This window comes from Saimiri boliviensis, chromosome X (assembly GCF_048565385.1).
Source record: "Saimiri boliviensis isolate mSaiBol1 chromosome X, mSaiBol1.pri, whole genome shotgun sequence".
Taxonomy (NCBI): Eukaryota; Metazoa; Chordata; class Mammalia; order Primates; family Cebidae; genus Saimiri; species Saimiri boliviensis.
In genome coordinates this window covers 88,377,975-88,520,532 of record NC_133470.1, presented here as the reverse complement: position 1 = coordinate 88,520,532, position 142,558 = coordinate 88,377,975, and the positions used below count along the sequence as shown (strand labels likewise).

At 45.9% G+C, this 142,558-nt stretch overlaps 5 protein-coding genes, 1 long non-coding RNA gene and 1 pseudogene across 13 annotated transcripts; 2 read left to right on the top strand and 5 right to left on the bottom strand.

Moving 5' to 3' along the window:
• Nucleotides 1-1,453: 1,453 nt before the first annotated feature.
• Nucleotides 1,454-25,641, bottom strand: IDS (iduronate 2-sulfatase). The gene is made up of 9 exons (XM_003939082.4): nucleotides 25,334-25,641; nucleotides 24,520-24,656; nucleotides 23,598-23,775; nucleotides 20,897-20,985; nucleotides 18,652-18,852; nucleotides 16,896-17,066; nucleotides 11,326-11,452; nucleotides 7,957-8,130; nucleotides 1,454-5,544 (listed from the first exon to the last, which is right to left on the bottom strand). Exons 1-9 carry the CDS (start codon nucleotides 25,434-25,436, stop codon nucleotides 5,072-5,074), a joined length of 1,653 nt encoding a protein of 550 aa, XP_003939131.1. The 5' UTR covers nucleotides 25,437-25,641; the 3' UTR covers nucleotides 1,454-5,071.
• Nucleotides 25,642-50,844: 25,203 nt separating this feature from the next.
• Nucleotides 50,845-63,334, bottom strand: LOC120361840 (uncharacterized). The gene is made up of 6 exons (XM_074391401.1): nucleotides 62,880-63,334; nucleotides 61,432-61,484; nucleotides 58,338-58,420; nucleotides 56,791-56,860; nucleotides 56,385-56,584; nucleotides 50,845-56,175 (listed from the first exon to the last, which is right to left on the bottom strand). Exons 1-6 carry the CDS (start codon nucleotides 63,007-63,009, stop codon nucleotides 56,094-56,096), a joined length of 618 nt encoding a protein of 205 aa, XP_074247502.1. The 5' UTR covers nucleotides 63,010-63,334; the 3' UTR covers nucleotides 50,845-56,093.
• A 1,444-nt stretch (nucleotides 63,335-64,778) lies between these two features.
• On the top strand, nucleotides 64,779-70,704 carry LOC141582682 (protein EOLA1). 6 transcript variants are annotated; one of them, XM_074391403.1, is made up of 5 exons: nucleotides 64,779-65,111; nucleotides 66,130-66,177; nucleotides 68,204-68,347; nucleotides 68,451-68,736; nucleotides 69,589-70,704. In XM_074391403.1, exons 4-5 carry the CDS (start codon nucleotides 68,484-68,486, stop codon nucleotides 69,810-69,812), a joined length of 477 nt encoding a protein of 158 aa, XP_074247504.1. In that variant the 5' UTR covers nucleotides 64,779-65,111; nucleotides 66,130-66,177; nucleotides 68,204-68,347; nucleotides 68,451-68,483; the 3' UTR covers nucleotides 69,813-70,704. The 6 variants fall into 6 exon arrangements, with proteins under 6 accessions (XP_074247504.1, XP_074247503.1, XP_074247506.1 ...); XM_074391402.1 differs by having other exon boundaries at nucleotides 66,130-66,196; XM_074391405.1 differs by lacking the exon at nucleotides 64,779-65,111 and adding an exon at nucleotides 65,118-65,989.
• Nucleotides 70,705-71,361: 657 nt separating this feature from the next.
• TMEM185A (transmembrane protein 185A) lies at nucleotides 71,362-123,732 on the bottom strand. 3 transcript variants are annotated; one of them, XM_074391400.1, is made up of 7 exons: nucleotides 123,500-123,732; nucleotides 104,323-104,499; nucleotides 101,490-101,697; nucleotides 97,184-97,267; nucleotides 93,642-93,818; nucleotides 92,878-93,001; nucleotides 71,362-71,444 (listed from the first exon to the last, which is right to left on the bottom strand). In XM_074391400.1, coding segments are annotated over exons 1-7 (810 nt in total). In that variant the 5' UTR covers nucleotides 123,538-123,732; the 3' UTR covers nucleotides 71,362-71,442. The 3 variants fall into 3 exon arrangements, with proteins under 3 accessions (XP_074247501.1, XP_010340081.3, XP_074247500.1); XM_010341779.3 differs by lacking the exon at nucleotides 71,362-71,444 and adding an exon at nucleotides 89,925-91,596; XM_074391399.1 differs by lacking the exons at nucleotides 71,362-71,444; nucleotides 104,323-104,499 and adding an exon at nucleotides 89,925-91,596.
• On the bottom strand, nucleotides 85,864-89,836 carry LOC141582681 (heat shock transcription factor, X-linked-like). Its single transcript, XM_074391398.1, has 2 exons — nucleotides 87,511-89,836; nucleotides 85,864-86,668 (listed from the first exon to the last, which is right to left on the bottom strand). Exons 1-2 carry the CDS (start codon nucleotides 88,072-88,074, stop codon nucleotides 85,961-85,963), a joined length of 1,272 nt encoding a protein of 423 aa, XP_074247499.1. The 5' UTR covers nucleotides 88,075-89,836; the 3' UTR covers nucleotides 85,864-85,960.
• A 56-nt stretch (nucleotides 123,733-123,788) lies between the features above and the next one.
• Nucleotides 123,789-129,773, top strand: LOC104650438 (uncharacterized). The gene is made up of 3 exons (XR_744071.2): nucleotides 123,789-123,857; nucleotides 127,002-127,222; nucleotides 127,365-129,773. It is a non-coding gene; the product is annotated as an uncharacterized LOC104650438 (long non-coding RNA).
• A 6,009-nt stretch (nucleotides 129,774-135,782) lies between these two features.
• Nucleotides 135,783-137,342, bottom strand: LOC104650439 (chemokine-like protein TAFA-4 pseudogene; annotated as a pseudogene).
• Between the last annotated feature and the right edge of the window lie 5,216 nt (nucleotides 137,343-142,558).

Here is a 142,558-nt window from a genome sequence, read left to right as displayed (position 1 = left end):
TTGTTCCTCATTGGCAGTGGGACCCCTCCTGCCTGCGCTGTCACATTACTCAGAGCCAGGTACCTGAGAGTTGGCTCCTATCCACCACATCATCTGGAGCCAACTTGTCACGTTTGTTCTCTCCCACTCAAACTCTTCCGCCATCAGAGGAAACGGACTATCACCTAGAATCCAGAATCAAACAAGGGCATTCTTTGGTGATTAGCATCACACATGACAGTGATCTCAGGCAGGACCTGGAGTAACAGCAAGGAAACTCTGACCCCAAAGAAAACCCTTGAGTGTGGGCTCTCCACATCAGACTGTGTTTTATCACTCAGAGGAAAGCCCCATCAGGTGAGTTGGCGGACAGAGACACCAACAGGAGCTTTCAGTAACAAGTGGAAAGGCAAGACCCAAGAGCAGTGAGAACTCTAGCTCATGATGGCCAAATGATAGGTGTTATGAAGGCACCAATTAATGACAATCCTCCCTGGTTCAAGTTCTCATGTGCAGAAGAGAGAAACTGTTCTGGAGAACCAAGGGCCACTGAGTGCAGTGAGGCTGATGGCAGGTTCCACCACAACGGGCTATCCCTAAGACCCAAAGGGACAATGGTAGATGCCAAAGGGAGAATCTGGGTTCTAGTTTAACCCCAAATCCCAGGCCAGAATTCAAGAGATTCCTTTGAAGAGCTCTAACATGCAGGATGGACTTGGGAAAGGTAAAGGAGCTGAGCCTCTATTTGGTAGTTTATACCCAAAGTCCTTCACACAGTCAGGGATGAACAGCTTGGAAACCTGACAGACGGCAGTAAGATTAGGCAGAGAGAGAACAGTCAGTTTCCCTCTGTAGCCAAGGTCAGGCTGCTCCAGAGTCACCTGGCTTACCTCCCAGCACAAACCCCAACATTTTAAGTAATTCAAGAGCACGGCAGGCTGGGTGTATACCCAAAACAATTAAGAGTAGGGACTTGAACAAATATTTGTACATCCTTGTTGACAGTAGCATTATTGCAAGAGCCAAAAGGTAGAAACTACTCAAGTGGCCATTGGTAGATGAATGGATAAGGAGAAGGTGGCCCAAAAAAAAAAAAAAAAAAAAAAAAAAAAAAAAACAAAGATGAATGAAGCAGAGCTGTGCAGCCATTACAGCTGTTAACCAAGAACTGTCAATAACATAAAAAAAAAACAAGCTAACCATATCTTGCTTTTATGTTAGATCAAAAAAGCAAGATACAGAATATACGAGTAGACTGCAGCTATGTAAAGCTAAGTATGTCCACATCTGCGTATATGTCTGTAGGCAGGTAAAAGAGTGAAAGGAAATACACCAATCTCGACAGTGGCTATGTCTCAAATGGTGGGCTTTTCATCTTCATTTTTCACATGTTCCAGATTTTATGCAAGAAGCATTTGTTACTCTGATAATAGGGTGGAGAGACACAGTAACTATAAGATCAAACCACAAACAATGCAAAGAAAAATGAATATTTATTCAATCTCCAGATGGGAAGGGGTCTGTGTGTATAACAGGAAAAGATACAGAAAAAACTATCACACAGGAAAAGATCAATTTGTTTGATTACATTAAAATGTGAAACCCATAACCAAAATTTAAAGGCAATTTCACACAAATGGAAATACAAATGCCCAACCATCGTACAAAGAGAACTATGATCAAGGTCACTAATACTCAAAGAATGAGAAGTTAAAACAGGTTACCACTTTCACCTATTACCATCAGGGTACTTATTTTTGTTTCTTTATTTGTATGCATGCTTACTTTATATTTCAGTTTACTACCCACTAAGGCAGCAAGAGAGCAGGAAGAGAAGCAAAAGAGAGATGTTTTGACAACTTGGCACTGAGAGACTATACTAAGAGAATAAACTGAAATACACAAAAACATTTTCTTCACAAAATTGAGCAACTCGGCATTATTTACAATACGGAAAATCTGGAAATACCTAAATTTCTAATAACTGAAAGAAAGTTAAGTAAATTGTTAAGACTACACAATAAAATGTATTACCAGCAATATAAAGTATCTTTGTGAAAATCTGTAATAAACACATGTAATAGTGAAAAAAGAACATAAATTGCATGATAAAGAACACAATATGATCACAACGCAAAAAATTCACACCCCCAAAAAAGACAAGATATTTACTGACAATATTCATGTATTTGTCCTGCATTTCTATTTTTTAATTTTTCCATAACTGACACATCAATTTTATAATTAGGAAAGAAATACTTATTTAAAGTAAAGTGAACACAACATTCTCTAGCAACATTCATTCCATCCCACAATACAGTCTAGAGAGTCACAAAAACCTCAGCCTCCTTTGGAAGGGCTGGAGGGGAAGCCCGGTAGTGAAGAATGGTCATGAATGAATGGGTGAAGAGAAGGAAGGGACAACCTAGTAGGAGGGAGGCAGGGATAGGCAAGGGAAAGGTGGGGACCAGTTGTCACACTGGTCGGCCAAGGAAAGGGGCATTGTGGAGTCAGGGAAGACTCTGACTGCTCAGCAGAGGTCTGTCTAGACCCAGTAGTAGGCACTGACGGTGTTATTAAAGGATAGGATCAAAGAGAGATTTTAGGAAGACACATGGATTCTTTTAGGGACAGGGGAGGAAAGAGGAGGGGTGGGTCAACTACTTGGAAAGAAAGGGAAAAGGACTGAGAAGATGGTAATGGAAGTGGGGAGGAAGGGGCTGACTGCCTTAGTGACTTCCATACCAAACATACTTTGCTCACCTCCAGGTAAGTCTTTGTGGGGAAAATGAAGGGTAAAGAAACAGCTCATAGGAGGAACTTGCCAGGAGTCAACAAATTCAGTTCAAATCCAAAGAAAATCTAGGAGTCTCCAAAGAAAATCACGGAGTCCCACTGTGTCACCAAGGCTGGAATGCAGTGGCATGATCTTGGTTCACTGCAACCTCCACCTCCTGGTTCAAGCGATTCTCCTGCATGGGCCTCCCAAGTAGCTGGGATTACAGGCGTGTGCCACCATGCCCAGCTAATTTTTGTATTTTTAGTAGGGACAGGGTTTCACCATGTTGGCCAGGCTGGTCTCAAACTCCTGACCTCAAATGATCCAACTACCTCGGCCTCCCAAAGTGCTGAGATTACAAGTATGAGCCACCATGTCTGGCCTCATACATACTGGGTTTTAACAAGCCCCTCAAAAAAGTAGTTCTGATGCTCCCTCATGTTTGTAAGCCACTGAACGATGGCCATTCAAAATGTCTCTAGTTCTGCTGTCAGCTAAACCATACAAAAGAACCCCTCCTCAAATGAAACAGAGATTTGTACAAATAAAGTAACTGGAAGACCAATAAAAAGTTATGTACAGCTCAGTGGGGTTGGGGAAAGGTTATATGAAGCCACAAAGATATGGTTTCTCTAAGCCAAGCCAAGGTAAGGAACTATGGAGTAGGCGATAAAGACGAATGCACTGAAATATGTCAAAAGTCACACTGAACAGGATGATAGCAATCACGAGGATGAAGAACAACAAAGAAAAAGCTGAGGGAAACCATCGACCAAAGAAAGTCGAGGCTTCCAAAAGAGACACAAGCTTCAGGATCAGGAGATGAACAGGGCCCTTCAGTCATGAAGAAATTGTTGCCAGAATAGTCAGTCACCTAACTGCTTAGAAGATCACTGTGTTACCATGTATACCTCTATTATAGGCTAATTAATTTTAAAATTCTAAAATTTACTGATTTAATATAATATCTTGTCATTTTTGGTAACAATTAATACACTGCAGTAACCTAATATAGTTTGCTGTATTTTGTTTCACCCACATTTACCTGGAAACACTGAAGACTCTGTAAAGAGAAAATTACTAAAAATTACTCCTTCACTACAGGACATTAGATATTTAATATTTATTTAGAAAGCTGTTGACACTTCCGATGACTCCTGATAAGCTTAAACATGTTAATGAATTGTAAATATTCCATCTCTTTTAAGATTATATACACTAAGCTTTTTACTACCACTGGCCTTTCTGGATGCTTTCATATTTAGAGAATATAGAACTACATTCTGACAGGTTGAAAATGACCAAATATTATACTAATGAAAAGTCTAACAGTCCTCAAAATAATTTAGAATTTAATGTTTTCTTAAATAAGCAATTAAAAGTAGGATATTTTCTGCCTCCAGAATAAACACATCTGCAATCAACCATCCCTAAAGAAGAATACTGTTTTGAGTGACTCATTCCACCCATGGATATAGTTATATCTTCAAATGTTTTCCACTGTGAACAACAGTCTTTTAATAGATGGCCATTGAGTTCAAGGGTCATATTATTTGCTAACAAATTATTATTTGGGCCAGAAAGTATCTGAAAAAAGTTTAACCAAATTTCCTACACATCTCATATCTCTATAGTTTATTGAGCATTATTTATTATTTGATGTACAAATTCTACATTAATTACTTCATACACATTTTATCTGTACATTTTGAAGCCCCATGGTCTTAAAAACAAAAATAAAAGACAGACTTTAAGACATTGGCTTCTGGTATTGTTTTAACTTTAGATTTGAAAAAGAAACATGGATTACATGTTAACATAATATTTTGAATATATTGGGCTACATAAGATTTATTATTAAATTATAAATAAAATAATCAGGAACTTATTTTGGTGCCTAGTTTGACATATGGTTACTTTTTGAAATGCAGTCAATTCCACAAATAATCAAAGTATTCTTTGTGTAGAATGCTATGTTTGGTTATTACATATGGTCTTGGTATTCAAAGGTATAAATGACATAATTTGAGTTTGTTTACTTTGTATTTATTCAATAAATAAGCTGTAACTGTTTTAAAAAGAGGGAATTTTTTTTAAAAAACTGGTCCAATTGCCAAGCATAAATTAATAAAGACTAAATGAAAAGGTTTGGTTGTTACATATTGTCAGGCCAAATTCTTCATGCATGTTTGGATTAACTAGCTCTCAGGCTGCTTCCAATATTATGGGTAATCACAAAACAACCAGCTCTAACTGCTCCTCTCACCAGCTGGAAGGGAGCACATTACATTTGCCATCCATGGTTGGCAAAACTCAAGGCATCAACGACTGGAAAAGTTCTCCACCTTGGGAATCATTATACATATTGTGATCCTGCAGTGGGTCAGAATCCACAAAATACAGTTCCCCTGCATGGATGTCAGAAAAGTTAGCCAGAAATTCATCAGGATTGAAGCCAACCCACACAGTATACCTATAGTCTACGGTGCGTATGGAATAACCCATGATCTTTATATATTTTAAACTCGGCTTGTCAGAATTCTGCTGAGGGAAGTCTGCAGGCCGGGGATACTGGCTATAGGCAATCAGTTCACGGGGATTACCAGGGAGGTATGGATCCTCTTCCAAGCCATGGAATCGAAAATGCTTCAGAAGGTTCTTGCCTTCTCTGCACAGCTCAATGTGAAATGAAGGAACTGGGCAGCGAGGTGGAACCTGCAGTCCTGCAAGTCCAGCCAGCGTGGGAAAAAGAGACACGAGTTCCACAAGGTCCGTGGATTGCCTGCCTGAAACAAGAAGTGACAGAGCGGAATGGGTCACATTATAAAAGCATGCCCTGGCCAGCCAGGATCAGTAAAGAAACTATCTGGGCACCACATGCTTTCTTTTTTTAATTTACATTTACCTTAAACAACAGATGTTTAGAAACACCACCACCTCAGCACCTTACCCTGCATTGACTACTCATCCAATCAAATAGCAGGATGCAAAATTAAGGTCCCAACGGCGTGCTGGCATTTTTAAAAACAACCTGAATTTTGGAACCACCAATGTCGTAACTGATTCAGGCAAGGATCATCAATTAAGGCTAAAACCACTGGGTACAAAAGTATGTTGAGAAACAGAATATTCTGAATTCACAGGATCACCCCACACATTACTCCCCTCTGGATATCTGCATTAGATTCATCTTTTCTTTTTATTATGGTCAAATACACACACCAAAAAATTTACCATCTTAGCCATGAAGTGTCCCCCAATGTGATACGATGGGAGAATACAACAGCCTATGTAGTACACGTGTCAAAAATGTTTACCCTGAATGCAGTCATGTGGGAGGAATCCAGGCTGTGGGACGCTGTATAAGACACCTGGCTTGGATACTTATAAAAAGATGAGGTCAGGGAGATAATGGAGCCAGAACACGGAAGGCCACTGTGACGACTTCTACCCAGACCGAGAAAGAAACATAAGAGGCTCCGGTGCCGGGCTGTGACATGACTTGACTTGGGTTTTAATGGGATCACTGTGGCTGCTCTGAGGTGGAAAACCTAAAGGGGATCGAGGGCACAAGCAAGCAGACCATTTAGCAAGCTGTTACAGTACGTCAGCACAAGATGGCGGCAGTCTGGACCAAGGCGGTGGCAGGGGAAGTGGTGGGAAGTGGTACACACAGAGTCTGAATGGAGTCACTGGCTTGCTCACAGACTGACTATTGCGTACGGAGTAAGAGAAAAACAGGGTTTGAGATGATTCCAGGATATTGTTGGCATGAGTCACAAGTCCCATTTCTTGAGGACAAGAAGAGTGTTGAGGGAAAGGCTGAAGATGCAAGATGTGAAGTGTAGCTCTGGACATGTTAGACTGGCCAAGCGGGAAAGGCTGTTGGAAACAAAAGTCTGAAGTTCAGGGAAAAGATACAGGCTAGAGATAAAATTTGGAAATAAACCGAAAGGCAGTACAGTTACACAACTTTCTAAATTGCTGAACACTTCCCAAAAAAAGTTGTAGAAAAGATTCTCAACCAATCAGAAGATCTTTCCCAGCAAACAAAGGGCTGACATCATGCCTTGAAATTGTTAACCTTTCTATCAACGACATGAAAGAAGGCAGGGGCATGCAGTGCACACAAATCAACTGTGCAGAAAGTAAAATTGGGTAGTACAAAGCAAGTTCAGAAAGATCCAGAAGGCCAGAATGATGGTCCAGAACCAAGACAAATTTAAATAGGAATCAATACACAGTACAGGATTTAGATGTTAAGGATGGATTAAATGCCTAAGTCCAGAAAGGGGGCAACCTGGTTTAGCGTGGTTCATAGAAGAGGCACTCCAAAAAGAGCAAACGTCATACATTATTTCAGAGATAGTACACAGCTTGTCTCTGAAATGCACTGGGAAGATCGAGTCAGCATAGAACTCACAAGAACTCACACAGGTTGCCCACACCATCCAGGAAGGGTATCTGGTCCAAGTGATATTCTGGAAGTGCTTTCTCAAACTGAAACTTTTTGGGAGACGGAGACCAGGACAACCACGGGTCTAAATACTACCTTGTGACAAATAGGTGAAGGACTGGGGATTCCAGCCTGGAGAAGAGAAAGTATTGGTGGAGGGATGGGGCAGAGGTCGTCACTGCTGTTTTCAAAGCTTTGAAGGACTGGCACATGGAAGTCAAAGGAAACTTGTCCTTCACTGCTGGGGAGGGCAGGGTAGAATCACCTAGCAGATTTCACAGATCCAGTGGTTCACCAAATTGATGAGCTGTCAAAATGGAAAATGTACCCCCCACAAAGAAGGCTGAGTCCCTACCAAAAGGGTGTAGCCAGGAAAAGGATTCTATTCATCCGTTATGGGGGCAGCCCCTTCCTCTAAGCTCTGGAGCAGACTCCTGTAAGCTGTACTACAGCCCTCCCCATCTTGGGGATGCACCTGATCCTTTGTCCATCATCACCCCACAAGGCTCCTTGTGGACAGGGGCCATACTTGTCAGTTCTAGTTCTGTCACTCTTTCCTCACCCAGAGCATGAGAGATGCTCAGGAAGCATGTGCTGACCACAAAATGTTGAGAAGAAATTCCAACACAAGGCAGGAAGGGGGGTCTGTGTAACCCCTCAGCCTGTGAGTCAATAAAGTGGTTCACATATAAAGTAAAGGCACTCTTGCTGTCAAGCACAATCATTTCAGCATATTTGATACCTGGCTCCATCAGCTCTGAGGCGGAATGAAAAGGGTCGACATAAGGGAAAAGCTTCTCGCCTGTCTCCGGAAGTGAAGCTGTCCTTCCAGGAACGTAGAACATGAGCGGAACACGGGTAGCAACATCAAAATTGCTGTATTTGGCCCATTCTCCGTGCTCACCTAGAGCCCACCCTAGTTCATAAAAAGCACAGAATCATAGAAAATGAATAATCATCATACCACAGCTTGTTTATTTTAGAAACCATTTCACTTCCTGTTGTAAAAACCAGAGGGAGTAGAAACTCATCACCTAGAAGAAAAAAAATTCACTTGGATTTACCACAGAAAGTGTGATCTCAGCTGAATGCTGCTTTATTCAAAGTCAGCTATTTGTCCTCAATGAGGAAACTTTAAAAAAAGAAAACATAATTAAATTCCCAAACCCAAATATCTGAACACACTACTAGCAACAAATGCGTAATGTTGGTCTCCGAGGTGGTCCCCACGCAGATATGCCCCCGCTGCTGAGACACACTCATTCTTGACCGGGTGGGAACCCTGAAATCTGTAGTGTCACCACTGCCCTGTCCTGTACTTACCGATCTTTGACTCCTTCCCTAAGAGGTCAAGTTTTCAGTTTCGGGTATGTGCCACCTAAAACTGAGCTGCGGAACTGCAACACAATCATCAAATTCAAAACAGCCAAGGACATCCTGGTTGATTTTTAAGACATACCATAGATAAAGTAAACCAAAACCTCTGATTCCAGATCCTTAACCCCAATTGAAAACAATCCTTCCGGCCTATTTGAAACATCCCTTACAAAAGATGGTTTGAATACTCCAAGTTGGAAATGACCAGTCTTTTAAAGTTACAGCACCCTTTTTGATACAAAAAATGTGCATGACAGAAATTGGACACTGAGTAGTGTTGTAAAAATAACCAAACATACCAATGGCTGCCAAGGGTAAATTAGAGAAAGTGTTGAAATATACCGTGCAGCATGAGACCTTGCTGGCTCTACGTAACAGATGACGCTGGGGCTGCAAATGGTGTCCCAGCCTCCCAGGGTCTGTGGTCTCCCGAACAGCGTTAAAACCTGTTCTGAGTTGACAGTGCTCTCCTAAGAAGACCCCAAGTCGAGAGGAAGCTCTTACCTACCAATCAATAATCAAAGCAGACTTGATACCCGTCAGAGATGCCCAGTGATTGTGGTGAACACTTCCTCTCTCTGGCTGTCAGTATTGGGGACTGCAGTGGGAATTTTCAGATAGCTCAGTGGAGCTCAGGGAGAGAGGGAGTTCCCCCCACCCCAGTCAGTCAGCCCTGTGGGCCTAGGAGTAGCCCCACTTCTCGACCTCTCCACTCTCTCCGGGAGGATGAGGCAGCCTTGACCCACCAGGGCTGATGAACGGGTAGGCTGTAGGCAGGCTCCTAGGGCACCAGCTTAGAGGTCACGTTGTCCCTTTTAGAGTCAGTGTGGCGGGAATCTAAAAGGTCGAGGATTGAGGAACCTGCAGGATGGCAAAGTGAGGGACCCCAGCAGTGGGACCTCAGGAATCTATCCCCAGAAGTCTGACTGGGGCACCCGTGGAGGCTCTGAAGGTACAGGAGTCGGGCACTCTTTGGCACTCTGAATACTGGCAGGCAGACCTCGGCCTCTGTCAGCTATTGTGAGCTGCCCTGCACCAGGTAGAGGTGGCCCCCAGGCCCGGCACAGAGCCTAGCACATGGCACATGCTGCAGAAATAGCTGTGAACTGCCTGACTGCAAGATTGCATTGACTTATCTCGTGCTGGGCCTCAGCCTGTGCTGCTGCAGCCAGGAGCAAATACAGGGGAAACTCTGGCTAAGGAGAACATGTGCCTGTGTGGGCCCCAAGGATCCATCTTGAGATCAGGAGGAACAAGAGCCCAATGACCTTGACAGGCAGCTCAGGAGGTTTCTGGCTCCTGCCCCAGAGGCCCGAGATGAGGACGTGGCAACACAGGGAGGCCCAGGGAATGGCGAGCTTGAGGAGAGGTGGCCAGACCACTTGAGACACTTGAAAGTGCATTTTCCCATGCTCAGAAGTGCAAGCTTCTGAGACCACGTGCAGAAACCAGCATGTTTTACTAGCTCCCAGGCAGTTCTGATGGAGTATGTCCCAGGAGGGGACTCTGAGGTGGGCTATTTGTAATCTACGGCAGCTGCCTCACAACTAGAGTCTGTTCATGGAGAAAAGGAAACTGAGCACTGAGGGGTCAGAAGCAGATGGCAGATCATCAGGAATATGTGAAAAATTATGCCACCTCTATATATAATAAAATACTGTAGACCTTTACAAGGAAAAAGTAGGTTTCTGAGAAATGATACAGAGATTGTCTATGACATTAAGTGTACAAAACCAGGGAATGTTAACAGTACACCCAGTGATATACATGTTACAAACATACACATGTATAATGCATATCCCTGTGTGCATAAGTGCACGACTGAAGGCTGGTAGATGGAGCCCTAATCCATTGGCATCTGTTAGCGTTGAGCAGGTGGGAGAAAAGGGCAAGATGTGCTGACCTGGATTATATGATCTGTCTCCTTTTTTCTTTTTATGATAAGCATGTTATGATTTACTGGTATCCTATTTTGAATTTGATGAAATGAAAGAATTATTTTTTCTTTTTCTAAGTATGATAACAGTATTATGGTTATCCTTCAAAAGAGGCAATGTTTTTCAGAGAGAGTGATCAGAAAATGGAACCATCTGGGATTTGCTTCAGAACAATTGGGAGATGGGGAAGTGGGTGAAGATAAGAGGAACAAGACTATGTGAGTGGGAAACCGGGGAGCTGCTGTTTTATTCTCTACTCTTGGAGTGTGGAAGAATTTTAAAAAATGCTTTTAAAAAGATAGTTCCATTTTGGAAAAGAAGGAAACAGCCTTAAAGGAGATAAAGACATGAAAAGCCTAGGCTCTCGGTAGAGAAGACAGTGGGAATAGGGGTGGGACGGCTGGAGCCAGGCCTGAAGAGCTTGCTGGGCTCTGCCAGGATTGTTCCGGATCGTCTCCATGCAAACTAAAATTCTCCAAACCCTCCAGGTTAAAATTGGGGGTTATAAGAGCTCTGCCACACAAATGGAGGGTTCTTGCTGCATTCACCAAGAAAAAAAAAAAATTTCTACAAGCCCCTCCCTGGCCCACCCACACCTATTCCTCAAGTGTCTAAGGTAGAGGTCTCAAGCAGGACTAACAAGTTGATCATAAAAATGCCCCAGGATCCCAGACTCAAGGCACCACTGTTTCACAAAAGAGAACATACCCATGTTTATGGCAATAGCAATTTGGAAAAGGATGTTTCAAAGGAAAGTTCAGATACTTTGAGTCACCAGGGAATTTCAAATGGCTTACCATGATCCGAGGTAAATGCAACGATGGTGCTGTTGGCCAGGTGAAGATCGTCCAAAGCACTCAAGAGGTGACCAACCTGTGTATCCAAATATGACACAGAGGCAAAGTAGCTCTGGCGGATTTTCCGCTGCAAATTAAGACAATGAAATAATGAGAGTGACTGCAATTTGAATTGCTGTGGCATACAGATACAATGCTTGCCTGAGCATCTCTCTCAATCCCATCCACTTAGTTGATATCCTTAATGATTTTCTCAGTCAAGACATAACACTCCTTTTGCTGCCATCTGTATCATTTCGCCCACAGAGTCACAGCAACATCTTTAGGTCTAAAAATAAGATCAATTTCTAAGCAAATCAGATTTCATTTTAGGGCACAGATCACAGTGGATTAATGTGTCACTTACTGTTCCCTTCTGTCTCCTTAACATATTCTGATGGACTCCAAGAGATAAACATGTACACAGAAACTAATCCCTTCAGTCCTAGAAACACAGGCCCACACATGCTCTGGTAAAGGTCACAAAGATACAGCTCAGCTCTGTTAATCTCTTGTGGCTGCCATGACAAAGTATCATAAACTGGGTGGCTGAAAACAAAAGAAATGTATTGTCTCCCAGCTCTGGAGGCTAGAAGTCCAAGACCAGGGTGTTGAGAGGCCATTCTCTCCCTGAAGGCACTAAGTCGAAAAATCTTGCCTCTCCCTGCTGCTGGTGGTGGCCCTTGGTCCGTGGCACTCCTCGGCTTGCAGCTGCATTACTCTGTGTCTCCATCTTCATGTGTTCTTCCCATGTGTGTCTCTCCCCTCTTCTTATAAGGACACTGAACATACTGGATTAGGAGCCCACCTTACTCCAATATGACCTGATCTCAACTAATTACATCTGCAATAACCCTAATTCCAAATATGGTTACATTCTGAGGTACTCAGGGGGTTAGGACTTCAACAGCTCTTTTCAGGGAAAAAAATTCATAAATTAACACACAACAACAATGCTAACTAAGCCTTTTCCTCTGATCACTTTCTAACCCAACAGCAGGATACAACTGCTTATCTTCATAGACCATAGCTGTTACGCGGAGGTCATTTACTAATAAACTCTCAGTAGGCAGGAGAAGAGTTAGGGAAAGACCAGAGAGCAGCACATCTTTCATAGTCTCCGAACCCAAGAGGGACTTTGGGAACAGCCAGGTCATGTCCTGAAATAAATGAGTCACTGGTCCCTCCTGGGCTCTCATCCCAAGCTTGGTTCACAAATGCTAAGGACAAAGATTAATCCTACACCCCAACAAGGGGTGAGAAGAGAGACGTGACTTCTCAGACCAGCCCCTGCCTTATCAGCTGGATCCACCAGCTTCTCACCACCCCTTCTCACTTGCAGTCAAGAGAAAAGATCTACATCTAGCCTTCTAGCAGAATTATGCTGAATCCTGGTCTACTTATACTTTCTGGGAGATGAAGTCTTCAGTGTGAAACCTGTGGAACTTTGGTCCTCCTGGGGACAAAAGATACCTGTCAGGATGGCTGTGTCCTATACAAAGGTATTCTCTCCTTCCTATGCTAGCCCCTGGACGTAAAGCAGTAAGCAGACAAGGTCCTCACCCTTAATGAGCCACCCATCCAGTGAGGACACGATCATGGAGGCAGAAAAATACATAATAATCGGTGACGCCCACAGCTGATACAGGAGAATAAGCCCTCAAATTGACTGGGAGTTTTAGGGAAGGCTTCACAGAGGAGTTAGCACTGGTCAAGAGGCACTGCAGTCAGACAAATGGGGCTCAGATGCTCCAAGCTGGGGCTGTGGTGCACACAACGGTGTGGAGTTGTAACACAGCAGGTCATGTTTGGAGCCAATGAGTAGGCCCCTGTGACTGGAGAATCAAATGGGAGGGCAGACTGGAAAGTTAGGTCCAAGCCAGATAATACAGACCAAGTGGGTCTATCCAGAGAGTGGAGACTCCAAGTTCCAGGTCAATGGAGTCACTGAGGTCTCTCAAGGCAAGAAGTTGATGTAATCTGGGCTACAAGTTATTAAGAGTCCTGCTGCAATAGGACACAGACACAGATTCCAGACGCTTTAGACAAAATGGTACTAAACCACTGCTGGGTACGTAAGAGGTGCCCACCACACTTGCTGAATGAACAAAAGAAAACAAGACCCACTGAAGTGGTCCAGAAGCATGTGCTGAAGGATCCAGAGGACTGTATGGATGTGAGAGGAATTTAGGGGGATCAAGTAGTCATGGGGGCAGGGAGTAGAGCAAGAGGAGGTGCTGAGGAACTCAAAGGTGGCTCCAGGTTTCACATTCAGCTGGTGACACAATTTGCTGGCATGTGGGGGCAGGGGGAACAAGAGGAGGAGGAAGGAAGGAGAAAAGACAGGGCAGGGGTGGTGGCCTGGCCATGCGGAAGCCTATGGATCTGAGGTCTCCAGGGTCATCTGCCTGGGAATGGCTCTTGCAGGCAGGTGAACACACATATCTGAAAATCAGGAGTGGGGCCTGGGCTGAAGAAATAGTTCTGAAGTCATCTGTCAAGGCTCAACTGAGCCCAGCTGGGGAAGAAGGGGTGGAAAGGACATAGTGAGGGGCCTGGGAAATGGCACCTAAGTGGCAGACACAGAAAGAGGAGACTGTCAGGGAGCCTGGAGCAGAGGAGGGCCAGAAGTCTAAAAAGGAAGCCTGGGAGGCCAACAGTTCCAGAAGGGGTGGAGCTGGCCAACAGTGAGAAAGTGACATGAAGCTCAAGGAAGGTCAGGACTCACACAGATGGATTTTATTGGCCACTAAGGTCAGTGCTGAGGTCAGAGAGTTTAATGGGTTGGGGAGGCGGAAGCATGTGTAGAGAAGGATGAAGAACAAATGGACAGTGAGGCCACAGACACAGCCAGAACAGCCCAGTTGCCCTCGTTCTGCCTTGGAGGTCAGGTGATGGAGTGGGAAGAAGAAACAGGCACAGGCAATAGGGGTGGCACTTTTGCAACTGAGAGGTATGAGAGCAGATGGAGAGGCTGCAGGAAAGGTGGGTGAGAAGACTTTGCTCATTCTGATTGCAGACGTGGGAAGCAGGAACAGTGTGGGGAGTCTAGGGAAGCAGCCTCAAGCCCAGAACATGCACACACAAAATTGCAGATCTCGGTGACGGAGATTATGACTAGAGCCCATTCACCAAGTACATGCTAGGTGGCATCTGATCCTCTGAATAGCACGTTAAGGACTCCAAGACTCAGAAACGTTAACTAACTTGCCCAGAGTCACAAAGCTGATAAGGGTAACAGCCAGGATGCATACCCACATCCATCCCATCCCATTCGAGCCCCTCCCTGTAGCTGTCCACCAGCCTCCATTTCTACAAGAGAAAAGGTGCTGTCCACTGAGAAATGGGCACGGGGTGGCAAAGGCATGAAGGGGAGGAGAAAGGGAGTAGAGAAGAAGTCAAGCAAACAGAGCAGCTGCAGAGGACCAGTGAGACGAGCTGAGCAGAGTTTGCCTGGGCTGCTGGGACTGGAGGCGGGGCATCTGAGGGCCTCCCTGCTTCCTGGGGGCATGGATTTCCTCCAGCAGCTTTCAAGACTTGGACTGCAGAGTGGAGAGTGTCGCTGGACTGTCTAATGATAAGAGTATTACAGGGGCAAGGATAAATGGAGAAGTATGGTGAGCTGAGCACCTGGGAAGAACAGTAAGTCACCTACTACCAGGCCTTAGTAATTCAGGGAAGCAACAAAGCCAACAGGCCCTAGACACAAGGCGGACACAGAAATCCACACTCTGGCGATCCCCATGAGGTGGAGCAAGAAGGTATTAGAAGAGGTTGTGGTTAGTATGGTGACTCAGAAGGAGCAGGCAACAAACTCCTGAGTGTGGCCCCTGAGGTCACTGGTTCCTCTGGAGCTGAGTTAGAAGGCTGGAGCTGGAGAGGGCCTAGAACTGAGATGCTCAATAGTGCAGTGAGATGGGCTTAGATGCAGACATCCAAAGCTGCAAGAGGACAGTGAGCAGGCCTGAGTTCAAGGGGAATACAGGGATGGCACAAGCACGTGCATGTGTCAGCAAGGTCCTCTGGGTCATGCTATCCACCAAGTAAGGAGGGGACTAAGAGAACTTTAAAGAGACCGCTCCATGCAGCTGACATGGTTCTACACACTTCTATGTGCGCTCTTTGGTTCATGCTGAAAATCTCCAAAGTAGATGTTATCATGGAAAAACTTTATCCATCTTGTTTTGGTTTTATAGAGCAGAAAACTCAGGGAGGTTCAGGAAGGTAACATGACTTGGCAGAGGTTAGGCAGCTGGTGTGAGGTAGCGCATGAATTAAAACCCACACTGCTGGGAACCAACAAATCTAACCACAGGACTTTGGAGTTACAGTCCCTGGGGATGAATCAGCTCCACCCAGCACTAATTTTGTGCTGTCAGACAAGTCAGCACACCTCTCATGCCTTGAGTTTCCTCACCTAGATGACAGAGCAGGTACTCCACTAAGTCCCCATGAGGACTAACGGCAACAGCACAAATGAATCGGCACCCTTACTGGCACATAGTCCATTCTGAAGGGTCATTTTAAGTGACTGTCACTAATAAAGCAAGGGGTATCTGTATGTGGTGGTTTTCTTCTGTGTTCGTTTTAAACAATACACTATAGCTGGCTCTTAAACTTCTGAGTGCATCAGAATCACCTGGTGTGTTTTTTGTTTGTTTGTTTGTTTGTTTTAGAAATGTCCGTTGTCAGGTCAGGTTCCACACCTCCGGTTTCCAATTGTGTAAATCTGAGTGAGCCAAGACTCTGCATTTCCAACAAGCCCTCCCAGCAATTCTGAGGCAGGTAGTCCAGGAAGCACACTTTGAAAACACTTCCATCTTCCATTCACTATAGCTTGCCTGCCACAGCATTCATGCGAGAAGAGAAGGGGAGGGTTCTGTGTGGAATATTCCAGAAAGAACATTAGTCAATACGTATTCTGCTCTCTCCAGGGAGAAAGAGTGACTGATGAGTCAATGTGAGGATTCTAATTGTGTGGCTGCTCTGCCCCTAAATCATGGCAAAGGAATGGCAGACATCACAGCTAGATGGTACTGGCTGGCCATGATGGGGTCCCAGTTCCCTCTGCACAAAGGCCCTGCTCACCAAGCCATCCCCTGAGAGTGACAACTAGCCAGGGTAGGCTTTCCCACAGAGAGAACCTGCAAGTACCACCAAACTAAGCTTGGGAGTTACCCATCACTCTACGATTAATGAGCTGTCACCTGAATTAAACAGTATCCCCCTGGGTTAGGAATGGTCACCCAGATTGCTTCCCCACCTCTGTGTCTACACACAAGTCACCAAATCTCTGGACATTCCCTTCTTTGTAAGGTAAGACACTGGCTGAGAGGGTCCTGATCCACCAGCCTTGCCTGTGTCCTAAATACCTATAGGACACCCCACCCCAGCACTTTGCACGATAACTCACACAAAGAATGCTCTTAATAAGACATTATAGATGGAGTTGTGTCTACTAAGAAGAGTGGTTTCACCTATGACACTGTGTCATCAGTGTTCAATACATCCCCAAACTATGTCCTTGATACCTGAAAGTCCACAGGAATTGGGCCATAGGGCACACTGATGTTTAAGGCTTGGACGTCTTCCCGTTGCCTGATGTCCATCCAGGGGTTGTAGGCCACAGGGGGTAGGCCATCAGGGACCTCAGGATCGGGGGCCAGGGTGATGTTCTCCAAGGGATACAACTTCTGAAATTCCTTGGGGAAAAACACAAAGCCACAAGGTTGCCACTCTTCTGGCAAAAGCACAAGATTGTGGCTCTAGTAGTGTCTCTACTGCCTTTTCTCTAAGCCTGTGATGCATTTACATGGTGGCTCACTCACATGCCCCATGTATTCGTCCCTGACATGGACAGTGCAGCCTTAAGTTACTCTCATGAGATACCAATGGCAATGAAATATACAACTTCTGTTTCCTACAAATTGAGCAGCAACCACTTTCTTCCTTCATACAAACAGATGCCCTTCTGTTCCCGTCCCCACCTCATGCCCAACTAGAAAAAGTATGGTGAGGTGTTGGATCCCAAAACCAGCCCCAGGTTCAGTAATTCAATAGAACTCACAGGATTCCGCATTTAGCCTCACTCACAGCTATGATTTATCACAGTGAAACACACTCAGCAAAGAAAGAAGGCACATGAGGCAAAGTCTAAAGGAAACTAGGCACAAGCTTCAAGTCTTCTTCCAGGGAAGTCACACAGGATACACTTACTTCTCCCAGCAATGAGTTGTGTGACAATACATGTAAAATGCTGCTAACTAGGGAAGCTCATTAAAGCTTCATCATCCAGTTTTTATTTGGGACTGGTCAGGTAGGCAGTCTGTCTGAAACATACCACAATTCCAGGCTCCCAGAACAACAACAAAAAAAAACCAGGGGTTCAGCATCAACCACAATGTTTGTCTAAACATTTAAGCATAGTAAGCCAATTCCGGGAATAGTGGAAACACTTCGGAAGTCAAAGTTTCCAGATGCCAGCCGAGGGCTAGACTTATAAGCAGGCCTTTCAAAGAATCACAGCCAAGCCAGTTTTGTTAACTGTTTTCTGCAAAGAGGCAGGAGAGGTGAACCTCATAGCCTTCTTCTATCAAGGGGGCTGACACCCCCTGCTAGGAAGGCAAGATCCCCTGGGCCAATCAAAGCAAGATACTTGCAGCATCAAAGAGCATACTGCTGGTCTCTATTCTCATTACAAGTGACGAGCATTCTCTGCAAAGTCAAAAGGATGGGATGCTCAGGCCCACATAAAACATGATAGGGAAAAATGGAAAAAGATTCTAAAATAGAAAAGACTATATACTCTAAATGACATACAAGCAAGTACAGGATTCGAGGTTCCAAGAAGCAATGCAGTGCATTGTGTTTAGAGGATCTAACCTGACAGGCTCAGGGGGAAAGGCAGTTTTTAAAGAGGGCTTCACCTTCCCTGGGACTGTTTTGCAAGGGTATCCCTTATTACAGGCTTTGGCAGCCAGCTCCGATTCACTTCTCTGCGATGATCTCACTATCCAACCCAATATGTGCTCAATAAATTCAAGGAAAGGAAAGCAAATCCTCCAGCAGAGGGAATGGAAAGCCAAGCGCTTCGTACAAGATTCTTACATGTTCTTGGCTTTGACCTCTAAATCCCATCTTCACCCCACTGAGTACACTAGTGCCCATCAGGCATCCATGGTGCCTGGGGATGGCAGGATGTTGCCATCTTCCCTGTGCAAATCCCTCCTTCAACAAACAACATAGCTGTGGCGGCTATGCTGGATCAGCCCTTAGCCAGCTCTTCACCTTGGGGTATCTGAAGGGAATGTGTGGCTTATGATACCCAACAGCCAGGAAGAAAGGACTGGCTGATGTTTTCATCTTTTTCAACAACCGTATGGCTTCCTCAGTGCTCTGTTTGTCAGGCAAGGTACCCTCAGGCACATCCACCACATCCACAGGGCAAAGCAGGTTGGCATGGAGTTCTCCATCTGGCCCCCGACATGTCTTTCAAAACAAAATACATAACATCAGCTTTTTAAATGCAAGAAATGGAAGTCATGAAGGCTATACACACTGATTTAATGTTCACATAACCAGCCCTCCCATGTTAGTCATTCAGACTGAACAGAGACATCAGAAGTAGAACTGTAACAGAAAAATGCAGCTTGTTTTCCAGGCAGGGGCCAGAAATCCACTAGCACTTAGTTTCTTGCTATTAATACTCTTTCTCTAGATCATAACTAATTAAAAGAAACCCCAGTAGACTAATTATCAAAAAAAAACCCATCTCTAATTCAACAATGAAAAGATAAACATGCCAGTTAAAAATGAGCAAAGGATTTGGATAGACATTTCTCCAAAGAAGACATAACAATGGCCAATTGCACATGGAAATGTGGTTAACATCATCAGTAATTAGGGAAATGCAAATCAAAACTACTTCACACCCAACAGGATGGTTATAATTTTTTAAGATGGAAAATAACAAGTGTTGACGAGGATGCAGAAAAATTAGAACTCTCTTACATTGCTGACGGGAATGTAAAATAGTGGAGCCACTTTGAAAAACAGTCTGGTAATTCCTCAAACAGTTAAACATAGTTATTATGCCCCCAAAATTAAAAATATATGCCCATAAGAACACCTGTACAAAAATGTTGATGGCAGTATTATTCCTAATAGTCAAAAAATAGAAACAACCCAAATATCCATCAAGTGATGAACTGATAAACAGAATGTGGTACAATAGACAATTATGCAGCCATAAAAAGGAATAAAAGGCCAGGCACAGTGGCTCATGCTTCTAATCCCAGCACTTTGGGAGGCCGAGGCAGGTGGACTGTCTGAGGTCAAGACTTCAAGACCAGCCTGGCCAACATGGAGAAACCCCATCTCTACTAAAAATACAAAAAATTAGCTGGCTATGGTGGCACATGCCTGTAATCCCAGCTACCTGGGAGGCTGAGGCAGGAGAATTGCTTGAACCCAGGAGGCTGAGGTTGTGGTGAGCTAAGATTGTGCCATTACACTCTAGCCTGGGCAACAAGCACGAAACTCAGTCTCAAAAAAAAAAAAAAAAAAGAATGTTGCTCTTTCACAGCCCTGCCTTGCTGACCCCACCCTTGAGCAAGACAGCCCAGCACCCACCTCAGACCACTTGTTCATCTATATGCATGATTTGCAGCACTCAAGGGGGATTTAGTGTTGTCAGACCAGCCACTTTGAGAAAAAATAGGTAAGGGGGGAAATTACAGCAGGGACTGGGCATTTGTATGTGAGGCCACTAAAAAGGAGCAAGATGGCTTCAGGGAATTAAGATGGGATCTTCCCTACTCAAGCCACAAGCCAAAGGCCAAAGCCCACAGTTTTCACTGTGTTCTAAAATGCAAAGCTGTCACGAATTTAGAACAATACATTCCACCTTACCTCCAAACCCTCACCCTTCCCAACATATTGTTTACTAAAACCTCAGCACTACGAGTCACTTCTCAGTTCTCCAGCAGCTTTTCTGAGTTTCTTAAAGGCAGGTTTTAGTTTCATTTATACATTTGGGATTCTTCCAAATCAAGATTTTCTTTGCGGCTTCCTTATTTTCATAATGCTCTAAAAATTTTAAACCCCTGTCAGAGTCTCACCTGCTGAACATACACATTAGGTCAGACAGACACATGGCATGCCTTTCTCCCATTCTGGGCAGAGGCTCCTGGAGCTCAGGCCTCTTTTCTCCCTTCTGTGTCTCAGCATCTCCTACAACTCTCAGCCTCATCCAGAGTGAGCACCAGGGAGCCATTAAATGAATCTGACACATTAGCGCCCAAGGTTTTAGAACAAGTAGTACCCACCAGGTTCTAAAATGAAGCCACCACACCTGTTGGGCCTAATGCTAAAGATCCCAACACTTACCTCTGTCAAGACATTATCACAAATGAAACCTACAACTTCATGGTATATAACCAGCTGCACAGAACATGCAGCATACCCAGTAGTTTATTTGACAGACAAAGAAAAAAGTGGTTCCTCTTCAGAAATGTCACTTTCACAGCCTTACCTTAGTGTTTTCGTACTTCTCAGAGGAGGGATGATAAGGTGGAAAAGACCAGCTATATGGAGAATCATCACTATGGTTAGAAGATATACCTTGAAAGAAAAAAAAAAAAGCTGTTAAATAAAACATGACAAGTCTTTCGACACCCCACTCCCCATAATTAAAACTCTGTAAACAAATAGGCAAGTAGAACCTCCCCTTCTTTGGGGCTCAGTTTCCTCATCTACAAAATCAGGACCTTAGGCCAGATGAAAAAAGACCCCTCTAAAGCCAAATTCTCTAGTTTCTATTTGAGAACTTAGCATCTGACTTCCTGGTCCCTAAGCCCTGATAATTTGTGCTAGGCTCTGTGGAAGGGACCCACAAGGACAAGATCAACCAGCTCCTTACAGCCCATGCTGAAACCTATCTCCCACCCTATGAAGGAGACAGCAGAGGCATCGGCACCACCAAGTAGCTGATGGGGGAAGGAGAGGGAAGCTTAGGCAAGGTCTGTGCCTTACTTGATGCTAACCAAATATTAGTTGAGGGAGCCAGGACTCAAAACCATGTCTTAGAACTCTAAGTTCAAGTGTTCACTCATGAAGCAGAAATCCACCCTTAAGCTTAGTGGCTTACAGTTTATTTGGGAAGACAATATAACAGCACTTGAAACCAAAGAAGGACTGCCAGCTTTCAAAAACATCAAAGTGCGAAGTGGGGGATCCTCCAATCACAGAGGTTATTGTGAGTCACGTGAGGACTGGCAGGGAGGACTTCTAGGAGCCACTGAGGCCTGTGAGGCATCTGAAGGGAAGTGCTGCCTGTAGCAGTTAGCCAGGAGTAGAAGGGATTGCAGGCAGAACCTCGGAAGAAAGGGCATCAGCAGCAGTCACACAGTGGGACTCCAATAGGGAGCACCGGAAGAGGCAGGAATAGACAGAAAGAGGGCAGTGTGTGGAGGGCCTATGAGCAGAGCAAGCCCAGTGGAAAGAGCACACAGGAGGCCAATAACCACAGCTCCAAATCCTGATGTTGCCTCTTAGCATCCCTGCAACCTCTGGAAACTACGTGACTTCCATGGGCCTCCACATCTTCCTTGGGAAATGATGATGATAATAAAAACCCACCTTGGCCGGGCGCGGTGGCTCAAGCCTGTAATCCCAGCACTTTGGGAGGCCGAGGCGGGTGGATCACGAGGTCAAGAGATCGAGACCATCCTGATCAACATAGTGAAACCCCGTCTCTACTAAAAATACAAAAAAAAAAATTAGCTGGGCATGGTGGCACGTGCCTGTAATCCCAGCTACTCAGGAGGCTGAGGCAGGAGAATTGCCTGAACCCAGGGGGCGGAGGTTGCGGTGAGCCGAGATCGCGCCATTGCACTCCAGCCTGGGTAACAGGAGCGAAACTCCGTTTCAAAAAAAAAAAACAAACCCACCTTGCTTGCTGTTAGGAGGATGAAAGGAGTGGCCAGCATGGTAACTGGCACATAGCTGGCACTCAGTGCTGGCTACTGCCATCTTGGAGCAGGCCCAATGTTAACAGAAAAAGGTCCTGAGAACAAAAACTCAGCCAAAAAATGTGTTCCCACAAGGGCTGCAGGGAAAGGTTTGTTCTCTGGGAGGGACATGGCTCTTAGAACCTGATGCCAAAATCGAATCATCAAGAGGGAGGAGGTCAAGCAACATCACTCAGTCCTTGCCTGGCTTCCCCTCCCAAATCACAGTCTCCTCCCTCTGCTGTGCTTCCTCCTCTCCAAAATCATCACTGCCCTCCAGCCACACTCAGGCAAAGGGTGTGGTAATGAGAACACCAGACTGCAGAAAGTTCTCCTGACACTGGGCTTTTGACTGTGCAATAGGACTCCTGACAGGTTCAACTCCAAAACTGGCCTGACTTAGTAGAGCTAAATGTGAGTCTCAACCTGGGCTGGCCAGCTAAGTTCCAGTAGAAGGCTACCACGCCTGCCAGTGAACCATTGAGCTCAGCAAAAGCTACTGAAAACATTCAAATCATCATCCCAAATGATAAGCATCATCGTCTTTATGGGGCTCTTGTCTTCCAATACTTTTTTCTCCATTTTTTTTCCTCAAATTCTCATGTATTACTTCTATAAACAAAAAGTTTTAAAGTTTGTTTGCTTCTCACTATCCCCATATTGGCATTAAAGAGAGCCAGTTTATCAGGCAGCATTCGAGGTCAGGAATGTAAGTCTCTGGCACCCTATACATCCTGGGTACCAGATTACACTCATTTTTGTGACCTAATTTCCAGAGTGGGCAGCAGCCCCCGCCTAAGCACAGCCCCCTCACTGGGCATCAAGTCAGCATCGATGGCCACATGGGAGGCCCTCAGGTGTCTTCACCCCACCCCTAGGTTTACTGAAAGGTACCCTGCAGGGAAGCGGGTGGGGCTCTGAGCTGGGCTGCACTCAACACTGCCACCTCCCCTACCGGCATCTTTCCTACCACCCCAGGAGCTGAAGGACCTAACAGCACACCCTCGGTGGTTTATGAAAGGAAGCAAAGTTCTTTCTATCCTTTTTCACTTCGGGTGAGAACATGAAGCCAAATTGTCGGTTTTTTAGAAAGAAAGCACTGAATAGCGGGGCACTTGCCCGGCCAGAAGAGGCTCTGCAAAGACAGCCCCACGCCCAGGAGGGGATTCCCAGATTCAGGCACCATGAAACAAGAGAAGCCAGACTACAGACATGGAGCAGTACCAGGATGAAAGACTTTTCCCACCGACATGGTTACATAGCCATTGTCTTTGAAGTACTGGGGGATGGTGGAGAAGTTTCCAGCGTGTACCCTCCAGTAGGAGTTGAAGTCGTACAGGCGGGTGGTGTCAGGTCTCCTGCCAGTGAGGAAGGACACACGGCTCGGGGCACACACTGCTTGCTGTTAGGGAGCAGAAGCAGAGGTAAACGTGAAGCAGAGGTAAACATTGTCACAACAAAATAAGTCTGCCACCTCTTAGGTAACCAAGCAACCACCCTCCTGAGTCCCCTGGCAAACAGCTTGGTAGCTGAGTCATGCAGCTCTCAAACCAGCCACTGGGATTTGGGCGTTACCTAGGCAACAGACGGAGTCTTCCCAGAGAGAGAAAGGGAAGCAATCAGCCCCTCAACCCAGCAGATGCTTGCATCCTCCTACGCAATGACCTCCCCAGGCTTTTATCGTCCTACACAATGGCCTCCCCAGGCTTTCATCGTCCTACACAATGGCTTCCACAGGAACAGAGTGGCCAGTGTTGCTGGGGGCAGACTCATGACAGGGTTTAGGGAGCAGAGCCACCGTGTCTGGCTCTCACCTGAGGCTGGGTTGGAAGACCTGTAGGTGGCCTTCAGCAGCACCCCTTCCTTCTGAGCACCAGGCAAGCCCCTGTTCTGGGAGAAAGCTGGCCAGGGCTACCGTGAGCACATTACAGCCAGGGCACACCTTCCACCCAAGGAGAAAGCCACCCTTGTAGGTCAAGCTTTCCCGTGAGTGGACAACCAGATGTTCTCAACCACCATTTTCCAGACTATGCTTCCCTCTAACAAGATGTCCCACACAATCCTCGCCATCTAACAATAGCCGAACCTCCCCAACCGTCAGCACATGAAGAGGCACACATCCACATCTAGAGGTTCTCAGACATACCTGCACAAAGGCATTCTGGAAGAGGAGGCTGTGGGATGCCAGTTGGTCAATATTTGGGGACCTCACCAGCTTATCCCCATAACATCCCAGGGAGGGGCGCAGGTCATCCACAATGATGAGAAGAACATTGAGAGCATCTACACAGGAGGGAGAGGCTTTGGTGAGGCACCTGCACTGACACCACCAGGGTACTAAGAGGCCCAAGGCTGGACCCTGCCCCTGAACAGCCCAGCCAGGGAGGGAGCTGTGCCTCTGCAGGGGTGGGAGTGGGGCTCCAGGAGGAAGCCTGAGTCCTGGGTGGCAGGGTTAGGCTTTGGCCATGGCCTCAAACCTGGGTGAGGGAGTGAGATAGTGAATGAAAGACGATGGAAAGGAAAGAAATTTAGGAAGAAAGAGAATGATGTATGGAGGGAAGGACAGATGGTTGGATAGAGGAATAGGAGGAAAAGATGAATGGCTGAAGGAAGAAAAGATGGAGAGGTGGGGAGAAGAGAGAAATATGAATGGGTAGAAGGTAAAAAGGAAGGATAAACTAATGGAAGAAGGAAAGGAGAGGGGGAAAAGATGAAGGGAAAGAGGAAGAGAAGTATGGTGGGACAGGAGGAGGATGGATGAACAGATGGAAGGAGGGAAGGGAGGGATGGAAGGAGAGAAGGGAGGGATTGAGGGAAGGAAGGAGTGAAAAATGGAGGGAGGGAAGGAATGATGGATGGATGAAAGGAATGGTAGGAGGGAGAGAGAGTAAAAAGAATGGATATAAACAAGGAAGGAAGGATGGATGGAGACGAAATGGCAGAGGGGGCATGAGTGTCACCTGTGGTCGAGTTGGCCTGTGCCTGGGATCCCAGGGTGACGCAGACGGAGCCCAGGACCAGACCGAGCAAGAGAAGGCATAGGCCGGTCCGGGGTGGTGGCATTTCGGCTTCGAATCGACCGCTCCGGAGCGGTGGTGACAGGCTGCAGCAGGCGGCGCGGTTAGCAGCCGCCGCAGCAGCCACAGAGGCCTCCACGTCGGGAACCCATGAAGACTGCGCAACGCAGCCGCCGCCCGGGCCTAAAGGCCCGGGCGCTGGCCGCAGCTGAAGTGCGTCTGTGCGTCTCTTCCCCGCGTCCCTCCCCTCGGGGGCGGGGCCTTGGGGGGGTGCGTCATCCTGCGGCAATGGGCGTGGCCGAGGGACGGGCGCAGAGCGGGGGCGGGCCGGCTGCTTTGCCACTTTCGCAGACTCAGCAGCCCGTAGGCCCCTAGGTGGAGAACTGCTTGAGGGTATTGCGATTCAGTCACTGCCCTTAATAACTAGCAGTTACCCGTCTTTTTGCCTTCGCTTGTGCTATGCCTTTCACTTGGAAGCCCTGCTCTTCTCTCTTATCCTTATAAAAGACACACTTCTTGCATTCCAGGCCCAATACCATACTCCTTCGATGAGGCGGTTTGAGAAAGTCTCTTCCTCCATCTAAAAGGACTCTCTTTCCTATTCATTTCTTCAACTAATTCTTATTAAGCATCACAAATATGTATAACAGGCGCTGTTGGTGGCACTGGGGCTGTATGTCCCTGCCTTGGTGGAGCTTAAAACAATAAATAAAAAAAATAGCATATAGAATGTCGGTGGGCATACGCGATCTGGAGAAAAATAAAGCGTGGGTACGGGGGCATGCTTGTTTTCTATGCGGTGGCCAGGCGGGGCCTCACTAGTGAAGTGACGTTTAAATAAAATTTTGAAGGAAGTGAGGGAGCAAGCCGCGTTGAGATCTGCAAGAAGGGTGCGCCAAAGAGAGAGAGCAGCAATTGTGGAGATGGAATCCTAGCCCTACACTGTACTGTATTGAATACTATTATACCATCCTAATACTGCAAACACAGATTTTCAGCTTCGAGAATCAATCTATAACAAAGTCCAGATGACTTAATTATGACTAAACAACAGTGGGCAATGGGAAGGTACAAATACAGACGTGATGGTGCTGTAATGCACTGCTCAGATCTCCCTTCAAGACCAAAAATTCTGTTTCCCTAGCTGGCTGGAGAGCTGTTAGCTGTCGTTATCCCTCCTCAGAAATTGTTTTAGAAAAAGATAGGCCCCTCAACGAAGGTCACCCCTGTTCTCAGGAAGCCCACATCAATGATTCAACTTGAAAGTATAGAGGTCCAGCTTCTTACCCCAACTTGGGACATCTCTGAAAGGCCACACCAGCCTCAGAGCTCCCTGTGGGGTTAGCTGAAGCCTTTTTTTGAGACTGCCTACTTTCTCCATTTGCTGAATTCTGATTTCTTTCCTCCCCTCCCCGATCCTCCCCTTCCACAGGTGTTAATCCTAAGAGTACTCCCTAAGAAACTTCCTGTACATTACTCTCCATCTTAGTCGGCTTCCTTGGGAACCTGACCTGGAACAACACTTGACAGAAAGCTGGAAGGAGGAAGGGAGATGGTAGGAAGTGTAGACACATTAATATCCTGATCACAAAGTAAAAAAAATTGTATCAATAGTTGTTGTCTTCAGTTCATAGAAGGAGAAATACAGATTTATGGATATTAAAGATACGAAAGTAACCAATAGAAAACTTAAAAATAGCAATAAATCTACATATTAAAAGGAGAAGGGGGGTGCCAGGTGCGGCAGCTCACACCTGTAATCCCAGCACTTTGGGAGGCCAAGGTGGGAGGATCATGAAGTCAGAAGTTCGAGACCAGCCTGGCCAATATAGTGAAACCTGTCTCTACTAAAAAAAAAAATACAAAAATCAGCTGGCCGTGGTGGTGTGCACCTGTAGTCCCAGCTAATCTGCTGAGGCAAAAGAATTGCTCGCTTGAACCCAGGAGGTGGAGGTTGCTGTGAGTCGAGACCAGCCTGGGCGATAGAGTGAAAATCTGTCTAAAAAAAAAAAAAAAAAAAGGAGAAGGGAAAATGGTAGGGAGAGATGAAACAAAATTTTCCATGAGTTGATTACCAATGAAGTTCATTGATGAGCACCTGGGGTTTATTTCCAAAATTCAAGGTTAAAAATGTGTATGCACATAGAAAGAGGAAGGGATAAGTGATCTCATCTATCATAGGAAGAAGTCAGCAATGTCTAAAGTTGAAAATGACATTAGAAAGTTAGTATAGAAATACCACAGTATTTAGAGAGACAGGGAAAATCTACCAGAAGAAATGAAAGTAGAAACATTTAAAATGAGAACAGAAGAGGGAAAGTATAGGGCAGAGGGCCTTTGCTTTGTATTACATGTTTTTTGGTCTTTTTTGACTTGTTATGTGTTAGATAGTGTCCTCCCTAAAAAATTATATGTTGGAGTCCTAACACCCCATACCTCAGAATGTGATCTTATTTGGAAACAGGGTCTCTCCCAGGGTAATCAAGTTAAAATGAGCTAATTGAGTTGGGCCCTAATCCAATATGACTGGTGTCCTTATCAAAAGAAAAAATTTGGACACAGATACAAACACACAGAGGGTAGACAACCATATGAAGACAGAGGATTGAAGTGATGCATCTACAAGCCAGTGTGTGCCAATGATTGCCAGCAAACCACAAGAAGTTAGGAATAGGCAAGGAAGCATTCTTCTTCTGTAGGTTTCAGCAGATGCATGGCCCTGCTGGCACCTTGATTTAAGACTCTGGTCTCCAGAACTGTACTGTTGCTCTAAGCCACATAGTTTGAAGTACTTTGTTACAGTAGCCCTAGAAAACGAACACTACCTATAAACAATTCAAAATTTAACAAGATCGATGGGCTACAGAGAAGCCCGTCTGGGATAGAAAATTACATATGCCATTTGGCACAATTGTGTGTGTGTTTGTTGTTTGTTCACTCTGGTGTAAGCTCGATGTTTTGCTGGGGCTCACAGCAGTAGAAGGACTAGTGTGGGAGCAAGTGGAGAGAGCCAGTGAGAGAGCAGTTCAGGTGGCTGACAGTGGTTAAGAAGACTGGTGGACTGAAGACAAAGCTCTAGGAGATGGGTAAGTAGGTAGAGAGGCAGTACAGGTGTGAGAGAACTGGTTTTAGTCCCAGAATGGGATCCTAAAATTTGAGATTTCTGATGTAAAACAGATCCTGGTGATTTAAAGGTCAAGGATGTGGCCTTGAAGGTGGGAGGCTGAGGTGGGGAGGAAGAGATTGCTAGAGGTTAAAGATGAGGAAGAAGTCAAGAGTCTGCGAATGGCACAGGCTCTGCAGTCCCCCAGAATGACGACAGGACACAGGGTACCAAGGCAGCCTGTGCACCTGGTACCTGAGTCTTCAGTGAATGAGGGATAAGTTACATAATCAATGTTATATAACAAAAGACTACAAGCTTATCACTCATTACTTGTTACCACTCATTTATCACCTCCTAGTTTCTGTGGGTCAGAAGTCCAGGCACAGCTAAGCTGGGTCTTATGTTCAGGGTCTCAAAAGGCTGCAGTGAAGGACTGCATTCTCACTTAAAGCTTGGGATTATGGATAGCACAATCCACAGGTGCTCAAGTCCTGTATATCAGATGGTGTAGTATTTACATATAATATACATTCATCCTTCCATATACTTTACATTATCTCTAGATTACTTATAATTCCTAATGCAATGTAAGTGCCATGTAAACAGTTGTTATCCTGTATTATTTATGAAATAATGACAAGTAAAAAAAAAGTCTGTACATGTTCACTGCAGAGGCAACCATCCATCTTTTTCAAATTCACCAGTTGGCTGAATCCACAGATGTGGAAGACGTGGATAAGGAGGGCTGATCGTAGTACATTCTACCCATACACAAGGGGTCACATGCAATAGGGGGCAGGAAACTTGGGGGGCCACCTAGAATTGCATCTACCACAAAAGAGCCCTATCTTGAGTCTCAATTCGAACACATAACAGAAAATTTAATCTAGTCAATTCCACATTTTCCCAGTTACTTCAGGATTGTCTTACTAATTATTAATTATTGATACCATGCAATTCAGGATTGTCTCCTTTGCCACAGCCTATAGCCTAAATTCTGTGAGGTTCTAAAATTCAGGGGGAGAGACAGAGAGGGAGAAAGAGAGAGAGCGGGAGTGAAAGAAAAGAGAATCTGGCCATTGTCATTGGCAACTTGTCCATGCTACCATCCACTCCAATGTACGATCTCATCCAGCCCTCAGAGATGGCATACCTTCATGCTGTCTTCCAATGTGGTGTCGTCATTCTAACCTGGTTCCTAGCTGCACAGTCCATGCCACTTTCTATTGTGACATTTTTTGAAGGCATGCTCTCTCTCTCACTTGTTCTCTCCCCCTTTCCCTCTCCTTCTCTTTCACTCCTTCCCTCCTTCTTTCTCTTCCCCCCTCTCTCTCTCCCTCCCTCTCTTATCTCCTTGGAGGCACAGGAAAATTCAGCTGCTTTCCCATGTCACTTTAGTGTCACAGGAAGCTCAGGGGACTGCCCCAGACACTTCTGCAGCTAAGACATGTGGATTTGGTATGAGGGGAGTTCTAGGACTCTAGACCTTTTAGGGTACCATGCAACAAAGGGAGTCCCCTTGCTCCTAGGCTTCTACTCTACCTCCACCTTTGAGCCCAACTCCAGGAGGAGGGGACAAAGCACATTGGCAAATTGGTATATATTCCCACACATTGGTAGGATGAGGATTCAGGGGAGAAATCAAGATTTGTTTCTCATTTCCAGGTCCAGGGATCCTTGGATGGGCACTCCTCAAGGGCAGGCTCTGTCCTGTCCATTTACTGCTGTATCCCCAGGGCTAGTACCTTCGTGGGGTTTCAAGGACTTGGGATGAGAACCATGATGAGAATTACCTGGATGAGAAAGGAGAGTGTCCTAGGCTGTCCTCAGCCCAATGCCACTAAGGGCTCTCTCCCCTACAGAGTCACAAGCAGTGCCCTGGAACCTGTGGGCATGTGAAATGGTATTCTAAGCAGGAGCCTAACGTGGGCTGTGAATGTCACCAAATGTGCTGGGCACGGAGGGCACTGTTCCCAGAAGAGACTATCTCAAGATGCATGAGGAAGCATGCTAGAACTCTGCCCTCAAGCTGTCTGGAGAGTACAGATGGTCATCCATAGGCATCTAGCTCTATAGCCAGGTTTGGGCTGCCCTGAGGATTAAGGTGCAGCAGTAGCAGCCCTAGGTTCCCTAGGGTTCCAGAGGAGTGAAAGGTAATTTCAACACAACCAGAATCTGCTTCTGTTTTACTTCCCAGGAAGTAGAAATGAAGCCCCATGGAGTACGAGGGGGCAGCCAAGGGCTGGGCATCACAGAAGCCTTGACATTTGCTGGGCTCCTACCCTGGGTCATACACTATGTCAGGAACTTTATAAGCAGAGATATTCTCTCATTATGGAAGAAGTTAGTCCCAGTCCCATATGCTAGCGGACATCTTGCATCATCCTCTGAACCATCTTTCCCTTCCTTCCTCTTCTTTCCAGTTCTTGCCCCACCCTCTTCCCTGTTCCTTCTTCCTTCTCTTCTCCTCTCTCATTTTTTTCCCCCAAGTTCAGACTTTCCTGTCATGTCAGGCAGTGATTCAGCCACTTCACCTCGGGGTGGGCCGACAGAACAGGCTTGGAGCAGGTAACCCTAGTAGTTAGTGCTGTCAGAGCCAGAAAGTAGAGGAATTATAAAAGCCTCCACCAGGGGTCACTAAGCTCTGGTGTTTTACCCCCTCTACTTTAAAGGCGATTCATTTCCTCAAAACAAAACAAAACACACACACACAACAACAACAACAGCCCCTTACTTTGTAAAGCATAAGCTTGAAACAAAATAAGAAAAACAGAAGTGCCTAATTAGATCTTTGGAAGTATTGCATTGCACTGTCACTGAGTGAGTGAGGCATGACTGGCTCTTTTTCCGTTTGGATTGCATTCATCTGAATGGAGTGGGTACATTGGTTATCCCCTTTTCTCCTGGTTTTTGGTGTTTCTGTTTGATCTAGAAAGGATTTTTGCTTACTCCCCCAGATGTCTTTACAAAGAGTCTAGGGAAGGGAAACAATGATGGCTGTTTGGGAATAAAGGAGTGCTCTCACAGTTGAAGGTTTCCCAATCTAGGCTTGGGTAAGCGGAAGAGCTTCTGGTCCCTTTGGCCTGTCAGTCATATACCTGGGACCTGTCCCATGGTCATACAGACCAGAGCCTGAACACCTGTAGTCTCAGGTTCTGACAAGCAAATATCTTGCAAAGCAGAGTCCGCAGCTGAAATCCAAGGCAGAGCCCATTCCCTCTTGCCAGCAAGACAGGAGTGTCCCTTCTGAAGTAAAAGCCAGAGGACAAGATGGACTAGGAAACACTGCAAAGACATTGCTCCTCAGCCTTTGGTGACATTCCTCCAAGGCCCCCTCTCACAGGTGTGTTATGAGACATACCTCAGGCATGAATGGACACATCAACAAAAGGAACAGCTAAACACAGCCTGAAATATGACACCTTCAAGGCAACAAACAGAAGTGTAGGAGGCTCTTCATGGCCCTCTTCAGATCAGTGCTCACAGGAAGTCAGTAGTTTATGCCAAACAAGTATAGCGAGAAGAGCAAACTTGCTGTCTGGGTGAGGAAAATCAGTCCTCTTTTTATGACATGAGACTAATTATTTCAATTTTGTCTTTACTGAGACATAAGTTCCTTAGGTACTGCATGCTATCTTCTGCTTTTTATTTGAAGAAATGTGGCATTTGGGAAGCAGCAGCTGTCACTCACCCCTTGTGGAATTAGCGTGAATTGATATTTTTGTAACATCATTAAAAAGTCTATCAAAATGGGGAACTTCCCTACCACTCTCTAAGGGACCAATAAAAACACAGGAGAAAGGCTTATCAGCAGAGATTCTTGCTAAAGAGCAAGTGTATTCACAAATGAAACACAGTTTTCCAAAGTCCTCAGAGCCCACAGCTGGAATTTCCTTCCACTGAATCTTGGAGCCTAAGCGTTGCCATTAAATCCTGGGCAGAAGCAAAGCCTTGAGGCCCCTAGTCTTAACCTTTACTTTGTATCCCAATGCAGAAACCATCAGCTTGCCCCCAGCTGGCTACCTGGTCCCAACTTTCTGACTGATGTTGTTTAAGCAGTCACATGATACAGCAGTCTAAAAAGTATAAACTCTGTGGGCACGGTGGCTTACACCTATAATCCCAACACTTTGGGAAGCTGAGGTGGGCAGATCACCTGAAATCAGGAGTTCTAGACCAGCCTGACCAACAAGGTGAAACCCCATCTCTACTAAATACAAAAAAATTAGCTGGGCATGGTGGTGGGCACCTGTAATTCCAGCTACTTAGGAGGCTGAGGCAGGAGAATTGCTTGAACCCAGGAGGTGGAGGTTGCAGTGAGCCAAGATCTCCCCATTGCACTCCAGCCTGGGCAACAAGAGCAAAACTCTGTATCAAAAAAAAAAAAAAAAAAAAAAAAAAAAAAAGAGTATCAACTCTACAATCAGACAGACCTGATTTAAACCCTGGCTCCTGTGTGACCCTGAGCCACTGCTAAACTTCCCTGGACCCCATCAGGAAATGTGAATCCCACGAACAGCCAGTGGAGGGACCCATTCCCAGCCTCCAGTAGGTACGCAATCAACTGGGGCTTTGGGAAGCAGGTTCTGCCTGCCTGGCCAGAGGTAAGCTTATGGAGGAGTTCCAGTCCCAGCCTTCTCAGTCTGATTCACCTCCAGCCCAGCTGGGGCAAAGTTGCAGCAATTGTTGGCTCTCCTGAGCCCCACATGGCTCATGTCATGGTTTGTGAACTTCAGAGAGATGCAAAAGGCCAGTGAAATATTTTCAGTTCTGACACCACAGCCTATGGCATGTGGGGTTTTCAGCCTGCACTCAGGTGATGCATCTGGCTAGACTCCAGGTCTCTGTGAGCATTTTCATGAGGACCCCATCTATGGCTACTATCATGCAATGTAACTTGTTTTCAACATCGACAATGAGCTGCTTAAAGAATAAGTTCTCTTTTGAGACCAGCCTGGCCAACATGGTGAAACCCTGTCTCTGCTAAAAATACAAACATTATTGAGGTGTAGTGGTGTACATTGGTAATCCCAGCTATACCTGGGAGACTGAGAAGGAAGAATCGCTTGAACCTGGGAGGCAGAGGTTACAGTGAGCCAAGATCGCACCACTGCACTCCAACCTGAGTGACCAAGTGAGGCACTGTCTAAAAAAAAAAAAAAAAAAAAAAAAAAAAAAAAAAAAATTAAGTTCTCATTGGGCTGCAATAGCAGACTGACATCATACCACCGTCAGTCCATAGCGGGGCCCAAAGTCACACAAAACACCCCAACACCAAGAATGTTTTGTCTCTTTTTTCCTACAACATCTTTGTGGATCAAATTCATCCCAGACTTTTCAACTTATTGAATCCTTACTGCTGCCCAAGGGACCATGCACTATTTTTCTCTCCAGAGTACCAATGTACAAACTGAGGCTGGGAGAGGGTCATCACTGGCCCAAGGTCTCATAGCCAGCAGAGCTGGAACTTAGCCCCTGGCTTCTTAACTGTTAAGATTCACTTGAGGTAGTTACCAAATATTAAAGGAAATATTAAGGAAAGTTCTAAGATTATAGTTTCAAGCTGTTTAGAAGGCTGAAAAGTTTAAATAGGACAGGCTGAAGGTAGCTATTCTTCACCTTAAAGCATTAAGTCATAAAGTGAAGATTAAAGATAATAGAAGCTTCCCCAGTTAAGTCTGTTTACCTCACATTCTTTTGTCTCTACTCTGTTTACTCATGCAAACTTTGTGCTAGACAGCCTTCTGAGAGGAGGTTGAAAGATTACCTGTTAATACTTTTGTTCTAAGCTCCCAAACCAAAAGCTTTTATCATTCGTAAAACCACTCTTTTAATCATGTTAATTATCCACAGCATGTTGACTTAGAACCTGCTATTAAATTTATATAGAATAAATGTGAGGAGAAACAGCTAATAAAAAGTCAGTTAGCTGCAATCACCCTCTAAGAGAAGCTGACGACCTCCCTAGCTCACTCAATCACTGTACTCTGTGTGTTTAAGAGTATTTATTCATACGCTGCTGAGTCAAAGTCTGCAGGACAGACCTCTGCAAGTAATAATCAACATCTCAGGTAGTGATCCCCATGTAACCAACTCCACAGCTAGTGCTTCGGTGTGAGGAGACCTGACATGATCATCATCACAGCAGGCGCTCAGCAGTGTTTGTTCTAAGCTCCAAACCAAAAGCTTTTATCATTCGTAAAACCACTCTTTTAACCATGTTAATTATCCACAAGCACGCTGACTTAGAACCTCTGTTACTAAATCTATACACAATAAAGGTGAGGAGAAACAACTAATAAAAAGTCAGTTAATTTTCAGATAATTTTCCTGAATTGTGACTAAGATGGAGCTTGAATCATTTAAGTTCATTTTTGTTATAAATATATACATATCTATACTTTATTTATTTAGAGTCAGGGTCTTCCATTGCCCAGGATGGAGTGCAGGGAGTGCAGTGGCACAATCTAAGCTCACTGCAGCCTCAATTTCCCGGGCTCAAGCCATCTACCTCAGCCTCCCTAGTTAGTTACATTTTTTTTTTTTTTTTTTTTTTTTTTTTGAGACGGAGTTTCGCTCCTGTTACCCAGGCTGGAGTGCAATGGCGCGATCTCGGCTCAACACAACCTCCGCCTCCTGGGTTCAGGCAATTCTCCTGCCTCAGCCTCCTGAGTAGTTGGGATTACAGGCATGCGCCACCATGCCCAGCTAATTTTTTTTTTTTTTTTTTTTAGTAGAGACGGGGTTTCACCATGTTGACCAGGATGGTCTCGATCTCTCGACCTCGTGATCCACCCGCCTCGGCCTCCCAAAGTGCTGGGATTACAGGCTTGAGCCACCGCGCCCAGCCTAGTTACAATTTTTAAATGGAACGTTTTCCTATTGCAAGGTGAAATCAACTGAAAATTCAGATGTATGTAGAATCTGCTGTGGGGCAGAATGTTATAAAGATAAACATTGAGATTACTGCTTAATTTAATAAATTCTAAAAAAAAAAAAAGTCAGTTAGCTGCAATCGCCCTCTCAGAGCAGCTGACGACCTCCCTAACCCACTCAATCATCTTACTCTGTGTGTTTGAGTGCATTTATTCATCCACCACTAAGTTAAGTCTGCAAGACAGACCTCCACAAGTAATAATCAACATGTCACTTAACCACTATGCAACACTACCACAAGCCAGGGCACCGGTCTGGGCTACTAGTCCCTGTGCTGTAAGGGTAACCATGATATGTTCTCGTAGGTAACCAGGGGACATGGGAGGTCACAAGGCTGACAGCAGGGGTGGACAGACAAGAGAATTTCCAGATCATACTCTGTCAGAAAACCCCAATTTACACAGGGGAAAAGCGCATTTTATAATGCAGGGTCCAGATTAGTTCTAAGTTATTACTGTTAGCTACCAAGTCTGAGTGAGTAAACTCCGAGCACCACTGTCTAAAGGACTTTATGGCCCCACGATGCTGGGATGTGGGTTCTACCATCCTCATGTTACATGATGAGAACGTGAACGTAAGTTGTATAAGGTCACACAGCTAGTAAGTGACAAAAGCAGGACTCAAACCCAGTCCCAGCTAGTGAAAAGCCACCTCACTTATCCCCTGTGCTCTACACAGATTTGGTAAAGAAGGAAACAATAGAATGTGTCACCACAATAAGCACCATGAAGAGACCCTGGGCCATGCACTTGCTACAAGCCAGGCCCTGTGCTACCTGTTTCAGCTTTGAGGCCAACTGGTGTCACCTAGCCACCTTGCCTCCTTAATGTTCACCCAAGTCAGTTGCTAGTCATGGTAAGGTCTCCATTTGGACTCCTCTCAGGGAGAAAAATGGAGATCACGAAAACAAGGTAAGCAAGACTTCCCTTAAAAAGCTGCTTTCAGGCATCTTTCTATCCTGCCAAAAATTAACCAGAAGCTTCCTAAGGACAGGAAGAGCTGCCAGCAGAGTAATATTGAGAGGGCTGCCGCACAGAACTCTGTGACTTCATCTCCTGCAATGTGTCTCCCACTTGGCACCTGTGAAGAACATTTTATGACAGTACCAACTGTGTGTCATGATCACATTTCAAAATAGGACTCTTAAAGCAAGTAATACCCCAGAATTGTGTGGGTAGACCCAGGCTCTGTGTGATTGCACTGGGAGACCACACAGAGTACAAGATTTCCTGACAGAAGACTTCACGGGCAGATTTCAGTTATCTGAAATGACTGCTGTACATGTACACACATGCTCGCCAAGGGCTCTTCCTATTTTTTTAGCCCTATGTTCAGTCTGTTTCCTCTAAGGAAAACTGTGGATGGAACTAAATGAAATTTTACCCACTTGGTGCAATTTGGCCAGAGGGTGGAGTATCCAGCCATCCAGGTTGACCTGGGACAGGGCCTCATTCTTACCTGTCCTGGGAAGGGCATCCTCATGAGATAAAGGCTGGGGAAAAAAAAACAAAAAAACAAACAAACAAAAAAAAACACATACCCAGGAACTCCAGCCCTCAACAAATGTTGGCTCTTACTGATGTTAGTATCACATATGCACAGATAATTTTGAGAATTCAGAAAGAGGATGAGGTGTGCAGATCAGTAACACCCTCACAGAGTCTAGCAAACACATTGACATTTAAGCAGTGAGATGTATGAATACTCATAAAAAATATGATAAATGAAGAAAATTCAGTATTCTATAAACAGTTTGGTATCATCCACTTTAGGTTTTACTACCAAGAGAATTTAGAAAAGGCTTATGGAAAACCTTTTGCTTGCCAGAGCTTTATGGATTAGGGTTTTGTGGATAACAGGTCATGGGTCTGTATTACCCTAGGCATCAACTTCCATACAGATCAAAAAAGAGGCTTCCAGCCTTACAGATTCCTGATACTGAAACAGCCCTCAATTTTCAAACCTGTCAGTTTACCCAAGTCGGTTCTCACTGCCTTCCTATTGGCCCCAGGTACCACTACACGTTTGGTCAAAATCTGTGGATGGAATCTAAGTCCCCAATCAGGCCACATCTTATAGGACCTTCAGGACTGCAAACCTATGGTCTCACGGCTCTTCTTCCTTCATCCCAAGCTGGAGGCTTTTCACTATCTGCCCATCTCCCATCTATAGGCTTCAAGGCTAAGTCCAACACCCCCACACACTTATTCAAGAGGTCGTTCCTAGGAAAATAGAATTGTATCTTCACCACTATTAGTAATACTGTGCTTTATAGTTTACAGATCACTCCCATGGGAATCTCATCACCCCCAGGAGATAACCTGAGAAGTTTCATTGCTCCTGCAGGTGGGTGGTTAACACTGTACCCATCTCCCAGATGAGGTAATTGTAGTTCAGAGAGGTATAGTGAGTCACACAACCATTAAGTGATGAAGCCAGGGGTCAATTCCAGGTTTATAACTATAGACAAAGCTTGTGCTTCCTGTCCTGCTTCCCTTGTAGAGGACAGGAGCCTGACTACCTTTATCTCGGTGGGTCTTTCTTTCTTTTTCTTTTTCTTTCTTTCTTTCTTTCTTTCTGTCTTTCCTTCTCTCTCTCTCTCTCTCTCTCTCTCTCTCTCTCTCTCACACACACACACACACACACACACACACACACACACACACTCCTTTATAGATAATGGATGAAATCTCATAGCTTACCAAAATCTCTAAAGCTCCCTTGCCAGTAATCCCATAGTGAACTTGAACTGATGGTGCCAGGTTTGTGGCACGGGGTAGCAGAAAAGCAGGCACCTCCATCAAAGCAGAGCTCTTCTTCCACCTTCTTCCTTTCCATCATGAGGTGATTTTTATCTTATCTGTCAGAGTGACCACTGCCTTTCATGAAAACAGCAGGAGGCAAATTGCTAAAGAACCTGACAAAGACTTAGAGAAGCCTAGAAACTCAGTCTCAGGGATGATCCCTCCTTTACCTCCACATAGACTTACAAACACACACCTCTACTCACACACCTCCAACAGATTGGGAGCCTATATCTCCCAGGCAGTTTCTGGAAGAGCTGTGCAGAGAGCCATGTCTCTCAACTCCAGGACAGGCTCAGTCATAGGAGCCAAATTCTTCTTGTAGCCACATAAAGGCTATGGTGATAAAAGAGATATTTGGCAAGACACAGCATGAAGCAAATACATCCTTTAACCAGGTTCTGGCCTTACCCTTTGCAGAAAGATGTAGAAGCAAATAATCATTTGACTACGAGAATTGGGCTTATGGGTTCTGAGGTAAGAAGTGGTGGTAGGAAGCCAAGAATGGGGAAACAGAGAAGTGTAACAATGACACAAGGACCCCTCTTTCCCACTCATAGGTAAACTACCCTGCTAATTCTGTTTTGTCCATGTATTCTTCAAGCAGGGGGTGATATCTGAGTCCTCCACCACTTTCTTAGGTGGGCTTGTAAATGTCCAAACAGCAGGTGCCCACAGGGCATGACAGAGCTAGGGGTAGGCAGATACATGGAAGTGTGAAAACAGAGACACAACATACCCAAATCTCTGGGCTGCAACAAAAGCAGTGTTAAGAGGAACATTTATAACACTAAATGCTTACACTGAGAAAACAGAAAGATCTCAAATTAACAATCTAACATTGCAGCTAGAGGAACTAAAAAAACAAGAACAAACTAACCCCACAACTAGAAGAAAAGAAATAAAATCATAGCAGAACTAAATGAAATTGAGGCTCAAAATCCAGAAAAAGAATTAATGAAACAAAAAGTTTACTATTTGAAAAGATAAACAAGATCAATAGTCTGCCAGCTAGATTAACAAACAAAAAAGAAAAGATTCAAATAAATACAATCAGACATAACAAAGATGACACTATAACTGATCCCACAGAAATACAAAAGATCCTCAGAGACTATTCTTTTTTTTTTTTTTTTTTTTTTTTTTTTTACAACAGAGACAGGGGATTATGCTTGTAATCCCAGCACTTTGGGAGGCCGAGACAGGCAGATCACTTGAGTTTAGGAGTTCAAGACCAGCCTGGGCAACATAGTGAGACCCTGTCTCTACTAAAAAGACCAAAAAAAAAAAAATTATCCAGGCATGGTGGTGTGCACCTGTGGTTCCAGCTACTTGGGAGGCTGAGTGGGAGGATCACTTGAGTCTGTGGGGCAGAGGCTGCAATAAGCTGAGTTCATGCCACTGTACTCCAGCCTGCGTGACAAAGCGATATCCTGTCTTAAAAGAAAAAAACAACAATCTTCCAACAAAAAAAGCCCTGGACCAAATGGATTCACAGCCAAATTCTACCAGACATATATAAAAAAGAGCTGGTATTCATCCTACTAAAACTATTCCAAAAAATTGAGAGAGAGACTCCTCTTTAACTCATTTGACAAAACCAGCATCATCCTGATACCAACATCTGGCAAAGTCATGGTAAGAAAAAAAAAAAAAAAAAAAAGAAGGCCAAGCACAGTGGCTCACTCTTGTAATCCCAGCTACTTGGGAGGCTGAGGCATGAGAACCACTTGAACTGGGATGCAGATGTTGCAGTGAGCCAAAATTGTGCCTTGTGCCACTGCATTCCAGACTGAGTGACAGAGTGAGATTCTGTCTCAAAAAAAAAAAAAAAAAAAAAAAAAGAAAGATATATGGTCATCATATCCCTGATGAACACAGACACAAATATCCTCAAAAAAAAAAAATAGCAAACTGAATCCAGCAGTACATCAAAAAGTTAATTGCCCATAATCAAGTAGGCTTTATTCCTGGGATGCAAGATTGGTTCAACATACACTAATCAATAAATGTGATTCGCCACATAAACAGAAGTAAAAGCAAAAACCATGTCATCTCGTCAGATGCAGAAAAAGCTTTTGATAAAAATCTAACATCTCTTCATGATGAGCAAAAGCTGGAAGCACTCCTCTTAAGAACTGGAACAAGACAAGGACGCCCACTCTCAGCAGTCCTATTCAACATAGTACTGGTAGTCCTAGCCAGCAATCAGGCAAGATAAAGAAATAAAAGGTGTCTAACTAGGAAAAGAAGGGCTGGGCGAGGTGGCTCATGCCTGTAATTCTAGCAGTTTGGGAGGCCGAGGCAGGCAGATCACCCGAGGTCAAGAGTTCATGACCAGCCTGGCCAACATGGTGAAACTCTGTCTCTACTAAAAATACAAAAAAATTAGCTGGGCATGGTGGTGGGCAACTGTAATTCCAGCTACTCGGGAGGCTGAGGCAGGAGAATTGCTTGAACCTGGGAGGCAGAGGTTGCAAAGAGCCGAGATCATGCCACTGCACTCCAGCCTGGGTGACAGAGCAAGACTCTATCTAAAAAAAAAAAAAAAAGGAAAAGAAGAAGTCAAATTATCTTTCTTTGTTCATGAGATAATTCTATGCCTAGAAAATCTTAAACACTCAGCTAAAAGGCACCTAGACTTGATAAATGAATTTAGTAAAGTTTCAGCATACAAAATCAATGTACAAAGATCAGTAGCATTTTTATACACCAAAAATGTTCAAGCTGGGAGCCAAATCAAGAACACAATCCCATTTATCATAGCCACAAAATTTTAAAATACCTAGGAACATATCTAACCAAGGAAGTGATATCGCCAAGGAGAACTGCAAACAGTGATGAAAGAAACTGTAGATCAGATAACTTAAACAAATGAAAAATCATTCCATGGTCACAGATCGAAAGAATCAGTATCATTAAAATGTGCATAGATGCACAATCTATAGATTCAAAATTATTCCTATCCAACTACGAATATCATTTTTCACAGACTTAGATAAAACTATCCTAAAATTTGTATGGAACAAAAAAATAAAAGAAGAAGAAGAAAAGACAGAATGCCAAAAGAATCCTAAGCAAAAAGAATAAAGCCAGAAGCAACACATTATCCAACTTTATGCTATACTGCAAGGCTATAGTAACCAAAACAGCATAGTACTAGAACAAAAACAGACACATACATCAATGGAACAGAAAAGAAAGCCCAGGAATAATGAAGCACACCTACAACAAAGTCTTTGACAATGTCAACAAAAATAAATAATAGTGAAAGGAATTACTATTCAAAGATGGTTCTGGGAAAAGTGGCTAACCATACACGGAAGAATGAAATTGGATCCTTACCTAACACCATATACAAAAATCAACTCAAGATGGGCTAAAGATTTAAATGTAAGACCTAAAACTACAAAAATCCTAGAAGAAAACCTAGTAAATACTCTTCTGGACATCAGCTTTTGCAAAGAACTCATGACTAAGTCCTCAAAAACAATTGCAACACAAAAACTGATGAGTAGGAAGCTAGTTAAACTAACAAGCTTTTGCACAGCAAAATAAACTATCAACAGAGTAAACAGACAATCTACAGAACAAGAGAAAATATTTGCAAACTGTGCATCCAACAAAGGTCTAATATCCAGAATCTACAAGGAACTTAAATCAACAAGCTAAAAACAAATAACCCCATTAAAAATCAGGCAAAGGACACGAACAGACACTTCTCAAAAGAAAACATACAAGCAGCCAGCAACCATGATAAAATGCTCAATATCACATGAGAAAAATGCAAATCAAAACCACAGTGAGATGCTATCTCACACCAGTTAGAATGGCTATTATTAAAAAGTCAAAAGAACAACATATGCTGGCGAGGCTGTGGAGAAAAGAAAACACTTACACACAGTTGGTGGGAGTGTAAATTAGTTCAGCCACTGTGGAAAGCACTTTGGAGATTTCTCAAAGAATGTAAAACAGAACTACCATTTAACTCAGCAATCCCATTACTGCTTATACATCCAAAAGAAAATAAATTGTTCTACCAAAAAGACACATGCACTGGTATGTTCACTGCAGCACTATTCACAAAAGCAAAGACATGGAATCAACCTAAGGTTCCATCTGCAATGGACTGGATAAAGAAATGTGGTGCATCTATGCCATCAGTACTACACAGCCGTAAAAAGGATGATACCATGTCCTTTTCAGCAAGTGATGGAGCTGGAAGTCATTATTCTAAGCAAACTAACACAAGATCAGATACCACATGTGCTTGCTTATAAGTGGGAGCTAATCACTGGGTACACATGGACATAAAGAAGGGAACAACAGACACTGGGAACTGCAAGAGAGGAGAGGGAGGAGGATGTGGGTTAAAAAGCTACCTGTTAGGTACTATGCTCACTACCTCAGTGACAGGTTCGATCAAACCCCAAACTTCAGCATCATGCAATATACCCTATAACAAACTCACAAATGTACCCTCTAAATATAAAATACGAATAAAAGTTTAATGTTTTTAAAAAATAATAGGGGCTAGTGGGGCAATGATTGTACATCGATGTGCAGGTACTGAACGCCACCGAACTGGACACTTAAAAATAGTTAAGATGGTGACTTTTATATGATATATATTTTACCACAGTTTGAACATTAATAGAAGATGGGGAACATTGTCCAAGTTCTGTGTCTCCAGAGTGGCACCCCCAGTGCCCTGCAGCTGCACATGGGGCCATGTGTTATCTTTTCTGGATGCTTCCACCAGCTGAGAATATGTCAGTTTTGAGGCAGATACGTTTGTTAGAGAACTGCGGGTAGGGATTGTCTACATACCTTCTCCCAGGCCTGGCCTGGGGCAAGGGCCCTTTTGTAGAAATTGGGTACTTAGCTCTTTTGACCCTCCCTGCAGGGACTGAGGACCAAGTCACAGATAGGCCTGTTTCCCAGCACTGCAGGACATCATTCTGTACTCTGTTCACTGCCTGTCTCCCTATGGAGTGGGAGACACCTTCCATGAAATCAAAATTAACTGCTATTACCTTTTACTTGGGAAGATGTTCTTCCTGCCTCTGCCAATCTCTTTGGCATCTGAGTGCTCAAGGAACGCTCCCCTGTAAGCTCTCCTAGGAGCCATAGGTTCTTTCTGCAGACTCTCTGACCTGCTCCTGTTACACGTACTCTGATTCCTTATTTTGTCCCCAACCACTGTAATATGGGTACTGCCTGGGCCTCCCGCTGTCAGCTTCTATGTCCTGTCCCTTGCTCTCCATCCCATAGCTCTGGCCACCATTGCCTAGCTTGATTTTGGCAGTTTGTCCCCGAGACTAGCAGTCCCCAAGAAAGGTCACAATACATATGTCACCTCTTTCACCCCCAAACTAGAATCAACGGCAGCCAAACATCAAAAGTACGAGGTAAAAATCCAATGGTCTTTTTTCCAGCACACTGTAGGTATGCAACACGAAATTCATGTGTGCCTTCACTGCTCTTTTTCTCAGGGACAGTCTCCCAGCATGTTAGCAAGACCTAGTTAAATTCCTCAGGGTGAGGATCCCCTTGGAGAAGGGAGTGAGTTGGTGTGGATTTCTGTACTCAAGGTAGAGCCCTTCCAACAACCAGGAGCCTGGGCATCCCACCCCTGATCTGGGCAAATCTGTCATGAAGTCTGCACACTGAAAATAGCTTTCCCAGTACACAGAAGCAATGGTAGAGGCTTCCTGATCTGGTCTGCATACTACAGGTGAAGCAATTGGTCACTTACAAGTGTTTCCCTACTTAGGTTCCAGAGTCCACTGTATCAATGACATCATGTTAACAACTGGATGAGCAAGACACGGTAGGGATGTTACAGGCCTTTGAAAGACATGAGCACTTCAGAGGGTGGTAGATGAAGCCTGTAAAGATTCAGAGGACTTCCATATCAATGAAGTATTTAAGGGGCTACTGGTCAGGGGCATGGTAGGACTACCCCTCCAAAGTCAGAGGCAAATGATTGTATCTCACACTTAAGGAAGCACAATGCCATGTAGGCCTCTTTGGGTCTGGAAGCAGGGGACCAAGGGGTGAATGTCCCCACTTATTATCTCTCCTAGTGATCCACATGGGAATTTGTAATTCCTATCCCTACAATACAGTCACCACTAGCCAAATTCATCTGTTTAAGTTTAAATTCAGATAAAACTAGTGTATACATTATCTGAAGTTTAGATAATGAAAATTCAATTCCTCAGACGCATCAGGTACATTTCAAGTACTCAGTAGCCATATGTAGCTAGTGGCTACCTTATTCAACAGTGCATCCTAGCTATTCAAATGGGAATGCTTCCACCAGTAGACACAGTAGGAGTCCCATTGAACTATGAGCCATGGCTGATAACTGAGTTACAAGTCATAGGAACCTTGGGTTCCTCATGCTAAGGGACTAGCAGGCATAAAGAAGAGTAGCCATCCTGTCAGGGGTATTGGCTCTGATCATGAGGAGGAGGCAGGGTGGCTCTTATACACTGTGAAGAGAGTAGGATATATTTGGCACCCAGGTGATTCATTTGAATGTTCCCTAATAATTCCTTTCCCAATTTTTATGGTAAATGAACACATGCAGTTTTCCACAGTCTGAGAAGGGCATGGGGACCACAGGCTGAGAATCAACCCTCCGGGATAAAGATCTGTGTTAACTCAACCAGCCAAGTCACTGAGAACAGCAGACATGGTGGCTGAGACTGAGGGTACTCTAGGATGCATAGATGAGGGACGCCATGAGCATCAGTTGTGGCTTCAAAGCCAGTTGCAGTCATGCAGGCCATACACCCTCCCACTACCCTGCCTCATAACCACTTCCTTAGAGAAGGGCCAAGCCAAATCCTGGAGAAGTTATTCCCAAATGAGGGGAGCATCCTGTGTGAAGAAAGTCCATCTAAGGCCTGCAAGGCATGGGCTGTAGTAGATGCTGTGATCGTCCCACAGCCCTGCCTGATGGCTGAGGTAATCATTCTGGTTGCCAAAGGTGTTGCTTGATGATGGTACACAGCTAAGTCTCTCTCCAAATATCAGTCAACGGGTCAATGAAAGGTGCGGAGTACCATCACCTGGACTCCAGCCTCTACTCGCAATATCTCTATAGCATCTTCCCAACCACAGAGCTCCCTGAGGAACTGACTGAGACTTCTGATTCAACCGTCATAGAACAACTCCACAACTCCACTTTATTCCCAACTCTACTTACCTCACTCTCTTACAAGTGTTATTTTCAAGAGCACATGTCCTATCCTTTTAAGTTGCAGGGAAAAACTAGTGAAGGAATCCCACAGCCTCCTCTTCCAGAATGCCTTTGTGCAGCTATGTCTGAGAACCTCTAGGTGTGGGTGTGTGCCTTCTCATGCGCTGATAGTTGGGGAGGTTCAACTATTGTTAGATGGCGAGGATTGTGTGGGACATCTTGTTAGAGGGAAGCATAGTCTGGAAAATGGTGGTCGAGAACATCTGGTTGTCCACTCATGGAAAAGCTTGACTTACAAGGGTGCCTGGGCCCTGATGTGCTCACAATAGCCCTGGCCAGCTTTCTCCCAGAACAGGGGCTTGCCTGGTGCTCAGAATGAAGGGGTGCTGCTGAAGGCCACCCACAGGTCTACCAACCCAGCCTCAGGTGAGAGCCAGACATGGTGGCTCTGCTCCCTAAACCCCATCATGAGTCTGCCCCCAGCAACACTGGCCACTCTGTTCCTGTGGAGGCCATTGTATAGGAGGAAGAAAGCCTGGGGAGGCCATTGCATAGGACGATAAAAGCCTGGGGAGGTCATTGCGTGGGAGGATACAAGCATCTGCTGGGTTGAGGGGCTGATTGCTTCCCTTTCTCTCTCTGGCAAGACTCTGTTGCCAGGTAACATCCAAATCCCAGTTGCTGGTTTGAGAGCTGCATGACTCAGCTACAAAGCTATTTGCCAGGGGCCTCAGGAGGGCGGTTGCTTGGTTACCTAAGAGGTGGCAGACTTATTTTGCTGTGAGGACATTTACCTCTGCTTCTGTTCCCTAACAGCAAGCAGTGTGCTCCCAAGCCACATGTCCTTTCTCACCAGCAGGAGACCAGACACTGCCTGCCTGTACGACTTCAACTCCTACTGGAGGGTACACGCTGGAAACTTCTCTACCATCCCCCAGTACTTCAAGAACAATGGCTATGTGACCATGTCAGTGGTCCTGAGGTCCTCCCATATGGCAAGCATTGCTGTTGCTGACTTGTTGCTCAGGTGGGGGCTGCTGCCCACTCTGTGAATTAGGTCAGAATGGTGAGTGTAATCTGCTTTCTGCACCTGCTCCCAGAAGCTCACAGGTCTGAGCATGGGAAAATGTACTTTCAAGACTCTCAAATGGTCTGGTCACCTCTCCTCAAGCTCGCCATTCCCTGGGCCTCCCTGTGTTGCCACGTCCTCATCTCGGGCCTCTGGGGCAGGAGCCAGAAACCTCCTGAGCTGCCTGTCAAGGTCATTGGGCTCTTGTTCCTCCTGATCTCAAGATGGATCCTTGGGGCCCACACAGGCACATGTTCTCCTTAGCCAGAGTTTCCCCTGTATTTGCTCCTGGCTGCAGCAGCACAGGCTGAGGCCCAGCACGAGATAAGTCAATGCAATCTTGCAGTCAGGCAGTTCACAGCTATTTCTGCAGCATGTGCCATGTGCTAGGCTCTGTGCCGGGCCTGGGGGCCACCTCTACCTGGTGCAGGGCAGCTCACAATAGCTGACAGAGGCCGAGGTCTGCCTGCCAGTATTCAGAGTGCCAAAGAGTGCCCGACTCCTGTACCTTCAGAGCCTCCACGGGTGCCCCAGTCAGACTTCTGGGGATAGATTCCTGAGGTCCCACTGCTGGGGTCCCTCACTTTGCCATCCTGCAGGTTCCTCAATCCTCGACCTTTTAGATTCCCGCCACACTGACTCTAAAAGGGACAACGTGACCTCTAAGCTGGTGCCCTAGGAGCCTGCCTACAGCCTACCCGTTCATCAGCCCTGGTGGGTCAAGGCTGCCTCATCCTCCCGGAGAGAGTGGAGAGGTCGAGAAGTGGGGCTACTCCTAGGCCCACAGGGCTGACTGACTGGGGTAGGGGGAACTCCCTCTCTCCCTGAGCTCCACTGAGCTATCTGAAAATTCCCACTGCAGTCCCCAATACTGACAGCCAGAGAGAGGAAGTGTTCACCACAATCACTGGGCATCTCTGACGGGTATCAAGTCTGCTTTGATTATTGATTGGTAGGTAAGAGCTTCCTCTCGACTTGGGGTCTTCTTAGGAGAGCACTGTCAACTCAGAACAGGTTTTAACGCTGTTCGGGAGACCACAGACCCTGGGAGGCTGGGACACCATTTGCAGCCCCAGCGTCATCTGTTACGTAGAGCCAGCAAGGTCTCATGCTGCACGGTATATTTCAACACTTTCTCTAATTTACCCTTGGCAGCCATTGGTGTGTTTGGTTATTTTTACAACACTACTCAGTGTCCAATTTCTGTCATGCACATTTTTTGTATCAAAAAGGGTGCTGTAACTTTAAAAGACTGGTCATTTCCAACTTGGAGTATTCAAACCATCTTTTGTAAGGGATGTTTCAAATAGGCCGGAAGGATTGTTTTCAATTGGGGTTAAGGATCTGGAATCAGAGGTTTTGGTTTACTTTATCTATGGTATGTCTTAAAAATCAACCAGGATGTCCTTGGCTGTTTTGAATTTGATGATTGTGTTGCAGTTCCGCAGCTCAGTTTTAGGTGGCACATACCCGAAACTGAAAACTTGACCTCTTAGGGAAGGAGTCAAAGATCGGTAAGTACAGGACAGGGCAGTGGTGACACTACAGATTTCAGGGTTCCCACCCGGTCAAGAATGAGTGTGTCTCAGCAGCGGGGGCATATCTGCGTGGGGACCACCTCGGAGACCAACATTACGCATTTGTTGCTAGTAGTGTGTTCAGATATTTGGGTTTGGGAATTTAATTATGTTTTCTTTTTTTAAAGTTTCCTCATTGAGGACAAATAGCTGACTTTGAATAAAGCAGCATTCAGCTGAGATCACACTTTCTATGGTAAATCCAAGTGAATTTTTTTTCTTCTAGGTGATGAGTTTCTACTCCCTCTGGTTTTTACAACAGGAAGTGAAATGGTTTCTAAAATAAACAAGCTGTGGTATGATGATTATTCATTTTCTATGATTCTGTGCTTTTTATGAACTAGGGTGGGCTCTAGGTGAGCACGGAGAATGGGCCAAATACAGCAATTTTGATGTTGCTACCCGTGTTCCGCTCATGTTCTACGTTCCTGGAAGGACAGCTTCACTTCCGGAGACAGGCGAGAAGCTTTTCCCTTATGTCGACCCTTTTCATTCCGCCTCAGAGCTGATGGAGCCAGGTATCAAATATGCTGAAATGATTGTGCTTGACAGCAAGAGTGCCTTTACTTTATATGTGAACCACTTTATTGACTCACAGGCTGAGGGGTTACACAGACCCCCCTTCCTGCCTTGTGTTGGAATTTCTTCTCAACATTTTGTGGTCAGCACATGCTTCCTGAGCATCTCTCATGCTCTGGGTGAGGAAAGAGTGACAGAACTAGAACTGACAAGTATGGCCCCTGTCCACAAGGAGCCTTGTGGGGTGATGATGGACAAAGGATCAGGTGCATCCCCAAGATGGGGAGGGCTGTAGTACAGCTTACAGGAGTCTGCTCCAGAGCTTAGAGGAAGGGGCTGCCCCCATAACGGATGAATAGAATCCTTTTCCTGGCTACACCCTTTTGGTAGGGACTCAGCCTTCTTTGTGGGGGGTACATTTTCCATTTTGACAGCTCATCAATTTGGTGAACCACTGGATCTGTGAAATCTGCTAGGTGATTCTACCCTGCCCTCCCCAGCAGTGAAGGACAAGTTTCCTTTGACTTCCATGTGCCAGTCCTTCAAAGCTTTGAAAACAGCAGTGACGACCTCTGCCCCATCCCTCCACCAATACTTTCTCTTCTCCAGGCTGGAATCCCCAGTCCTTCACCTATTTGTCACAAGGTAGTATTTAGACCCGTGGTTGTCCTGGTCTCCGTCTCCCAAAAAGTTTCAGTTTGAGAAAGCACTTCCAGAATATCACTTGGACCAGATACCCTTCCTGGATGGTGTGGGCAACCTGTGTGAGTTCTTGTGAGTTCTATGCTGACTCGATCTTCCCAGTGCATTTCAGAGACAAGCTGTGTACTATCTCTGAAATAATGTATGACGTTTGCTCTTTTTGGAGTGCCTCTTCTATGAACCACGCTAAACCAGGTTGCCCCCTTTCTGGACTTAGGCATTTAATCCATCCTTAACATCTAAATCCTGTACTGTGTATTGATTCCTATTTAAATTTGTCTTGGTTCTGGACCATCATTCTGGCCTTCTGGATCTTTCTGAACTTGCTTTGTACTACCCAATTTTACTTTCTGCACAGTTGATTTGTGTGCACTGCATGCCCCTGCCTTCTTTCATGTCGTTGATAGAAAGGTTAACAATTTCAAGGCATGATGTCAGCCCTTTGTTTGCTGGGAAAGATCTTCTGATTGGTTGAGAATCTTTTCTACAACTTTTTTTGGGAAGTGTTCAGCAATTTAGAAAGTTGTGTAACTGTACTGCCTTTCGGTTTATTTCCAAATTTTATCTCTAGCCTGTATCTTTTCCCTGAACTTCAGACTTTTGTTTCCAACAGCCTTTCCCGCTTGGCCAGTCTAACATGTCCAGAGCTACACTTCACATCTTGCATCTTCAGCCTTTCCCTCAACACTCTTCTTGTCCTCAAGAAATGGGACTTGTGACTCATGCCAACAATATCCTGGAATCATCTCAAACCCTGTTTTTCTCTTACTCCGTACGCAATAGTCAGTCTGTGAGCAAGCCAGTGACTCCATTCAGACTCTGTGTGTACCACTTCCCACCACTTCCCCTGCCACCGCCTTGGTCCAGACTGCCGCCATCTTGTGCTGACGTACTGTAACAGCTTGCTAAATGGTCTGCTTGCTTGTGCCCTCGATCCCCTTTAGGTTTTCCACCTCAGAGCAGCCACAGTGATCCCATTAAAACCCAAGTCAAGTCATGTCACAGCCCGGCACCGGAGCCTCTTATGTTTCTTTCTCGGTCTGGGTAGAAGTCGTCACAGTGGCCTTCCGTGTTCTGGCTCCATTATCTCCCTGACCTCATCTTTTTATAAGTATCCAAGCCAGGTGTCTTATACAGCGTCCCACAGCCTGGATTCCTCCCATATGACTGCATTCAGGGTAAACATTTTTGACACGTGTACTACATAGGCTGTTGTATTCTCCCATTGTATCACATTGGGGGACATACACACACACACACTCTGTTTCCCTTTCCCCTCCTCTCCTTTCCCCTTCATCCCTTCCCCTCTCTCTCTCACTCTTTCCCTCCCGGCTCCTCTCCTTCTGCCCTTCCTCTGTTCTTCCCTTTCTCTCTCTCCCTGTCTCTTTCCCTCTCCTCTTTTTCCCTTCCTCCCTTCCCTTCTTTGTCTCTTTCCCTCTCCTCTCCTTTTCTCTTCCCCCTCCTCTCCTTTTCTCTTCCTCCCTCCCTTTCCTTCTCTCTTTCTCTCTTTCTTTCTTCTCTCCTCTCCTTTTCCCTTCTTCCCTTTCTCTCTTTTTGTCTCCCTCTCTTTTTCTTTTTTTCTTTCTTTGCCCATATATATCAGGCATGGAACTGAAGAAGCTGGGATCCAGAAATGTCAGCAGGCACAGAAAAAAGAAGAAAGAAGGAATGAAGGAAAAGAGGGAGGAAAGGGGGGAAGGAAGGGAGGGAAGAAAGAAGGACCAGAGCCAGAGGACCAGGAAAGTTGTAACTTAGCAAGATAGGAAACTTTTAGACAGTAAACTGCTTTACTCTAAACCACAGAAATGTAGTTTGATCCCCACTTCTATACATGCCAGTAAAGGCCAACTAGGGGGCTCAGTGTAACATCCTTGCTAACCTGTAACATCCCTCCTGTCTACCTTGGTGCTGTTGGAGGTGGCCAATTAGGGAGCTGGCACTTTCATCCCTGCCAGGCAATAGCAAGTTCCCATCCCCCAAGGTGTCCCTGCAGGTAATGGTGGATACAGTGCTGAAAAATATCAAACCATCCCAGCCACAGAGGTATTAGTATGGCCCAAGATCAGATCTAAAAAGTCCACTCCTGCCCAGAAGAAACAAGGGCCCCCCACCACCCATTTCAGGGATCAATGGAGGCCATGTGGGAAATGTATACTACTACCACACTCACCATGCAGTAATGTAGCACAATCCTCCCCTTTCTTCTGCTGGAGTAATGTCAGAGGATGCCAGCTAAAACAAAGTTTAAATAATACCTCAAGCCTAGTAACATAAAATGAAAATGTCTAGATTTTAATCTAAAGTCACACATCATACCCAGGACCAGGAAGATCTCAAATGGAATAACACCATACAATCAATAGATATCAACACTGATGACAAACATGTCAGAATTATCTGCAAAACAAATTGAAAACAACCATTATATAAATGCTTCATTGAGCAATGAAGAACACATTTGAAACAAATTAAAAATAGAAAGTCTCAGCCAAAAAAGAAAAAAATAGAAGACATAATGAAGAACCAAATGGAAATTCTGGAACTGAAAAATACCATAACTAAAATTTTTAAAATGCTATAAAGGAATCACGCCTGAATAGACAGAACAGAGTAAAGAACCAGTCAACTTGAAGATAGAACATAAATTTCCCAATCTGAAAAATGAATAGAAAAAACATGGGAAAACAAAATGGACTGAGATTTGGGGACCTGCGGGACTATGAACAAAGATCTCACATCTGTGTCATAAGGGTTCCACAGGAGATGAAAAAAAGCATGAGACTGAAAAATCATTCAAAGAAATAATGGCTGAAAATTTCCCAAAGTTAACAAAAGATATAGCCTACAGACTTCAGAAACTGAACAAACCCCAAACAGAATAAATCCAAAGAAATCTACATGAAAACATTTGAGTTAAAGTTTTGAGAACTATTAAATAAAAACAAACAAAAATAGCAAGGCATGGCAGTTCATACCTGTAGTCCTAACTACCTGGGAGACTGAGGCAGGGGGATTGCTTGAGCCCAGAAGTTCAAGGTTATACTGAGCTATAATTGCAACACTGCTCTGTAGCCTGAGCAATGAAGTGAGATCTTGTCTTTAAAAGAATAATGACAATAATAATAATAATAATAATAATAATAAAATTTTGGAAGCAATGAGAGAGAAGTGACACCTTACCTATATGGACAAAACAATTCCAAAAAGGGGATTGCTCATCAGAAACCATGGATACCAAAAGGAAGCGGCACAACTTTTTTCAAGGGCTTAAAGAAAATAGCTTTCAGCCGGGTGTGGTGGCTCATACCTGTAATCCCAGCACTTTGGGAGGCCGTGGGGGGCAGATCACCTGATGTCAGGAGTTCAAGAGCAGCCTGCCCAACATGGTGAAACCCCATCTCCACTAAAAACACAAAAATGAGCCGTGCATGGTGGCACACATCTGTAAGCCTAGCTACTTGGGAGGCTGAGGCAGGACAAATGCTTGAAACCAGGAGGCGAAGGTTGTAGTAAGCCGAGATTGCCCTACTGAACTCAAGCCTGGGCCACAGAGTGAGACTCTGTCTCAAAAAAAAAAAAAAAAAAAAAAAAAAAAAAAAAAAAAAAAAAAAGCCAACTTTCAACTCATACTCTTACATCCTGTGAAATTATCCCTCCAAAATGACATTCTCTGTCCTCATAGGTTCCCAAACCATGTTCCAGACTAACCAATTCATATCCGAGATAGGATAACTGAGATCCTTCAAAGAGTATACGAGATTTTGCCAAGATCATATCGCAGTCTGGAACAGTGCTGGAACGTCGCATCAAACACTGCTGGAAATCTCTGAAATTTGCAAAGCTGAGAAACTTCCCCCCCAAAAAAATCTTTCATCTGTGTTTCTGGAATAATCTCCAACCTGTAAATGTAGAAGCCAAATTGAGAAACTGAATCCTAGAGAGAGAGCACAAGGTGCAAGGGTGTGTGCCAGCAACAGCCCTGTGACATGAGTGGCATTTGTGCCTCCTGGTTTATAGGAGAGGAGAGACACAGAGAGACGAGTAACTGACAAGGTCACATAGGAAGACAAAGAGTTGACATTCAAACCCAGGTCTGCTAGACACCAAAGCCCAGGCTTTGGGCCTTGTTGTTACATACCTCATGGCCACATTCTCAGCCCTTCTGTGTGCCTCTATACATTGGCCCAGCATATGAACTACAAGGACCCAGAGGATGCAAACAATGAGCTCCTATGTTAATGCCTGCGCTGACCCATATAGGCCATTTCAAAAGAAAATGTGAACTGTGTTGCCATGTTTTCATGATAACAAGCATTAGGAATTTGGGTTTGTTTTAACATCCGTTGTTCTATATCTGAAATCTGATGTAAAATGCCTCAGGAAAGTTAGAAAGATGAAGAAGGCAGGAATGGTTAGAGGAGGGAAAGAAGAGAGAAAACAGTTTATAATATATGGACATATTAGTTTTAGCACCTCCTACTTACATCCCCCAAGAACTGCATAGAACTTTCTGCCATGGAAGCCACTCACAGATCATGACTCTGATCACAGCCCACCTTTAATTAAAAGTAAAGTTGTATGGGTCAGCCAGCAGATAGCAAACTGAGGAATCAAGCAACATATGACTAAGGTAAAACATTAGCTAGTGTCATAAATGAAGTGGCCTCTTTCCTAAAGCTTTCGCCAAGTATCATTTGCAAATGTTCCAGTTGGGTGTGAGGCCACCCTATCTCATCATCTTGTCTTTATCACCCACCTTCCTCTTTCAAAGGCAGTATGATCAGAAACAGCGGGTGAGGGGTCGGCCCTACCAAGTACCACCTGGCCCTGGATGCTGTTGCAGCTCAGAGCATCCAAGAGCCCACCACGGCAAGCCTGTGCTGTATCTTCTTTCTCTGGGTTGTCAGTGGCAGATCATTCTGCTCACGCCCACCAAGTGAGGGTGGTACACTGGGCAAATCAAGTTTCTGGTAGAAGCATGGGAACATCTGGCCCCAACACGCTTCTCTCCCTCTACCTACACCACAGTAATCCTCAGAACGTAGAGACCTAATGACATCTCTCCAAACTTCATTCTACAGTCAGGAACAAGAATCGGAAACGTTATCACAAGTCGGGAGACTGAGACAAGTCAGGAGACTGCTTAAGGTTACTACTCATATGTTCAGATCGGCAAGGACAGGAGCACGCTGGTACCAGCCACTGATCCATGGAAGGCTGCTCCTGAGGTGCACTGGGCTGAATCTTATATTTGTGTGCCTGTTGTCTACAAACACTCCTGCCCCATCAGAAGTACATGAAGGTATATCAGATGACTTACTGGCCTCATGAGCGAATCAATGAATTCTTCTCTGTAAGAGAACCACGGTTTGCCTTTTTAAAATGCTGACAGTGCAACGCAAGTGAGGACACTCACCTGCTGCACCCAGTGTGCAGCCCACACTCCTTCCGTGGGCCTTTAGGAGTTGGACCCAACCTAGTTTCCCAGCCTCTTCTCCCACGACTTCAGTCTACAAATGGGTCTGGTCCAGCCACAAACCTCTGGGCTCCCTGAATGTACCTAACTCTTACAGGCTGTCCCTCCCCCATTTTCCACCTAACAAAACCCTTTCGACCTTCAAGACCCCGCTCAAACACCCCCTCCTCTGAGAAGCCTCCCCCAGACCCTTGCCCGGAGTGAGCAGTCCCTCCCTCTTCCCATTCACCTAATTCCTTCTGCCTGTCAGATGCCCCCTTACAAGTAACAAAGGCATGAGTGTGCACCTACCCTCAAGGAGCCTCTTCCAGGAGGGGGCTGGGCTTCGATCTGCTTTTTGACATGATACTTTGTGCCGAAATCTGCCCTCTCCTGCCAGGCTGTGCTCACACAATACCAACAGGTCACGAGGCGCCCTGCCAGCAAACCTTCGTGCCCCTGAGAGTCGTCTAATGCACACACAAGCTCAAAGCAGCTCTCGGGTGGCCTGTTGCAGGGCACAGCACAGTTCTGGCTGTGCAAAGACAGATGCTGGGCCCTTCCCTGTGCTGCTCAGCACATACCCGCTCTCCAGGGCGCCTTGCCTTGGCATTAATTCATCCAGTCAGTTAAGATGGATTGCACGGCCTGCTGTGTGCCAGGTACCATGTGGACACCACCACCCATGCCCAATGCAGGCCCCTCTAATGGGCAACCCTTGCTCCACACCTCCCTGTTGGGCTGCTTGAGACTGTCACGTCTGGTCCAACCTGCTCTCCAGCCCTGCTTCCTCCCTGTCCCTTTCCTGAGTGCAAGTTAGCCCTGGTAAACCTCTGGCCCTGCCAACTCCCTCACACGGTCTGCTTCCTGGGGGACCCAATCTGAGACAGTGGATTCCAGAGTGGTCCAAGACAGCAAGTCATAAGATGGAGTCTTGGTACAGGACCACCCTGCAACTGCCCAGCAGGCAACGAGGTTCCCATCTTTGGGCACAGGTGGCACGCAGGTGGCTCCAGGCACAAAATGGCAGCCTAGTTGCTAGATCTTTGGTGTTAGAGAACTTTTGATGGGATGGGCAGCTTGTGAAGAGGAAGTTCCTGGCAGGTGAGGAGACCCAGGCAGGGCGGACGTCTGGAAATGGAAACTCAGGGAGTGGATGGTAGTGACTACGTTGCCTTGATGACCCACACGGGGTTAATGAGAGGCCAAGGGCAGTTAACAAACGTCTAAAAATTAATCAGAAGCACTGGAGTCTTCCTGGTGGTTTACAAAGTAGCCCCCGATCCAGGCAATGGGCGAGCAGCAAAATCTGAAGAACAAACTCAGGACTTGCTAAGGTGGCTGAACTCCAAAGACAACTGAACACTCAACCAAGGCAGGTCTGTCATGCCAACGACGCAGGCCCTGTTGGGGAAAGCTGCGTCCCTGATACATGGAACAGGGACATCTAGGAGAAGATCTCTGAATATCTAATCTCCCCAGATGCCCTTGAAACTTCTGAGTCTGCAGCATCAGCCCAGCAAGAGCCAGTGCAGGCACCCTACCCGGAAGGAGAAATAAATCACACAAGAATGTTCCCCACAGGTGTCCTCCCTCCCAGGGGTGGCCCTCACCTTATCACTGGCTGCCAGGTAGGTGACCGACCATCCCAGTCTGCTGAGGAACTTGCAGTGCTAACACCCGGAGAGTCCCATGGAAGCTGGAGGAATTGGTGAGCCGACGGCCAGACCAGAGGGAAGTTGCCATGACCACAGGGACGCCGTGACCAGAGGGAAGCTGCAGCACAGTGCCGCGCGGGCAGGATGTGCCGGGCCTGGTAAGGGGGAAAGGGATGACACCCCTGAGGAGCTGCAGGATCAGCACGCACCTGCAGCGGCCGGGGGTGTCCCTGCGGGATAGGACCCGGATGCAGCTCAACCCGTGGGGGCTGAAAATGAAGACTAGGTCAGGGACTTGGAGACACTCTGCTGCTAAACACAACCCAATGCCCCGGCAGGGAGCCGAAGGGATGGGACAAACCTGTTGATGGCATGGGATGGGCAACAGCGATGGTCCATGCCTGAGTGACGGTGAAAGGCCCGGATTGTCACTGCAGATGGTGAAGAAAGGGATTCAAAGGCTGAGCAACGTGAGCTTGCTGGACCTGGACAGAAGAGGTGAGGCCAGAAGACACCCCGGAGGATCATGTTTCAGGAGAAGGCCCTGAGGACACATGCTTCAGCAAGGGCATCGGGAATGTGCTGGAGAGAGGGTGCCAGCATCTCTCAGAGGTTCAGCATGGGGATCCCCTGCAGGCCAGCGCGGACCACAGGAGAGTGTCTCGCAGAACAGGGTGCACCAAGAACTGGAGCCTGATAAGGCTGCTGTAGCCTCCTCCTCTTCCTCCTCCTCACCTCCTCTCCTCCCGTCTTCCTCCCCTCCTAATTCTCTCTTCCTCCTCTCCACCTCCTGTCTTCCTTTCTTCCTCCTCCTCCTCCCCGCCTCGGGCTCTCCTTCTCCTCCCCTCCTCCTCATCCTCTCCTCTTCTCTCTTCTCCCTCCTACTTTTCTCCTCATTTCCTTCTCTCCTCCTTTCCTCCTTCTCCTCTCCCTCTCTCTTCTACCTCCTCCAACTCTGTTCCCCTCCTCTCTTCTCCACTCCTCCCCACCTCCTCCCCTCCTCCTCCTTTTCCTCTGCCCCTCTTATCCACTCCTCGTCCTCCTCCTCTCCTCTCCTCTGCTTCTCATTCTCCTCTCTTCCTCCTCTCCTGGTCCTCCTTTCTGCCACCTCCTCCTCTTCTCTTTCTCCTTTTCTCTGCCTCCGTTTTTCCTCCTCCATCTCTCTTCCTCTTCCTCCCGTCCTCCTCTCCTCTGCTCCTCTTCCTCCTACACCTCTCCTCCTTTCCTCCCTCATCCTGGTATTCCCCTCCTTCTCCCTTCCTCTCCATCCTCCTACCTCCACCTCCTCCTCCTCTCCTCCTTCTGTTCTTCTCTCTTCCTCCTCCCCCATCCCTCTCCTCTCATTTTCTCCTCCTCCTTCTCATCTCCTCCTCTCCCCCGCCTCCTCTCCTCCAGATCTGCCCCTCCTTCGCCTTTTCCTTCCCCTCTCCTCCTTCTCCCCCTACTCCCCGCTCCTCCTCACTTGTTCTTCTAGTCCTCTTCCTCTTCTTCCTCCTTCGCTGCTCCTCCTCCTCTTTTCCATCTCCTCCTCTCCTCTTGTCTGCATGCTCCTCTCTTCCTTCACCTCTTCTCCTCGGTCTCATCTCCTCCTCTCCTCCTCCTCCTCCCCTCCTCTAACTGGCTCCGTCTCTTCCCCCTCCTCCTCCTCTTTTCCCCCTCCAGCTCCTAATCCTCCACTTTACCTCTCTCCTCCTGCTATACACCATGTTCCTGCGACCCTGTGTGAGTCCAGGGGAGAAAAGGAAAACTAAAAGGTGGACAGATGGGTGCAAGAAGGCAAAGAAGGGAGCCCTCTCTGATCTAATGGGCGGGGTGCTGGATGCATGTGAGGGCCTCCTCCTTGGGGAGGGGTCACAGCCTCCAGACGGAGGGGCCACGGGACACTCCATGACCTCTGGGGTTACTTACAATTTGGAAGGCTTAGGTGAATACTGAGTCCAAAATAGCCCTGCAAAGAGGCAGAGGAACAAGCCTCTGAGCCGACGAGGTCTCTGCAATACAAAAACCAACATGAGGCGAGAAGCAGAATGTGGGTCACACTCCCCATGGGCACCGAGGAAGGAGAACTGTTCAGACCCCAGGCACAACTAGTGCCTGAAGAATATCTTAGTTTATAGTGCTATTGCTCAGCTGTTTCCTTTATATAATCCTTCATATATAATCATATATTAGTTCACAAAATATATGAAGGAAGAGGAAGAGAGACGGAGGAGGAAAAAAGGAGGCAGAGAAGAATTAGTGCTTGAAGTATAACTTGCTGCTTACATATATCTAGTTTATATAATCACACTTAATACTTATATCTGGCATACTTAGTTCTATGTAATCTTTCTACATAATCACATAGATATTGTAGTCGGAGCTGTACTGACACATTTAGTGCTGATGTATATAATCCTTCTATATAACCACATAGCAGTTTATTGGAGGAGGAATGCCTAGAGCAGTCACAGAACAGAAGCAGTACATGGGAAAACAGCCAGACCAGGACAAGAACCAAAGATCCAGGCGGTGGCATCCCTGCCTGAAAGGGCGTATGCCGTATGGCAGGCTTGGAGCAAGAGCCTCTCCTCCTGAAAAAGGAGTTGTAGTACCTTGCATCCAGTTCCTGTGGAAAGTAGGCCTCAGGCCTGAGATCCTGGAAGTAACCGAGGGAGTAGAACCCCTCTGGTGTGACCAGTCACGGCAGCTGTATACCCTGTCAGTCTTTTCTTACTTCTGTGCTAGCTCAAATCAGCCTTCCATAAATATCTTAAGAGAAGAGCACAAGTCTGTCAGTTCCCATTGCATTAAGCTTACAGCATCCTTCTATTCGAAATCCTTTGAAGTCTCCAGCCCCCAGATAAGAAGTGTGGTGCATGACACCTGTTGCACACAGCCCACCTCCTTGCCTCGGTGACCTAATGCGGGTGGACCCCTTTTCTGCACACGACCCTCTACTACTATGCACGGCACGGCCCCCTGCTGCGCACGGCCCACCTCTCTGCCCAGGTGACATAATGGGGTGGCCCCCCTTGCTTGTGACTCACGTGATTATGTATGCCCTATTACTAAGCCTATAGATGATGACCTCACGCACGACCCTGCCCCCTGCTTCTACCTAATAAATACAGATGCTCTTGGGCATTTGGGGGCTGTCGCTGATCTCTGCTCACAGGTGGCATGGCCCCCCGAGTCCAGATGCTCTTCGCCAGTTCTTCAATGCCCTGTCTCTTTACTTCTCTGATCCTGCACGTCAACACAGCATAAGGGACACCCCACGACCCTGTGGGGCCTCCACAGCCCTACAGCAGCATTCAGAAAGAGCTCCTACAGCTCCATACCAACGAGGCAAGTCACTCAATAGAAAAATGGGTAAAAGCCATTTCCTAGATGAGGAAAGCAGGCTGACCAAGAAGCATCTGAAGGGAAACCAGGAATTAGGGTCAAAGTGGTCCCGGACTGGCCGTGCCCCGTAACCCTAGGCAGGATCACACACGAACCCTCTTGGGAGGAGGGTGACTTCCTCCTGGGCCTCAGAGTCAAAGCAGCACAGTGAGGAGAGGGTGGCTGCCCTCTGGAAAGTGTCAGCAGGGAGGCAAGGGAAGAGGAACGGGGTGACAGGCTCAGAAAATGGGAAAAGTCGCATAGAAATCATGCTGAGAAAAAAATAATGCTTCCCTAGGGAAGCCCATGGATGGAAGAGATGGACTGAACAGCCAGGGATGCTGAGCACAGAGAGGGAAGGGGACAGCACATTCCCAAGGGACAGCTGTAGCCAGGGAGGCTAGCCTGCCACAACGGTGGAGAGGAGAGGCGGGGCGGGGTGAGGCAAGGAGCGGAGTAAGAAAGGCAGAGGCAAGGCTCAGAAGGCCAGCGAGATGGACAGGGAGCTCTGCAGGGGGCTCCCAGGGATGAGAGGGGAGAAAGACTCTGAGAGGGGGCTGTGGTTTCAGGAAGGCGGCAGTAGCCTAGGGTGGGGGGCTGGCATGGGGTGCCATCAGCTGCAAAGCAAGATCTTTGGAAAACACAAGGACTTCCTAGAAGAGACACGATGTGTGGCACGATGGGGATGCAAGCAAGGCCTGAAGAAGAAAGCAGACCTTGAGGAGGAGAAACACTCCTGGCCCCAGGAGATGAGGTCAGCTGAGTGTGTGCTAGTGGGGTGCAGCCAGGCACAGCGGTTTCATGGGAGCACAGCAAGGAACCCGAGAAGGCCCCCCATGCCCGCAGTTGCCTGCCTGGGGCTCCGGAGGACCCCTCCGAGGGCCCCACAGGGGAAGGCAGGAGCAGGACGGGTCTGGGGAGGTGAAGGCTGGCCTGACCTGCTGAGAGACGAACAGAGAGGGAAGAGAAAGTCTTGTTCCTGCCAGGACATCGTAAATGGGAGGAGTGAGGTCAGAAATCAGAGCATTTTCGGGTTTGGTGCCGACTTGCTCTTGAGAATGAAAATCAAGACTCAGGTGCCATCTGGTCCCTTTCTCAGGGGTAGCCGAACACCACCCTCATCCCTACCTGACCTGGTGATGCCATTCTTCCTAGGCCCACTCACCGCTGCAGCTGCTTTCCTTTGACTTCTCCTCATCTGACCACAGACCATACCTCTGCTGTTTGCTACTACCCAGGGAGAATGTGCACTAATGTGCGCACTAACCCCACTGCCCAGCACACCCAGGAGAGTGGAGCAGCTGGGAGAGTTGGAAAACGGAGCCCTTATGTAGCCACCACGGGCTTCCCTGCTAGCAGCCACATGTGAGTATCCAGCTCATTAGGTGAGTTCTAGTTCTTCAAACAAGAGGCCACGGGAGGAAGAGCGGCAACCCACCATCCCGGGGATCCTCACTCATGGTGTGAAACCACTCCCAGCAGGTTCCGGGGTGTCTGGTAGAAGCCAGCAACCATTCTGGGGGGGAAGGAGCCCAGGAGGGGATGCTAGCACGGATGGGAATTGGAACTGGTGATCTGAAGGTCCCTTGCCGCCCTGAGGCTTACATCCCATAAAGGGGGACCCTCTCCTCCTCACCTCCAGCATTCCTGCTTCCTCAAGTTTCTCCAAGGAGAAGTAGGTGCATCTCACTAGAAAAGACGAGAAAGCAGCCCTTTGCTGATTCAACACTCACTAAGCAGATGCTGTGTCCTGGGCACCCAGTTTCAGCAATAAGTAAAACACCATCCTTGCCTTCAAGGAACTCAGAGAACATGCGGCACCCACAGACTCTTACAGCGCAATTACCACCCTGGGTTCCAAGAGCCTAATGTGGGGTGGGGAGGGAGGAGGTTAAAAATGCTATTAGAACTGGAGACAAAAGTCCCTAACACTGCGGTGGGACCGTGACGGTGACATTGAAGTCGTGCCTTGAAGGAGGCCAGGATTGCACCAGGACAAGGCCATGGGAACCGCCGCTGCAAAGCAGGGAGACCTGGGGCAGCAGGCTGATGGCGACCTGTGACTAAACTGCACAGCGTGAAGCCAGGGAGTGTTCGGCTTAAGGGTGGAGAGAGCTGGGCCGACTCCCTGAGCTGTTAGGACTTCAACCTGAGAAGGCCTGGCAGGGGTTTCAGTAGAGGATTGCTAGGGACAGATTTGTGACTTAGAAACTAAACTGAAAGAGTGTGGAGGACAGACCCAAGGGAGGAAAGACAGCGGCCTCCAGGTTGGTCAGGAGGCTCATGGAATAGTGCAGGCTCCAGACCATGAGGCCTGAACTCAGGAAGTAGCAGCGGGGATGCAGGAAGAGGAGCAGTTTGGTCTCATCGGGCACTTCAGAGGCACGGACCTGGAACTTGGTTATGAAGTCCACGTGGGGGACTGGGTAAGCGGAGGGACAAAGGAGCACAGCATGCCGGCGCTGCGGAACCTGAGCCCTGACTGAGATGGAAAAGACAGTTTGAGAAGCAAGTTCGCCAGGGAAGTTGGGCTGAGTGTTGGGCGACTTAGGTCGGAGGAGCGGCAGGACATTAAGAGTGGGGATGTTTCTCAACACCCGCAAGAGGCGTTAAAAAGACAATCCCTCCAGACCCCATTGGCAAGCACTGACAGAGTTGCTAGGACACAGGAAAGCTGGCCTGGGGGGCTCAGCCCTGCAAGACTCAGCCTACCACTGCGGGGACCCCAGACAAGTGTTCCCGCCCTTCTTGCTGCTTCCATGCCCTATGGAGGGAGACTCTGAGGGTGCAGTTAGGTCGCTGGGGGCAAGTTTAGACTCTTGCCTAAGGGTGCAGCACAGAAGTGCCTCAGCTCCGTCCTCCAGCTCCATCCTCCAGCTCCATCCTGCTCCTCAAGCGGCACAGCCTGCCTTCTCCCACAGCTTCACCCCAGTTCTGCTGTGCTCCACCAGCATCTCCACCATCAGCTCTTCCTCCTGCAACTCCGCCCAGGCTGCTTCTCCCGCAGCTCCACCCCAGCTGTTCCAACTCCTAGCTCCTTCTCCCGCAGCTTCGCCCCCAACTCCTCCTCCTCCCAGCACTAACCAGTTCTGCCCACAGCTACGTCCTCCTCCTGCAGGTGGCTCCTCCAGAATCTCTGACACAGTTCCCGCTGCAGCTCCACCCTCAGCTTCTTTCTCCCAGCTTTTTCCCACAGCCCCATCCTACTCCCCATGCATCTCCACGCCCAGCTCCAACTCCTCTGGCCCCTTCCTGGTTCTCCTACCCCTCTGCCCACCCCAGCATCTTTCAGCTTTCCTCCAGCTCTGCACTAGCTCCTCCCCAACCCTGCTCACACCCCAGCCTTGCTCTAGCTTGGCTCCTCCTTTCCCAGCTCATTCCCGCAGCCCCGCCCCATCTCCCACAGCGCTTTGCACAGCCCCGCCCTGCTCCTCCTCTGGAACCTCCAGGCTTTCCCTCAGCTCCACCGGGCAGCTGAGCTATGCACCAGGCCCTCCTGCAGCGCTTTCTCATGACACCCCCCTGCACCTCCCCAGTCCTCGCACCCCAGGCTGGTTCTCAGGAATCCGCGGGGTGCTCCCGCAGCTGCTTCTCGCTCAGCTCTTCCACAGCTTCGACCTGCTTCTCCCGCCACGGATTCCAAAGCCCCGCCCCCCGGACCTCCCCAGGGGGTCTCTCTCGGCTCCGCCCCGTCCCTCTCAAGGCTGCTTCAAAAGCCCCGCTCCAGCCCCGCCCCAGAGATGTCTCTCCCCCACAGCCCCGCCCTACTCCTCCCGCGGCCGCTTGCGAGACCCCGCCCCCAGCCCCCTCCCCAGCGGTTTCTCGCAGCCCCGCCCCACCTCTCCCCTAGCCCCACCCTGCTCCTCCCGCGGCTACTTCCAAAGCCCCGCCCCCATTCCCTCCCCAGCCATTTCTCAGCACCGCCCGGATTCCCGCCTCTCCCCCCAGCCCCACACTGCTTCTCTGTGGGTTTCCAAAGCCCCGCCCTCAGCCCCCTACCCAGCGGTTTCTCTCAGCCCCTCCCCTCCCAAAGCACCGCCCTGCCTCTGCGGCTGCGTCCAATGCCCCACCCCCAGGGTTACTCTCGCCCCGCCCCATCCCCAGCTCCGCCCTGCCTCTCCGGGGGCTCCTTCCAAGGCTCCGCCCCCAGTCCCCTCCCCAGCAGTTTCTCAGCCCCGCCCCCCCGAGCCACGCCCCTACCCAAGCCCCGCCTCGCTTCTCCTGTGGGTGCTGCGAAAACCCCACCCCCAACCCCTCCCCAGCGGTTTCTCTGAGCCCCGCCCCTCCCCACCCCAAGCCCCGCCCTGCTTCTCCCGCCTCTGCTTCCAAAGGCCCGCCCCAGCCCCTCCCCAGCGGTTTCTTTCAGCCCCACCCTCCTCCTCTCACCGGCCCCCCTCCTCTCACCGGCCCCCTCCCTCCTCGCGCTGGTTCTCAGGAGTCCGCGAGCACCTCCTGCAGCCTCGCTCAGATCTCCCACGGCCCCACCCACAATGGTTTCGTCCAGCCCCCCCAACCCCGTCTAATTTCCGCCCCACTCAACCCCGCCCCAGCGATTATCTCAGTCCCGCCCTTCCCCTCCCCAGCTCTGCCCTCCTCCTCTCAGCCCCTACCCCCCGACCCTCCCGAGTGGTTTCTCCCAGATCCTCCCTGCTGGTCTTTCAGCTCTGAGCTTAAAACTCCTGCCTGGTGGTCTTGTCCCGCCCCTCTTCTTTTTCCTCCCTCCGGTTCCTTTCCCTCCTTCCGGTTGTTTGTCCAGGCTGCTGGTCTCCAGCTCCCCTGCTGGCCTGGTGGGCTGGCGCACGGCAGGACCCGTAAACTGAATAGCGTCTCCTGGCGGCCAGTGTGTGCGTAAGTGCGTGATGACGCCACTACGTGACCTCACGAAGACCACTCTTCTAAAGACTTGGCTGTCTATATGCAAGGCTGAGTACGTGCCTCTTGCGTACGCGCGTGATGTACGTACGTGCGTGGTGTACGTACGTGCGTGTTACGCGCCCCCGTACGTTCTTCGTGAAAGGGATGACGGGAGCTGCGTGAAAGCGGAAGAGTTGCGGACTGTTAAGCACCTGTCACTAACCCCTGGTTTCCCGGAGTCAGTGGCAGCGAGCGACCTTGCATCCCAGACAGGAGCCGGGAGCTCTTTGTTCTCACCGCGGCCCACGTCTCCTCGCTTGCGAGCCCATCATCCTGGCTCCGGTGGCCTCGCTGGGTCGCGGGGAGGCGGAGGACTGTTTTTCTGTTGCAAAAAGCCAGAGTCGGCCCTGGGCGCGACGACTCTCAGGGTCCGGAGGCCGTAACACCGGCCGCGGCTGAAAGGTACGGAAGGCTGTGTGCTGGGCCGTCTTGCGGACACCACCTGAGGGCTGGGGTTTCCCTGGATGTGAGTCTGGGAACCCGTATGGGGCGCGCCCAAGGCACCCATTCCTGTCCCGTGCTCTCGCCAGGGTCTCAGCGCCGCTCCTGCTAAGCGTGTCTACTCGCGGCATGCGTCTGCGAGTAGAAATCCTGTGTGTTCGGGCCGGGCGCGGTGGCTCACGCCTGTAATCCCAGCACTTTGGGAGGCCGAGGTGGGCAGATGGTCCGGAGTTCTAGACCAGCCTGACCGACTTGGAGAAACCCCCGTCTCTGCTAAAAATACAACAGTTTTAGCCGGGCGTGGCGGCGCATGCCTGGAATCCCAGCTACTCCCCAGAGGCTGAGGCAGGAGAATCGCTTGAACCGGGAGGCGGAGATTTCGGTGAGCCGAGATCGCACCATTGCACTCCAGCCTGGCGACAAGAGCGAAACTCTGTGTCAAAAAAGTTAAAGCCCTGTGCTGCTCCACACATACCGACCCCATCTCGGCCCGGTCTTCCCTGCCTCCAGCTTGGACCCTCTGCTGTGAGCTCGCCTGGACCTGAGGCCAGGCAGTGCACAGCTCTGTGGCCTGTGGCATCGTGCTCAGCGTGACCTACCCAGAATTAAGCTGAGGGGAATGAGATGTAGGCCCCCCAAACCCTCGCCCAGTGACAATGGGAGGGGCAGTGGCATTTTTCTCCCCTCGGATGGAGCATGCTCAGTTGTTGGAATGCGACTCAACTTCCTGAAATGATGTTCTGCCCTGCGGGCCGGTGCACCCTGTGGCCCTTGACCCAGACAGGTGCCGAGGGTCCCATTGCTGTGATGAGCAGAACCGAACTGAGTGAGGTGCACAGGTGTGTTACTCATAAGACCGGCACTCCCAGCTCTTCTTGGTTTCCAATGCCTGCTAAGGAGATGACCTTCCTAGGGCCATTAACCAGCCTTGCTGTTTTGCATGTAATGACCTTTCCTCCTTGTCTTCCTCGTTGTGCAGGTAAAGAAGCTACGTGGAAGAGTGCTTCCTCCTCAGGCCGCAAAGCAGGTACTCTCTGCAGCACCAGGTAGGAGGGGACGCAACCCCCTTCTTGCCTTTCCAGTTACGTGAGTTCTTACTAGGGATTCCACACACACCCAGTTCACGTTTGTTGTGATTCTGTGGTGATGACGAGAAAAGGGTTGGCTGAGAAACTGAGCTGTGGAAAAGAGGCAAACATTCACTGTAGCCACATATCCCGATGGCTCTGGCCAGGCCCTGTGGGGGACATTCAACCTCCGTCGGAAGTAATCCAGAACCAAGGAACCTGGTGATAGTTTGTCACCCGTCAGCAGAATAATGATGCTCAGAGCCACGTGTGTGTGAGGAAATGGCACCGTGGATGGGTTGGTGGAGTGTACACGGGTGAGTCTTTGTGGAAGGCCATTTGCTGGCAGATATCAGCATCTTAGATGGGCGTGCCCAGGCGGCCGAGGCATTCTCTTCAGCAGGTCTTCACACGGCGAGTGTTAGTGGAAGTGTCATTTCTAGTGGCAAAAGTGGGAAGCAGCTTGTAACTCTCCATCAGTGGAGGAATGGTCAGGCAAATTGTGGGGCGACCAACGATGGGATATCACACAGGCAGTGAAAAACAAGGTAGATGAAGATGGGCAGATGGAAAGAATGGGCTTGATGTGCCGTTAAATGGAAGAGTCATGCCCTATCCTGTGGAGATGTATTGGGAACAGCAGTTTGCCAAGATGGCTGAAGCAAAGGACCATAAAGGGGCTGGCTTAAACTACAGACATTCGTTGTCTCACAGTTCTGGAGGATGGAAGTCTTAAATCCAGGTGTTGGCCGGGTTCGTTTGTTCTGTGGGCTGTGAAAGACAATCTGGTCTGTCCGTCTCTCTTAGCTTCGGTTGGCTGAGCGGCACTCCCTGGCTTGTAGAAGCATCTCCCTTATCTCTGCCTTTGTTTTCTCATGATGTTCTCCCTGTGTGCATCACTGTCTAACGTCCCTCTTTTCATAAGGACGCCAGCCACGTTGCATGTGGGTCAACCCTAATGACTTCAGTTCTGCTTGATCACCTCAGTAATGACTCTGTCCTTATGTATAAGGCCACATTCTGAGGTGCTGAGGTTTAGGACATACCCATTTTAAGAGAACGCAATGCAACCCATCACAACAGACAAAAGCCCTGAGGTAGACACAAGCTTGGCATGTTCCCTCAGTGGATGGAAGGCCTGTGTGGCTGCAGGGTGGTGAATAACGGGGAGAGGAGAGGACATGGCTGGGGCGGGAAGCCTCTGCGACATCCCGAGAGACTCTGACTGGGCTGATGTTCTGGCTTCGAGCCCATGGCTCCTTCTGAAGCACAGGGCTGTACTCCATGCAGGAGGAGGGGACCCTCTCCCAAGGTACACACGCAGGAGGCAGGGACCCAGGCAAGAGGCGTGAGAAGTCAGAGCACGTGTGACGGTGGGCTGGCGCCTCATTCTCCTCAGCCATAGACTGGGCCTCGCAGTAGCACTGACCCTGCTGGGTTACTTGGGGATTCCATTTGATGATCTGAGGATCATGCCATCCCAGAGGCTGGCATGTGGAAGGCATGTGTTTTGGGGGGTGGCAGTTGTTCTGATTTTCATTCTTTTTTCAGCTCACATCAGGGACAGGGGTGTCTGCTGACATGGAATGCAGTGGTGGGGGAAAGGGCTTGAGGAAGGTGGCACCCAGCGGGGTAGGGAGGAGATGTCTGACTGAGGACCGCCTGAGGTCATGGTGCATCCTGAGAGCAGAGCTGAGATTGGATATCAACGACGTGGGCTCAGCGGCCCTGCAGTAGAAGCCAGGAAGGTCAGTGCCTTGGTGGCAGCAAGGCCAGGGCACTGAGAGTACTGGCGGGGCACAGCAGGGGGAACAGAAGAGAAGCAGAGCCTGGGACTGCCCCTCTGTGCTGGAAGAGGGCTAACACCAGCCCCGCCTCTCCACTCTGTCTAGGCCGAGGGGGTCCTCTGTCCTCTGTGTTCCCTAGGGCTTGGTGACCTCTGTCATAGCACTGACCACACGCTGTCTGGCCTGTGCCTTCCTCTAGCTGCCCCCACCCTACTCCAGACCTCCCCAAAGACTCCATGAGATGGACCTGAGTCAGCCGAGTCCCAACCCCTTTTCTTGGGCCTGCCGTGGCGCTGGACATCAGTGACTGCGTAGTGACACACGGAAGCAGTGGACCATCAAGGTCAGTGGGATTTAAGGGACCTGGGAGACACGGGGGGAAAGGTCAGGACCACTGCCAGTGAGCTTGGCGGGCTGGCGTGTGACGCGCTTCTGTGCTTCGGCAGGCCACACACAGGAGGCCCCCGGAGCTTGCGAAGATGAAGTTTGGCTGCCTCTCCTTCCGGCAGCCTTATGCTGGCTTTGTCTTGAATGGAGTCAAGACTGTGGAGACGCGCTGGCGTCCCCTGCTGAGCAGCTATAGGAACTGTACCATCGCCATCCACGTTGCTCACAGGGACTGGGAAGGTGATGCCTGGCGGGAGCTGCTGGTGGAGAGGCTCGGGATGACGCCTGCTCAGATTCAGGCATTGCTCCGAGAAGGGGAAAAGTTCGGTCGAGGAGTGATAGCGGGTAAGTGACGATGTGCCAAATGCGCAGGCAACTCCTGGAGCTGCCACCCAAGATCTTGCTTGGGAGTGTGGGGCCTTCTGTTGTCGTCTGAACTGATTGGCTTGTACACCACAGTTTCCTTTGACGACAAACCTCCAAATGGGCGGCGAGGGCCCTGGGCTGGGGGTTGGCAGGCCTAGCTTCCGCATGCTCTGCTAAATTGTTTCTCCACTCTGGGCCCCAGTTCCTGTTTCTGATCGCAGTGAGAAGCCGGGTCAGGTCCCTGTGCACATGGCGCGTGTGGTGGGGGTGTGTGTGTGTGTGCGTGCGCGGGTTGCACATGTCTGCCAGAGACCAAGAGAAGCAGCCCAGCCTGCCGAATGGGTCAGGTGGCCTCTAGAGTTAGGCTGTCTGCCTGGCTTCACGAGCCTGCCCCAGCCCCACCACTCACGGCACCCTGGGCGAGTCCCCTAACCTCTGAGTGATTGAGTTCTGACATCAGCACCTGTCCCCTGGTGACCTGCGTAGGCATCACCCGTAGGTTCCCAGGCGGTGGCCGGTGCCCTTCCAATCTGCAACCGCTGCCCTCAGCAGTCTGGCTTGGACCCGCCTCTTACTTGTGTGGCTTCACTGAGGACAAGACCCTCTCCTCTGCCTTTCTGGAGCCCTCCCCACTGCCTTTCCCAGCATTCGCTGCACTGACTTTGTTTCGTTATCAAAGCTGTGGAAGAAAGACTTGACCCCCTTCTTGTCATTTTGCTGATGCCATCTTACTTTCTATTGATTGTGACTTTGAGTAACTGTGTTGTCACACAGGCAGGCCTTGGGCTATGGAAGTGAAAAGCATTCATGTGTATCTCTCTTTGTGTACAGGACTCGTTGACATTGGGGAAACTTTGCAGTGCCCCGAGGACCTAACTCCTGATGAGGTTGTGGAACTAGAAAATCAAGCTGTACTGACCAGCCTGAAGCAGAAGTACCTGACTGTGATTTCAAACCCCAGGTGGTTACTGGAGCCCATGCCTAGCAAAGGAGGCAAGGAGGTATTCCAGGTAGACATCCCAGAGCACCTGATCCCTTTGGGGCATGAGGTGTGACAGGTGTGGGCTCCTGAGAGGAATGTTGCAGGGAAACCAGCTAAATCATGATTTCAATTCACCATCAGTTGAAACCAGCTAAATCGTTTAGGTGCTTTCAGTTCACCATCATGACGCAGACCTACATACATTAGGTTAAATCTGAATTTCCCCTGCTTTGGAGAGTCCCAGCCACTAAGCACTGTGCATGGAAATAGGTTTCTTTGCTCAGATGAAGGAAGTAGGGGGCGGGGCTTTCCTTGTGTGATGCCTCTTTAGGCACACAGGCAGTGTCTCAAGTACTTTGTCCTTTGGGTAGAAGGAAAAGCTGCCAGTAAATGTCTCGGCATGGCTACAGTTTTGGTCCTGCTAATTTCTGGATTATACAAATAAATGTGTTGTAGATGACTGGTTATGAGGCTCCATTCTATGTTTTCCCCTGTCTTTATTCTGGTCAGAACTCATCAAATCTGGCATCCAAGCGACATTACAGAAAGTCGGACCTGGCACTGAATGTTTGCCTGGTAGTGAGCAGCCATTAATGGACTGACTCATCCAGGATGGAGAGGACGTCAGACAAGAGCAGCTGTCTGTCCTTTCAGGTTACTCTCACTCTCTTATGAAAGTGTCTGTCAGTTCCTGAAGCACGTGTGTCATCTGCATCACACAGCTACTTCATATCCTAGCAGTGGCCCTTCTCTTCTGAGCCAGGATGTTACAGTGGTCATAAATCCCTTGGCCAAATGGGGTGACCTGACTCAGGGGGCCCCGGTAGGCTAGGCTAGGGATGCTGACCTGCTGATGAGACACTTCCTGGCAACACTGGGAGGGACCCATGGGGAAGAATCTCCTGTTTAAAGATACTGCCAGGATCAGGAGTGAGGCTATTCTTTCTCCTGACCAGCAGGCAAATCTCAGGCGACCAGGTCTTCTTGGGCTTGGCCTCGATGCTTCCTAGCAGCATCCTTTGCTGGGTGTGTGAAAATGCTGCTTCTCCAAATGAATGAGGACAGTGGGGACCAATGCCTGTCTTGGACAGGATTTTCAGCCTCTTCTGGCTTGTGCCAATGAGATGCGTATAGTATAGAAGGTTAGAAAGAACACAGACAACAGTTCTCATTTAAATAATTTATTTTCATGGAATTTTGTTTTTCTTTATTTAGAGCAAGAGGTCTTCATGAGAATGATAATAATAAATGTCATCATAAGGATAACACACACCAATATAAAAACCAACAGAGTGGAGTAATGGGCATTGTACAAAGACCTTGTACTACTATTATCTTGTTAAACCGGGCTACTAGGCACTTCCCTTGTGCTTTCCATCCCGGCAGTAGCCGAAGATCCAAATATGATGTTTCCAGAAGTGCCCTCCCAATATGGGTCATTTGGTTCCTGAGGGGGCCCATGTCCCGGAGTATGCTGAGTGACAGAATTCCTGGACCGTATATTAGGATATTCGAAGGTCTGGGTGCCGCTGGGTCCCTGAACATTTGCAGTTCCCCCATGGGACATTTCCATGGCCGTATTTCTGGCGTCGCTGTGAACGACCAGCTTCGCCCTCTTTGGAGCTGGGACATTGGTCGCTTGCTGAGTGGCATGGGTGCGGTTACCTTTACTTCGAATATTCAGCAGAAGCCAGGGCTTGTCTCTCTGAAAATTGGAGTGGTAGATCGGAAACAAAAGGAAGTACGTTAGTTGTTCTGAGATCAATTATTCCTTTCCTGCTTCCCAAAATTATGATCTCGTTTTGCAATGGAGAAAAGAATGCTTTAAGTGGCAGCAAGTGTGGTATGCCCTACAGCATGACCTGACTGGAGATAAACAATTCATAGGTCAAGGTGGTGATATACAAATAGTATGAATTTTGATATTGAACTGCAACCCCCTTAGAGGTAATATGCAGGTCTGGATAATATGTTCCTTTATATTATCTTTAAGGGAATTGTAGTTTAATGTCAAAATTCATACTTTTAAAATTGTATAGTTTGCATCTTTCAATAAACAAATACCTCACATATAAAAAAGTTGTCTTTGATACTTAACTCTTTTACAGTATATTATTTGTGTTGGTGTCCTATGAAGATGTTTGAGAAACAAAGGAAAGGGATTACAGAAATGCTTTCTACTTTACCATCAAATTCTTGTCTCTTGGAGAGGTGGTTGGGCATATTGTAGAAAAACTGTACAGGTTTAGTTGGCAAGTGAAACTCTTCAAGCTATCTGTTTTGAAGATCTTCTCGGCTCCTTTTCTTTGAAGAATCTCCCTCTGGAAGAGATCCTTCTTGATTATCACAGCATCTCTACTGTCATTCCATTTGACAGATTGGAATGTGCCTTCCTCCGCCATCATCCAGATCTTTCTTGGGAACGAAAGCCTAAAACGGTGGTAGTTGTGTTCCATGCTGTCTGTGCATTGTTGTTGGTCTGCTGGTGGTGGGTTACCTTGGGAACCTGAGTCTTGGCTCACGGCTTGGTCCTCTTGCCTGTCCAAAACCTCCCGGGAATCCAGATTTCGATCAGGTGGTGAACTAGATGGGCCCCCACTTGTTGGTTCTCCACTAACAGATGGGGCCAGCTTGGCTTGGTATTGCTGTTTAGTATTCTGACTCGCCATGGAGCTACACCAGAATCTGGGGCATTTTGTACCCAAGACCGTTAACACAGTCTTAGCAAGTCCGAAATGCCTTCAGTCGGAGTGAGGGTGCCCAATAAATACTGTCCACAAAATTTTTGAGTCTTGGTATCAGGGCAACCAGCTGCTTAACTCATCATCTGCTTTATTTTTCACATGATGTCACAAAGGTGGCTCTCAGCCAATCTGGAGAGGGGGCCCTGGCCAGATGCTGGGGGAGGAGACAGGTAGCGTAGCTTTCAGCTTCTCCCTTTCCTAAAAGTGGTTTAAGTGACCAGAGAGTCTCCCGTCTTCTGACAGGCACATTGTGTCATAGGGCCAGGCCCCAGATGAGCTGAGGAACCATGACTCTATGGCCATTCCCACCCCTGAAGACGGGGGAGGCCTTTTGCTAGCCTCTGATTTGCTCAAGAGCCAGCCCCTATTTAGCCCTAGCTTGGGTTTCACCAAGACTGCCTGAGTCAGACGGGCCCCTCACGGGTGACTGCCTTCTAGGAGATGGTGGTCCCTACCAGGCTGTTGGGCCTGGTCTGTGTTAGTAGCATCCCCCTTTTACAATCCCCCCCATCTCCTTCCTGCTTGGTCTCTTCCAGGTACTCCTAATGATTGGTTGGATCTGCGCCAGTGGGCCCAGATAAAGTGTTTCTTATTCCACTTGATGGAGTTGTCCCCGGAGGGGTGCTGTGCTTAAGTATGGTGGGAGCACTCCTCTCCTTCCTCTACCATGGTGTTACCCAAAGCACCATTTGCGGTTGGATGGCCACATCCTCAGCTATGCTTTGGAGTCTCCTGTGGAGCTCTGCTTGCCCCTGCATCTCTCTCTCTTGCAGATCACAACAGGAGATTACCTTTAGTTTCTACTTTTGCTCATAAATACTGTTTTCATTGCCCAAGACATGCTCATTTCTGAGGCCTGCTGTACACAGACGATCCTAAGAAAAGTTTCTACTTGTTTAGTTAGACCTGGTTAAAGTAATCCAGCACAAAAGTGCCATCATTGTGTATTTGAAAATAGATGAGAATGGGAGTGTGTGTTGGGGCGGGCAGGAGGAAGGAGAAAACCTAAATGAAAGTCATCTTCAACCCCAGATGAGAGGATACAACAGTCTTTTGGTTGATTCACCTTCTCTAGCCATTAAAGACAACTTTGTTGTTAATGTTCACTCTGTATAGGGAGACAGAGTGATACAGTGGAAAGGCCCCAGGCTGAAAGGACCCTGGGCCCTTGTCCCATTGGGTAGCACCCTTTGCCCACTCGGGGTCAGCCCTGGGTGCGAAGAGGGTTGGAGGAGGCTCTCCCAAGGTGCCTTTTAATCTGAGGGCTTTCTAATTTTTCATAGTGCCCCACATGCCTGCATGCAGGTTTGGATCATAGTCATCATGCTTTTTAAACAGCGTTACAAAGGTTTTGTTCAAGGACTCGATGTAACCTCTAGGTTCACATACTCTGAGGCTAAATATTAAAATATTGGTGACATCTCTAAAGGAGGATCCTTGAGTATTCAGTTACACAGCTGGCATCTTTCACTTACATACCAAAGTGCTTTTTCATAGGGGAGTTCGTAACACTGCAAATGACACTTAGTTGTGGCTTTTGTGACCTCATGAACCCTGCTGATTACTTTTGTAAGGGCCTTTGGCCATCATGTGGGAGGGGAACAATCATGAAGAAAATCAGTAGGGAAACTACACGGTAGCATTCAGCCAGGAGCTGGTATTGATTTGATTTAGTCACACTATGTCATGTGGCTTCTGTAGGACCATTACCCACCATTCTCCTTGGTTTTAAGTCACAGAATGTCCACTGGGATTACAAGTCTAAGACATCAAGCTACTCTTATCCCCTGGAGGGAATATTTAGGGTACTGACTTAAATCTAGTCAAGAAGAGTCATGGGAAAGCTGGCCTCTGGCTGAGCCTGCTCAGTCCCCAAAGTTCAGCTTTGCAACCTTCAGCAATCATTCAGACAGTCTTTATGAGTCACCTGCCTCCTGCAAGCCCCTTTGAGGAAGATGGTTGGTCTTCTCTTCCTTGCTGCAAAGGCCCCTGAGGTGGCCCCTGCATTGCTGCTTTATGAATGAAATAATCATGGTCAGACGACCCAAGCAGAGCACAGCTGACTAGGGTATGAGGACCAGTGGCCCTGTGGAAGGCAGTCTCAGTGCTGACTTGCTGCAGCTTCTCTGTAGCTGTGCAGTGATCGAGAACAGTGCTGAGCTCTTGACAGTGGGGCCCCGAGGCATGAGGCCAGCCGCAGGGCAAGACTCACTATGTAGGCCTTGCCTGTCACATGATCCCCCAGGCCCTTCCTCATCCTACCCTTGGCCTTTCAGGAGCTTCTTCCTTGCTGATCTCTCCCAGGCTCTAGGATGTGTCCCTGCAGTTGGTTCATCCTACCCCAGAGGAGTCTTTCTTCTCCTTCTTCTTCTTCTTCTTTTTTTTTTTTTTTTTTTTTTTTTTTTTATTTTAACTTTTAAGTTCTGGGGTACATGTGCACATCATGCATCATTGTCACAAAGCTATACACGTGCCATGGTGGTTTGCTGTATCCATCCCCCTGTCATCTACATTAGGTATTTCTCCTAATGTTATCCCTCCCCAATCCCCCCACCCCCTGCTGTCCCTCCTCTAGCTCCCCCACCCCCCAACAGGCCTTGGTGTGTGATGTTCCCCTCCCTGTGTCCACGTGTTCTCATTGTTCAACACCCACTTATGAGTGAGAACATGTAGTGTTTGGTTTCCTGTTCTTCTGTCAGTTTGCTGAGAATGATGGTTTTCTAGCTTCATCCATGTCCCTGCAAAGGACATATGCTCATCCTTTTTTTATGGCTGCATAGTATTCCATGGTGTATATGTGCCACATTTCTTTATCCAGTCTATCACTGATGGGCATTGGGGTTGGTTCCAGGTCTTTGCTATTGTAAACAGTGCCACAGTGAACATACATGTGCATGTGTCTTTATAATAGAACGATTTATAATCCTTTGGGTATAGACCCAGTAATGGGATTGCTGGGTCAGATGGCATTTCTATTTCTAGATCCTTGAGGAACCGCCACACTGTCTTCCACAATGGTTGAACTAATTTACACCCCCACCAACAGTGTAAAAGTGTTCCTATTTCTCCATATCCTCTCCAGCATCTGCTGTCTCCAGATTTTTAAATGATTGCCATTCTAACTGGCATGATACGGTATCTCAATGTGGTTTTGATTTGCATTTTTCTAACGACCATCAATGATGACCCTTTTTTTCATATGTTTGTTGGCTGCATAAATGTATTCTTTTGAAAAGTGTCTGTTCATATCCTTCACCTAGTTTTTGATGGGGTTGTATTTTTTCTTTTAAATTTGTTTAAGTTTTGGAGATTCTGGATATAAGCCCTTCGTCAGATGGGTAGATTGCAAAATGTTTTGCCCATTCTGTTGGTTGCTGGTTCACTCTAATGATAATTTCTTTTGCTGTGCAGAAGCTCTTAAGTTTAATTAGATCCCATTTGTCTATTTTGGCTTTTGTTGGCATTGCTTTTGGTGTTTTAGTCATGAAGTCCTTGCCTATGCCTGTGTCCTGAATGGTATTGCCTAGGTTTTCTTCTAGGGTTTTTATGGTGTTAGGTCTTATGTTTAAATCTTTAGTCCATCTAGGGTTAATTTTTGTATAAGGTATAAGGAAGTGGTCCAGTTTCTGCTTTTTGCATATGGCTAGCCAGTTTTCCCAACACCATTTATTAAACAGGGATTCCTTTCCCCGTTGCTTGTTTTTGTCAGGTTTGTCAAATTTCAGATGGGTGTAGTTAGTTCCTGGGCCCCAGAGGAGTCTTTCTAAACTGTGGCTCAGAACTTGTCAGTTGTGTAAGCACCAACCCCTCACTCCTCCAAGGCCTTCCTTTCCCAGCCTCATTAGCCCCTGGGCCCTCTTTCTTGCACACTTAGGCATCCGCCATGCCTAACCCTCCTTCACTGAGCATTTGCTTAATGCTGGGTCCTGGGTAAGACAACTCTCAACCTCTGGTTCCCTCTGGTGCTGTTTTCTGAGCACACTGTGAACTTCCTTGCTGGTGTGGGTGCTTGTGCTGCCTCTCCCATGGGAACACCCTTTTCAACCCAGAAGCCACTCAGCTTGACAGGGGCCAGGTCACCCCATGAGGCCAGCTGGCAAGAGTTATTCCTAGGGACTGGCCCACCACAGCTCTCCACCATTGGTTGGGTGGGTCCAGAGCTCCTGTGAGGTTGGGCATGTTGATGGGCTGTGTCCGCTCTGGACTAAGAGGCCTGTGAGGATGGCTGAGACCACAGTGCAGATGTGGCCCTCAACACACACATGTTGGATGAAGAAATTTCTGTGTCACCGGGAGCTCAGTGGGGTTTAGTATCCTTGGACATTGCTCTACACTAGAACAGTGCTGACAGGACAATTATTGTGAGCTCCTACTGAGACAGGAGAATAGGGTCTGGAGACAGGGAACTTGGTAGGCCAATCTGTGCTAACTTCCTAAGAGAGAAAACACCAAGGTCTGGGGGCAGGAAATCTAAGGTCAATTCACTCTGACTTCCCAAAGCTGAATCAAAAGGAAAACACCTGGGTCTGGGGGCAGGAAACCTAAGGCCAATTAACACAAACTTCCTAAAGCTAAACCAAAAGGCAACCCCATATCTCCAGGCTGAGTAACAAAGGATCAGAGGCTACTCTCCCTACACCCATCCCCCTTCCACCACATCTCAGGTGGAAAGGGAGGGTGCCTAGGATTGGCCATGGGCCAAGCAGGGACCATCCCTCCATCTGCATGGGGTGCCAGTTCACCTCAGCCTTTAGCCACAGACAAAATCCTTCATCCAGATAGAGGGTAGCCGATAAGAACCTCAAGTGGGGGTTTGAGAAAAGAAAACTTTGTAACTGAGCCCCTAAGCCACTTGCTCGGTCCCACTCACACTCTGCGCAGCGCTTTCTCATTTTAATAAATTCCTGTGTCACTGCTTTGTTCCTGCATTTCATTACTCTGCTTCTTTGTACATTTTGTTCAATTCTTTGTTCAAAACACCAGTGACCTGGACAACTCATAGTCAAGCCGCTGTGCTCAGTGCTCTGCGGTCTGTGTCATTTACTGTACACACCCATCTGTTTTTAAATTGTTGTTCTACACTCCTCACTGCATAAATGCGCAGGATGAAAAGGGGTAAACCCATTTTGGAATCTCTTAGAAATGCAGGATTTCTTCCTGACTGCTTCCTAAACATGATGAGTCTTTCTGTTCTCATGATGCTGTACGGCAGTATTTTTCATCTCTCTCTCATATAGCCCTGCCAGGCAAGAAGATCAGGGGGAGGGTAAGAGATGATTGAAGCAATCTGTAAAGCTCTTATTGTTCAGTGGGCCATGCTGGTTTTATAAGGATGGAGGAATCGATCATCTTTTCATATGTGTATCTTCATTGGTCAATGTATTTGTGTTTCTGTGCATCTTCCTTGGTGAATGTCTTCAAATCATTTCCGTTTTTAATTGGATTCTTTGTTTTCAAACGGTTGAATGTCAAAAGGTCGGTATTCACTCAGCATATGAGTTCTTTATCAGACATCAGATTACTCATATCTTCTCTCCATCTATATATTTTTATCCCATTATTTTAACAGTATCATTCTTAAGTAAACTTCTAATTTTAGCCTTTTCTTAGTTTACAGAACATTATAAAAACAGGAGAGTCTTCCTTTACATCATAACCAGTTTCTACTATGATTAACGTCATACGTTGATAGGATATACTCCTCACAGCTAACAAGTCAATATTCTTCTGCAACATCCTTTGACGATTCCTGGATCCCATCTAGGATAACACGTTATTTTCGTCATCTTGTCTCCTTAGAATCCTCTTGGTTTTGAGAATTTCTCAGACTTTTATTGTTGTTGATTGCTTTGATGGTTTTGGGAAGTATTCATGAGGCAATTTGTGGCACTGCCCTCATTTGGGATTTGTCTGTGGTTTTACTCATGTATAGACTAAGGTAATGGTTTTGGGGCAGGAGACTAGAGAGGTGAATTGCTATTCTCACCACACAATATTCTGTCACCACGACTTATCACTGATAATGCTGACTTTGATCACCTGGCTGAGGTAGCGCTTGTCAGGTTGGCCCTCTGTAAGGTGATTACATTCCCCCTTTTCATACTGTACTTTCTGTAAGAAAGTCACCAGGGGCAGCCCATTAGGGAGGAGTGAAGTATGTTCCACCTTCTTGGGAAGGGGTAGTATTGACATGAATGACTGGGGATTCTTCTCTATGGGAGATTTGTTTATTTTCCCCACTTTATGCATTTATTCACCCATGAATTTATTTCAGATGAACTCATAGTTCGTTATCACATGTTTTGGGCTATAACCCAATACCACTTTATTTTGTTGCTCAGATTGTTCCGTCTCTGTCCATTGGGAGCTGTTTCCGTTGGCTCTGGGGTCCCTTTCACATAGGTTCATCATTATGTATGTTTTTAGCTCTGCTGTGACAAAATGCTGCAGGCTCATATGTAGAGTTCCTGTTCCAGTTATAGAAGAGTTCACTTTCCGTGGTTTTCTACTTCTTTTTTATTGGAAAAGTATATTAGAATCCTAGATGTGGGTTCCAGGCATGCTCATCGATCCTGTGGACTTTTTACATCCAGCTGTCTCAGATGTCAGAGTAAGGAAATGTATATGTGTATATTAACCTATGTGTATATGCATACATATCTGTGTTTATTTGTACAACCATCTGTATGTATATGAAACTGAACACGAGTTCTCACTGATGTTTCCAACACGACTCCATTACCACAAGGAAGAGTCTCGTATTCTTCCTTGGTTTATCCATAAGCATCCACTTCAGCACTGAGAAAGCTAGCTCCCAGCATCCCCCATCCATATAATTAGTAGGTCCGTGGTGTGTGTGTGTGTGTGTGTGTGTGTGTGTGTGTGTGTGTGTGTCTGTGTGTGTGTGTCTGTGTGCGTGTAGTGTTCCACTGTGTGTGTGTGTGTGTGTGTGTGTGTGTGTGTGTGTGTGGTGTGTAGAATCGCTAACCACCATCCCTGTGGGAAGCAGCTCTATCATGTAGATGATAGTGCTAAAGCACGGTTTCTTTCGACTTCAGTCTTAGACACCCGCTTCCAGCATTACTTAGGCCAGCACCACATCCACTGACACTCGTCCATCTTTCATACATTGGTAACACAGTTCTATTGTTTGTACATATTCTATATGCCACCTTGGCATTTCCTGATCTCCTGGTCTTAAAATTTGCATACATTGAAATTCACTCTTTGTGGTTTAAGGTTCCATGCTCTTTGAGAAATGCATAATGTAATTCGCCATTTTGACAATATGTAATCCACCACGATATAACGTAATCCACCGTTATAGTAACCCACAGAATAGTTTCAACAGTCCAGTAAATCCCGTCTGCTTATCCAAGTCATTCCTTCTCCCTACCCTGGAACTCTGGCAGCAACAGATATTTCTACTATCTCTGGGGTTTTGCCTTTTCTGGAATGTCAAATAAATTGGATCACCTTTTCAGACTGGCTTTACTTAAGGCAAAGCATTGAATTCACTGATTTTTTTTGTGTGGCTTAATGGGTCATTTTTAAATTAATGACTAGTGTTCTATTGTTTTAAGGCCACAGTTTGTTTATCCATTCACTTACTGAAGAATATCTTGGTTGTTTCCAGTTTTGGGAAATTATGCAATAAGCTGTCGTACATATTCATATGCAAGACATCTGTGTGGACATGTTTTCAGATTAGTTGTATGTATACCTAGGAGTGGCAACACAGTGATCAGCTGTGCAGAAAACAACTGACAATCCGTCTTTGAAAGTGGCTGTGCTACTTTACATTCCCAGCAGCAATGAATGAGAGTGCCTGTTGCTCCTCCTTGTCGCCAGCAGTTGTCACTTGGTTAGGTTTTAGACATTCTACTGCATTTGAATCTCGTTATTTCGTTCACAATTATCCAACGGAGAATAATGTTGACAATCGTATGCTTATTTTTCATCTTTATGTGTTTTCTGGTAATACGTCTGTTCAGAGATTTTGCCCATTTATTAATTTAGTTTTCATAAGATTGTTTTCTATTGTTCAGTTTCAAGCATTCTTTGTAGATTTTGGACACAAGTGCTCTATCAGATATATGTTTTGGGACTATTTTGTCAAAGTCTGTGGCCTCTCTCTTTTTTTATATAACAGTTTCTTTCACAGAGCATTCGTTCTATTCATTTGTAGGCAGTGTACCTTTTCATTTGTCTTTCGCGGTCCATGCTTGTGATGTTGTATCCAAAAACGCATCACCAAAATCAAGGTCATGTGGATATTCCCCCTAAGTTTTCTTTCACAAGTTTCCTAATTTTGCATTTTAAATTGGAGTCAACTTCTACTTTGAGTCAATTCTTTGTGAAAGCTGTAAGGCCTTTCCTAGTTTCATTTCTTTGCATACGGACATGCATTTGTTCAGGTGCCATCTGATGAAAAGACTACCATTTCTCCATAGAATTGCATTTGCACCGTTGTCAAAAGTCAGTAGACTATACTTGTGTGGGTCTTTTTCTGGGGTCTGTTTTGTTTCATTGATGTGTGTCTATTCATTTGCAAATACTGTGCCTACTTGATTACTGTAGCTATCCAGAGCAAGTATATCAAAGCTAATATCAACCATGAGAAGTCATGTATTTAGTATGTTCCTTTCATGTGATGTAACGAGGATGGCATTTTACCTATGAAATCTTCCTCTGAAAGCTCATATTGCCATTCCGATCATGAGAAAAAGAAAAGGCAAGTCCCGGGACATGGGCTTTATGCAAAATAGCTGACGGATACTCTTCAAAATGTTAAGATCATCAAAAATAAGAAAAGTCTCAGGAATTGTCACAACAAAGACAAGACTAAGGAGACGTGACTACCAAAGGTAATGAAGTATCCTGGGTGGGATCTTGAAACAGGAAAAGAAAATTTCGGTATAACTAAGGACAACTGAAAAAAGTATGTCCATTAGCTAATAACATTGCATCAATATTGACTCATTACTGGGGACAAATGTGCACGGTAATGTAAAATGCTAATAATGGGAAAACTGGGTGTGAAGTGTATGGAAATTCTCTGTATTACATCTGTACTAATTCCGTAAATCTAACATTTTTAAAATCTAGAAGGCTTTTCATTTTTAAAAAATGACTCTTGGATCCCATTAGAAGTACTAGGGCAAGCACTCCTTACTCTGAGTACTGGCACTCCAAAGCACAGAATTAAGCTTTCATTCTGCCCTTCCCGTGGGTTTTAAGATAGCACAATAGCAATAGTTGCCCCACAAGTCTGACTTCCCTCCAAGCCCGACTACCTCATAAATCCTACCAGAAGCATGACTGCCCCACAAGTCATAGTGCCCCCAAATCCCTAGCGGTCCAGAAGCTCGCCTGCCCCACAAGCCCATGTTCTCCACAAGCCAGACTGCCCTGCAAGCCCGAGTGCCGCACCAGCCTGAATGCCCCACCGGCCCTAGTGCTCCGCAATCCCAACTGCCCAAAAAGCTCGAGTGCTCCCCAAGCTTGACTACCCCACGAACCCGATTTTCTCACAAGCCCAATTGCCCCAAAAGGCCGAATGCCCCACAATCCCTACTACTTCAGAAGCCTGACTTCCCCACAAGCCCAAGTGCCCCAGACCAGAAGCCCAAATGGCCTAAAAGCCTGAGTGCCCCCAAAGCCTGACTGCCCCACGAACCCAGCAACCCCACAAACCCCAGTGCCGCAGAAGGACAGCTGCACCAAAATCCCGACTGTCCCCCAAGGCCAAGTGACCAACAAACCCCAGTGCCCCACACGCCTGAGTTCCCCACAATCCTGATGACCCCACAAGCCCTAGTGCTCCAGAAGCCCGAATGCCCCCAAAGCCTGACTGTCCCCAAAGCCCGACATCCCCGCAAGCCTGTCTGTACCTCAAGCCGTAGTGCTCCAGAACCTCAACTTCCCCCCCAAGCCCCACTGTCCCACAAGCCCGAGTGCCCCACAAGCCTGACTGCCCCGCAAGCCCTAGTCCTCCAGAAGCCCCACTCCCCCACAAAATCTAACGCTCTAGAAGCCAGAGTGCCCCAGAAGCCCAATGCCCCAAAAGCACGTGTGCTCTGGAAGCCAGCTTCCCCACTAAGCCCGAGTCCTCCAGAGCCCCAATGTCCCACAAGCCTGACGGCCTCATAAGCCCCACTGCCCCACAAGACCAAGCGCCCCAGAAGACTGACTTCCCCACCAGCCCCAGTGCTCCAGAAACCCCATGTCCCCACAAGACTGACTGCCCCACAGGTCCCTGACTGCCACCCAAGCGTTAAGTGCCCCCCAAGCCCAAGTGCCCCTTAAGCCCGACTACCCCAGAAGCCCTCGCGCTCCTGAAGCCCAACTGCCCCACACAACTGAGTGTCCCCAAAGCCCGACTGCCCCACAAGCCTGAGTGCCCTACAAACCCAACAAGCCACATCAGCCACCTTCTCACATTTATCCGGAAGTCAGCACTCCTGCTTAGTCTGCTGCCTTTGTCCTCCGGTTAAGCACTTCACCTTCTTGTCACCCTGGTGAGCTGATGCCTCACTTCTGCGCCTTACACTCAGTAAAGCAAGAAGGTGGAGTCTCTAATGGTTAGAAAGGTGGTCGTGGGTGTGTGGGGCTTTTAGGTTTGCAAGAGTCAACATGCACACAGTGGACACTGCCTTGAACACTCTGGTTGATCTCTGGGTCAAACTACAGTTAGGAAAAGGAGAGAGTTCCCCCACTGCCCCCAGTGATTTCTTCCCGAGTGTCCTGAAGGGCATCTTTTGTGCAAAATCCATGAGGTTTTCTCATGGGGATTAAAGAACATGTGGCTGGTTCGGTTCCAAGTCCCCGTTTGTTCTGGCTGTTCACCTGGAGGAGCGGAGGTAGGAGGTGGGTCCATGGCTGCCCTGTGCCTGCCCTTAGAGGCTCCTGTGAGGCTAGGAACGTGACTCAGTGTGACTCACCCAGGTTCCAGCTCCACCTGTGAGAGCTTCTCCCTGCAATGCCCGGCCCCCAGCTCCCTTTGCCGAATCCCAGCACCAACACGGAGGACAGAGGTGGCGGAGAAGTTGCGTCCCCGAGAGCAGCTCAGGCCGGGATGGTTCCCGCAGGGAAGGGACTCATGGGTGAGGGCATTTCCAGGGCCCCAGGGGGCATGGCTCGCTGCTCCTGATTCCAGGGCCTGGTCTGTATGGTGGGGTGTCTCACTGGCAGTACGGGACCTTCCTTTCCTCCCAAGCCCAGTTTTGGAGGTTTTCCCGCCGGCTGAATGCTGGGAGCCTGGGCCCAGGCTCTGCACCTTGTCCTCATGCCAAAGAACCTGGTTGTATTTTGGGGAATGGGGTGTCTGGAAAAGACCCAGGCTATGAGCCACGACCAGGCCAGCCTGGCAGTTGGCAGATCTTTGATTCCTATCCCCACGACGGTTCACAGCAAGCTCAGCTTTGTTTTCTTCCAAGGAAGGAGAGCTCACTCACTGAAGTAGCCAGGAGGGTCAGTCACGACCCCACGCTGAGCCAGGTTTGGTGCAAATGCTTGGCACCGCTTTACTGTTAACTGGGTTTTAAAAATTTACCCAGAGAACGGAGAACTTAAAGGGAGAAACTTAGGATTTAAATACAAGAAATGTAGCCAAGAACAAAGTAACTGCAAGGATTCTTTGCCACCTGCAATTTCACTGCTTGGTGAGAGCTGTTGAGTCTTCCAAACGTTCAGATACTGTAATCAGGTATCTTCAAGAGCCAATTGCCTCTCTGGGGCAAAGTTCCTATCAGTGGCCCTGATTCTATCATCATGATTACCTGAACCGTCAGGTTTACCTTGTTTCGTCATCGAATTTACCTGAACTTCTAGAGTGCTGTTTCTATTTGGGAGGGAAGAGAAGGAATTGTTTTCTCTCAGCCCTGCCTTGGAAATTGAGACCTCGTGGGAGACCGGGGAGCAAAGCTGAGAGAGGAGGGATGCAGGTTATGTTCTTGCACAGGCAGGGTCTCTCTCCCATGGATGGCAGTGTTGACCTTTGCGGCTGGTCCATTCTTTGCATGGTGGTGGGGGGAGGCGTGTGGGGGTTTGGTCTGGGCATAGCAGCAGGGTTAGCGGCATCCTTGGATTCTTTCTACCTATTTGATGCCAGGAGCACCATCCCTAGTCATGACAACCAACAATATCTCCAGGCTTTTCTTCTAAAGCAAATAGGTCGATACCACATTTTGCAAATCTGCATCTCTCTGTAGATTTACAAGGAAGCCAGGATCGCAGGGGCGTAAGTTTATAGGAGAGGTTTTTAAGTAGCAGCATCTTTGCACGATTCAAACTCTGGAGGCATGTGTATAAAGTCCAAGAAACACATGAGAAAACTGTGCTGCTTGGAAGCTAAGGAGCTCACAAGTGATGAAATGTGATTCACACCCGTTTGTAAATGAGCACCCATTTGTAAGTGAGCAGGCCAAGACAGGGAGATCCACCTGCGGACCATGCCTGGACTCTGGATTAATCCATTCCCGTGTCTGCATTCCCTTATAGCCTCCTCCCACTTCTCGCAGGACTCTGCCGCCTACTGTCCAATTAAAAGTCACGGACAGGGATACCTCTGGGTTCAGGCGTGTGGGTGTTGGGGCTCTCTGCACGCCCTGATTTCGGAGATCTTTTGACGTCTGTGCCCAGTTGTGTCTACGGTAAGAACTTGAACCTATTTTCTCTGACCATTCAGTCAAAGAGGCTTGTCAATGACGATGTGTGTTCTAAGTTAAACACCTCAAGTGATCAGAAAAGGCTGCTTCCTAAGTTAAAACATGACGTACTTTAAATTTGGGGCTCCAAAAGAAAGAAAGACAAGGATGGAAGGGAGGGAGGGAGGAGGTAGGGAAAGAGACAAAGAGAAAAAGAGAAAGAGAAGGAACGAAAAGGTGGGGGCGTGGTGGGGATATCAAGAAAGGAAGTGAAAAAAAAACCGCCGGATCCAGTACAGATATAAAAGCCAAACGTAAATCCTGTCAACGAGACACTAATGAGCAGCCTCTAAAGTGCAAACCCATAGGACTCCTTGGTAGTATCTGTCACCTCCACAACTAACAAGGGCACTGTTTAACCCAGTGACAAAGCCAGACATGATCTCTTCTCATCTGCATGTAGGTGAAGGCCCTGTCACAAAGAGGCACTGCTATGACAAGGAACTGCCAGCGACACAGTGTCATTGTGAACCCTCAGCAGGCAAAGCCAGCACCACAGTGACACTCAGCGGGCGGCTCCAGGTAGTTTAATGAGTGGAGGCAGGGCGTCTGAGGGGCTTCCTAAAACCCAGCACCTGCTGCATATCTCTGGGGCATTTTCCCAGGAAGGGGTATCACACCGAAGTCTCTACCATGCAAGCAAAAGATGTCGGAGCGGGGTAAAGCAAGAAAAAGGATGGAGACCGTGAAGGCTTTTTTGTGCAGTCAGAAAATTACCCATTTTCTGACACGTTTATTGACCAGCACATGTTCTGCCCAAATGCTCGCCTCTATGTGTGGTGGTCTGCGTCGTCTGGGTACGCCTGGAGCACATGGCTAGCTGGCATGCGCTGTGACATGTGGTGGCAGTCAGGGCAATGGTGGGGCAGAGCTGGGGGATGGGGGAACATGGCCATGAAGGCAGCAGACTGTGCAGCCACAGCAGCCACTAGGGGCAACGGCACCCAGAGATGGCAAAAGGGCGGCATGCCAGGCGCAGGGTGTCCCGTGGTCTCCGAGGCAAGGGTCCCGGGGGACGCTGGGGGAAGGGCCGCCACCGGCCCGTCGGAATTCATCTGGGTAGGAGATCCGGGGAAACAGAGGAAGGGCAGCGCCGCAGGCCCAGGGACAGCTGCCACCGGAGCCACGTCAGCCCGGCTGCCCTCTGACCACTCGCCGGCCGGCTGGGCCAGCGGAGCGTTGTCACCTGCCACGGCGGGATGGGGTGCCATCACAGCAGTTGCTGGTGGAGCAGAGCCACTTCTGATTTGGCTGCTGGGACCGGCCGGGTCCTGGTGCTGCGGTGTGACCTGCTCATCCTCACTCGGAGATGTGTGATCTTGTTGCTCGGTGCCTGCTGGTGCCAGACGGGATTCCGCAGCTCCTGGCTGGCCCTCCTCCCCCTGTCTTGGTGCAGACTTGACGCCCACTCTTCTCTTCATCCTCAGGAGGAGGTGAGGGGAGTCTCTTTGAAAGTAGGGATGGCAGTAGAACTGTAACTGCGAGTCAAAGTTTAAATAAAGAAAAGGAAACTGCAAGTCACAAGGATGGACGGCAACCACCAAGCATCTACGGCCCTGTGCAAGAGAACTCTACTGGCCCAGGAGGCCCTTCTGGAAAACGTCCCAGTCCCCAAAGGCAGCTGGGGACTCGTGTTCACGCCGTCAAGGTTTACCGATTTGTGACGGGCATTTCCGTCTTGGAAGAAGCCTCAAAATGGCAAATTAGGGTGTCCATGGCCAGCGGAAAGGGTCTTCGAAGCTGCAGACCGGGAGGGAAGAAGATTCTGGGCCTCTCGCACGCAATGTCAGCTGGCAACAGAATGCACCCCAGCTGGGCTGGAGTACCCGGGCACTGACTCTTCCACACCAGGGGTCCACCTACCAAGGGCAGCAGGAGCCTGTGCACCCTCTGCAACGGGCACCCTTCAGCGCTTCAGCTTGGGCACTTCTCCAGACACCAGCCAGGGGGATAGTGGTACAAATACCAGACTCCCCGCCGCCTGCTCACTTCACAGGGTAAAGTGCTATGGAGTCAGGGGAGTACGGCAACCACCAGATGACACAACTGGCCCCGGGTAGGGGGACATGCAGATATGGCTCTACTTAGCACCTGTGATATTTTATCCACAAGAGAGGGGCTGGCACCATCCTCAGCCCTCTGCCCACATTCACCCTTGGTTCATGTCACCTCCACCCGGCGGGGGACACAGGACCACACTGATGGCCCCACACACCCCGCTTGAGGTCGCCCACTTCCCAGGAGGCAGTCCTGGGACTTCCACCCACACAGGCCCCGGAGCCCACTGACTCAGCCCCTCCAGAGGCTTGTCGTTCATTACCTTGTTCAAGATGGAGACTGGCCGCTGTGCGGGGAAAATGTCGGTGAGGGTCCTGAAAGTGCGTTGACGCCGTTTTCGGAAGCCATACAAGTTCAGCTGTCGAAGGAAGCTCCTTAGCGAGTCCGTGGCAAAAACTTTGTCAGGGACGTCCCTTTCGAGAATCTCCTTTTGAAAGAGTTTTTGATTGATCCCTAGACAAGTCCCACCGTCATCCCACCAGATGGAAGAAAACTGATTGCTGTTGACCAGTCTCCACAGTTTCTGCGGAAAGGGGAGGGAGAGGAGATTATCTTCTCCCTGGGGCGAGACGTCACTGCCGGGGCGTGGCCTTCTCAGGGAAGCCTCCTCGGCCAGAGACTGGAAAGCCATTTCTTCCATCAGCATCCTCAAGTCAGGGCTCCCGGGGGACACCGGGTAGTCCCAGGCACCGGAAGGATCTGCTGGGTGATGGTAGATCTCTGAGTCCGATCGGGGAGGAAAAGGCACCCTTTCCGAGCAGTGTCCCTGTCCTCTCGGATTCCTTTCTTCAGAGCGAGCCATACTCAATGAAGGCTTGTCCTCCATCTGGCAAACATGCTAGTGCAGTGTGGCCAGCGGCACCCCTTGGGAGTCAGGCAGCCAGCCCCAGGACATCACAAAGGGGCTCAGGCTGCCTGGGGGTGACATCAGCACACGCCCGGCAAGTTATCTAATAAAGGGCCAAGGCAGACAAGTAGCTGCCCGTCTGCATGTGCAGATTCTGGTCCTCACAGTCATCTCAATGGGAAAGAGGACACCAGCGCACAGGAGTGTCGAGGGGCCCTGCCACACCTTAGGTGCAGACCTGGAGCGGTCCCCTTGTCCTAGAGCTCCTGGGGCCAGGCAGAACCACAGCAAAGCCCTGACTCAGGAAGGTCAGAGCTCACCATGTGAGTCATGGGACCACAGACCCCAGCACATGACTGACACGTTGAAGCACAGAACCAAGGGTAGGACGGTGCCCATGGGCCAGGCTGTAGCCACGCCACCCTTTCCACCCTGTCCTAGGCAGAGGCAGCAGTGTGCTCCATAAAGGTCCTCTGAACACACCCACACTGTCGGTCCCCAGGACGCAGATGGCCAATGGCCACTTAGGCAAATGGCTTAGCTGACTGTCCCACCACTCACTGCTGCCGCGCAGTCCGGAGGGCAGTCGGAGGCGGACTTCCTCCTGCTTTTCCTTGGCCTGCACATGTACCCCCACCAAGCAGGGACACGCTTCTGCACCCTGGGTCTTTGCAGTCACATCGTGGCAGGGCATGTGGCTGTTGGCCTTCAAGCGCGTGTCATTTTCCTTGGCCAGTGAGTGTCTCCAGAGAAACGCACATGGGTTTGTGCCCAGCGGTCCACCTCCGCAACAGTGGTTCCTTTGGAATGTGATGCTAGGAGGTCACGGGAGAGGCGTCCATCTGAAGCAGTGTCCGTGTAACGCACTGTCCACACACAGGGCCACCCCTCCACAGACTCCCTTCACTCGATTGTGGGCACAGAGCTCAGTGATGTTCCAGAGACTGTCACCAACTGGTGATGCTTCCACACTTGAGACATCCCCAGGGCCCAAGACACTCTGGCTCAGGGGATGACAGTGAGGGTTCTGCAAGCAGACTGCCGATGCTGGTGTCTCGGCCTGGCCGCTGCCGAGCTGTGTGACTTGGGCACGTCATCACTTTACCTCGCTCAGCCTCCGTTTCCTCCCGGGGATAAGAGTAGTAGCACCTGCTTCCCGGGGCTGTGAGGATCCTGTGGGACGTATAAGAGCTAGCAAGGCACCCGGCAGTTGGGTCATAGCTGCTGTTGTCACTTCAATAGGCATTTTCTTGACTAGCAAGTCCGAAATCTCATGAGCCTAAAGCAGAATCCACCTGTGGCCTCTGGCTGCCTACAGGACTGAAAACCCTTCCGGCCACAGCAACCGGTGGATTTCCTTGTCAGCCGCCGCAAGTCATGAGCTGAACTCCACTTGAGTTTCAGTTCAGGCAGAAGCCTAGAGTCAGAAATCGCAGAGCCTTTCGTTGCAGCGTGAGCAGTCCTCGGCTGTTGACATGACTGGGCAGCAAATGAGGACCGGGAGCAGTATAAGGACAGTATCTGCTGCAGACTGTCTCTTAGCACCCGAGGAACACTCCAGAAAGCCTCCTAAGTGGTAACAATTGTGGCACTGCATAGCCCAGCCAACAGTGGCATCTCCGTGGCGTCCCCTCCTTCCTCCCTCCACCCCATATTCCCCTGAGAGCTGCGCACTGAAGGACGACTCATTTTAAAGGCTGTGCCCCTGCAGTCGCCAGCCTTGCTCAGCTGCCTGTGCCAGATAGAGATTTGCTTCCTCTGAGACTGGCTGAGAGAACCATCCCAGTTAACTGGGCCATCCAGTAAATAAGATACAGATCGTGCACGTGTAAAACGAGGAGCCGGTTTATTGGACAGCTTAAGAGAGCAAAAATACTGGCTTTAGCTACATTTTTTACACACTGAGCTGGAAGGGCTAGACCATCCTGTTCCCCCGTACCCCAAAGAGAACAGGCTTGCTGGAGGCCAGTGCCAGGGGCGGAGTCGTGTTCGCAGCGGACTTGAATTCAGCCCCATGTAGGCCGGTGAGCAGTCGCCTGCACTGAAACGCCACACTCTTCTCCTGGGTGAGAAGATCAATGCTCTTTTTTAGCCTCTTCTCAGCGAAGAACCTATTTGTTTTCAGGCAGGAGGACGATAAACTTGCAGCCTCTGACGCATGGAGGAGCCTGCAGCGCTCAAAGAAACTGCACGCACACGTGAAACCGCCATGCCTACCGCAAAGCCTTCTTCTTGCTGGCAGGAGCGAAGCTTGAGACTTCCCCACGCACAGACGTGACCAGCGTGGCCGTTTCTGCCCTCGGCAACATTCTCCGGTGCTCCGGCTTCAAGTAGCGCTTGAGTTTTCGGCTAGCCACTACTCTGAGATCGTCAGAAGAAGCATGGAGCATTTCCAGCTTGGCGTTGCTGTTCTGGCAGTAGCAGCTACTGCGTACCTGCATGAGTTCCAGGGCAGAAGTGGCAATGTCCTGTGGGGGTGTGGCACCCCGTCGGGGCGGGACGGGTGTGCCACGGGCGTCCACTTTTGCAGCAGAAGGCGTCTGCCTGCAGCACAAGCTTGTAAAAAAATACTTTGACAGAATACGCTGTACAGAACTAGGGGTTAACACCGCATATCACGATGCTAACATATTTGTATAAATACTCTGCATACAGGCATGGAGTCACTCCTGTAGAAAGGGCTCATCGGTGAGGCTATGAAAAACTGCTGTCAGCATGCCCAAAGAGAAACTACTTCCACAGTTGGAACAGAAGAAAGGACTGTGCTGTGTCTAAACACGTGGTGCGTCAGAGACATGGTTCCAGTTCCTACTGACTACGCCAGCCCCGACCGACCGGGGAGTGCTGAGTGAGCTGTGGGAGGAGGTCAGCCCTGTGGAGAAAGGCATTTCTAAACAATGCTTTTCATCGGGATTTCAGCACCGTGTAAACAGACGTTCCTTCTGAGGGCCTGGTGAGCAGCCATTCCCCAGTGGGTGCCACAGGGAAGAGGAGCACCTGGAGCCCCTCCCAGACGGATGGAAATCCCGCGTCTGTTCTCACACTCTTCCCGGCGTCCACATCTGCTGGCACACGCCCCTGTCACCTGCCACTTCCGCATCCCGTCATGGTGAGTGGCTGACAGGCGCTGGATGCAAACAAGGCATGAGATGGACGTACCTGGAGACCCGGCTCCAGTTCTGGTTCTGCTTTGTGGGGTGACCGAGGGGGCAGAGGAAGCGTGGAGAGAGCACGTCTCAGTCCCCGGAAGTGGCATCTAATCTGGCATTTCGATATTTAATTTGGGAGGTGGGAGCACGTACTTCCCAGGGCTCTGGGTAATGACCACCCTGGCCTTCTTTCGAAACATGGGAGCGATTTTAGGAGGCTCCGGAACTGGGGTCTCTTCGGTTTCTTCATTATCTTCGTGGTGGAGATCGTACGAAATGTTTCCGTATTCTCGTAGAAATGGGAAGATTTCAAGCAGAAACTGACAGAAATCTTTGCGAATACCAAACCACCCTGAAAAATAAGAATGTTTTATTTCACACACTAGGCTCAACTGACCTTCCCGTTAACTTTCTTTCCATAACAAGAAGTTTTACTCCTACGACGTCGTCACACACTTTATCCAGGCGCCTGAGTCACGAAGCCCGAAGAGGGCTTGAGTACCCAAAATGAAGGAGAAGAACAAACCTTAGCGCCGTGTTTCTCCCCGACCAGCAGGGACAGCGTCCCTGGGGCCTTGTTAGGGATGCCATTCTTGGGCCTCAGCCCAGACCTCTCTCTGGAAACTGTGAGTCGGGCTAGGGTGGGCTCCAGAGGTCCCCTTTTCCTGACCGTTTTGGGATCCTGCTGGGTGCCCAAGTTTGAGAACCACTGCTCCAGTGAGTCTCGAAACACCTCTGGTGCGTAGGCCATGGTGTCTTCCACTATTCTTGTCCACCCAGGAAAAACTCATGGATGACAGTGCCATCCAAGCAATGGGTTTCCGTCACCCTCTAGAATCTGCCAGGGTGGCATTCATGCGTGGATCCTGGCCAGGAGGGGGCCCGAACTCATGGAGCCACCTTAAAGCCACTTGCCCAGTCCCACTCTTCCTCTCTGTACACCACTGGAGTGTCAGCTCAGTGCAGGCCCTCCCTGCTCCCGGGAGGGCAGAGGCACAAGCAGCAAGCATAGCCTGGGCTGCTGGGCTGCAGTGAGGCCCTGCCTCCAACCCCACTGGCTTTTGCAGGGCCAGTGCTCTGGGCTTCCATGCCATGGAGCTCACAGCCTCACCAGGAAGGCACCCTCTGCAGAGATCATTTTGGAAGTTTCTGCCTGAGCAAGCAGGTGGCGGGGAAGAGAGAGCTAGCAAGGCACGAGAGACAAGACTCGGGTGATGGCAGCAAGGACACTGGGGAGGCAGAGGGGCCAACGCGGAGCTTGGGTGAATCCCAGGGTTCGGGTGGGAGACGTGGATTTCCCATCAAACCCTCACGGGCCTGGGAAGAATCTATCTTGATCCCTAGTTTGCAGAGGAGGAAATAGGCTCTCTGAGAGGTTGCCTGCCTTGTCCGGTCCTACCTATTGGCAGCGTGCACTGCGAGAAAAGTCCCAGTGCAGGCCAGTAGAACACCAGGGTGACGGCATGCCCTGCCCTCAGAAGGTCCCAGAACTTCCTCAGCCCTCGCTTCCCACACAAGCTTCTAAATCGGGACCCTGGGGGACTCGTCCCTTCCTAGAGACCGCTATCTCCCACCTACCCGCAGTCCCACCCCAGACACACCCCAAGGACTTTCTGAAACGCTGAGTACATACAGTGGTTTCCTCCCTTCTGTCCAAATGTGGTTGCCATCAGCGTGATCAACGAGAGCCAAAGGGGGACAAAAATCGGGATGCAGGAGAAGGCGTTGTGGCCATCCAGTTTGTGAACCAGCAGAATCTAAAGAAAGAGACGCAGTCAAGGCCCTGTGGACGCCAGCACCAAGAACCGACAGAGGAGGACGCCAGACCTCATTAGGCAGCTCCCCTCCCCTGACCCGCCTCGCAGGGCCCCACCGCAGTGAGCTGTCAGAAGAGGGAATGTCAGCACCACAGGAAAAGGCAGAAAACCACCCATCCTTGGGGAATGCTCTAAATGAGCTTTTACGTCCCTCTTCAGAGCTCCGCAAAAGCGCATCCACTTGAAAAGCTCCCAATACCAGCAGTTTTATGGCAAACTCCTCCCGGCGTTTGTTCTAAGGAGTCAACAGCTCCCATTCTAGAATTCTCCACACGACTCCAACACACAAATCCGACATCCACCTCTCCTTTTCCAAAAGTGGCAACTGGAGCCTTACAGAGGCAGCATGGCTAAAAAGGTGCCCTCTTCTCCCTGCCAGCCCCACGCGCTCTCCCCAAGAGAAAGGAAGGATGTTCTCCTTTCACTAAAGCTCCCTCCCAGAGATGGCCCTGTTCTCTCCCTTCTCCTGCAGTCGGCTCACTGTGAGTTCGAGGGACAGAGGCTGCCTTTCTAGGGGTGCAGGACTCTGTCAGGGGAAGCGCGAGCTCCAGGGGCCAGAGGCTTCCCGCGGAATGCTTACCTCAAACGTGAGCAGAGGCACCACGATGGTCATCCAGCTCAGGGCCATGGTTATGTGTGTCCTGCGCTGCTCGGCAATCACATCCATAGAGCGCAAGAACAAGACGGACCACACGATGTAGTAGAGGACCACCAGGCACAGAAAGGACATGAGAATCCACAGCGGGACACACACAACCTGCGGGGAGGGCGAGAGAAGTCGTCTCTTTAGCACATCCGCCCCGGCCTCTGATGGAAGGCATCTTTGACACCTCTCCAGTTAAGACCGTCCCACCTGCAAGCTGAGTAAGGGCAGTTCCACCTCCCAGGCCTGCTGCCAGGACCGCATGGGACAGAAAAGGCATGGTGTGGGCCCACTGTAGGGCTTGCTGCCACCAGGGGACACAAACGCTCAGTGGGTGACATCAGTCCCTCTTCCTTTGAGTGACAGACAGTCCGGCATCTGGCTCCACAGCCTCTGCTCTTCCAGAGGCTTGCCCTCCCACACTCACTCAGGCTCCCCCAGGCACCGCTGGCATCACAGCTTTCCAGGGAACGGGACACAGCTGTCGCCCTGCGCACACACACAAGATCTCACCCCAACAGACTCTCTTCACCTGCAACTTTCCCACAACCTGCTGGGGGTACTTCGGCAACACCAATGGGAACGGGCTCCTCAGAAAGTGTCACTGCCTGGGCTCCTAAGGACCCGTACTCTCAACCCTACCAAGTTAGTGAACTTGGCAGGTTGACGCTGGACACGTAACGCTGCCGGGTCCCCGCCTCCACGGCAAGGGCACATTCTGAATATGTTGCTATCGTACCAGGCGGTAGACCTTGTGTCATCCACACGCAGGCCCAGAAGATGAGTTCTGGGAGCGTCACTTGGCCAGGCTCCCCTGTGACATGTCTTCGCCCTCCTGTCCGGTCCCCTGGGACGACACTTCTCCCTTCTCCCTTTTTCTTTTATTAATTATCTAACATACAGTAGGAGAAGTGACTGTCTTCCTTTGGTGTGGTGATCCCTGAGTCTTTACGCAAGTGTAGATTCGCACAGCCACAGGCAGGATGCAGAAGACGTCCGTCACCCTGTAAAACTCTCTCGTGCTGTCCCTTCACGGTCACACCGTCCTACCCTTAGCCCTGGCAACCACTGATCTGTTCTCCGTCACTGTCCTTTTTTCTCTGCTGGAGCTTTATGTAGATGGCATCGCAAGGCAAGTAGCCCATTGAGACTGGCTTCCCGTCATCAACATAATATCTCTGAGATTCATCCAAATTGTTCCCTGCATCCGCAGGTGGACCCTCTTGTTGCTGAGTGGTATTCCACTCTATGCATGCCTACAGTTCGCTTATACGACCGTCTGCTGAGGGTAGTTTCCAGCCCTTGGCTATCACAAACAAGGCCACTGCAAACACTAGAGTGTGGGTTTCTACCTGGCTGTGCCCTTTCACTTCTCTAGGGTAAGTACCTAGGAATGGGGCAGCCGGCTCCCATGGCAAGTGCACTTTTAACGCATCAGAAACTGCCAAACCGTTTTCCACAGTGCCTCTACCGTTCTCCCTTCCCGCCGGCAACGTTGGAGTGTCCCAGTTCCTCTGCATCCTCCCAGGCACGTGGCTTTGTCGGTGCTGTTGAGTTTCACCATTCAGAAGCCATGTGTTTTGGGCTCTCATCCCGGTTGTAGTTTGCCTTCCCCAACCGGTAATGATGTTGCACATCTTTTCCTGTGTTTTCTCACCATGCACATATCCCCTTTGCAAATTGTCAAGTCTTTTGCCAAGTTTTAAATTAGGTGTTTCTTTTTGCATTTTTGAGTTTTTAAGAGTTCTCTGTATGTTCTGGGTGCAAGTCAATGTTCTGATGTGTGCTTTGCAAATATTTTCTCCCAGTCTGTGGCCTGTCTTCATTTCAGTTTTGCGGAAGTCCAAATTTCTTTCTTTCTTTCTCATATGGACCATATTATCAGTGCCATTTCTAAGACTCTCTGCCTAATTGCAAGCCCCAAAGATTCTATCCTATTTTTTTTCTAACAGTTTTACATTTTCCTTTAGTTCTAGATTTGAGTTGGCATAGGAATTTTCCTCCTCCTGACCAGCTTGGAGTTGTTGATTTTAGGCTTTGCTGCAGAGTCTATGCACAGCCTTTCTTCCCCCTTTCCCCTTCTATGATGAGATTCTCCTTTTTACTGAAGCTCCCTTCATGGGTGAAATGTTAGATCTCAATAGCCTTACTTGTTCTCTCTTACTCACTAGGGGAAACACATACTCAGAATGCTTCATTCACCGGGACCTACACAGGTTTAAGGGTAGAAAAAAATCTTCCGTCTCATTTGTGGAAAGCATTCAAAATTACTAATCATTTGACATTTTCTTATACTAAAAATTTGGTCTTTTTTGGATATGTGTCCTCCATATAACAACAGAAACAGTTTTGAACCTAACGACATTTTTGATTTGAATGTTTTATCAAAGACTTTGGACAGAAGTGATTAATCTCATCTTTAAGTATGGAGTGTATTTAGCTTCCCTTCATTTCTTCTCTGCTCCCAATTTTTTACTATACTTTTTACTTTTTAAAGGTAACTATATTTAATACATAAAATATCTTGTGTGTCAAACAAAAAAGAAATTAAAACAAAAACAAAAACACTAGCATGACTTTACGTCCCAGTGGCAATGGGACTCTTCTGCCTTTGGTCTCAATCTTTTTTTCCATGCGTTTAATAGTGGAAATTCTACTGTGATCTCTAATTTCTATCTTGCCACTTATCTTTCTATCTCTCCATCCATCTGCCCATTTATTCACAGTTAATTTCAACCAAATGCCCAGTAACTGAAGTCATAGTTTAGAAATATGACATAGATGCCACCACCAGTAAGAGAGTAAATGGGTATGGAGTTTTGTATTTTGTTTTACTGTTGTTTCTTTTCTGAGACAGGGTCTCGCTACCTTGCACAGGCTGGTCTCAAACTCCTAAGCTCAAGTGATCCGCTCACCTTGGCCTCCCAAAGTATAGCTTTTGGAAAAGCAAGCTGGCACTGTAGTATATGCATATAGGAATCTCAAACAGTTCCCAACCTCTAGCCCAGTAACACTATTTCTGGACTATTTCCTAAGAAAACAACCAAAAAAAAAAAAAGGCAAAGATTTTAATGCATAAACATGTGCACTGCGGCATGACTTAAAATCGTTCAACACTGGCAACAATGGAAATATGGTATTTTTGAAATAAGAGGATGGTTTGATACACGCACCTGAAGAATATTTTGCATCAATTAAACTTTAGAAGTTATGTTTATAAAGACCTTTTATTAACATTAAATGTTTATGATACAACATTAAAACAAAAAAATCAGGATACAAAATGATGCACATATATTGCAACTGTTTGTATAAAACATGGACATAAAAAACATTAATCATGTTATCTCCACATGGTGGGATTATGGGTGATTATTAAGCTATTACTCCTGCTTGTCTGTATTTTCCAAGCTTTCTACAGTGAGTATGAATTACTCTTATAATAAAAAAGAAGTTTAAGGATTTAAAAAGTTACATACAAGCCAAGGCCAGTGGATGATCTTGTCCAGTCTTAAGGCAATGAATATAAACTGGAGAATGTTGACAGAACACAGGATTTCTAACTAAAAATGAAGAGAAGAAACAGTTAAACAAAGTATAATTTGCATTTAATACTGCAATAATTTGGTTAACACACTAAAAGACAATACACATTATAATACAGTGTAACTTGTATAATATGATGTTGCACTGGAAACTCCTAAATGTTGGTAATCATATGGGCACAGCAACCCTAAGGCAAGGGGAACTATGGCTTGGCCTGCTGCCTTGTTCCTCTGCTGTCTTGCCCTTTCTGGCCCAAGGCCTGAGCACAGATGAGAACCTTGTTTCCAGGTTCACTGGAAACACAGGCTAAGTGCAGTAGACCACTAAGCTTCCTTCATGCCCCTTTCAACAATACTGTCTATTCAAAACCATCTTGTATGTCCTTCTTCTCATACCTCAGATTTGCCCTTGAATTGCACCTCTTCCTTTCGGGCTCCTTGAGGACCCTGTCACATCCAGCCATCAATTATAGATTCTTTACTGTATGTTTAACCCCACCCATTCCATTGATCCTTTTTAGCAGCACAGAAACAAGTTAAGTCCTTCTCATTAAAAACAAAAACCCCCAAACCAAATAAACCCACCCCTTCCTTTGATCCAAGACCCTTTTTAGCCTCAGGTTTCTTTATGTAAGACAGTAATGAATATATAAGCCCCTACTATCTCATCTACCATTCCCAGCTTCCTCCATTGTGATCTGCCCTCCACCCCCATGACCACCAGAAAACAGCTCTCATCAAAGTCAGCAATAACCAGGAGGCAACAAAAACACTTCAACTGGCATCCTAGTGATATTGTGGATGACTCTTTCATGTTCGCTCCCCTCCTCCAGGCCTTCTAGAATCCCACCATGCAGTCTTAGAGCCCTCTGGAGTGCTCTGGTAATTCTTTTTGTCTCCTTTTCCCCCTCCTTAAATGGTGATGTTCCCCAGAGCCACAAATTCAGTCTTCTCTCCCTCAGGGAAACAGACACACAAACACACATACTTTCACTCACCCATTGTACCCTGGACTGAGGGAGAAGAAATTTCAACCGGACCCTTGGCTTGCATTACTTCCTTAGTGGTTAGTTCTCACATCTGTCTCCAATTTAGCCTTCCTGCTGTGTAGCAGACACAGCTGTACACAGGCCACTTGGCTCTCCTAGAGGCACCTCAAATGAAGCCAGTCCCAAATAGAGATCATTATCCCCTGTACCTTAGAACCTTGTTTCTCCTCTTTCTGTAGCCTCCCATGTCATTTTGAGGCCCAACAGTGGTCTCATTTCTCAAGCCATGGGCCTGGGAATCACTCTCTATTCTTTTTCCCATGCTCTCGAGTTCTGCCACCACATCCTGTCCACTGTACCATACAGACTCTCTTGAATCCTGTGCCCACTTTCTATCTGATGACTGCCTAGTGAGGTGTTCTTCCTCATCATCCCCCTACCACTTTAGCAACTCCCTTATTAACCTCTCACCTCCAGCCCAAATGCTCTGCAGGCTGCTCCTCACTCTGGTAAAACACATTCTGTCCACAGAATCAAAATCTAAGACTGGACCCAGAGCTTCCCAAATGTTTTCAGTACACAGGTACATAGGGAATTTCATAATTCCTCCGTAAACCTGTAGGCCAAAAGAAATCCCTAATGTGGCTGGCAATGTCAACAGTTGCACTGATTTAAGTAATTACGTCTAACTTAGTAAGTACTTCTGTCCTAAGTAGCCATTCGAAAAAATAATTCATATAAAACTAAAGAAAAATGTTTATTTTAAATAACCAAAACTAATTCCCAGTTGGATGCGTGTGCCTGTCAGGTGGCTCACCATTTCCCACACCTTAGAATCAGACAAGGCACTCCCACTCTTGTTGCCTGTTCTTCATCAGAATTTTCACACAGCACTGGCCCTTTTTTTTTTTTTTTTTTTTTTTTTTTTTTACAGCAACTGCCAAAAACCCAGCTTCTTAAAGATATGATGTCACTGAAAGGAATGTAGTGTGGCCTAAAAATAAACCTGTAAACCATTTCAAGCTAGTAGTTTGTATGATGTCTCAACAAATGTCAGGTATTAACTGTTTTCCTCAAAATGTTCACTATCCCCTGGTGCCCTGGGAGTGCAGTGGGGTGCCTGGGGCACTTCAGCACAGGCTCTGTGGGCTGAGGATGTGGCCCCTATTTGACCCAATCCTTCTGTAGAGGCTCCCTTTCTTCTCAACTCCCACAGTTCCTTCCTTTCCACCTTTTGCTCCTGTCATATCTGAAACGTCACAGTCCACTCAGCTGATGGAGTGTCTCTGGCTTCTAGGCTTCCGTATGTCCTTAAAATGCCATCCCTTCCCTCCCAGCACAGGGCTCCTTGGAAGACCACCTTCCCATCTCTATATGAGCCTACTCCCAACCACCCCCTCACCAACATAGGTACTTGGTCTTGTGTAACAGGAAGAGAGAGCTCAGCTTCTGGTATGTGGTTTCTTCCAAGGGTAGGAATGCCAAGAGTGAATATATGAAAGACTTACTTTCTATAATTCAGGCCCAATGCAGTCCTAGCCCTTGTATAGTTCTCCCTCAGTATCTGTGGGGGACTGGTTCCAGGACTCCCTATAGATACCAAAATCCGTGGATACTCAAGTCCCTGATATAAAATGGGAATTGTAGGGAGGGTGAAAGTGGACCATCAGATACCCTCCCTCCATAGCCCACTCCTACCTACCAGTCACAGCCATGCTGTGGCCTTGCCACCAGCATGAGAATCAGGGAATAGCTCCCCGTGTTCAAGGCCAAACCCTCCCTGGTGCTCTGGGTCCCATTCTCCTTCTGAGTCCCACGGGGCCTTGCTCCATCATTGTCCCTCTGTCTAGATACCTTTCCCCCATGCCCAGACCTGGGGTCCAAGTTTGTATGCCTGACTCATAACAGCTATGTTTACTTCCTAAGCCAACTGCAGTGTTCTTCTTCCTTCATTCTTTGTCCACAGTTCTCCCCTCAATGCATCAAGAGTCAGCTTTGGGACCTCAGCTTTTGTGCAGTTATGTAGTTATGTGGCTGGGCTTTAGAGTTGGGCTGACTGAAATGAAATCCTCGTCCTGCCCCTTCACATGTAGCCATGAACAAATGACTTACCTTCTCTGTACTACCTCACAGGTTGTGAATACTGTATGTGAGGTGCCTCACACAGTGCCTGGCACACAGTAAGTGCTCAATAAACGTTATCTGCTATTATTTTCATTACTAGTATTACTAGTCTTGGTATTTTATTCATCTGCATCTCCCCTATGATTAGGGGGAAAGGGCTTGGCATATAGTAAATACTTGATAAATGTTTATTGAATAAATAAACAAACATCAGAATAAGCTAACCAGAGAGCAGGGGAGGTGCTATATCATGGGGTCTGGGGTTGGGAGATGGTCAGTTTTGAGTGTCAAATGGCTGGGCTATAGTACCCAGTTATTTAATCAAACACTAAGCTTGGTGTTGCAGTGAAGTCACTGATTTTGAATAAAGGAGACTACCCTCCATAGCATGGGGGGAGGGCTCATGAAATCAGGTGAAGGCCTTAAAAGCAAAAACTGTGGTTTCCTGGAGATGAAGAAATTCTGTGACAGGATTGCAGCATCAACTCCTCCTGGGTCTCCAGCCTGTCCACCTGCCCTGCAGATTTCAGACTTGCCAGCCCCACAATAATGTGAGCCAGTTCCTTAACTCTCTTTATATGTATATCTGTAACTAACCTATTAGTTCTGTTTCTGTCTGATTGATACAGATGTGAAGCTGGGAGAAGGCTGATGTCTTGGGTGAAAAGCCAGTGTTCTAAGTGAAGAAAGAAAAATGATTATTTCCATTGTCTTTTGTTGGCTTATTGTCTCATGATTTAGAGCTGTTAATGTTCAAGCTCTTCCTAACAAAGAGTAAGAAATTAACATCTGAATAACTGAGCAGATTTTACTTCTGAAAACACTATTTTTTTTTTTTTTTTTTTTTTTTTTGGAGACAGTTTCGCTCTGTCACCCAGGCTGGAGTGCAATGGTAATCTAGGTTCACTGCAACCTCCACCTCCTGCATTCAAGTGATTCTCCCACCTTAGCCTCCTGAGAAGCTGGGATTATAGGCATGTGGCACCACGCCCAGCTAATTTTTGCATTATTAGCAGAGATGGGGTTTTACCATGTTGGCCAGGCTGGTCTTGAACTCCTGACCTCAAGTGATCCGCCTGCCTTGGACTCCCAAAATGGAAAACATTCTTAAATATATGAAATCTCACCTCTAGTGACCTGTCATGTCGAAAGCCCCAAACACAAGCTGCAACAGACACTGGGGAAACGAAGAACAGTGGCATGAAGACCAGGAGCCAGAAATGGCTTCCCCTCTCGATTCTGTCACAGACCAGAACTTCAAACATCAACAAGAGCAAGTGGATGCCCACTGCAATCAACATGGCTTTAAACTCCACACATGTTTCTCCTTCTGCTCTAAAAAGGGAGAGAAGAAGAAAATACCCTCAGTTCAGAACCTCCATTATAAGCAAGCAGTTCAGGGAAAATACCAACTTATGTTGATCCTTTGAATTTTACTTGTAAATTTGACAAAAGCAAAGGGAAATCAGGTAGAAAGCTAACTTAAATCTAAGCTTTGATAGGCAATCTCTGAAACATTGAAGAATTACTACAGAGGTCAGGGAGGGATAACATGGGGAGAAATGCCAGATGTAGGTGACAGGGGCATGGAGGCAGCAAACCACACTGCCATGTGTGTACCTATGCAACGATCCTGCATGATCTGCACATGTACCCCAGAACCTAAAGTACAATTAAAAAAAATCCTACACAATAAGACAAAATATGAATAACTTAAAAAAAAAAGAAATGAACATTACAACAAAACCAGACGTTAATGTTTTAACTGTACAAGGATATTCTCAAAAGAAATAACCAGTTATTATTTCCCTGACAATGTACATAAAAACTTCTATTCACATCTTTAAATTCAACAAGAGTTACTTCCAAAATTATTCAAGATGATTGCTTCTATTGCTAAAACCAGACAAATAACCCTTAAGTCTCAAGACCTTTATTTTTCAATGAATTAAAAACCACGTAAACCACACTTCACACAATATTATAAAAATAACTAGTTCTATGAACAAGTGTCAGTTATATTTCAACAAGATATAGTAACTATTGTTAGGTGCTATTCTTAAATGTAAATAAAAAGTATAAATGATTTTTATTTTTCTTTCTATTCCATTAAGATAAATTAAAACCTGCAGATCAAAGAGAAAGAAAAAGAAGAGTTAAAACTGTTATCAAACAAAATCAGTTTAATTAGCTAATATCATGCGTAATAACCGAAATGGATTTACAATTGAGCAATGGTAAGGCCACCAATCAGGAAAAGGCTCTATAATGCATTTGAAAGGCCTACAATGTTTATTCAAAATATAGAGAAACATTTATGATATACATTTCTTGAGGGTGATAAATACACCAGAGATTTGATCATAGAGAAAATGCTATCAAAGATTATTCCTGTAGGACTCAAGCGTGTTCCATGGGTTAATGTTAACACGAGAATGATCACACCCATACATTCCTCACATTCAACACCACACAAATAATTCTTTCCTTGCTCAGAACATCTTAAATAAAACCAACAAAGAGAAGTTTGAGTATATTCTAAATATCAATTAGTAGAACCTAAATGTTTAACTTTTCATTCTTTGAGAAGCAAACATTAGATATCTGAAAATATCTCATAAAAAAGAAAGCATATACAGCCACACAGGTCATCAATCTTTCAAAAAAAAAAAAAAAATCTAAGAACTTCGAAACAGCTAAACATGAATGTCTCCCACCTGCCAAAGCCTCTGTGTAACTGTTTTACAGTTCTTAGATATGTATGTGATATGTAACTCACACAATCTCAATCTTAGAGTTAGTAAACAAGAATTTAAACAGTTGAGGTAGTGGCTGGACATGGTGGCTCATGCTTATAATCCCAGCACTATGGGAGGCCAAGGCAGCTGGATCACCTGCGGTTAGAAGTTTGAAACTAGCCTGGCATGGTGAAACCCTATCTCTACTAAAAATACAAAAAAATTAGCCAGGAGTTGTGGCAGGCACCTGTAATCCCAGCTACTTAGGAGGCTGAGGCAGGAGAATCACTTGAACCCAGGATGTGGAGGTTGCAGTGAGCCAAGATCGTGTTGTTGCACTCCAGCCTGGGCAACAAGATCAAAACTCCATATCAAAAAAAAAAAAAAAAAAAAAGTTGAGGTAGTTTCAACTTTACACTTTTCCCACATGAGCAGCTGCCTATTTGGAATTCCTGTACTCCTCATCTTCCTAGTGAAGGTTCATAATAGCCTCTCACTCTTAAATCCCCTTTTTTTCCTTTATGTAGTTACAGTCTCTGTGGCAGAGAAGGGAAAGCCTCTCACAGGTCCCAGAAACACCAGGTTGCATGCTGGAGTGAGCCAACTCCCAGGAATTTGGGTCAGCTGAGGCATCCAAGAGCAGGGTAGGCAAAAGTTGGAAATGGTAAAGGGTACCCCTCTCCACTGCCCGCAAAGTCTCTGCTTTCCTTCTTAGCATCCAGCCCTCAACTTTCCTCATTCCCCAGCTGCTGTCTCAGGGACTCATGGTCTCCTGGCTAAGCCACCTCCCCACACTGATAATAGTCCTCAAGCTCTGGGGCTAGGAGGGCGGCACAGGGGAGTCCCAGTTCCAAAATTGAGCTGGAGAGAGATCTTTCATGAGCAAACATAATATGAGTGTCTTCTCCTAAAAACGGTGGTTTCATGCTAGTTAGTCTAGTATGGCATACCAGTTCCGTATTTGGGGTGCATTTTGGATTATACAGGCATTTGTAAGCTGGCTGGCAACTTCATTACCCCAAAAATGGTACTGCTTTTGTAAGAAAATACATACCCAACACCAAAATTTCAAAAACACAGAAGAGATTTGTTAGCTTATACTATAGTTCTAACACCCCAGATAGGTAGAAAATAAAATGGTCCTTACTTCATCAAAAGTGAGAAAAGTCAAGATATTGCTCCCTCATTATAGTGACCAATGGGTTTTATAAAGCAGTATTACCGATATTGCGGATTTCGTGCCCAGACTCCAGTTCCAACTGAGGCTCCAACAATGACCATTAACTTCCACAGCCATATTGGAGCAAAGACAGCCCAGTAACTCCACTGTATGATGCCATCCAAACGAAGGGCCAGCAGCACAGAGAACAGCAGCAGACAGGCATAGATGAGGAATTTACTAGGAGAAAAGGAGAATCAGAGGATTCACTTTTACAAACATGTGATACTGAAATGGGGAGTAATAAGAGCAACATCTGTCAGCACGTAAAAGGAGTCACTAACTCAACAACCGTGTACTGAAAAGGTCTATGGGGCAGACAAAACGTGTTAGGAATAAAAGAAACATAAAGAAGACTAAAATAAGCCTCCTGCTTTCCAAGGCTTCCTCATAAAAGGAAGTCCACACAGAAACATATAATACAGCATGATGTTTGTGATGAGGGCTTGGAAGAGGAATTACAGATTGTGTCTGAGGCACTCCGAAGCAGAGAGGTGATGACCCTGGAGCTGGTTCCAGAGGGCAAATAGAAAGCTGCCAGCGGGAAAGGAAGTAAGATGAGGAAGTATTCCAAGCAGAAGGAACTAGCTGTATGAAGACACAGAGACTGGAAAAGGCTGGCATGCTCAGAATATGGTCAAGTTTTGCCACTGGCTGATTATATTTCTAAAAAGGGAGCCATCTGTCATATTCATATGGCATGAACATTTTAGTATGTGTATTATACTTTCCATAACTGAATAAGTTACACATACACACATGCTCATCCCATATAAAAGGGAATTGCTACAGAGGATGTCCTTGAAATATTAACTGGAAATTACACTCTTGAGGACTTCTATTTCCAGCCTTGATATAATAATAGGAATATAATTTACCTTCCCACCTAAAAAAGAAACTTGGTACAGTCTACAAAAGAACAGTTTTCAGACATTGACAACAGGCAGTGGAGAACAGGTGAGAGGGAGGAAACAAAGGAAGTAAAACCTACTATTGCCCCAGTTTCTAGATTAGAGGCAGTTTCCAGGCTGAAGCAAGACAGTAGTTAAAACTCACCCCTATCAATAACTATATTAAATATAATGGCCTAAATACCAATTGAAAGACAAAGATGATCAGATTGGATAAATAACCAAGACAACTATATGCCGTCTATGAGTCTCACTTTATCTATCTATAAAGTCACAGACAGATTAAAATCAAAAGGAAAGAAAAAGTTATACCAAATAAACACTAACCAAAAGAAAGACGGAATGACTATATTAATATTTGTTTAGTCTTCCATTGCTGCTGTAACAAATTACCATAAGCTTAGCAGCTTAAAACAATGTAAATTTATTATCTCACAGTTCTTTATAACAGAAGGCCAGATGGGTTTGGTTGGTTTCTCTATCTGGAATCTCACAAGGCTGAAATCAAGGTGTCTGTTGGTAGAATGCTTATCAGGGGACTCCGGCAAAATCCACTTCTAAGCTCATTCATGTTGTTGGCAGAATCCAGTTTCTTGTGGTTGTAGGACTAGAGTACCTATTTCTTTACTTGCTGTCACCTGGCAGCTGACCTTAGATACTAGGGGCCTCTCTTGGGCCCTTGCAAATAGGCCCCTCCAGGTGGGCCCAGTCTAATCACACGAGCCCTTAGAATAAGAAAACAAAAGAGTTAAGTCGGAAAAATGTTGTGGAAGAGAGATGAAGCAGAAGTCAGAGAGATTCCAGACTTGAGAATGATTCAGTCTGTCACTTCTGGCTTTGAACATGGAGGTAAGGAACCATGAGCCAAGGAATGCAGGCAAGCTTTAGAATGTGAGAATAACTCACAGCTGACAGCCAGCAAGGAAAAGGGGACCTCAGCCCTACAACCCCAAGGAACTGAATTTTGACACGAGCCCAAATGAGCTTGAAAGCAGATTAATCCGTGGAGCCTCCAGAAAGCAATATAACACTCCTAACACTTTGATTTTGATCTTGTGAAATTAGGCAAAACACCCATTTGAGTGATGCTGTACCCGGACCTAAAGAACTGAGAGACAATAAGCTTCAGTAGTTTTAATAATTTGTCATGGTAACAACAGAAACTCATGCTAATAAATATATCTTCAAAGCCCCCTTTGCCATGTAAAATAAGATATTCACAGGTTTCAGGGCTTAGGGCCTGGATATCTGTGGGAGTGGGGCATTCTGCCTACCATACCATAAGACACAGTATATTTCTGAACAAGGACTATTTCCAGGGACAAACAGAATTAGTTCATAATGATAAAGGGGTCAATTTGTCAAGAAGAACTAACACTCATAAATGTTTATATGCCTAATAACAAAGTTTCAAAATATATGTAGAAAATACTGATCAATCTAAAAGGAGAAATTAAAAAATCGAACTGTTACATATGGAAATTAAGACTTCTTTCTCAGTAACAGAACATACACAGAAAATTACTAAGGATATATATGATTGTAGCAACACTATCAACCAACTTGACCTAATTAATATTAATGAGCTCCTCCCAACACAAGCAAAATACAGATTACTTTCAAACACACATGCAACATTTACCAGGACAGATTGACTTCTGGGCCATAAAACAAGGCTCAACAAATTTAAAAGGACTGAAATCATACAAAAGTAAATAAGCACAATGGAGTCAAACTAGAAATCAACAATAGAAAAATATCTAGAAAATTCAGGCCGGGCGCGGTGGCTCAAGCCTGTAATCCCAGCACTTTGGGAGGCCGAGGCGGGTGGATCACGAGGTCGAGAGATCGAGACCATCCTGGTCAACATGGTGAAACCCCATCTCTACTAAAAATACAAAAAAAATTAGCTGGGCATGGTGGTGCGTGCCTGTAATCCCAGCTACTCAGGAGGCTGAGGCAGAAGAATTGCCTGAACCCAGGAGGCGGAGGTTGCGGTGAGCCGAGATCGCGCCATTGCACTCCAGCCTGGGTAACAAGAGCAAAACTCTGTCTCAAAAAAAAAAAAAAAAATATCTAGAAAATTCTCAAAACATTTGAAAATTAAATGCCATACTGCTAAATAATCCATAGGTCAAAGACCACGAAGAAAATTAAAAAAAATATTTTGGACTAATCAAAAGCAAAAACATAATATGCCAAAATTTGTGAGATACACCAAACCAGTATTTAAGGGAAATTATAGCATCAAATGCTTACATTAGGAAAGATCTCAAGTTTCTAAGATTCTATCTTACGAAACTAGAACGGGAAGAAAAATTTTAAAAAGCAAAGAGAAGGAAGAAAATGATAAATATAAGCACATAAATCAATAAAATGTAGTAAAAAGGCATTAGAGAAAAAAAATCAATACAACTAAAAGCAGTTTCTTTGAGAAAATAAGAAAATTGGTAAATCTAGAGCCAGAGTAATCAGTAAAAAAAGTAGGCTCAAATTACCAATATCAAGAGTGACACATGGATATCACTACAAATTCTAAAAATACTAAAGGGATAAGTAGGGGATATTATAAACAACTTTATGCCAGTAAATTTCTTGAAACAAAGACAAGGAAACTGCAATTCTAGTTAAAACCTTTTTCACAAAGAAAATGTTAGGCCCTGGCAAAATCTACCAAACATTTAGGGAGGAAACAGCACCAATTCTTCACAAACTCTTGCAAAAAAGATGAGGCGGGAACATTTCCCAATTTATTTTAGGAAGCCAGCATTACCCTGATACCAAAACCTGATCAAGAAAGAAAACTACAGACCAATATCTCTCATGAACAGAGACGTAAAAATCCTCAAAATATTTTAGCCAATTGAATTCAGCAAAATATAAAGACACTATATTAAAACTAAATGTGGTTTAGCTAGGATTGCAAGATCACAATCTTGGATTAAAATCTGAAAATCAATTAACATCCTTTGTGGTATTAGTAGGCTGAAAAAGAAAAATCACATGATCATCTCAATAGTTGTGTAAAAAGTATTTGACATAATTTGCTACCTATTCGAGATAAAAGCTCTAAACAAATTAGGAATAGAGAAGCATCTATGAAAAACCTATAGTTATACTGCTTAATGGTGAGAGAAGCAATACTTTCCCCTTAAGACAGGAAACACAGCAAGTATGTCCACTTCAACTTATCTATTCAACATTGTACTAAAGGTCCTAGCCACAACAATAACATAATAAAAAGAAATCAAAAGAATACAGTTTTGAAAGAAAGAAGTAAACCTGCCATTATCTACAAACAATATGATTTTCTGTGTAGGAAACCCTAAGGAATTTACAAAAGAACTAGTAGATCTAATACATGAATTTAATAAAATTGAAGTACACAAGATAAAAGTACGAAAGTTAATGCATTTCTATATATTAGGTATGACAAATTGGAAACAAATTTAAAAATATATGTCATTTACTGCAACTTTCCTAAAAATTTAAAACTATTCAAAAATTAAAAGTTTATGAAAAATACACCATTTATAAATAATATCACAAATATAAAATATTTAGGGATAAATCTAACAACATATATGCAAAACCTATATACTGAAGCCTACCAAACACTGGTAGGACTGTGGGGAAGTTATAAACAGAAATTTATTCCTCACAGTTCCAGAGGCTCGAAGTTGGAGATCAGGATGCCAGCATGGCTGAGTTCTGGGAAGGGTTGTTTTCTGGGTGGCAGATGGCAGACTTCTCATACCCTTCACATGGTGAAAAGAGAGTGAGCCAGCTCTCTGTTCTCTTCTTATAAGGGCACTAGTTTCAATCATGAGGGCTCCACCCTCACAACCTAATCACCTCCCAATGCCCCGCCTCCAAATACCATCATATTGGGGATTAGAGTCAGTTTGTGATTTTTGAGGGGACGCATTCAGTTCATAACTGCCAAGAAAAATTAAAAATCTAAATAAATGGAGAAAGATACTGTGTTCATAGATTAGAACACTCAATACTGTTAAGATTTACATCCTCCATGTATTAGTTTCCTATGGGTGCTGTAACAAGCTACCCCAAAATTGGTGACTTAAAATAGCACACATTTATTATCCTGAGGCCAGAGGTCCAAAAGGGTTTCACTGGGCTAAAATCAAGATATCAGCAGTACTTACTCCTTCTGGAGATTTTAAGGGAGAATCTATTACCTTTTTTGTCCAGTTTCTAGAGCTGTATTCCCCTGGCTCATGGCCCCTTCCTCTATCATCAGAATCAGCAACATAAGATCTTACAGTCTCTCTCTGCTTCCATCACACTGCCTTCTCCTCTTAATATTATCTCCCTCTTTTAAGACCTGTGATTGACTGAATTTATTGCCCATTTGGATAACCCCATCATCTCAAGATCTTTAACAGGTTCCATGGAAGTGCATATATTTGAGGGCCATGATTTAGCCTATTACACTCACCAAATTAACCAAATTATTTTAAAGACTGAATCCAATCCCAGTGAAAATTGGGAGCCAGCAGGTTCTTCTGTAAAACAGACCCATACTTACAGAGTCAGTTAATTTTCCACAAAGGTGCCAAGGCAATTCAATGGAGAAAAAATGTTTCAATAAATGGTAGAACAACTGGATAAATGAGGAAAGTACACTTTGACTCTTAACCTCACAACACATACTAAAATTTATGTGAAATGGATCATAGACCTAAATGTCATAAACAAAACTATAAAATGTCCAAAACACATAGGAAAAAAATACTTGCAACCTAGGGTTAGGCAAACATTTCTTAGATGGGATATGGAATTGGACTTCACCAAAATGAAAAACTCCTACTCTTTAAAAGATACTGTACATATCATTAAGAAAATGACAGCCAAGCCACAAACTGGGAGACCATACTCTGAAACCTTGTTTCTGACAAAGTACCTGTATCTAGTATATAAAAAGGACTTTTGCAGCTAAAATAATAAGTGAACAACCTGATTAAAAATGGCCAAAAAATTCACAGACATTGCATCAAGGAAGGTATGCAAAAAGCAAATAAGCACACAAAAAATACTATTTTCAGGTGTTAGGACAATGCAAATTAAAACCACAATGAGATAAGCTTACACACACACTAGATCTCTTATATATGCTGGTGGGAATGTGAAATAGTACAGCCACTTTTGAAAATACTTCAGAAGTTTCTTATATAGTTAAGTGTATACTTACTCTATGGCCCAGCAATCCCACATCTAAGTGTTTTACTCAAGAAAAAGAAAAATATATGTCCACACCAAGACTTGTATTCAAATATTCAAAGAAACTCTATTCATAATTGCCATTGGTGACAACCCAGATATCCATAAACTGTTCAATGGTTAACCCAATTTTGGTATGTCCATTCAATGGAATACTAATCAGCAGTAAAAAGGAACAAACTATGGATGAAAACAGCACTGATGAATCTAAAATGCACTATAAGTCAAATAATTCAGATTGAAAACCCAAGATACTGTACAATGCTACTTATTTGACATTCTGGAAAGGGCAAAATTCTAGACACAGGAAACACATCAGTGCGGTTACAGATAAGGAATAAAAGCTTAGATGTAAAGTAATTTGTCTAAGAGCTCAAAGCTGGGAGTCAAACCATTTGACTCCAAAATCCTTTTAATTGAGTATTATACTATACTGACTTTACACTAATAATTGAACATATTTAGAAAAGCATCTGAATAAATATCCACCGAGCAGCTAACAGTTCTCCAATGGGGAAGATTAAGGATAGTCTTTTTACTCTTTTGCTTATGATATCTGAGTTTTCTGTAAGGTACATGTACTATTTTTGTACTATGAAAAATAACATAAGAAACTTCAATTGGAAAAAAGGGAGGAGGGTACTAAGAAAATGAGACCTATAGAATTAAACTCAGAAGCAAGCCCCCAAGATAGAAAACTACACTGGGAAGACCATGAGATTCAGAGGGGTTGCTAACAAAAATACATATAGCATCTTTGTGTCATAGTATTCTTACCCATAAAGTTAGGGCAATAATATGCACCTCATAAGGTGGCTGTGAATATAAGATAATGAGTATGATAAGTGCTTTGTATAAAGCACTTAATCAGCAGCTCTCAAAGTTCTTAGCATAAAAAATTTTGACATTTCTTTAGGTCTTAAAAAGGAATCCTTTTCAGTCTTAAAAATTACTGAGGATTCCAATGAGCTCTTGTTGATATGGGTTATCCCTACTGGTATTTAATATTTCTGATACAGTGGTTATTTTTAAAAAACTACTCTTTAAAGGTAACAATAAACACATTAAGTACAAACATAAATAACATTATTTTTAAAAATTCCAAAACCAATACAAATTTAGTGAGCGGCAGCACTGTTTCTCTAGTTTAGCAAAATTTTAAATGTATGATTTCATAGAAGACACCTAGATTCTAATATCTACATTTACATTCATTCTGTTGCAATATATTGTTTTGGTTCAAGTATACAAAGAAAATCTGGTCTTGGAGAGATGTTAGAAAAGAACTATTAGTTAGAAAAGAACTATTTTAATAGCTCTTTCAGATAATGGTAGATATTCTTCAACAAGACACCAAAACTCAACAAGTGGTAGTTTCTTAAAGGTTAACTGTGATGTGGAATCTGAAATCCTGTCAATGAACTTTTTGTACTCTGCTACACTGAAATCCACTGGTCTCTCTTAAATTTTCAATGACTCTTTTATCCCAGTATGATTGTATAATACAATGTAGGTCAACTGGAAAATACTGGTTCACTGAGTTATAAAGACCTTTTAAATGTTGACACATTTCATACACAATAGCAAAAAAAAAAAAAAAAAAAAAAATCACACTACGTATTCACTTACTAACTCCACCCACTTCATCAGAAATACTTTAAGTACTGGGAGGTTGTCAAGCTCATGGTGGTAGATACAACTTTTCAAAAATTCTTATTTTCCCATGAAAGATCAAATTTTACCATTTACAAAAAATACCATGAGTTGTTTTCCTTGAAGGTTTCTTCTTGCATTTTCAAGAAAATGTCTGTCAAATACCATAACACAAATAACCACAGTCTTGACTGTCAAGTTGTCCTTCCAAATAAAAATGATGTTCCATGAAAACAGCAGCTTGTAACTCAGGCACACATGTTTTTCCTTGAGTCAACTATTACACTTTAGCATACGGCAGGTCTTTATGCACTCTTCACATTTCATCACATGGAGTATTAAACTAGATGTGCATGCAGGGGTCAAGATTAAATGACATTAATATTTTTCTGGTTTATCAAGACATTCATAAGTGAAGCTGGCATCCTTTTTTAACTGCAAGTCCAGCATGTGGTGAAGAATCCAACAACAAAATACTAGTGCAGTTGGTGCCACTGTCCTAATTTGTGCTCAGGCACCTGCTGTTCGACCCATCACTTTAGCTCCACCAGTGCCAATGTCGACCAAGGCAAAGAATGTCTTAGGATTATAATTTTGACTTTGCAGATACCTGGAAAGAGTCTTAAGGAACTCCAAGGTCTGTGGAAAACGGTTTGATAACCAGCATACTCAATACACATTAGTTAATATTATTAATACTCAAAAATAAAAACAGGCTTTTACAAGTTGCTACAAAGAAAGAGAGAATTAACATTTAAAGAAGCCAAGATAAAAATGACTTCATCCATGACTTAGACTTTGGACAAGAAAACAGCCTGTGTCCAGGTGGGGTAGAGCGGGATTCACAAGTTAATAGAAATGGAGTTATCACCACAAACACAGTACATAATTAGTAGAGGCAGAATTTTTCTCTCTAAAAGCAGAGGGGAATATTCCAAAATCTAAAAAAATCAGAACCAATTTGTTAACTACAGCCTGTGGCTACAAATATAATTACCAGAAACAATGGCCTTGAAAACAGAATATTTAAAAGAAATTAGTTGATTAGAACATTAACAAATGCTAAGATAATGATAGACACAGGATTCATATGTAAATTAAATAATATGGACAGGTAATTTTTATCCTAAAGGATTTTCAGACTACAACTAAAAAGTAGATTGAGGGGAGAGTAAATGCTATAAGCTAACTTCATTATCTTCTGTAAAACAGTTTCCTTATTTAATAAAAAAAAAAAAAAAAAAGAGAGAGAGAGAAAGAGTAGTGGAACTAAAGAAAAGAGAAGTACCAAAATGTTTTAAATGTTGGAAAAGTGATTGTTTTATGTGGTTTTCGACATAATTTAAAGGAAACTTAAAATTTTATGTCTATGACATGAAAAATAGAAAACAAGATAAACTTTAAAAAGGACAAATAATAGCACAAAAATGTAATTCATGATCCAAATACTAGGGTTAGAAAAATACACATGTGCTGAATGTTCTTTTATTAATTTCCTATTGCTGCCATTCAAAACTGCCACAAACCTAGTGGTTTAAAAAGCACAAACCTATTACCTTACAGTTCTGGAGGTCAGAGTCCAATATGGGTCTCACTGGGCTAAAGTCAAAGTGTCAGCAGGACTATGCTTCCGAAGGCTCTAGGAGAGAATGTTTCTTTGCGTTTTCTAGCTCTAGAGGCTGCCACATTCCTTAGCTCATGGCCCCTTCCTCCATCTTCAAAGTCAACAATGGAGAATGCAGTCCTCCTCATACTCAATCACTCTGCCCTCCTTTTCTGTTTTCTATATTGAAGGACCCTGTAATTACATTGGGCCCAGCCAGAAAATCCACAATAATCTCTCTATTTTAAGGTCAGCTGATTAGCAAACTTAATTCCATCTGCTACCTTAATTCCACTTTGCCATGTTACAGAACATATTCCCTGGTTCCACAGATTAGGATGTGGACATACTTGGGGAGTCATTATTCTGCCTACCACAGCTCTATAAAAAGAAAGGTTACTTCCTAGATTAAAAAAGTAAATCTGTTACATTCAAGAGTCACACTGGGAACCAATGTTAAAAGCTGAACCAACTATAAGAAATCAGAGGACAGAGGTTTATCACACCTAGATGAAGACAAGAGAAACAATTTACTATCTTTAAAATTATATAAATTAGATTTTAAAACAAAAAGTACTAAAAGCTAAAGGGACTAATAAGGAAAACCTAAATAATAAAAATCTAACAACATGACCATGGAATATGGAAATAATTTTACAATTTTTATTTTTTAAGAATACACAGAAATATTTTCATTGTGGGCTTCCTCATGTTCCTATTAAATCATGACAGATAAAACAGACAAAGTTCCTAGGGAAAATATGGAAATGAACACAAGAGTAGATTTAAAAAACAGCAAGATTATATCAAGAGAATTAAGTAGCAGAACAAGAAAACACTTTCTTTACATATATATAGCTTTTCCAGGAAGAAAAAAAGGAACCTTGGGGCAGCAACACACAATAAACATGTATCTAATTTACAATTTTTAAAAACATCTGAGTGGCTGAAATGTGTGAGATATATAAAAAGGAAAAACAATTTCTTCCCTCAAGATGCTCAGGCTAATAGGAACAGAGGGAGATGATGTATCAACAAGTAACTACATATGGTAAACCAGGAGACTTGGAAGATTAATTTCTCTGGGAGAGCTGGGAAGAGAGGTGGAATCTGGGCAACAAGTTGGGAACAAGGAATTCCAGACAAAGGGAATAAGATGTTTTCCAATCTTTTAAAAAAATTTTATTTTTATTTATTATGGATACAAAACAGTTGTATATACTTATGAGATACATGTGATATTTTGATGCAAGCATACAATGTGTAATGATCAAATCAGAGTAACTGGAATATCCATCACCTCAAACATTGATCACTTATTTGTGTTAGGCACATTTCAATTCCATTCATTTAGTTATTTGCAAATATACATTATTAACTATATTTGCCTCTTGAGCTATCAAACACTAGATTTATTCTATCTAACTGTATTATTGTATTCATTACCCGTCACTTCTTTATCCTCCCCTCTCCAATTACAGCAGACTGGAACACAAAGAATACTTTCTATAAATCTTGGTGGGTAGGATGCTGGAGAGACGGGAGAAAGGGCATTGTAGGGAATAAGCCAGAAGTTGGCTGGGGTAAGATGGCAGGGGAATTTGAATATCAAGGTAAAGTCCTTGAAATTTATTAACAGGTAATATGGGGCCACTGCAGATTTTCTCAACAAAAGAGTGACAGAAGATACACATGCATGTGTAAGGTAGACTGTAATCAGTAGAGACCAGAGGCAGAAATTCTATACAATTTATAAGAGACTGATAAAAAATGGATCATTTTCAATACTGATTTGTTAAACAGTTTAGTAGAGTTGATGAGATTTTTTGCATGCACTTAATTTAAACTTCATGTGCCTCATGAGCAAAATGCAGATACCTCTATTAGATAGTGCTGGGGATTTAATAACCTATCAGAAAACATTCATTGCAGGAGTTGGCACCTGCAATTAACAGTTAACTAGATCAATGTTAATTTCCTTCCTTAAATAATGATTAGGTCAAGGATAAAAGAGAACACTATTACAGAATATTTAATATATTACTAAAATATAACTGAAACACAAAACACTTGGGCAGCTGCCAAGCAAAACTCAGAGAAAATGTGTTCACTTCAAAAGTTTAAACGAAAGTAGAAAAAAAAAAAAAAAGAGGCAAAAGTAAACTAGTAAATTGAGTTTCTAAGAAATTTGGGGGAAAAAGCCAAAATACAGAAATAATAAAACTAAAAGTAGAAATATAGATTAAAAAATGAAACTTATCAGTAATCCTAACAGCTGGCTTTTTCATTAAAAATTAAACTACAAAGTTGATCAAATAAACCAAATTAATATAATCAGAAAGCTCAAAAGATGTAATTCATATACACTCCTAGTTGGGGAAAGGAAGAATAGTATCTTAACTATATAAATATATTTGGAAGCAAAGTCTAAAAGGTGACTGCATATCCAAAAGAAAATATCAAGCCTGATTTGTAAGAGAATATACAATATAAGACAAATAATACAGTGATAAGAAAATGTACTTAAAAAATAAGTCACAGTTGTAGCCTAAACTACTTTGAGTTACTTTTCAAGAAACATTCAGACCAGAGTCCAAGTATAGAAATAGACTGCTTATTCACAAACCTGGGAGAATTGGGAGGTTCCAGTTTAACATTAATCACTACTTAAAATTCACTTTTCCAGTTACACCTTTAGAATGGATTTATGCCACGTTCATTTGAATCTGTAGTGTTAGTATATGATGAATCACTAAGTAGTGTTATCTGAGCCAAAGCTAGTGTCCTCTCTGAATTATATGGAGCTTTCTGCTCAGGCTCAAATTCCCTCTCTCCCCACTTTGCAGGGTTAGGAGAACAGGTAAGGAAAAAAGGAAGAAGGGAGGAAGAGAGAGAATATACATAGCAAAGGGATGATGACTGAGTGTAAACGTTCTAGTATCTGTTTTCTGCATATCCTAAGAATGCAGCTGGACTCTTTTTAGACCTATCAGTTTTTTTTTCCATTGGAAGCTGCTGGCTTCACTGGAGCATGCACATGCACATTAACAAGTGCCTACATGTACGCACACATGTGCACCCACACACAAAGAAACTCTGGATGGCATATCCCAGTCTATAGCTTGAGAGAATGGCTCCAAATGACAACCTGACAAGTTTCACAAACTATCAAGGTAATTGCCCCTCTTACACTCAGCAGAACCTTATTAACCAAATTTAAAGTCTTTTAGTGGAGATTTTAACTGGTTGTAATTAGACGAAAAATGTTTAAGAGCATCTAACCAGTAGATATAAAAAAGAACAAAGGCCAAATAAAAGCAGAGCCCAGGCCAGTAGGAAGATCTACATTTAAGTTCCTCAACTGCCATTCATCATCGGTGTGGTTTTCCCTAAGTCTGTTTCCTCATCTGATTCCTCATGTATTCATTCATTAAGACAAGGGTATCTGAAAGCACTGTGTAAACCAGGCATCCCCAAACTACGGCCCGCGGGTCGCATGCGGCCCCCTGAGGCCATTTATCTGCCCCCCCCCCCCGCCACACTTCAGGAAGGGGCACCTCTTTCATTGGTGGTCAGTGAGAGGAGCACAGTATGTGGCGGCCCTCCAACGGTCTGAGGGACAGTGAACTGGCCCCCTGTGTAAAAAGTTTGGGGACGCCTGGTGTAAACAATACATTTTACCCATTCCAGCTTTAGCAGTATTATGAAAGACAAAAGTTCTGCCAATTGTAGGTAACAATCTCATTTAGCAATCATTTTTGTCACTATTAAGTCAGAGCTGACAAAAGTATGAGTCTCCAGTTATAAAGAACCTATCTCTGGAGTTGGAGGCTTTTGTTTTAAATTCCAGTCAACTTGTACAAGTATGACATATCATGCAAAGTAATTAGAAACCCCAAGCTCTATATTTTTTTAAAAAAAGCATATCTTCTGGAGTCCTAGGAAACTATCTAAAACTCCTTCAATCCACTGTCTCTCTTGTGCAACAAGGATTTCCCTGTGGTACATGTCTATTTGTACTCAACATCTACTCATTTAGCACCTAATTCAGCATCTCTGAATCCTATCCCTTAGAGAACACAGCTAAGAACAATGTGTGTGTAAATATCAAGTCATAGGAATGATATTTTTAAAACTGGAAATTACACATTCAAATGAGATTTCTCTCCTTTACCCAGTCAGTCCCCTTGGGAGGCAATGCACTAATTCCAATGGTACTTCATTATTCAAACCATCTTTGAAGCTTTCTTCTTGGAAGCACCTTGAGAACCTGCAGTCTGATCTTTTGATTACCCCAAATGGTGCTAAATTTTCACTAAGGATGGATTCGGATTTTGGAAATGGTGAATAGTCACTCAGAGCCAAGCTTAGTGAATAAGACGTGTGATCAAACTAGATGGAACTATTTTGGTTGAAAATGTTAAATGATCATAAAGCAATGAGATGTATCCTCTTATGTGATATGTAAATTGACTTTAAAGGGAATTCCAGATGAGTAACAAGGAGTATGAAAAATGGAATAGGTTTATACATTCCCTTCCCCCAATTAATTTATTTGAATGACAACACTCATTTGGATGTATAAGCTCCAGTAAGAGGTTTGTTTTGTTTAATCACCTTCAATTTTTAAATAGAAGGGTCCTTAGTATACTGGATCTACAATGTCATTGGGGAAAGGGATTGCCACTTAACTAGAAATATGGCATGGCATGCAGGAAAGAACACAGGCTTCATGGGACTGACCTGGATTAGAATCTTAACTTGGGATTCTTCCTGCCTGTGCGACTTCAGGGAAGTCACAAGCTGTCAAGACTTTAAAATAAGGCTGATATCTAATTTTGCAGGGTTGTTGTAAAGATTATGTATAATAGGTGCAAAGCCCCTATATTGGGCCTGGCATGTGGTACTACTCAAGAAGTCACAGCTATTAACAACATCAGTAAAATCAAGACCATTTCCTGACTGTAGGTGGCTTGAGAGTACAGAACAACAGATAAACAGTCACTTGAGTGGTGAGTAGTTCACTTACAGTACTGACAGTACACTCAGGGATTGGATACTGCTTTCTTAAAAACAATAATCTGTAAAGAATATTTGCAGTAACTAACACTACATATTTAACTCACATGACACATGTCATCTGCATGCTCCTACCACACAAACCTCTTCACTACTTGAACATACCAGGTACTATCATGACCCCATGCCTTTGCATACTTTGTCCCTTCTGAGATACCCTTCTGGCTTTCTGGTCTGGTGACAACCCTACAATTCTAGCTCAAAGTCTGGCTCAAAAGACTAGCTCAATTCAAAATCTAGCTCAGGAAATTCCATTTGACCCAGCAATTCCATTACTGAGTATATATCCAAAGGGTTATAAATCGTTCTATTATAAGGACACATGCACACGAATGTTCATTGTAGCACTGTTCACAACAGCAAAGACTTGGAACCAACCCAAATGCCCATCGATGATAGACTGGACAGGGAAAATGTGGCATATATATACCATGGAACACTATGCGGACATAAAAAATGATGAGTTCATGTCCTTTGTCAGGACATGGATAAACCTGGAAACCATCATTCTCAGCAAACTGACACAGGAACAGAAAATCAAACACCGCATGTTCTCACTCATAGGCGGGTGTTGAACAATGAGAACACATGGACACAGGGAGGGGAGCATCACACACTGGAGTCTGGTGGGGGCAACTAGGTGAGGGGAGTTGGGGAGGGATAATATGGGGAGAAATGCCAGATATAGGGGATGGGGAGGAAGGCAGCAAACCACACTGCCATGTATGTACCTATGCAACAATCTTGCATATTCTTCACATGTACCCCCAAACCTAAAATGCAATAAAATATATATATTTTAAAAAAAAGTCATTTCCACTACAGTCTCTTCCCTGCATGCTCAAGACAGAATTAGTGGTCCCGCCATTTGTACTTCTAAGACATTTGGTTCCTGTCTCCGTAATGCCTCATAATCTATTGAATTCTTATTTCCCTTTCATTTCTGCTTCTTCCACTAGGCTTACACATTGAGAAAAGGACTATATTCCATTGATTTGTGTACTTAGAGCACGTAGTACCTCACTTGGCACGAGGTAGGAACCTAGGAGATGTTTGATGAACCAATGTTCTAAATATACTTCGTAAATAACTGCTGGAAGACAGGTAACTGCCTTTTGTGAACTATATTACCAGCAATCGCATTCCTTTTTCCTGACTTCAAACAAGAGACAAGATAACTTACATAGACTCCAGAATGTATTCTGAATATGGAGCATATAGAAGTTTCCAAACACTACTGATCTCATCAGTACCCTGTGGCCACATGATGGAACCCCCAGAACAACATTTCTCAGCCTTTGTTCCAGTCTAGCACACCTGAGGTATATACCATACTCCCATCAGGAGCTCACCACAGATGACTAAGAAGGCCCAGCAGAGTTTTCTCACAGTCTTCCAGTGCCACATGGCTGCCAGAGTGGAAGGGCCTTCTCTGAACCAGCAACTCCATCAAAGTAGCAGAAACTTTCAAGGCTCCATGGTGTGTGCAGGGAGCCCACCTAATGCTGCCTACTCCCAGATCCCTACCACCCAGAATGCCTCGGAATCGGTTTGCCTATTCTAAGAATGGGGCTCTTTCACTGTTAGGAAGCCTCAGGTATTCAAGGAAGGACTTCTTTGTGGGTCCAGTACATCTGTTTCAGCATGTCTTAACCTGCATAACTAAAAAGCAATTATGAAAAGAAGTTCATGATCAATCAGTCCTGTGCCAGATGGAAATAGGCAGAGGGTCACCTAGCAGCCCTGCACATCTGACTGTTGACACTTGTGAATCATTCTCTGTCACTGCAGTTTCCAGAGCCTTGTCAATGCAGCAGTGGATTCAGATTTACCAAGATCCAAAAGGCTTGAAAGGGGATCTGGAGCCATGGCCCACGCCTTGGGACCCATCAAACCATAAGAGTGACTATTTCTGTGACAAAGACATAATCTGCAAAGTAAAGACAGCCATATTCTGCCTTAGTACCATATTCTTTCTCATCTCTCCAATGGAATGGCTGCACTCTGAAGGTGGGAAGAGGGCAAGAAGAAAGAGAACCAGACCACAGACCACCAGGAAAGCAGTGATTGAAAGCAGCAGCTCTAGATTTCTTTTATAGGCTCTGGAGAGTTATTCACTTATTCATCCCACAAATATTTATTGAGCCAGGTACTAATCCAGGTATGCAGGCTATAAAACTGACACAGTCATGGCCTTGACCCCATGGAGCTTTAAGTTTAGTAGGGGAGGTGGGTATTAATCAAATAAGCACACAAATACAAGGGTACAAATATGCACTATGATGGAAGAGTAGTGCCTACTACAGGAATTGTAGAAACAGGGAGCAGTAGATCTGTGAGGGAAGTCAGGAGAGCTTCCCTTAGCAAGTACCAAGTGAGGATAAATAGGAGTTCACTAGGTCTGGAGGAGAGGAAAAGAGAAGGAAACATTCCTGGCAAAGAGAACAGTGTGTGACAACCTCCTGCGGTAGGAAGGAGATGTTGAATTTGTTTAAAATTAGAGGTAGGGGACAAAGCAGTGGCATCAAGGTTTAAATCCCCACATAAGGTATCTTCCTGTGTACACCCCTCCGTTTTCTTTCTAGTTACAGGGAAGGCCTTCCTCAGCATGGAAGGGAACTAAAGCACAATGTCAAAAACTAGGAGTTCTCAGGAGACATGAAACACTACCAGCTAAAAAACCAAATCTGATTTACCAACAATACCTGGCCAATGTCTTCTCGAAATATCTAAGATTAAGGAACCCACTACCTCTGGCAACACAGAATCAGGAAAATGGCACAGTATAAAAGACCTTTAAATTTTTCAGGTAGAAATACATTTTAATCCAGGTAGAATTAAGATATTGATAAATATGTTGATAATTACTACAAATCTGTTTAGATATCAGGTATTGCATTGTAATTTCATATATTAATTTTTTGGAGGAAAGGGCTAAAGGAAAAAATGGTTAAAGGTAGTATCAGTGCAGCACTATCTTGCACTGGCAACTCTGTTATCCTGTTTAATCACTCAAAGCAGTTTCTTATGGCTTCTGAATTATATGTCACATTGCAAACAAGTTACGTAGCTTTCTGTTTATAAACCAGTTTGTAATGAATTATGAATTGGCCTCCCTACCCTTCTGAGAGATTATACTCATTCTACAGATAAAACAATAGATAAGTGAGTCGCCCAGGGGCACAAAACAATTCAGCTTTTACTTATCTTTCTTATCACCATCTCTAAACAGAAGACACACATGGCTTGTCTAGCTACAGCAACAACCGTACTACCCTGCAGACCAATCGTAACCCCCTGATGCAGCAGAGGAAAGTACTGCAGTTAGTTCTGTTAAGGCCAACAATGATAATGTCTGCACCGTGTTAGGGACACTGGCACTCCAGACAAGAACATGAACTCAAAGTGGAATAAAAGCACCTACAAAGTCACAATGACTCACAAGTTAAAATGTCACCATCCCTAGGGAGACTGCATACTTAACATACAAACACTCCCCTAAGACGTCCTTTCATCCTCAACAAGCAGCCAAGACAGTCGTCCCCATACTTGGCCCCCATAGTACAGCACAGCACAGTACCGTAAGACATCTTAAGCGTACAAGTCCTTCTTCACCCCTTGGCTGAGACCGCCAGCATCAAAAGCACCTAGCATAGGTTACAGTATAGGAATGTTTACTGAGCACACGTCTTCCCAACTAGCGAAGAAGGGAAACTTAAGAGATCAGTTAGGCCAACTTCTTATTTTACAGAAAGGCCAAAGAAGGGCAGAGAGAGAATCATCAAGTTACATATGGCCTGGTCTCCAATCCAAGTCTTTGGGCTCAGTGTAGTTCCACAGACATTTTATTTGTGCCTACTATTTGCCAGACACGGTGGGTGAGAGGTGCTGGGGACACTAAGATATGCAGGAGATGGTCTCAGCTTCAGGGAGCTCACAGCCTGGGGGAAGAGAACAGTTACAGAACAGTCGAGCAGGACAGGCGCTTGAGTCCTTAGCCAGTGCTTTCTCCACACTGTGCACTGGGTGCTCCCCATCTGGAAAAGGACAGCAATATCTACTTCCTGCAAATAAACTTGTAGTGAAGACTGATGAGAAAATGCATATGGAAAATGATCAGGCTCACCCTGAAATGCATTATATAAGGTATTGCCATACTCTGACACTGACTCCAGGGATTCAACAATGTTTCAGGTACCCGTTCAACAAAGAAGCCAACAAGCAAAGGATGGGCAAAAATCCACGGAAAACCGCCAGGGCTGCGAGGAACTGGAGCAAACAGCTGGGGTGGAGGTAGGGGTGTTGGGTCAAGTGAGACGGCCAGACGTGGAGAATGGAGGACACGCAGCGGGGCAGAAGAGGATGGAACCTAGAGAAAGAACTTGGGACAGCAATGAGGGAGAGCAAGGGGAGAGGAGTGGGGTTCCCTTGGGGCACGACGAGTCTCCCGGTGGGGCCCTTCCGGCTGTGGCCGGGCAGGGGCTGAAGGCACCGGGCACTGGAGGAGGAAGAGGGCGGGCGCCAAGGCCGACTGTTTTGCCTGGGAGCCGCTTGCACCCGCAGGGAAGCTCAGGCAGGCGCCCGGGTCTTCGGGCTGCAGCATCTCGCCCGCCGTGCCTCCCTGGAGCCGAACACCAGCCCGCTCCTGAGCCCGTAGCACGGACTCCTGAGGGCGCCAACGCCGCCGCCTCACCTCGGGTTGAAGTCCTGGAAGAGGCCCCTCAGGTTCATGGCGGAGAACTTCACCGCGGCGTCCTCCTCCACCCCCGCGCCTTACAGCGGGTTCATGGCGCCAGTGCCAGCCGCGTCCCCACTGCCGCTCCCGTTACTGCTGCCGCCGCTGCCGCCGAAGCCGCCGCAGCCGAAGCCGCCGCTGCCGCCGCCGCTGTCACCGCCGCCGCCCCAAGAAACCTGAACCACCGCTCCCCGCCCCTCCTTCCGGGCTTCCGTACGGAGGCCGCGCATGCGCTCGGAGCCCCGCCCAGAGCTCCCCTGGCAGAGAGGCGGCTGGCCCTGTGTCTGCACCCGGCTGGCGGAGGAGACCCCAAAGGGTATGGAGGCTGGGAGTGAGCAGGGACCCGAGGAGGATGATGCTGACGGGTTGAAGGCCTGCAGGGAGGGAGTGCGCCGCCCAGGAGTCTGGCGGGCAAGACTTGGCAGACACCCGTCACCTTGGCCCGCGCTGCCTTCTGGAGCTTTTCCCTGCTGATGACTGAGCCCTGGGAGTAGTGACAACGAGTGAGATGTTACATTTTGGCAATGTTATCCCAGGCTTTACCTGTCAGGTCTGTCAGCGACTCCAAAGTTTGGGTCCCAACTTCCCTTCCAATTCCCAAGGCAGCATATCCAGATATGCTGGCTATTCCAAACTCAAGTTACCTAGCACCAAAATCACTTACTCCCAACTGCCTTCCCCTCCTAGGTTCCCTTTTTCCCTTAGCAGCAGGCCTATTCGTAAGGGGTATTCAAGCTGAAGACGTGGAAATCATGGTGACTTTCCTAACCCAGTTCAGAGCCTCCTTGGATCCTGTCTAAACTTTGTGGTCACTTCACACCTGGCCTTTGCCGCCACTCCAGGCTGCCCTACTTCCAAGTGCCAAGTTCATCTTTCTTGGGCAAGTCAACATCTTTGAGTCTCAGTCTTCTCTCTGCAGAATGGAAATGATAAAAACCTATTTTCTTTTCTTTTCTTTTCTTTTTTTTTTTTTTTTTTTTTTTTTTTGAGACGGAGTTTTGCTCCTGTTACCCAGGCTGGAGTGCAATGGCGCGATCTTGGCTCACCGCAACTTCCGCCTCCTGGGTTCAGGCAATTCTCCTGCCTCAGCCTCCTGAGTAGCTGGGACTACAGGCACGCACCACCATGCCCAGCTAATTTTTTGTATTTTTAGTAGAGACGGGGTTTCACCATGTTGACCCGGATGGTCTCGATCTCTTGACCTCGTGATCCACCTGCCTCGGCCTCCCAAAGTGCTGGGATTACAGGCTTGAGCCACTGCGCCTGGCCTAAAAACCTATTTTCTAAGCGTGTTAGGAAGATTAAGTGAGACAGTGTGCATAACACACTGCCTGGTATGTGCTAGGTGTTCAAAGAATGTTGTTGCTGTCTGGTACTCTTTCAGGTGCCTACCTCCTCAAGGATTTTGTTTGCTTTTGGAATCCAAGGGCAGGACAAGCTCATAGCAGATGACCTAGTTTACCATCTTCACTCAGGGCAGATTTAAGTTTTCATGAGCACAGCAATGCCTTAAACATTAGTCTAGAATCATTATGGATAATAGTCATCCTTTGTTGCAATAGCAGAATTTCACAAATGACAGTTTTATACTGTTTAGCCCCAAGGGCAGCTTGAGAGGATCACAATTATGATAGTCATACTTAGCCTTGATGTATCACCTTTCTTAGAATGTGAAAACATTTCATAAGTGGTAATTAAGCTTCCCAACACCCACTGGGGAATGGATATTATTACACAAGCTGATTTTAAGGATGAGTATTCCAATCAACTTTTCCTCTACTGAAGCACCAAGACCTTGTCCCAGACTTTTTGGCCCAGCTTCCTTTCCCATCCTCTGGGTAAAGTCCAATGTGTAGCCCAGAGGAGGTTCTCAATGAGCACTCAAATACAGATGAGGAACTAAGGCACAGAGAAGCTTGTGTAATAGGCCCTGAGCCACCCAGCAAGTAAGGGTGGAAGAGTACAGATGCAACACAGCATCTAGCTGAACCTGCATCCCACACAATTAGAAAGAGGTGCTTGCCAGTGGTCATATTGAACAGCACCATCTTCATTACCAGTGACTGTGCACCAAGCAGGCATGAGGAGATGGCCTGTCAGTTCAGACACTTAAATAACAGGCCCTATTGGCCTTTCAAGAGCTTCATAGATAGAGGCCAGGCGGGCTCCTCAGAGTCCAGAGCCTTGAGGGCAGATGCTACTTTAGTGAGATTCCCAGGGAGTCCTAGAGCTGAACCTCTGCTCTGCAGGCCCACAAGTTCAATTTTAGCAGTTCTCCCAGAGTTGGCCAGGCCTTGGGTGCCATCTAGCAAAGGCAACAGGGCACTGACACACAAATTACTTGTCAGTGTATTCTTTTGCTCTGACAAGGTAAATTGCCAAGAGGAGCATATGAACCTGTCTGTGAGGAAAAACAGGAAAAACTGGACTATCCAAGGCCTCACATCCCCAGTCTTCAAGAGGTGGATTACCTGGACTGCCTCAACTACACTGGAAGCCCAGCCCTGTACACTACTTGTGCTTTCATGGAAGAAAAAGAAAACAGCCAGAAACCAGATGTCCACCTGGTCCTCTCTCCAGCAAGTGCAAAAGACCCTTACTGACAACCTGCTGCTCACCTCAGAGACCTCACTCAGTGTCCCATCCTAGATGGAGGTCCAAAGCCTCAATTACCTGGGTAGACAGACCCATGAGTAATCCTGACATTAAAGAAAGACCCTGGGCCATATGCAGGCACCAGGAGTGTTGGGAAGCTTAATTACCACTTATGAAATGTTTTTACATTCTCAGAAGAAAGGTGATAGATACATCAAGGCTAAATATGACTAGTGGAGAAGATGACACCCCCATCTTCTCCACTAGCAGAAACTGACTTTATCTTTTCCTTGACTTGCTACAAAATTCCAGGGCTATCTTACTAGGGGCTCCAAGCATTCTTCACTCAAAGGCCAGAAATGGCTCTGGATTGTAAAAGCATGATCCCCAAATAAGCCAGAAAACATATTCTTGTGACTTTGGGGTGGGCTTACGTTACAATATTCCAGAAGCATCAGTTTATATCTGACCATGGTTTTAAAGGATAACTTGGATTTTTACCACCCTTCTGATAAGTTGGTAGCTTGTCCAATTAAATATTCACATTGGCTCCAATGTGATGGTATAGAGGATAGACCTCTGAAGAGCAAGGCCCTGGTGAAGAGAATCATGGTGCATTTAGACACTTGGATTGGGGAGACCTGGCATAGGGGAAGGAAGTGGCTGTGGACCAGCTCTCCATACCACCAAGTCTCCTTCCCTGGCTGCAGAAGTGAAATGGAGAGTGTGTGGAATTAGTAGATTTGATCTCAACACCAGCTTCACCCTTGCCCCAGTGGTGGGAGGGCCAGCCGGTATCCAGTCCTGGACAAGGCCTATGGGACTATAAAGAGCTTCTGAGAGATCATATTGACACTTTCTTTAGCCAGGAAACATGGAGGCACCAGCCTGCAAGGCTTTCTCAGCCTGAAATTTCCCACCTTAAGTTACCTAAAGTCCATACTTTGAATGCCACCAATTAGAGAATTGCTGAAAATACTGGGAATTACTCCGCTTGCAAAATGGAATCTCCTCCTTCCTGAGAGAACCCTTTGTTTCTGGCAACTTTAGCTTGACCTGAATACACATCGGAGATCTCCCTGTGAGGTGAGTGGGTCTGGAGTCTAGACAGTGGTTTGGTTAAATGCAGAGCTAGATTTAGGGGCTTGGAGAACTGGAGGAGGGGATTAGGGGGAGGTGACCAAAGGGACCACAGAGGCAGTAACTATAGTTCTGCTTGCATTTGCAGCGACCTCATGGCCTTCCAGAGCCCAGAAGGATCCACTTCCTCAGGGAGGCTTCCCTCAGGTAGGCAACTACAGTTACTGAGAGAGAAGAGGCAGGGAGAACAGTCCCAAGGCCCCAGTGGACCTCCTGTTACCCAGGGAAGCCCTGGAAGTAGGTGGTTTATCATCCCTCATGGAGCAAGCTTCCTACTAAGGGAAGCAGGGGCCATTTCCTGTTGGAAGGCAGAATGGGGAGCCTGTGCCTGGGCCTGCAAACCACCATGGTATCCTTGTGCTTCTCCTCTGGACCTCTCCTGATGCCAGGGTTTCCAGGAAGCCTTCCCAGCTGTGACACTCTCCTCCAGTGTACTGTGTATGCAAAGCCCAGGTCAAGTGCATGTAGCCAAGCACACGGGACAGACAAAAAGACCCATGCTTGCAAAAGGTCACCAACCAGCTGCCCACATGATTCCTTTTCCTCCGTGTTCCCAACCTGCTCTCCTTACTGAGTCTCCACTCACTGCTGGTCTTTTTCCATTTGTGTTTCCACATTGTATTTCTGACACATTCCTCTGGGCCCTCTGCCCTAACTAATCAGATGCCCTCTTCCTCACCTTGCCTTCCCCTAATGGATCCTTTCAGCGTGGGTAGCCTGTAACTTTTACTCCTTCAGTCGCATTCATCTGACATATGTTTTCCAGAGTGTCTGCTTTGTGCTGGGCACTGTGGAAGGCACTGGGAACACACATATATGAATAATGAAAACACAGCATAGTGCACAGTAAGCATCGGGGATGTGGGAACAGCTGAGCTGAATCTGAAAGGAAAAATAACAGGCTAGGAAGAGAGGAAATGCGGTTCCAGGCAGAGTAAACAACAGTTGTGAAAGCACAGAAGTCAGTGAGTAGAGGCAGGTGCAGCTTTTGGAGAACAATGTTGTCTGCAACCACCTCACCACCCCACTCTGCCTACAGGCCGCTGTGCATGTGCTTTCTCGACTCATGCTTCCCACTACATCCCTGCATCCTTGGATCCTAGTATGCAGTAGGTGCTCAGGCAAAGATGATGAAATGAATACTGATGCTGGAGAGTCACAGCGTACTAACAAACAAGCAGTTCTTCTTATTCCCTTACCTCAAACCAGGCAACTCATGTCTGCAGGAACAATGATCCTTTCTTTCCAAGTTTCTAATAGCTGCCAGCATTTTCTGTGGGTACACGTACTCCCACTTTCCTACCAGTCATTGACATATTGAGGTTTTTTTGTGTCTTGTTATAAAACAACTTATACCATGCTTGCACAGTTCTAGGATGTGAGATGAACCATCTATTTAATAACATATTTTCAAGGGAAAAACCCTGCATGAATCAATGTACTTACTCATCTTAAGATCTATACTCTTTCATAAATATTACCATGTACAGGAGAAGGTGCATCTTAGATATTCAGCAGTAATTTCTCCTTCTTATTGATTATAAGAAGGCCTACTTTGGGCCATCTTATAATCATTGCTATGGGTTGAATTGTACCATCTAAAATATACCCTTCAATATGCTGAAGTCCTGATCCCCAATACCTGTGAATGTGACCTCACTGGTAATAGGGACTTTGCAGGTGTAATAAAGTTAAAATGAGGTCATTGGAATGGGCCTTTAATCCAATATGACTGATGTCCTTGTAAGAAAAGGGAAAATGAAACAAACACAGACACAAACAGAAGACAGCCATGTGAAACTGAAGGCAGAGACTGGAGTGATGTTGCCACAGCCAAGGAACACCTGGAACTACCAGAAGCTGGAATAGGCAAGGAAAGATCTTCCCCTAGAGCCTTCAGAGAAAGTACAACCCTGCCAGCACCTTGATATTGGACACTGAACCTCCAGAACTGTGAGATAATAAATTGGTGTTGTTTTATACCACACACTGTGGTACAATACTTTGTTATGGCAGTCCCCGGAAACTAGTGCAATCTTATTACACCAGTGCTCTGAAGTCGTGCTATGGTTTGGTTTGGCTGTGTCCCCACCCAAATTTCATCTTGAATTGTAGTTCTCACAATCTCCACGTGTCATGGGAGGGACCCAGTGAGAGTTAGTTGAATCATGGGGGCAGTTACCCTCATGCTGTTCTTGTGGTATTGAGTCAGTTCTCCCAAGATCTGATGGTTTTATCTGGGGCTTTTCCCCCTTTTGCTCAGCTTTTCTTTTTGCTGCCATCATGTGAAGAAGGATGTGTTTGCTTCCGTTCAGCCACAATTGTAAGTTTCCTGAGGCCTCCCCAGCCCTGCAGAACTGTGAGTCAATTAAAACCTTTTCTTTATAAATTACCCAGTCTTGGGTATTTCTTCATATCAGTATGAGAATGGACCAATACACCCCATTTTTCAGATGAGGAAAGAGGCAGATCACTAGGGGTCAAGCATAGAAAAGGTGCAGCCAGAAGAACTAATCTTTTATAGTCTGTATTAGTCAGAGTTCTCTAGAGGGACAGAACTAATAGGATGTGTGTGTGTGTGTGTGTGTGTGTGTGTGTGTGTGTGTGTGTGTAAAGTGAGTTTATTAAGTATTAACTCACACAATCACAGGGTCACACTATAGGCTCTCCACAAGCTGAGGAGCAAGGAGACCCAGTCCAGGTCCCAGAATTGAAGAACTTGGAGACCAATGTTCGAGGGCAGGAAGCATCTAGCACGGGAGAAAGATGTAGGCTGGGAGGCTAGGCCAGTCTAGTCTTTTTCATGTTTTTCTGCCTGCTTTATATTCTAGCCATGCTGGTAGCTGATTAGATGGTGCCCACCCAGATTAAGGGTGGGCCTGCCTTCCCCAGACCACTGACTCAAATATTAATCTCCTTTGGCAACATCCTCACAGACACACCCAGGATCAATACTTTGTATCCTTCAATCCAATCAAGTTGACACTCAGCATTAACCATCACGTATTCTTACTCAAACCACTCAGGGGTGGCTTCCAGTTCATTACGTGTGCATAATTGTGTCCTCAGAGACATAATTCCTCTTCTGGCTGCTTTCCAGAATGAAATGCAGAAAAGGACATTGGAAATACTATTGGCATAAGAGAAGTTTGCAGTTGACAAGTAGGTAACCCTAGGCTGATTTAAACCTTGAAAATGATTGTTTGAGCAGCAACTTAAAAAAAAAAAATTTCAATAGTTTTGGGGGTATAGTTGGTTTTTGGTTACATGGATAAATTCTTTAGTGGTGATTTCTGAGATTTTGGTGGACCCGCCACCTGAGCAGGGTATGCTATACCCAATGTGTAGTCTTTTATCCCTCACCCCTGCCCACTCTTCCCCCTGAGTCCCCAAAGTCCATTACATCATTCTTATGACTTTGCATCCTCTTAGCTTAGCTCTCACTTATAAGTGGGAACATAAAATGTTTGGTTTTCTGTTCCTATGTTACTTCATTTAGAAAAACGGCCTTGAGGTCCATCCAAGTTGCTGCAAAGGCCATTATTTCATTCTGTTTTATGGCTGAGTAGTATTTCATGGTGTATGTATACCACATTTTTCTTGATGATTAGATGGCGATTACATTTAGGTTGATGTACATTTAGGTTGGATCCATATTTTTTTTTTTGCAATTGTGAATTGTACTGTTATAAACATATGTATGCATGTGTCTTTTTCATATAATGACTTCGTTTTTTCTGGGTAGATACCCAATAGTGGGGTTTCTGGATCAAATGGCAGTTCTACTTTTAGTTCTTTAAGGAATCTCCATACTGTTTTCTGTAGTTCTACAAGTTTACATTCCCACCAGCAATGTAAAAGTGTTCCCTTTTCACCACATTCTTGCCAACATCTGTGTTTTTTATTTTTAAATGTGTGGCCATTCTTGCAGGAATAAGGTGGTATCTCATTGTGGTTTTAATTTGCATTTACTTGACAATTAGTAGGAATGGTTTTTAAATAACCATGTGGAGAGCCAACCTGTAAATCCAAGCTGTAACAGAGAATTTGGAATGTGGCTCCAGCATTCCTCAAAACGATGAACTTGGGAGGCCAGAAGAAGGCACAGTGTGGGACCTTTTTTTGGCATTCAGGGTGTCCAGCCAGAGGACTCTCCCTCACAAAGCTTCGGGCTTTTGGATTGGATGCAGAAAGGGTGGACTTGGAGGGTGTCTTGGAAGCCTCCGCCAGGGTCAACACCCACAGATCCATGTATAGATCCTGGCCCCAGTTCAGCGGCCCTGACTTTTGCCCCAGACAGGGCTAGAACAAGTTATATCATATCTGCACAGTTCTGAGATGTGAGATGAACTACCCATGATAACAGATTTTCAGAAGAAGAAGAAAACTGTACCAATGAATGCACATGTAGACTGTAAGACAGATATTGGTTCAGAAACATTAAAAACAATAAATGGAGGCGTTTAAAACAAATATACATGGATAGAAAGATTCAGTATTGTCAAGATGTCAGTTCTTGCTAACTTGATCTATATATTTAACCAAATCCCAATTAAAATCCAGCAGTTTGTTGTGTTGATATCAACAAAGGGAATGGCTGACAATAGCCAGGCAGGAGGTCAGCCCCTTGCCAAGGAGGCTGGAGTTCAGAGCAGGGGTTTAGCCATGGCTGGTGGAACAGGGAGGTTTCTAAGGGAAGTGGGACCATGTCTGAGAGGCCTTCCACTAGCCCCTCAGGAGGCAGGCTCAAGGCATCTGGAAACCTTCAAGACCTTCCCACAGGTGGGCACAGGGAGGCTCCCATCTGCTCTCCCCTGCCATGGTCAAGATTGGCTCTGTCCTGTGTGATGTGTGCACACATTGGGGGCTGCTGTAGAGGATGCTGGACCCTGGAAATGCCTCCAGTAGAGACTGTGAGGGTAGGTGGATCATCCTAGCTGTTGCAGCCCTGAAGTCCTTAGGAAACACAGGGTGAGCACTCTCCACACACATTGGCTGTCTCCAAGAAGGGACATGTGGTGTCTGTTTCCAGCAGTGTCTTGCTTCCTTCCTGGAGTGCTACACAGGGGTATGCCCCTGGCCATTCCTGGGAGCACCTGGCTCATGACATGGTCCAGCCTCGTTCTGCTCCCATGTCCCTCTACCCACAGCTGGCCCAGGGCAGTAGAGCTGGATCTGGCAGGTGCTCCTCCTCACACCTCTCCCGGGGTGTCTGATCCTCAGCACAGCCTAATCCCTCAGGGCCCCAAAGCCCTCTCCCACCCAGCTCCTTTCCAAATCCTAATGTGGATCTGGGGGTACTCTGGGGATTGCAGAGTGTCTTGATGCTCACTGTCCCTACCATCTGCTACACCCTTTAGTCTTCTTTAACTGCCTGTCTGGGGATACCACAGTGCTAGCTGCCTCTGCTAGGACACCCCAGCCCCACGTCTCTGTATCAACCTCAGAAAGCAAAACCTCATAGTCACCCAGTTAAGGCGATCAGTTAATCAAAAGCCGGGCATTACATGGGGGATTATTTGAATAATACCTCCTAATCATAGTGATTTGTCACTCATCACATCGAAATAATTATTATTTACCAACCACTAGGAGACTCACCAAAAGCTTCATCATCTCCTGCCAGTTCTACCAGTATATCTTGGAAGGGGATTTCTTACTGGGGAATTTCAAATGATGATATTTGTGTGTTAACATAATCATCAGATTCTATCTTGGGCTGAATGGTTGTTAGTAGAGACAGGAATGGTAAAGCTGTAAACTGGGCCAGCTGAGGTCAGGTATTGGGGAGTCTGGGCAAGTTTGGGCACAGCAGCAGCAGGAGGAAACCCCTGGTCTCAACAGAGATTTTGGCTGTTTTGGCCACTGACTTCTGCCCATACTGGCCCATACTGAGGAGGACAACACAACTTTTGGAAGCCTGAAGGTTGCAGGTAGCAAGAAAATAATTCCTGAAGTCAGCATCCTATGGGATGATTCCTACCCAGGGCCTTAAATGCACAGAATCTGGTTTCTCACATCTAAGGGAGAAAATGTGTATTACAGCTCGTAGGTGTAGAGTGATCTGTGTTCTGTGTTGTTACAGTTTGAGAATTAATTTATGGCTTCTGCCACACCTTCAATAGAAATGACTGTAACAAAATAAAGTCTCCTCATATGACCCTTCCTAACTTCAAAAGGACTGTGATGTTCCCCTGTGTTCAGGAAGGAAAGGAAGACAAGATGTAGATGAGCACTTGTAGTCTCTCCCATAAAGTGTTTTGCAGATTTCCAACAAAAAGCAACTGCAGTTAATCCTTGAACAATGTGGGAGTTAGGGGCACTTACCCTCCATGCAGTCAAAAATCCACGTATAACTTTTGCCTCCCCCAAAACTTAACTAATAGGCTACTGTTGACTGGAAGCCTTATTGATGATGTAAACAGTTGATTAACACATATTTTTGTGTGTTATGTGTATTATATACTGTATTCTAACAATAAAGCAAACTAGAAAAAAGAAAATGTTAAGAAAATCATAAGAAGGAAAAATACATATTTATCATTCATTAAGTGGAGGTAGATCATCATGAAGATCTGCATCATTATTATCTTCACATTGAGTAGACTGAGGAGAAGGAAGAGGAGGGGTTGGTCTTGCTGTCTCAGGGCTTGCAGAGGAGGAAGAGGTGGGAGGGGAAGCAGGAGAGGCAGGCACACTCAATGTAATTGAATGAAAATACAACATAATTTTATTTTTCTATTCTCTAAAAATGTTTCTATGTAGTACCAATCCCTCTTCCACTGTTTGTTTTAGTTTCAGTGCCCACATCGTAGAAGAGGCTATGTTGCTAAAGGAGTCAAAAGCAGTCTTAAATAATTGGAACCCTTCTGCCAAATTGTCTAGTGTTAAATTTTTTACTGGCACTGTTTCTTATACATCTTCTTCCTCATCATCTGCCACTGGTTTGGAAACACTCATGTCCATCAAGTCACCTTCTGTTATTTCCTCTGGCATGGTATCTATTAGCTCTTGAATTTTTCCAAGATTCATATCTTGAAATCTTTTTTACATTCATTCCATCTTTTGGACCATATCCACAATCTCTTTCATTATTTCCTTATTTGTCTCTGTCATGAATCCTGGAAGTCATGCACAACATCTGGACACAGTTTTCTCCAGCAGAAATTTATTGTTTAAAGTTTGATGGCTTTCACAGGCTTTTCTATAACAATAATGGCATCTTCAATGGTACAATCCTTCCAGATTTTCATAATTTTCTCTCTATGGGGTTTCTCTTGTATAGCATTGATAAACCTTTCCATAGAGTACCATGTGTAGTGAGTCTTAAAGGTCCTTACCACCCCCTGATTTAGAGGCTGAATTAGAGACCTTGTGTTTGGGGTTAACTTTGATTTCAGCACCTTCAGTGTTGAACTTGTTGGGTTCTGGGTGGACAGGGACATTATCTAATATCAAAAGAACTTTAAAAAGCAGTCACTTACTGCCAAGGTACTTTCTGTGTCCAGGGAAAAAGCATCAATAGAACTAATCCAGAAAAAAGCGTTCTCATTGTCCAGGCTTTCTTGTTGTACAACCAAAAGACTAGAAGGTGGTGTTTCATCTTTTCCTTTCAAGGTTTGGTGGTTAGCAGCTTTGTAGATAAGGACAGTCCTGATTAGAAACTTGACTGCATTTGCACAAAACAATAGCATTAGCCTATTGCTTTGTGCCTTAAATCCTGGTGCTTGCTTCTCTTCTTCACCAATTAATGTGCTTTGTGGCATTTTTTCTCCAGAGTAGGGTACTTTCCTCTGCATTAAAAACCTATACAGGTAGATATATTTTCTCCTCAGTCATTTTTTTTTTGCCAATGGTACAAATGCTTTATTGAATTAAATACATAATATATACAATGAGATTAAGATAATATAGAAGTCTGCATAGTCATCATATCCCCTTCCTTGGCCGGTTGAGGCAGCTCAGTGGCTGAGCCCAGTCAAGCCAACTTCACTCACAGCTTCAAGATCTGATGCTAATTCTTTTGGACTTCTACAGTTATTAAATTTTTTTTGGACAAAATCTTTTATTATTTAGACCCCTTTAAAATCACTTAATATGAGGGCAAAAGGAAAAGTTCGAAAGAGGAACAGAATGAGAACCCTTTAAAACATACATCCAAGTTCTTTTTTAAAGGCAGAAGAAAATGAAGAGCAAACATGCCCTTGGTAGTGATCCATTTTGAAGACTCTGATTTGCTCTTGTAGGATTTTGGAGGTACGTTCCTTGGGAATCCAGATAGTATGTCAAATGTGTGGTACCTTGTGGTTATAATTCAATGAAATAAAATTACAAAGCAGAGAGGGCTGGGCCAGTTAAGGGAATGCCATTTCTCACAGCACACATATACAAATAAAAGGTGCTGATATCCAAGATGATTTTCTGCAAAGTGGCCAGGATGGGAATCCAAGTAAAAGAGCTCTGCATCCTGCTGCCCCTCCTCAATTGAAGCACATCTCTCTCTTTCCTATAGTCTTACTTTCATAGTTTTGACTTCATTACCAAAGCTACAGGACCAACCTGAGTAATCTATCAGCACTTTACAATCCTCTCCTTCCAAACAGGGACTCATGTGACAACACCATTTCTGAATCACAATGGAAGCTTCAACACAAGAAGGTTGAGGAGTTGTGCCAGCCACCTGTCCCGGTAAGCAAAAGTACTTGACCTTGGTACTGCTCTTCTATGGGGTTCCTACTGCAGCACCCGTGCATGGCAACCACCTCACAGGTCCCTGGCCTGTATGTCCCTGGAGGAGCTGGCTTGAGGCTGACAGCTTACAGCATACCATTAACACATAGGCTAGAAAGAGCCAATGCAATAGCAACACTGACTTAGCACAGAATCTCATCCTTGGGAGACTTCATAAGATTTGATTCCGGTCAAACACAATTATTCCAGGGTGTATTTCAGAGTGACTCCAAATCAATTTCTAGCTACAGATGGGAATTTGAAGTCACTCAAATACACCCAAAAAATTACTGCAGTTCAGAAGACCTTGTCTCCTCACCCGCGGGCGTCCGGGGAGCGGCCCATCACCTCCACAGACTCGCCAGCGGAAGGAGAGTTCCGAAGTCTCTCCCAAGAGAAGCCTGCCGCTGCCACGGGAGAAACAGAGGCAGCCGTGAGCCTCCTGACGTTTGCCGGCAGCCACGCACCAAAGATTTTTATTTACTGATTTTTTTTTCTTTTGGAGCGAGCAAAAGGGACTGGGATTTGCTGGGTGCAGGGGAGGTTACCTCAGGGATGCCTGCAGGTAGCGGGGTGGGGGTGGGCTGTACTTTAGAGAAACCTCTCAGTTCTTCTGGCAGGCATCCCTGGACGTTGCTTGGACTCCGGCACAGGCCCTCCCATGCAGGTTTCCGCGTCTGTTTTCCTCTTCCTCAGCTTCATGGCAAGGGGTCTCCAGCTTCCCCCGGGGTGCCTACATGGACCTCACTAGTCTTGGCATCGCGCCATACGGTCTCGGAGACACAAGCTCGCTCCATCTGCTCTCGGGGGCTCGACAGTGCCCGTGTGATCACAGTGGCTCCACCTCAGACTCGCCTATTTCTCTCTTTCTCATCGCTGAAAGCAGTATTTGGATGCCGCGGTCCCTGGGCTTTGGAGACCCGGGCAAGCCACTGCTTCGCCCACAGAGGAGGGAGGCCGTGGGCTCATGGCTCAGTGAATTTTCAGCAGACACCACGCCTTGAAACCCATAAAAGCTTTCTGTGCCCCAGTGAGGCCCTTCCCGCCTCTCTGCATTGTTAATCCCATTTCTGCTTACCCGGTGGGATCCCAACACGAATCCGCGCAACACACCCGGCGCCCTGAAGCTCTTCCTCCGCCAGGAGCGGGAGCCGCAGCAGAAGACCACTCAAGGAGGTCCTTAGAACCGGAGTCTTACGGGTTTGACCTGGGTCTCGCCTGCGTCCCTTTCCCAGGCCTCCCCAAAACCTGCCACTTTCACTGAGACGGCAGTTCCCGCCGCCATTTTTAAAAGCCTTTCCGGAGCCAGACGCCGGTCGACTCGCCCCTCAGTCATTTTTTTTAATGATGTCTGGGAACTCATCTGCTGGCTCTTGGTTGGTAGAAGCTGCTTTTCATGTTATCTTGACATTTTTTAAGCCAAACTTATTTCTAAGATTATCAAACCATTGCCACTAGCCCAGTGGGTATATATATGTACACCTGTGCTGTGTGTTGTGCTCAAACTTGCCCATATTTCCCAATAGCAAGCCTCAGTTGGCCCAGTTTACATATAATGTATATATATTTCATTTTATTATGTATATATTTAAATATATATGTATATGCATAATACAATTATCAAACCATCTTTTGCTGGCATTACGTTCTTCAGCTTTATACTATTCACCTTCTTTTTGCTTAAACTTATCACATAATGACTTGGCTTTTTCTGGATTCATATTATAATCTATAGGTATGCCTTTCTTGTGGCAATTCTGCACCACATACAGGCTGCATTTTCTAAATGAGACAAAAAGGTATTTCACAAAATGTGAAAGGTTTTCACACCCGCTGGTGTCTTCACAGAAACAGCTTCACAAATTTCTTTTTTTTTTTCCTTTTGTTTTTACAATGGTTCTTATGCTGATTTCATTAATCTTGAAATGGCGGGCAACTATAACTGTAAATCCAATCTACTGTACATGTTAAGCAATTCAACTTTTCTTATAATGTTATTTCTTTTCTTTGCTTCTTGGCAGGACTTTTAGCATCACTAGTGGCACATTGTATAGATCCAATGGTGTTATTCAAGTTTTAAAGTATTGCACTAAACATGATGAAAAATATGTGAAAACCATGAGACATCACTTTTTACCACAATACGCAACTTACTGGAGAGACAAACTGCACACATGGAGATATTTAGCATCCCATGGCTTTTCAAGCAGATACAAGAACACTTGAGCTCACTGCAATAGCAACAGGAGGTGGCTATGAAATTATTACAGTAGCACGGCATGTGCTATAGTTAATTTTATGCAGTTATGATTTAATACTGCATCTCAATGTTTGCTTACACTTATCTGGACCATGAATAATATGTACGGGCTGTAACTTTTTGTGTGCATAAATTTTGATAAATTCTAACCTTGTATAATAGACTTCATATATTTAATGGTACTAAATAGTAAAATAGACTAGTATCCGCATATATTTTATTCATTCATGACATAACTTTTTCTTTTATATATATATATATATATATAAGCTATGCAGTTTGTGAGTTTTTTCAAATTGTTGCAAAACTCCAAAAAATTTTTCAATGTTATTTATTTTAAAAAATCTGTGTATATGTGAACCCACACAGTTCAAACCCATGTCGTTCAAGGGTCAACTGTATTATAATTTGTTATTACAACAATCCTCTTCATTTTTGGGAGGAATTTCTGAAAAGGTCACATTTGCTTCAAAATTGCCCAGCTTTTTCAAGTATCTACCTATTATGTGACAGATTCTTCAAATACATGATCATATCTAATTTTCAAATAATTCTAGAAATCTCATCAGGGAAGGTTCACCGTCTTCACTCAGTGGCACATTACCACACTTCCCTTTACAATAACCTCGAATCTTAGTAGGTTGAGATATTTCCCCTTTTTGATTCATGGTCAAAATTTTAACTTGTGAGTCTTTGTTACTGTCCACATAACTGAACTTGCCTGAAGACTGTGCAAATACCATTAGGCACATTGCAAACAAGGATTTTCCTGTGGAGAGGTATACAGACAAGAGATAGTAGAAATACAGTCATCTTTTTCTCTTTAAATCAGAGCTAGCATGTCCAAATAGGAAGCATTTTTTACCTCCTTGGAGGCCTTCAGGGTTTTTAGAAATTCTGCTTCAGTATATGCTTTTTTTTTTTTTTTTCCTGCAGTGGTTTACATGTTCTTTCTGCATCTACAAGCTTTGATGTTTGACCACCTAGGTAACCTTATTAACCTGTGTGTATTCAGTGGAAAGTCTAATAAGACATTTTATTAAAATCCTACTCCAATATCTAGATGCTTTCAAAAATCCTTTCTCTAGCTTTACATCACAATAACAAGAAGGAATACATTATGTGCCAAATCAGACCTTATAGCCATTTGGAAAAGTTTCAGAGTGTATTTTGACTCTCAGGCATATAACCAGGTATCTGAACATCACTGTCCAAGTGAACTTTTATGTCAAAGAGGCTGTTGCCTTTAGAGGAGTTCCAGGGTGAGCAATGTGACAGCCAAAGGACTTTTTCAGGAAGTAGGCATGCTCTATGTTAGGGGAAGGCAGGTGATTCTGGACTGTTCCACCGGGAGTAAGGCACAGCTTTCAGATGATCAGTTTCACATTCTTACTTTAGGTCAGCTTTTAGTGACCTAGCCTCAGCATTCTTTTTTTTGTCACCTTAGAGACATTCTGCAATACTTACTGTAAAAACGAATTACAAGTCAGAAGATAGACTTCAAGCTGGGAAGAAGAATAGCGTGGTCTCTAAATGAATCAGACCAGGGATCTGGTGCCAGTCTGTCACTTACTAGCTATGTGATCCAGGGAAATTGCTAAACCCAGTGAGCCTCAGGTTATTTATTTATTTATTTATTTATTTTTAATCTGTAACATGGGTTTGATACTTTTTATAATAGACTATTAGAATATAAGAAATGTATTAAAATACCTAGCACAGTGCCTGACATACATTGCTTTAATAACTATCATTTATTTCTAATATTACTTTGACCCCAGATTTTGGAAAATATTTTTGTTTTCCAGGACATCTCAGAGAATTTTCAGTTGAATGGGAAACAGAATTAACAGTCAAAAATGCTGCTTAGTAAATGTCCCTCGAAGAGGATTCATTATTTGATTAGGTGTTGGGGAGTCTCCCATAGCTGAGTGCAACTCACTAGCTGTAAGATCCTAAAATTTGAGTCACAAACAAACTTCTTTCTTCCCTCCCATCTTCTCTTCCAGCCAAACCACTATTTTTCACTCACTCATCATTCATATCATCCCCACCAAAAGTATAGCCATTTTAGTGGAGTCAGCTGTACACCAAGCCAGGCAGAAGAGTACCTGGCCAGTGACTTCTGGGCCTCCCTTAGTGGGAGATTCATGCTTATCTCTTAGGAAATTCTTGCAGAAAACATGTTGGGTATCAATCAGCTACTTCTTAGACTGTGTTCAACCACACTGGGACAAAAGTGTAGGACACCTTCCATTCCTGCCCCTGGTGGAGACTCCTCTCTGCTACATCCACCACTCAAAAGGAACTTCTCAGCAGTTTTCCATTCCAGGCTTTTCTCTCATCCTCTGAGACTCATGATCTGAAGCTTCATTATAATCAACTCCTGAAGGAACTGCAGTTTCCCAAAGGTCAAAAGGCCCCAGCTCAGGACATTTAGCTTCACCACTCTCACCTGCAGCCCCACACTCTCACCCCTCTCTTTTCCTCTGAATCTTAGAGGACATCTCACCACCTTAATTACATGACTGCAGCTCCTAGACCAGGCGTCCCCAAACTATGGCCCGTGGGCCGCATGAGGCCCCCTGAGGCCATTTATCCAGCCCCCCGCTGCACTTCAGGAAGGGGCACCTCTTTCGTTTGTGGTCAGTGAGAGGAGCACAGTATGTGGCGGCCCTCCAACGGTCTGAGGGACAGTGAACTGGCCCCCTGTGTAAAAAGTTTGGGCACGCCTGTCCTAGACTCTACTAACCTAGGGGTAGGGGATTCTCTGGCTTATTCTAGTAACTCCACTACTAACCCAGAGCCTTCTAAAGAGCAGATGCTCATAAAATTTGTGGAAAGAAAAGAGCCAGTGAGCAGGTCTTTTTTTTTTAAGATGTAATTTTTCCTATAACATTGAAAAAGCAAAGCAAATCCAGTGCTATGTATATGTTTCAGTTTTATAGAACAGCAGTTGAAAATGGATAAAAAGGCTAGAATTAGCAGACTTTTCCTTTTATTTCTCTATTTTATGACCCTATCAATATTATTGACAACTTATTACATTTGCCAAGAAAATATCTACTCCAATACTATGGTATATTGTTATAAATCACAAAACAATATGGAAGGTTTCCCAATATGTCTCACTATGGCAGCAGCGGCCAGTCTGGAGCAGATGCTACCATCACATGAGCTACAACAGGGAGGTGCAACCAGGGCTGCACACTCCTTGGAACCAGTCTGAGGCAGAGACAAGTGGGAGCCCCACCCTTTCTGAGTTGGGAGCTCCTTGAGTGCAGCCACAGACACCCAAGTCACGGCTTTGGATACAGGTCTCCTGCTTCATGGAGCAAGCAGGAGCATCACCCTCCTGGGGGTGGCTGCAGCCACGCAAACCATGGCTGCAGACCTGGACATCCTGCTCCATGAACCAGGCAGGAGCCCTGCCCTCCTCCCCTGGGCACAGCTGCAACCACCCAAACCATGGCTGCAGATTCTGTCATCACTGCACTCTTGGAGGCCCAAGAAGACCCTTACTACTCTGGCAGGCTCAGAAATGCCTGCTCCCATTCCTGGCTTCTCCCTGCTGTCAGCAACCAATTCAGAATTGGAGCAAAGTTAGGCCAAGCCCGGGTGCTGTCACACCCTGGGTGTGTGTGCACATACTCAGGGCAGTGTTGACATGTCAGCCCCCTGCTGCCTTGGACCCCTAAGGACCCCTAGCATACTAGGGAAGTTGGTGGGTGAGGACAGCTCATCACTGGCCTGTAGGCATCCCTTGGTACTAATGGCCTAGGCTCTATGAATGACAGCAGGAGGCAGACAGGTTCCTGGGTGGAAGGGGGCAGCTCCCTGGTGAGGCCCCACCTTCAGGCCAGGGAGGGCCTGAAGTCTGGGGGCATGGCTGCCAGTCCTGTGGACCAGAGTGGGAACTTGTGGTGCCTTTTCTGGGACAACCCATGGCCACCCATGGACCAATTGCCATGTACTTCCTCCCCTCTGAGGCCCATAAAAGCCCCAGGCTCAGCCAGAGCTGAGCAGATGTCTGGAAAACCAGCTGCAGAGAGGAGCTGTCCACTCTAGGGCCTCCTCTCTGCTGGGAGCTGCAGATGTCAGGATGACCAGCTGCAGAGAGGAGCTACACACTGCAGGGCCTCCTCTCTGCTGAGAGCTGCAGAGACAACAGAAGGACCTGCCTGCAGAGAGACGCTTCCCACTCCAGGGTCTCCTCTCTGCTAGGAACTGAACACTTGTCAGGACACCTGCTTGCAGGAAGGAGCTGCCCCCCTGTGGGAGACTAAGTTGTT

Coding starts and splice junctions, on each gene's coding strand:
- IDS (XM_003939082.4), bottom strand. CDS start 25,436: ATGCCACCACCCCGGACCGGCCTATGCCTTCTCTTGCTCGGTCTGGTC. Junction 23,776..24,519: donor TCCAGAATGCCTTTGTGCAG/GTATGTCTGAGA, acceptor GCTCCCTAACAG/CAAGCAGTGTGTGCCCCGAG. Junction 18,853..20,896: donor AGAAGTACGAAAACACTAAG/GTAAGGCTGTGA, acceptor TTGTTTTGAAAG/ACATGTCGGGGGCCAGATGG.
- LOC120361840 (XM_074391401.1), bottom strand. CDS start 63,009: ATGGGGAGTAGGATGGGGCTGTGGGAAAAAGCTGGGAGAAAGAAGCTG. Junction 61,485..62,879: donor CGTAGCTGTGGGCAGAACTG/GTTAGTGCTGGG, acceptor CGTCTTTTCTAG/TGAGATGCACCTACTTCTCC. Junction 56,861..58,337: donor TCACCTAAGCCTTCCAAATT/GTAAGTAACCCC, acceptor CACCATCTGCAG/TGACAATCCGGGCCTTTCAC.
- LOC141582682 (XM_074391403.1), top strand. CDS start 68,484: ATGAAGTTTGGCTGCCTCTCCTTCCGGCAGCCTTATGCTGGCTTTGTC. Junction 68,737..69,588: donor CGGTCGAGGAGTGATAGCGG/GTAAGTGACGAT, acceptor CTTTGTGTACAG/GACTCGTTGACATTGGGGAA.
- LOC141582681 (XM_074391398.1), bottom strand. CDS start 88,074: ATGGAGGACAAGCCTTCATTGAGTATGGCTCGCTCTGAAGAAAGGAAT. Junction 86,669..87,510: donor CAGTCTCCATCTTGAACAAG/GTAATGAACGAC, acceptor TTTGACTCGCAG/TTACAGTTCTACTGCCATCC.
- TMEM185A (XM_010341779.3), bottom strand. CDS start 123,537: ATGAACCTGAGGGGCCTCTTCCAGGACTTCAACCCGAG. Junction 101,698..104,322: donor GCACGAAATCCGCAATATCG/GTAATACTGCTT, acceptor CTCCCTTTTTAG/AGCAGAAGGAGAAACATGTG. Junction 97,268..101,489: donor GACATGACAGGTCACTAGAG/GTGAGATTTCAT, acceptor CTTCATTTTTAG/TTAGAAATCCTGTGTTCTGT.